This window comes from Nipponia nippon, unplaced genomic scaffold (genome assembly GCF_047370975.1).
Source record: "Nipponia nippon isolate SJK-2023a ecotype South Korea unplaced genomic scaffold, ASM4737097v1 scaffold_1, whole genome shotgun sequence".
In the NCBI taxonomy this organism is placed as follows: Eukaryota; Metazoa; Chordata; class Aves; order Pelecaniformes; family Threskiornithidae; genus Nipponia; species Nipponia nippon.
This window is the reverse complement of record NW_028262290.1, coordinates 150,398,557-150,520,452: the sequence shown is the minus strand read 5'-3', so window position 1 is coordinate 150,520,452 and position 121,896 is coordinate 150,398,557. Positions and strand designations below refer to the sequence as shown.

The following is a 121,896-nucleotide window of genomic DNA, read 5'->3' as shown; positions in this document are numbered from 1 at the left end:
GAGCCGAGGCTGACACAGCGCAGGTAATGTGACGGCACTGCCTGCCTTTTGTGCCACCACAGAGGAGATGGACCAAGGCATCTGCCCCTCTCCCAGCTAAGACAGGAAAGAGAAGATGTGTAGAGAGATGGAAAAACAAACATTTTAACAAAAACAGATGAGAAAGAATGGAAAACACACTCATAAAGATGTAGTGTTAGTACAACCTTTTCCAACCTTCAGATCTCAAAATGCTTCACCATTTTATAAGATGGAAAGCACTCAAAGCCCATTGCCAAGTTCACCGAACCTGTTTACATCAGAATCAAGGGTGAAAAAGTACCTTCATGCTACTGCGCTCTTGAAATGTTCCTCCTTCTTCCTTCCAGCTCACCTTGTGACATGTTTCAATATAAATGTCCCCTTCCCCACAACAGATGTTCACTGAGTTCAAAGATTGGAGGAAATTTAAGGTAAATTTGGGGTTGAGATGGATTTCAGGAAAGATAGGATTAATTTGGCAACATCGCTTTCAAACTTTGAGAAAAATGTATAAGTGATGGGTGAGGTTACAGAGCAGCCGGACAATTAATTCTGCAGTTCAGTGGGTGTTCCCAGTCATCCTGCAACCTAGCTCCCCATGAAAGAAATGCCAAGACACAGTTTTCCTCCTCCAGCATCAAGCTAACATGCCTAATCCCTTCCCAGCTATTCTTCATCCATTTCCACACAATCAACAATGAAAAACAAAGCCAACCTCCACAGACTTCCATTTTACTCACTGCCTTCAAGCTATTTTCCATACAAGTGTGAAATGTCAAATTTGCCTACACTGGGTCTGAAACCACAGGACTGGGATCGGACAATTCAGTTGTGGTATCAAAGTCAAATGGGATTATGGGTTACAGATTTGGGACCGGGATATAGGATGGCTGGCATGAAAAGAGCTATGGAGCTCTGGCTGTTATGGTGTGGCAAGTGGGAAGAAACTGTGGCTAATCCAGTTTTGAAAACAGCCTTTTATTGCTTTGCCTCCATTGAGAACCATCACTGGAATGAACCCCAGGTCTTTTGAAATATTCATTAAAAATAAGATTCTCTTCTTGCCAGAAGAGCCCAGCAGCCTCGAGTATGTAAAATCAACCTCATAATCTGGGTATGTACCAGGCAGGGCAGAGAGTCTGGCTGCCGTGCATTGGCTTTTATTCTTTTTTGAGATTCTGGATTGTGTCTCAGTCTCCCCTGCTAAAAGTATCCTAGTTTGTATAAATAATTTGATATTTGGTAAGAGTAGGAGAAATCATGTCTGTATAGGCCATTAGTTGGAGTAAACTGATTGCTAATTACTGGCATCCCAGTTTAGAAAGAGGAAGAAATTAACAACATAGGGTTTTGGCCAGCGTGCAAGGTGTAGATGAGAACAATCCAGGCATGACACCAAAGGCAGGGAGGAGGGATGGCTACGGGAGGAAAGCGGGATGCTCTGGAGGAGTTTACTGAAGAGTCAAATGTTGATGATGTTGTTTTTGCCAAGGTGGGACTAGAGGTGTTCTGTTCAGAACCAAGAGAAGATGCCGGTGAGGTAGAGGCAGATGTTTTAAAAGGTCACTGGTAGCTGATGTGGTGTCACTGCTGAGTAATTTCACAGACGTTTTGTTGATCACTTCCTAGTCCTAGGAAATCCTCTCATAGTGTAGTTGTGGATCCCCACACCTTTGGGGCAGCTGCTAAAGCAGAACCCACGTGTCTCAGGGATGCTAGAAGTGCAAACTGTTTGATGGCAGTAATGGATTGGCCACCTATGAAGAGAAACGCTGAGCCTGGTGCTGTAACGGGTATCTCTACAGACCTGAAGGGAGCTGCTGAGGTCAGGGACCCCTGGGCAGGCCTATCCTAAGGAAGGTCACAGTGAAAGTGGTTTCAGGACTGAGGTATACTGATACATGTCTCATAGGTAAATCCAAGTGAGCGGGAGCCCCAGTGGAAGTGTTTCTGAAAGTTTTGACTCCTTCCAGGTCTGCCAAATGTTGCTTCTAACAAACAGCGTGCCACAGCACCAGCTGGAGCAGCAAGCCCCTGCACCTGATCTGTCTGGCCCCCCACCCTCATCTGCCAGTCGCTCTTTCTGCCCCTTCTCCAGGCTCCAGTGTAACAGGAGCTGGAGCCCACCAGCTCCCACCCACCCCATCTGCCTCCTACCCAATCCCAACCTGTCCCTGAACGCTCCTGCTGAATCCTATTGCCCTGCCACAGCCTGTTTGCATTTCAGCTGTCTCACAAGCCCCTTTCATCTTCGGTAAAAGGTGCCTGGCCAGCGAACAGACCCCTCCCCACTGCTCTCCTCTCCGTCCCCCCTGCTGCTCAGTAACCCCAAGGCCAGGATGAAGCTGAGCGGGGTCAGGGTGGCAAATGGCCTCCCTGCCAGCTTGGCCTGTCAGGGCTGAGCTGCTTGGGCGGGCTGGTCACCACAGGCCTGGCAGCAGCTTTTCAAGGACCACCCTGCCAAGGTCCCTCCTCCACCCGGTACCAGGTCAGCTCCCCAGGCACCCTCAGGACCACCAGTCCTCCTGCACCCTCCACCTCAGCTCACCGGTGTGCCTGGGGCGGGGGTTGACCCCCAGCACCCCGACCAGGGTGTCCCCCATGCCCCAAGACCCTCGCTTCACGCCTGCTGGCACCCCGCGGGGCCGGGGCCCTCTTCGGGGCCCTGCCCCCGGGCCCCGGCGCCCCCAGGGAGGCCGAGCCGCCCCAGGCAGCGCCCAGGGGCCCCGGCCCCGGCCCGGCCCGGCCGCGGCGCGCCCGCAGGTGGCGCTGTTGCAGAGGCTGCCGCCGGCGGCCGGCCCGGCGCGGCGGGGGTGAGTGCCCGCGGCGCGGCGCGGCTCCGCAGAGCCGGCGGGAGGAGAGCGGCGGGAGCCCGGCAGGGCCTGCGGCGCCCTGTTTGGCAAGGAGGGCCTGAATTTGCCGGTATTTACCCCTCTCTGAGAGCCCCGTGATCCTGAGGGACGCGGGGGACCCGCTGAGGAGGCGATGCAGAGTGGGGCTGCCACCGGATGGGCAGTAGCATTAAAGACTTGACAAACTATGGCCTCTTCTCATGATGTTTTCCCTTAGATAAAGAACACCAATAAAATTTAAAAAGCAGCGTAGTTTTTCGCTGAAGGAAAACAAACAAACAACCCTAGCAGCAAGCCCGAGGGCAGCCTTCCCCCAGATGGGAGAGCTGCAGGCCCCTGGCCGCAGCACCGGCACAAAATGGCACCCGCCCCAGCAGCAGCACAGCCGCTCAGGCTGTGGGGAACCCTGGTGTTTCCTCACAGGTTCTGGCTCAGGGTTGGGGCACGTCTCGGGAGGGATCGGGGCTGGGTGGCAGCCCTGTGCGGGGCGGCGATGACGGCCAGCTCTGCAGAGCTGCGGTGGCATGGGGGCCGCGGGCCAGCGGCCATGCCTCTGAGGGGGTTTGCAAGGAAGGGGTCACAGCGGCTCCTCGTCTCTGCTTGGCTCCTCTGTGTGAGGGAGAAAAGGAGAAGCGAGATCCGAGTCCTGCTGAAGGGGTGCTCCGGGCTGGCCAGACCAGAGGGGAAAGGGCCAACTCCCTGACGGGCCGCCGAGGCCCGTGAGCGTGTGTTGTTCCTAAAAACAGCGTGGACACTGAAAGAAGAAACAAGTGCTTCACAAAGATAATATGAAGTTAAGGGGAGGATACTTCACAGATGTGATTTTTTTTCTCTTCTAATGTCTTCACCCTCGAGGATGATGGTCTACACCGTCATGGGTGAAGAGTCCTTGAGGAGGACGTTGGGGAAGGAGGTCTGCTGTCGCCTTTCCAGGGGTTTCCACTGAAGAGCACAGTCAAACCCGACTGTCAGAGCAAGCGTAGTGGTTACTGACCGCCTGTGACGGGGACATGCAAGCCAACAGCCACACTCCAGTGAGGATCGTGGGCTGACAGGAGATCAGAGGTCAGATGCAGCCGTTTTAAACAAGCGACTCTCCTGACAGGAGCTTGGCTTTTTTACTGCCCTGCCTGCATGTAATTGAGTTTTTTGTTTCCCTCCTCAGCTCGACCTCTTCGCTTCACTGCTCCACAGCTATTATGAACTCCTTCAGCTATTTATGTGCTTCAAATGTACCGACACTGCCTAAAAAAATCCGTAAGGTGGAGTTTTAGGAAATTGGTCAGAAGCCTTAGAAACCAACTCATTGGGGATGGGTAGAACTTTGCTTTTTTTCTTCCAGCTGCCTGCTGTGTGTTTGTCAGATAGGGATTGAACTGAGAAAGGGTCCTGGAGTTCAAACGCCTTCCCCGCTGCAGCGAGGTGGAGCGTGGCACAGGATGCAGCTTATCACAGATAACAGCTGTGTGTATCAGGGGTCTCCGCTTCCCTCTCCCATGCTGCTTGCTCGGCTCCTTGCCTCTCCCGCGCACGCTGCGGGGAGGGAGGCTGGGGTAGGATATGGTTTTCAGACCCATTAACAGCTCTTCAGCCAGCTAAAGTCTGTGTCACAGGGCATATCCTGCTGATTCAGCAGTAGAGGGCACTTCCTATCTCAGGGGGAAGGAGAATAAAAGAGATAAATCTGCTTTGCCTTAGGAGGCATGAGTTACACCTTTCAACCCTGTCTGGGTGAAATGTGGGCCTATATTACAAAACTCTACTGCTTCACTCACATAGTTAAAGCAGTATAATTTCTCAGCAGTCAACAAAACTGTACAGATATAAATGTAGTCACCAGCATTTACCAACTACTGAATTACAACTTCAGCTGCAACAGATACTCTGCTCTGTCGAGCTGTGTGCACACCAGGCTTTGGTGGTTGTGGTATGAAAGTTTGGGGGTGGGAGGAACCTGGAGGTGTAAGCAGATAAAAAGAATGAAAAATTACTTTTGTGGGGGAACAAAGGGGGTTTTCAAAGAACATTTCAGAAGGTTTGAAATGTATCCACAATTGTTTCATTATTCCCACTTCCCCCAAATCCTCTTTGTATTATCAAAAACATTATCCAGGGGTTATTAAAACACCAACACCATAGCCTATAATCATTTGATAATGAAAATGCAAAGTACCCAGCAATAAAAGGCACGATGTTCTCCATGAGCATCCCCTTATTACAAGAGTTGACAACATTCATTAATTTTCTTTTTCACTTCTCCAGGGGAATAAAAGATGATTTTTACACAAGGAATGTTTCTGTTTAAAATCTGGCCCAGGAGCTCGGTGGCCTCTGTTTGACTGCCCTGACTCACCTCCCCGCAGCGACTGTGATTCCTGGGGGCAGGGGAAATGGCCCTGCGTTTTTGGCGTGGTGCTGATATCCTTCAGGGGACCTTTGGCTGAAGTGACCAGATTGTATGAGAGCTGTAAGGAGGGTGTTGCAGGAACATGGAGGTGTCTGCACTGAGAGGGAGAAGGAGCTGAATAGTAATGCAGAAGGGAAAAAAAGTTTTGTGGATACTTTTCAGCCTTGGGCACTCAAGAGAAGGTTGAGAAGGGAAAGAAATAAGAAAAGCAGCATATCACGAAGTGAAGAGAGCAGTGACATTTTACAGCAGCCGAAGATCTCCTCCACAGTGTTTGTACTCCTTTCATGTGGTGCTATCAGAGTTCTTTGCGAGGGTTTATTATCGTGTTCTCCCAGACAGAAAGCAGACAGCCATCCTGTGACCCACATCCTGAGTTTTACAGCCCTCCTTGTCCTGTGCCATCTGGGGTATTTATAGTGTGACCCACCGCTGGGAGAGCAGAGGACTTCCTTTATACTCTAAACATTATGCTACAATAATAATGAGAAACTGGGACAAATGACAAGCCTTCCTGCCCACAAAATGTCATAACCCTGCCCCTTCAAATGATGCGAGCTGGCTAGGTCAGCACGCTGTTTGCTCAGCGGGTTTCAGGTTACTGGCTGTTGTTGCTACTACAGTGAAACTGAGGCTAAAGGCTGTATCTGGGGCAGTACACCGAAAGTGAGTCTAAATACCCACAGGTTAAATGGAGTAGGGAAGGGGTAGGAGGAGAAGCTGAAGCTCCCCGGTTAGGGCAACACCTGTCCACCCAGCACTTCCCAAGGACTGGCTGTTAAATCCACGGCAAAGGGAAATGCAGCTAGCCCTTGAAGTACGCCGCTGCAAAGCAGTAGTATATCCCCTCAAAGAGATTTAAGGGCTTTTTTGCTATTGTTTTTGGCCAACATTTGCCTGGGTCTCAGTTATTGTTACAAGAAATGTTCTTATTTTAAGGGGTAAAAGGAGGGAGTTGCCTGCCTTCCGTTCTGCATCACCCCCTGAGGTATGACACTTCTTCGGGCTGGCGTTAGCACCTCACTGCATAAATGGTGCAAAGGGACTCCTGGGGGCTGTTTGTCTTTCCCCTAGGAAAGGGAAGATTCAGAGCAGAACAGAGAGAGAGATCATACAGCTTTAACTGAACCTGGGCACGCATACCATTGTTACCCAGGGAAGGTCAAACATGCTCTAGGGCTGCAAGAGGTCAGTGGGCGAGATAAAGAAGATGAGGTGTGTGTAGAGTAAGATAAGAGCTAAAGGTCTGATACGATCAGCCAAGGGTCAGGCATGCGTGGGCTAGTGTGGCAAAGGGCAAGTGAGCTGGTGGCTCTCCAGCTAGTGCTGGAGAGGGGGTGAAGGGAAGCCCTGCAGCTGGCAGGGTTTCTGGTTGACTTAGCAAGAAACCTGCATGAGGGCTGAGCTGCATCTGCTCATCCTTGGCTGCCCCTGTGTTTCCTGCTGACTTGCTTTGCAGGCCAGGGTGGGCCCAAGCACCTACAGATTTGTCTGGAGGGAGCATACGGACTGGACTACGTTGGCCAGCCCAGTCCCTGTCTCATGGCAGACAGCAGAACATCTGACCGCCTGAAGCATCTCATGGGAGTGCTGGCCAGGTAACATCCAAGAGCAAAAGCGAGAGATGGCTCCCTGCTGGTGCTGGCCAGCATCAGCCTTGGTACAGCTGCCCACCTCTTTGCAGAGAGAGTGGGTGGGAGCAAGCGCAGAAAGGTCTCTGCCCTCATGCCCTCACCTTTCCTACTGGGCTGTGTGTGTAGCTCCCCAAGACATGTCCAGCCCCTGGCTTTGAAGCATTGGATCTCAGGGTAACAGGACGATTTGGTCCCTAGGCACTCTGGGGACTTCTTCCTGTTGTAGCTGATAGCAAACGGGCCAATTCTGTTACGTATGTTGCTGTTTCTGGAAAAAGTAATGAACAATATGTGTGTATTGATGCAGGGACCAAAACTAAGGTGAAGAGTAGAAACAAAAACCCCACCCATCAGCAACTGGAAAGAACTGAATGCCTGCCTTCTCTTACTGGCAGAAAAAAGTAGGAAAATTGGTTTCTAGACTCAGACTGGGTGGAATATGAGATTATGCTGGACTAGAGATTTTTATACTACAAGGACGTGGGGAAGGAGAGGCTACAGTGAGATCAGATTGGCTGGATGATGGAAAGAAAAGGAGAGGCACACTGCCACATTGATGTCCACCTTCAGCCTCCCCAGATCTGTCGGGTCTTTTGTTCCACAGGTTTGCTGGTGACAGGTGAGGAGTACCAGGATGAATCCATTGCTTCTACACAGCAATTTATGTGAGCATGACAGTAAGGTCTAACCTGCCTGTGAGCCAGTGTCAAAAGACAGAGCTGCACATCCTAGCCATGAGTAGCCTACAATTTTGCCTGAAAAAAAAAAAAAGATTTTTTTTTTTTTTAAATTAGCTTGGTAACTTAGCTCTCTTGAAGTCCTATCAGCACAGATACAGAGCATGCCATTCTCTACTGCAACACAGCCAAAGAAACTATCCCAGTGCCATATCAACTTGTGCGAAGGGAGTGGAAAATACTCACATGGAGTAGAAAATGCTCTGCCACCGTAGGTTTACCCAGTGCAGATGGCTGGTTGCCAGGCAGTAAAGGAGGAATCGACTCCCGCGCAGAGGCAGAACATACCCTGCATGTAGCAAACAAACAGAACACAACCTGGAAATGAGGGGCCTACAGTCTGTGCTGATCTGACAAAGTGTGGATGTGGAAAGTAATTCTTTCAATTAGAATCATAGAACCATAGAATCGTTAAGGTTGGAAAAGAACCTTAAGATCATCAAGTCCAACCGTTAACCCAGCACTGCCAAGTCCACCACTAAACCATGTCCTCAAGCACCACGTCTACACATCTTTTAAATACCTCCAGGGATGGAGACTCAACCACTTCCCTGGGCAGCCTGTTCCAGTGCCTGACTGCCCTTTTGGTGAAGAAGTTTTTCCTAATATCCAACCTAAACCTCCCCTGGCGCAGCTTGAGGCCGTTTCCTCTCATCCTATCGCTTGTTACTAGGGAGAAGAGACCGACCCCCACCTCGCTACAACCTCCTTTCAGGTAGTTGTACCTGGTGGTGTAACAGGCTAGCCACAACATCAGGTTTTGAAGTGGCAGTCCCCTGCAGAATGTCGCAGCCTTTAAGCACTTCACCAATACATTTATCTTTCCTGAAGGCAATGCAAACATCAGAGTACACCCTCCATTTTGCCCCATGATAACAACATCAACATCATCACAGAGGAGCGTATCCATGTAAAATCTTTATTTGGAGAATGTCTCCTCTTGAATAACGGCACCCTTCCAGTTTATACGTAAGCCCAGAAACACAGTATTTGCATTGTGCAGAAAAAAATACACAGAAAATTCTTAAAACACATTCATCTTCTGATATCATATAAATAGTATTGTAACTGCTTACCCCCATTTCCTCTCCTCATCCCTCTACATCTGCCTTTGGGCTAGTTAGAGCAGAAAACCATGGCAGTGACATAGTATTAGTTTTGGAGATAGGCCACAGTATCTTGAAAGTCAGCGTGGCGAATTAGCTGCATTGTATAAGGACAAAGACACAAGGATACCGATATCCTGTCTAGCACGTATATCTCCTTGTTTTCCTTCCAGGTTAGGAATGGCTTTTGGAATGATTCTGATTATTTTCTCTGCTGGTCCAGAGCTCGAAACAAGGCTGAGATTGCTGCTGTTGAGGGTGGAAAGTTCCTCCTTCATTTTATAATCTGTATGTTATTGCGGTTTCTCTTGGCTGGGAAATTTCATTTTTATTTCTAATCTCAGCCATGTGTCGGTCAATTCTGACTTAAGTTCCCTTCACCCTCTCCCTGCTGTGCAGCTCTGCAAGCCATATTGCAAACATATTTTTCAGCATGGGTGGGAGGTAATATTGCGGTTTTGGGCTTTACTATTGATATCAGGATTTCCCTTTTTCTTTGTTTGAAACATTTTTTTCCTTTAAAAATAGAGTTGATGGTAAACAGCTTTGATTTAGTCCCCGGGGAGGTGCCGTGAACATTTTCATGCAAGTTTGAATAAGAATTAAATCACAATTTCCCAACTTTTCTAATTACTTCAATGATATAGTCATCATCTCATGAAATCTTCAGCTTGATCCTTTATTGGGATTATGCAGAAGAACAGGAGTTTAAGCTTTGTAGACTCCATTTGTAATTAAATCTCTCTCCAGTAAATTAGGATTGCAGCATCGTTGTTTATTGCCAGTGGAGGGAAATTAGGGGATCGTTTGATCCTCAATCAAGAAAATACCAATGATGTCCTCCAAAAGGACAGCTTTACAGAAAACTTTCAAAAGGCTGGCAAGCTGTCAATCCTTCCCATTCCTTTTAACACTGTTTTGTCTCTCTTCTTTGAGCTGATGGCTCCTGCCAAGTAAAGATTCGCTTCTCACATACTTGCCTCGGTCAGATCTCAAACCTGGAGAAAAGTGCCCGCTTTGCAGTTGCAAGAACTTCTGCCATTTAAAATGCAAGGACATTTCACTTCTACTTTTCTCCCAATCACTCCACTAGTTTTTCCTTTGAAAAGGGGCAGTGAAGAAAATATCAACATTTTGACCCAAAGAGAAGGTCGAAACTAACATTCAGCTGTCTGTCCATGTGGCAAAAGCAACAGAATGTTGACCTTAGATATTAATATTGATTTATGATATTAAACAAACAGAATGTTTTACTGAATTCCGATATTTATATGTAAATAAGCTTGATGGGACTGGTTATTTTTGAAGGGTGACAGATTAATTCTGTTACTTGACCACTTTAAGCATGTGCTGTCCTTAATTTTTGTTCAGGAGTTATGGGCTGTTTCTGTATATAGACTATCTGCTCCCGGCATCGGGAGTGGAATCAAGGAAAGGGGATGGTTTTGATACAGGGTGGTTTGCAGTAAGGACTAGCCTGTCATCAGACCCATGCTATGGAATACAGCTGTCCTTCTTATGCCTCGGGAAGGTTTCTTGCGTTACCAGCTGACACTACGCTGGTGATGGTGAGTCGCTCAGAGGGGTTTCCCTCTGCCTCCCCATCCCGCCCCATATAGCTGTGGTGGCAGCAGGATGTGAAACACGTACTGAGCAGCTCTTAGACCACGCTTCTGCCCAGTTCAAAATGCAAGGGGACGGGAGCGGGGTCCGAAAATAGCGATTCTTGGTGGACACAAGCCTCCAGTCGGTGCTCAGGGAACCGCAGGAGGGAGCGCGTTCACCTCGGCAACAGGGCGGCCCCGGGCGGCCCCCGCCCGCCTCCCGCACCCCTCCGGCCGCGCCGGGCCCCCACCGGGAACAGCACCGGCCTCGGGCGGTTCGGGAGCCCCCGGAGCCCACGGGTGACTCCTTTTTCTCAGATAGAGGATAAGAGCCTGAAACCACACTTCTGACCAGTTTGGCTGCCGCTTTGGAAATGGCCTCAAGCTGCGCCAGGGGAGGTTTAGGTTGGATATTAGGAAAAACTTCTTCACCAAAAGGGTGAAGTCAGGCACTGGCACAGGCTGCCCAGGGAAGTGGTTGAGCCCCCATCCCTGGAGGTATTTAAAAGAGGTGTAGATGTGGTGCTTAGGGACATGGTTTAGTGGTGGGCTTGGCAGTGCTGGGTTAACGGTTGGATTCGATGATCTTAAGGGTCTTTTCCAACCTAAATGATTCTATGATTTATGATCTTCCTGGCACCTTAGCACTGCCACCAGGTGCTGTCACTGTCACTGACCCCTTAGGCTGACTGTCCCTTCTGGATTTCAACAGGGTAAATGGAAGGAGATGGCAGGCCCTGTTTAGCTATCCGTCTCCTGAGGAGGCTCCCCATTAAACATTTTGGAAATGTATAAACAAGGCATGGGGTTTTGCATGAATTTCTGGGAACGCTTGTGAAACCGGTATCTTCCCAAGCAAGCCCTTTGATAACTTGTCACCCAACCCCAGCTTCCCCAGCTGCAGCGGTACAGCAACAGCACAAGCTGGATACACAACAGCTTGTGACAAGGTGATTTCTGAGGTTCCAGCTCTGCTCTTCCTCCTGAGGATAAAGATCAACGCACAGTTCTTTGCTGCTGCTCTGCAGTCACACGGAACCAGGAACCAGGCTGCCACATCCTCCTCCTCCTCCTCTCCATCCCTCAGCCCGAGCGCCCGCTGCTGCCGCTACCAATGACCGCTGCTGCCGTGACAGTTTTATGCACCCATCGAGGCAGGCACCGAGAGTCACCATTTACTGGTTTTTAACTACATCTGGTGTAAAAGGAGCTTTCTGTTGACTGCTGTTTGCAGCTGGCAAAGGGCTTCTGGAAAGCTGTTCGGCTCTGGGACCATCCAGCCCATCCCGATGGCTGACGTTTTAATTATGGCACAGGTACTGCAGAAACACTGAGCCACAATCATTCATTAAACCGTACTCCGTGTATTTCTTGGTTGTCTGTATCATAGTACGAAATGAAACAGCCAGCGTTGTTAGAGCAAGACACCAGTTTTAAAGTAGCACTAACTCCAGGCTTTCATCCACTGGTCAGTCCCATACTACTGCAAAACAAAGCTTACCAACTTTCTAGGTTGTAATTTCTCATTCTTAGCCAATAAAACCTTCCCTGCAATATTGCTGCTTCCTATTTCTTTCCTTTTTTTCTTTTTTAAGACCTTGGCTGTTTACAAGCATTGGAAAAGTAATTACTTGACATGACTGACGAAACAGACGTGTTGCAAAATCAATTAACCAACCCCCTCCCCACCAAAAGAAAATAAAATGCACAGAAAACTCTTGTTCCACAGAGACACGACCTGATACCTTCAGCAAGACTGGTTGTCTGTGACAATTTACAGTTCTCCAGAAATCAAGGATAAAAACTTTCAAGTTATTGCCAGGCTTCTCAGCTTTACTGGGAAGTGGGATGATGAGAGTTGAAGCAATTCTTCTTAAGAAGTGTTTTTTATGGGCAGAATTGGAGCGGGGGGGGGGGGGGGGAATATGTTTTGTAGCTACTTACTAGCCCCCAGATGTCCTAGATGGTGATGAAGAAAGGTGGATATAGTAAGAGTGGCGGGAACAGTTTGTCAGCAAGTATTGCTACACAGCATGCACAAGAGTTAATAAAATAAATTATACACCACATTTTCTTTTCAAACAAGCTTTAAATAGTCCATATGTAACAGAATCATGTGTTACAGACAAGAAATTCTTGCTGCCAAAACACAGGATGAGTGTTTTTTCCCGTCGTTCTTTCCAAATTACAGACTTAGGAAAACATATTTCAAGAAATAAGATTTTAAAAAATAAAATAACGCTAAAAACCAGAAAAGGCCAGTAGAATAGACCGGTGCAGTACATGAACATCAGAAGAATGTTAGTACACAGGTACTTACAAAAAACACACAGGAGTGGACGTAAAGGCTTTAAAGACACAGATACTATGCAGGCTAATTCAGTATCAAAGAGCAGAATGCATAGGCTTTATTAGAAACTCTGTGATTCATGCATTTGTGTGTGCAGATAAAATATACTTAAAGCCATGTATTTAATTGCCATCAAGAAGACACCTGAACTCCTCCCCAGCAACATCAGTTGACTTCAGGGAAGAATTAAACCCAGGTTTGTTTATTTTTATACACTGGCCTAATCCAAACCCATAATGTGTAAAAGGGAACAAAGTAAAAGAAAGCAACCAGGTATTTTTCTGAGCCGCTCAGAGACACCCGGACAAAGATCCAAACCCACTTTTTGGTCATCACCGTCACTGGAATGTAATGGCAGCAACACAAGCCCAGACGGTTCTCAGCTGTGTCTCAGAAAGTGGCTCCAAGAAGAACGATCCAAGGGTTGAGGGGAAAACCAGAAATTAACCCTGTAGTACATACATACATACATACACAGATGGCTCTTTTCAGAACAAAGTAAGGTAGCAGTACTGAGTATGTGGCAATATGGAGTGTGCATTAAGATATACAAGTGAAATCTGCTTGGGGCACCTTCACTCAGAGGGATAAGTCTTCTTAAAATATTATAATAATAATAATAATACTTCTTTATACTTGCCACTTGTTAGCAATTGTTTACATCGTAGAAAAATAGATAGTATTCTGTAACAAGAAATATAGTTACTTTGTTAAAATGGGCTATTTTAAACCAGCTACTATTCTTTCATATAAAGAATTTCTAAACAGCAAAACAAAAATAGGTAATACTGAGTGCAAAACAGCCAGTGGTATACTTTGCATTGGTTTGAAACACTAGTTGCCAGCTACTATAATTACACGTTCTGTACACTGTACTACAAAAGTCTTCCATCTTTTAGAAACTTTGGGGTTTTTGCTTTTCTTCTCTCTAGGTGGCAAGTAAGTATTTAATCCGAGTAAATTCAAACTCTGGAAGTCAGAAATCATTTCACAATCAGCCTTCGCTACCATTCTCTCGCATTCCTTCCCCCATGTAGTGCAGCAGCACTTTCTACTTATGGCCAAAAATCCCTTAAGTTAAACAAAGTTTAGACTGTAGATACTTAGAAGTTTAGCTTACAAATTCACATTCTTTTAAAAATCATTTCACTGATCTCCCACGTTTACACTTACACCAAAGAGAAAGCTCAAAAGCCTCACTTCATGCATTTCATCATCCCCGCTGAAGACTGAAATAGAGTTCAGATAAAAACTCTTTGCCAACGGTAGGTATTAAGTCTTAACGCTACAAAGCCAGATGGTTCCAATGTAGAAGTCAGATTTTTCTGTGGTCTCCACAACAGTTTCAATATGAATAGCTAATTCCTAGTGACAGTGGTAAAGGCATTATGAATACACCATGAACACCACAAATGGAGGCAATTTCCAAGCATCAAAGAACAAAAAACAAACAAAAAGCACCCAGAAAAAACATCAGTGAAACATTCTTAGTAGAGCAGAAATCTCTATTCTCCTCTCTGTTCATCTCACACCTTTTCAACTTTGGTGGGGTCATATGTATCTGAAAAAAAGACAAGAAAACACTATTAATAATGCATTGTGAAATCTATTCAATGTTGCTAGCTGCGGAAATGAGATATCTTTTCCCTAGTTTTTATTAAAAAAAAAAAAAGGCAAATACTGGACTTACAGCCTTAAAGATACATACTACATTCCTGACCCAAATTCTGTATTTGTGCCAGTGTAATTTGCGAGGAGCTTGGATCAAATGCATGCAGATATAATTTGGGAAACCTTGAGTAGGTAGGAACAAGCACACTGACTTACTTCTAGTTTCCAGATGCTTTGACAGGGAGAGAAAGACATAAGATTTGTCCCCCTTGTACTGAACACTAAGGACAGGTAAATGCTTTAAGCATCCCAGCAGGGTGTTTAAGGCCAGCTGAAGAAGTGATGGTGCCATCCAGTTAGCAGGGTCTTTTCATGCGATTGCAAATCCTTGGTTTCAGATTAATTCAACAGCATATAGGAAAGCGCAGTAGCGTTGCATCACTATGGTTAGACCGTCTCGCCTCAGTCTGCAAAACTGCAGCTCACGTTTTGAACATTATTCACTAAAGCACTGGACTGGCTTACTAACATCGGTCTTCATTTTCAGCCCGCCTCTTGTCAGTTCACGGGACAGACCACACTTTGCCTTTCTTTTCCTGAAGCCCAGAGGACACTCTTCTACCAGATTTTTTTGGGGGGGTTTATCCCAGCATTGGCCATGAAGTGAGCAGATATGAGCCTTTTGCTTCACCCTTGTGATTGTGGGATGGAATTGCAATGAAAGGGCTTTGCTTTGTGAGATCTGCCTGCCCTGTGCCATCACGCACACATCTGACTTACCCTAGGCTCCTTGGGATGCACGGTCACGGCACGGAGGAACCAGGGCTACCTACGGAGAATCTGTAGGCACACAGGGGCCTGGACAAACGGCACTGTAGCCCGTGCTACCATGTGTTACTTGCTGCTCTTACGCAACCTGGGTCTCTGTGCTAACCTTAAACGTCCCTCCTGCAGGCTGTGCTCCCACAGCACTTGCATTGAAACAGCTGAGCATGAAAATAGTTGCACACGTGAATATCACACTTTGGAGTAAAACGCTCACCCTCAGGACTTTTATGTTGATGTGAGTGAACGTCTTCATTCAAACAAGCATAAAAATCCTCAGAGGGAAGTTTTTACTCCTGTGTGCAAGTGGTCCATCTGCAGCATCCAGATCCGTATCAAGTGGGGACTGGCTAAGACAGAACTTCTGGATTTGGCCCCAGTGGGTGGATTCCTGGTGCAGGATCCTTTATCGCTTCTCTTGCCCACCCTCCTCAAATTGCGAGGCTAGCCAAGAAAGGAGTCTGTGCCAGCAACGCCTATGTTTTCAGAACTGCTTATCACTATTCAGCCTCTTCTGGTATTTCTAAACTTCAAGAACAGACACTACATGAATGCAAAAAAATCAAGAGGAAAAAAGTTTTTGAGGGCTAGTGCACTCCAGGATAACGCTGCATCTTTCTAAGCTTAATGCACTGCTGGTGTGGGAAGATGCCTCTATAGCAGTAATATTTTTTCAATTGTGAGTATTTTGCCATCTAAACTGCTAGAATGTACAAAAATTCTGAACTGTTCTGTGTGAGGTTGACCTAAGAATAAAAATGGATTTACATTTCAGAAACCTGATCTTCCTAAGGTCAGGCACATTCACACTAATAGAACTCCCCACAAAATTGCAGGTGCTCACTGTTTCGGGGAGAAAATCAGGCCACAAGCCACGGAGCCTCAGCATGGCTCAGTTTATTCCTTGAAAGCTTACCCACACCCTCAGCCCCCAAACCAAGGACGCAAAAGGGCCAGACTGCCAGGCTATGTCACACTTCTGGGGGAACAAACATTGGAGTTCTAGCACTGATACAGAAATGTTTATTCAACATTTGGTTAAGCTCTCTACAGAAACAAAGCCAAACCAGCAGCCTCATGGAAGCAGTCTTCAAACAGCAAAGGAGAAAAGACAACCAGTGCATTTGGGAACACTTGGCAATGTTCTTCTAATGGCAGTATTTGCATAGTAAGATGAGCTTCTTGCACTGAGTTTCCGCAGAGCTCTTACTCCGAGATGACTGTTCCTCTGCCAAGCTGCATTCTACATGTGAAAGCCTGTTTCTGCTAAGGCCTCTAGCCTCTGTGATGGGCCCAGTCTGCAATTACAAGACTAGTATCACCCTGCCTTGCTCCAAATAGAACGGCCTTTAGCAATATTTACTCTTTAAAAGCAATAAATACAGAGGAAGAGACAACATCAGGCCTTTCTACAAGCATGAATCTTCAGTCCTGCCCCGCTAAGGTGGAAGATCTTGTGGCCGTCAACAAGTCAGGGTCTCTTTGGATGTGAAGAGACCAGTGGAGGAGACACCTTCCCGCCCCGTGTGAGTGCGTGCTACCCTGTGTTACTGGACGTGCACCGCAGGAAGGGACATCTGCGCTGTCCAGACATGGGCAGGGCTGTTACGTCTGCAAGGGAACTGCTACAATGGGAACACACTGCAGAATACAAGCCTGGCATTGTCAGCAAGAGGGATAAATTTAGACCTAATTTACTGCAGAATAACTCTCCAATAAAACACACACAATCTGTTTTGATACATCCCTGAAGTCATGTCACCACAACAGTTATTTTCTTCACTCCAGCAGAAGCCCCAAGGGAGGAAAGCATATGAAATGCATATGGGGCATACTAGACCTGATGGGTACAAGGGAGCTGAATTAGCCTGTTTGGAAAATCTGGTCTAGAGAAATACAGTTCAGAGCAGAAAGAGACACAGAGCTGTGGGATACAGAAAAAGACATGAAGGGAAAGGCTGCAAGACTGCAGGAGCCAATACTTAGAACTCATACAAATATTTCTCTTCAGATGGAAATACATAAATCCACTTTAAAGTATGCTCCATTTAGTTTCAGTCCCTCTGTACTGGAAAACTGTGAACAGATTTATATCGATGAGGTTTAATGAATAACCTGTGCAGATTTCAAGGTAGAATGTCAGCTGTTACAGAGAGGATGGAAAAAGGAAGGAGGAGATTAATATTACTTTAACCACTTTCACACCATACATTTGCTCACTCCAATTAATTTAATGGACTAGACAGGTGGCCTGGGAGATTTATCCCTTTACACAGATCTATGGCAACAACTGATTTTCAGTTGTTCAATGCAATGCCGTATGAAAACGGTTTCAGAGAGAGAACAGCTCATGTTACTTTGGGGATGCATATGGACTACAAAAGTTTATATATGCTTTTGAGAGATGAGGAACACAAAAAGAAAAAAAAGAAAAAAAGGTGTTCACTGAAAAAGTCAGCTTTCCATTTGACCTGGGGATAACAGTTATTCTCAACATCTGATCTGGAAAATATTCATGAGAGAGAGAATTTTCCAGGCCCCTTAATGGAGCCATTTCCCAGAGGCTTCACAGAAGAACATCAGATTTTTATTTTTAGTTTCTTCTGAACTCTGATATAGTATGTGTCTACTTAAGTATTAGAGAGGGAAAAATGGGTATTCAAGGAGAGCCTATGATTAAACCACTACGTGTTCCCAAACACTGGCACTAGAGTGATTATCTTTGAACTCTGCTGTTTGAAGCTGTCCGTTCCCTGAAACAATTAGACAGAGATAAGACCTCAGGGAGTGCTCCACTCTCTGTGAATGAGTTTCAGTATCACAAGTGAGTTTTACAGTAACTTTTCCTAAAATGGGATCAGAGAACACTCATGTTATCTCTTCCACAAGGAGAGCAAAGGGGGTGGCAACCAGACGGGGGTAGTACCCCCTACAGCCTGTTACTATTTGAGCAGCATTATGTGGGCATAAGCAAAACAATCATGCCCAGTACACAAGGAAACAGTACTGACTTGAATCTCCCATAATAGGGTCTTACCTAAAGAAAAATCTCTGTCAATCTTCTTCTTGTCCATTCCACCTAAATATCCGTTTTCACTGAGAGAGATTACACGCTTGGAAACAGCCCCTGAGCTTGCCAGTTTGCTTCCTCTCTCCTCTTGTACCCTCGACAGCTTCTCCTCGTCCACCTCCTCTCCTGAATCTGCGCTCTTAATGCTCAGACGTCTCATCCGGGACACAGAGTCAACTTCTTTCATTCGCACTAAGCGATCCATGGCAGTCCGGCTAGGTGGAGAAGTGAGCTTGCCTTGGAGTGTCTCGATCACTTTCGAAGTGCTTCTCACTCTCTTTTCTGAATGCTGATACACAGCTGACTTGCAAACCGAGTTCTGGTCCTCACCGTGGCTAGGACTTGCAGGTTGTTCACGAATTTGCTCAGTTACCAGCGCTTTAGCGCTGGCTTCCTGGTGAGTGGTCTGGCATTCATCAGGGTATACAGATCGTCTTCCTGCTCCAACAAAGAGAGCACTCTCTGTCCAGCCACACTTTCGTCTGCCTTCATAAGAACCATCTTTTTTTCCTTCTTTGTCACCTACTGTGCTCCCCACTGATGACTCAAAGTCCTGGGCACCATTTGCAGGGCTAGTGCCTGGGCGGGGCCCAACGCGGTCATCCAGAAGGAGAGACTCCACTGCTATATCTATACCTAAAATTCTTGCAGCTCTTGCCTGCAATGACTCATTCACAGGGATTTCCACTGCATTTGCATTTGAAGAGTGATCAGAATTGTTAGCACCAGGTCCTGGGGCTACATCAAGCCCCACCGACCTCAAATCCGGCTCAGAGCGCCCTTGGTTCCTCTTTGTTAGTGACAAGCGCACTACCGAGCCTCTCTCTAACGCCATATCATTTGTGGGAGTTGCACCTTTGCTCAGTTTAACAAAGTCTAGGTAATTTTGGTCTTCACTCATCTCCTGCAAGACAGGGTTATTGAAAGGATTACTGTGACACGAACTGCTTGGGCTACTGGACAAAACTCTCTTGAGAGGGCCCACGCGAACTGGCTGCTTGCTTGTTCTGCTCTTGGCTTCCTCCGTCCTCATTTCTGTTATCAGACTTCCATCTGCTGGCCCGACTCCTTCACTGCTCCCTCCTGGCTGCGAGGAGCCTTGAGAGCCAATGCAGCCCGGCTTGCCGCCATGCTCTGTCCCCATGCTCCAACTTTCAGACTTACTTTTAACTCTTCCTGACTTAAATACAGGCACCTCTGGCACAACTGTTTCCGATTTCCCACTGTGTTTTGGCTCCTGGTTCGACTTCTCATTTCTGGACGCCCTCCTCTGCGTAAGGGCACCTGCCTGCAGAGAAGCCGCAGCACTTTCCAGATCTTCTTCACTGCTTGTGCTCTCCTCCTGCCCTTGCAGCTCCTTGTTAAAACTTTCTAGCTCACTTATTGCATCCCAGGGACGGCGACTTACAGGCTTCAACAGGAACTGCCCAAACAGCTCTTTACTGTTGCAGGGGGCGCCTGCTTCTCCCTTAACTACGTCTCCCTTGGAAAGAAGGCCAGTTTCCCTCTCCTGGGCAGGCACGGGCTGGCTCTGGTGGGCTTTTGGGGAGGGGGCCTGAAGGACCGAGGTGGCAGTCCTGGAAAACGCACTGTTGCTAGACTGGCTGAGGTACATCTGACCCTTCATACTGTAAGTGCTCTGTCTGCAGCTTCTCTCATCAGAAGGTAACTCTGTCTGTTTTGACCCTGTTGTGGATGCTGTACATCCTAGGAGCTTTGGAGACAGCAGTTTGTTACTACTGTGCTGTCCAGGCTTTGCACCACGGAAAAATTGTGGGCTTTTCGGTTCTTCAGCGAAACTGGTCTGTGTCTGCTGGTCTTTGTACTGATCACCTGGCCAGGAGCCAGAGTATTTGAGCTCTCTGTGTTTCGTAGGCTGAATAAATCTGAGGTCATTCATTTGTTTGAACTCTTCTGGTCTCCACAGCTCTTGTTTTTGTAACTCATTTTTATTGGTCATGCTTCCTGTAAGCGCTTGTAACTCCAAGTCTGTTGAAGACATACTTAAGAGACTTTGTTCTTGCAAAGCCCCATTGTTATCAAACCCATTCTTATCAGGGCTCTGGGTTATGTTGTTGTTCCTATCTGTATCTGGCAGATTGGATTCTGATTTAACTGGGATAGAGACCAAACAAAATATAGTTTCATTCATTTTTTTCTTTGAACTCTTTTTGCTCTGCATCCCAGTTCCAGGTTCAAACTTTTTCACTTTTGTAACAGTCTCACAGGTGCTGTCCATATGTGAATTTCTTACAGAAAGTTTGCCTTTTGTGTACTCCGTGCTGGCTTCGTTACGGGGGCTGTGATTAGTTGTGCTACAACTGTCTCTTTGGTCCGGCAAGGCACAATTTTCCTGATCTCGGATGGATGGTGCCAACCATCTGTTGCTATGGGTGGAGCTGTCGGAAGTTCTTTCTTCCTTTGCAGAATTGGACAAGTTTGATGCATCCAAAAAGGCACTGTTGTACTGTACTTCAAGAACTCTCTCTTGCAAAGCACCAGAACTGGGACTACATGCATTTTCAGTGTATTTAGTGTTGTCCTGCAGACCTTCTGGTGGTGCAATTTTAATATGTCGTATCCGAGGATCATCAAAGGGAATATACTGAACAGAACGCAGGTAGTCAGTGGGGTGCCTCACATGGCTTTGCTTCCCATGAGGAAGACGGTTGTCTTTGCAAGGGTCCCTCCCCACTTCAAAAGTATTCGCAGCTGGTCGTTGGCAGGGGACAGCCCGCTCTGCAGGACCCTGCTGATCGCTGGTGGCGTACGTGTTGATGTTAGGCACTTCATTGAGGGGCTGTGGGGTCACGTTTTGGTGAGGTGGAGATTTGTAAGAAGGAGGAGGTACATAGACCGGGGGCTCCAAACCAGAGTCTTGAATGCAAGCATCTTGCCTTGGCTCATTAACTTTGGCTAAGTAGGAGATGGGTTCGTCTTTCTGGTAGTGGTCCTGGAAACCCACAGTTTCTGCAGGTGCTCTCGTCTGCCGCTGCTGCTCATAGGACGGAGGCTTCAGAGGTCTCCCATACTTGGGTTTCACCAGGGGAAGGAAATGGCCTCCCGTTTCGTGGTGCTTGGCTGGTTCCACACTCAGTCTGTTTGGGGGATAGGAGGGGGCTTTAGTCACACTGAGCGAGTTGTTACTGTTGGTCAGCAAGGGCATATCCACGCACCTCATGCTCTCTGGCGAAAGGACCCTCGGCAAGGACTGTGATTTCCCTTTGTTGTGGGTGCTCAGTACGTTGTCTCCCAGGGTCACTGAATACAGCTCTTGAAGCAGCTTTTCCCTGTCCCCCTCAGACACTTGCCTCCCCACCTTTTTTGGCTGGTTCCAGCTTTCCATTCCCAGACTTTGCCATTTGCAGTCGCCAGGCACTTCACAGTTCTCCTGTAAGCCGCTCCTGACATACCCTGCACCCATCCCCACCTTCAGGTGACTCTTCTTGAGGTGCCGGGGTGCTCCCGGGGCTGCAGCCAGGCCTTTCATTTCCACACCGCCTTTCTGGGAATAGCCCAGGAGCACGCTGAAGTCCTGTCCTCGTCTTCTCCAGTAGGCAAGATCTTTGTCAGTCTTGGGCTGGGAAGACCATGCTAATTGCGGCCTGTCATAAACCCTGAAAAAGAAACACAGTGTCACAGGCAGTTTGCACAGATGCCCTTTCTTTCCCTTATGGGTAAGGCCATTAGGAGGTCAAATGTTGAGTTATGCCAATGAGGTTTGTATAATCTATTTGCAGCCAGATGACTTTATGATTTTAATGAGAGGATTTAAAAGTCAGTCATTAACATGAGTAAAGGAAGGGACTGATGCTTTTCTGGCACATTGTTAGCTATGCAAAGCTGTTAGAAAGAGAAACAAATGCACACAGTTACGTGCTGTGCAAACATGCACAGCCCTCCTCGACGGACACCAGAAAACCAGAAATGATTGTTTTGAACTTATTTCTGGACACTGCTCCATCAAAATCTATAGACATCATGGGGACTACTGTGGTACGCAAGTTTAATAGGAATCCAAAGCTAAAAAGCAGAGGTAGGGAGAACAGGTAGGGGGCTATTTCATAAGATATATTTTGTAAGAAAGAAACATGATTTGCATCCTAGTACAAGAGCTAAAATTAAACGTGTCATTTCCAGTGTTGATTCTTGTTCATCTTTCAAAGGGAACAAATTTCTTCAAAGTGCTTTGAATGAAATGATACATGCCACAACAAGGGTGATGTATCAGCACAGTTCTGAATAAGACAGAACCAATATTTGAAATCTAAAATACCTCAAAAGAAGTATAACACTATTAAATAAAAGGAGGATTAACTCCAGCAATCTATTACTGAAATATGAAAGACATTGGACATTTTATTGCGGATTAGAAATTCAGAACACAGATTTACATGAACAGAATAGGTTCTTTGTGTGTTCTGAACAGACTGCAAACTGTTTAATACATTACTGCTGAACAAAATCGGTACCTTTCTATAAAAATAATTAATCTTCTACTTGAACCGTGTTCTGCTATTCTTGTACCGAAGGTGTCCAACAATATAACTGCCTTTACACTATGTAGCTGCCACCAGCATAAGACTGGAAAGAAAAATCAAAATTGACAGAAATAGGACAAGTATGTAGATAGAACCCAAGAATTTCTTTCTCTTCCCTCCACCCCAAGGTATATAAACAGTGTCATCTGGCTCTTTTTTACTAAAAACAACGATCTATTCAAATAGTAGTTTGTGAAAACATAATAGAATTCAAAATTTGGAATGAAAAATAAGCAATCCAGATCCACAGCAATTTTCTTGTATGTATGTTAACTTCATCCTATGACTATAAAAGTTTAAAAACCAAACTGGGATAAGGAGCATCTTGTTCATATTGATTCAACTGGATTAAGACTTAACATCTGAACAAAATGTTCTGCCTCTGAAGCACAAAGTACGGTTTGATCGCTGAACCCCAGGAAGTAACAGACTGCTTCATTAATCAGTGAGACAGAACAGGACACCTCCTATATTGGAAAGTTGATTGCTGTAACAACGAACATTTCCATGCCTCTCTGCATGTGGAAACATGCAGCTGAACAAATGCTTCCGCCTTGTGAGATTATCAAATCTACCTTTTCATCTCATCCCCATGCTGCTACGGCACCATTTGTATCTGTGTTTACAAAACAAGGTGAGAAACAGGGACTAGTGATAGTGAGGAGGGAATGGACAGATTGCTCGTTCTGTTTGATTTTAACCATCATCGTAAAAGGGTCTACAGAAATCGCAGGAAGTAGAGAGTCATCGACTCCAAGATCAGCACAGACTGTTACGATTATTTAGTTTGACATCTTGCTCAACGCAGGCCATCAGACTTCCCCGAAATGATTCCTGCTTCAGTGGTGGCATGTCTTTTACAAAAGCATCTAAAAATCTTGATCTTTACATTTCCAGAGATATTGTTGCAAAGCTTAATTCACCATTAAAAAAAAACAAAGTAAACCCAAATTCTTATCAACCCAAATATAAAAACATTGCGGGAAGGAGGTATGGTAGACAATAATACTGATTCGCAACAATTGCAACTAACAGCACAGGAATGGAATGAGCTGGGTGTTTAAAGGATTTAATAGGAAATCAGGAATAGGGAAGGAAGCATTACTCGACTCTTTCCTAGGAAACCACTAAAACAGATGAGTTTTGGTTAGTTTGCTTTTTTAAAAACAAACAAAACCCAAGCTCAGACATTCATTAAACTAAATTAGCCCTAAGTTAGGACAGCTTCAGTTACAGGAAGGATGTTCCTCCATTTATTAAAAGCTGTTTAAAAGATTAAATTTATTTTTAAAGATTAAAAGATTAATAACTAGGCTCCAGTAATAAATTTCTGAACATGATACAAACCACTGTGACCTGTACTATGTCATCATTGCAACGTGAATGTAGGAAAGACATCTAAAAAGAGGTATTTAGAGCATTTCAAACCTGATCTTTTCTATGACCTGTTCACAAGGTGGACAGTATCAGTCTCTCCAGCTTCTGGCTCAGGTGCTAGAGGTGGTTACACCGACGGCCTGTTTCCTGGGCCCCGCAAGCCTCTGGAGAGGATGGCACTGCACTGCGCAGTGGGAAGAGGATGCTCCGCAGTCTCCCCAAGGGCCCTCCAGCTTGGGTCCAGCCTGAAGACTCCTCTGCTCCCAAAGACGGAGGGTGGCTCCTGCACACCTGCACGCAGCAGGCATGGCAGGCAGGCAGGCGGCAGGGCAGCACAGCACAACCACACTGCTTGTGGCTGCAACTGCAGCAGAGTGGCTCCTTCCAGGATATATGACACTTTTGGCTCTTGCAGTCAAATGAAGTGGTGAGACGGGGAAGCATCCAAGAGCCACCCCAAGTTCCAAATGCTTCACTACAGTCTCAACAATGCTACATCTCTGGATGACGAATGACAGTCATGCTGCAGTCTTTGCGTCCGTGACATATCAATGAAGAGATCGCACAGTCCCTCCTAGCAAGCAGCTAGTCTCTGGCTGCCACTATGCCATTCTGTCTCACTCCATGATGCAACGGTACTGACGCACAAAGAAACGCACACCGGGATACAGTGGCTTGCAAGTTTTTCACAGCTGGGAAGGATGCCAAGGATGGAGCGGTCCCATGGGACCAGCTGGGAAGATTTAAGTGCCAGGGACAGAGCAGTCCCATGGGACCAAGGAGGTAGATTTTCATATTATGAACTCTTTTCTAACAGGCCTGCTTCTAATAAATATCACATTTACTGTCATAATGTGCTTTGAATTGATTCTATATAAAATTAATCCAATGAAATCATTAAAAAAAATAAACTATTGCTAGCTTTATGTGAATTTTAGGCCTTTGCAAGAAACGAGGCCATCAGTCCACCCTGCACCGGCTGCATGACTGCATTTCACTGAGCTGCCGCCCTCAGAGGAATGGGTTGAAGCTGCCCCATTCCCCAAGGGCAACGTTGGACCAACACGATGTTGCACGACCCACAGAACAGGGCTGGAAGTGAAGGAGCATGGCACAGGCCATGAAGTCAAAACCCTGCAGAATGAGGCCACTGCAGGGCTATCTAACAACACCGTGGGAGCTTCTGTCCCTGTTTCTGGCTGCCAGCATGCAAGCAGTAGGCGTTAGCCACCCAGTAGCTCAGGGTGGGTGAGCCTCAGGCACCAGGACAGACTTTGCACCCAACGAAGAGGCACTGTTAAGAAATTTCCAGGATTTGGCAATAAGGGAAAAAAGTTTTCAGAGGGCTGTTCTGGACAGTGGCAGCTTCTGTTCTATTTTGGGATCCTATCCTCACATATGCTCTTCCAAGCCTCAACGTCGGGAAACACCAGTACACTTTTCTAATTTTTCCAGCAGGTAATCTCATTAATGATGCTATCTATTTATCTCTAAATTTGCTAGCTACCAACATAGTTCCTCCCACACAAATAGCTAAGCAAAGTGCCTCTTCTCTCCACTCAGAAGAGAAGGAGGAAGAAGTTCTCCTTCTGTGAACCCTCTCATCTCTATCCATAGGGTCAGCTTTCCCATTTTCTTTGCCTTGTCTCCTCTTCCAAACTTTTACTGTGCAGTCTCCTAATGCTCAGTTAAGCAAGGACAGCCAGGACAGCCCTCCTACCACCTGCTCCCCCACGCTTTGCCTGAAGAACAACGGGATGGAGCAAAACACCACTTCCCCACTCTGCCGGGGCGTCACTCCTCCCTTGCAAGCAGCAGCAGCGGGTGGTGTGATGTGCCCACATGCAGTTGCTATGAAGCCTCTCTCCTCCTCCTCAGCAAGGACTGATCAGCAGAACAATCCCAATGAGTGGAGACAACAGCATCATACCCTGCCATCATGAAACACCCTGAGCCCTGCAAACCTGTCTGTGAAGGCAGCAATGAGGTGGGCAACATCACTCACTTCGGTGGTGTTTGGAGGGTGATTAGTTCTACATCAGTGGTCTGAGCATGAGTGTGGTGTAGATAATTCCTCATCTCAGGAGCCTGAGTCATGCTCCAAATTGCCATGGAGCTGGTCAAGGTCCGTGAAGGTAGTCGGGACACACACTGCCTCTTCTGGCTTTCTCCTGCCCTGTGCTGCACTGGGAAGGCAGCATCAGGAGATGGCTGCCGGAAGCCTGCAATGCCCAAAGAGCAGTGTCTTCATGCTGGACCTCGCTGGGTGGTTGTCCCCTCTTCGGGCCCAAATGGATCCCAGGTCTCTGCAGTGTGCAGTTCTGTCCCAGCCTGAGAACCAGGAACCTATTTCCTGCTATGGTCCAGAAACCAGACAGCAAGATCAAAATCCCTGGTGGCGTTCACTACGGCCCACCCATAACAGGCCAAAACACCCCAAAGTGGGCCATCACAAAAATCTTCCCTTCAGTTTTATAACAGCTCACATTTGCATGGCAGCCCCGTGCCTCGGATGCTTCCCCAGGGCAGGGAAGTGGGTCTGGAGGGGGACTGTCAACCTGGAGCTCAGCAACTGAAACACAGGTGCTGCAGCACTGAAGCTGCAGCCAGCTTCCCTGGATCTGGCCCAGAGAGCTCACTCCTCCCTTCCTGTACCAGCAGGACAGCGGCAGCGTCACGCTCTGCACCAGAGGTACTCTGCACACCCAGGAATGGCAAGAAAGGGACGGCTGATACAAAGGTTGTCCCTTGTTCATAGCTGCTAGTGCCTTGTAAGAGTTCCCAATAGGCTCACTGGTAATCAGAGTTTGCTGTAACGATAATGGTAAGAAAAGATTTCTATTTTTGTGAAAGTGTGACAAAGCCATTTCCAGGGCTGCACTTCCTATTTTATGGGGAAAAGCCACTTTTTAAAACCAGGATATAATATTTAACTACACTGTAGATTGGCAGGTTTCACCCCTTGCATTTTGGGATGTTAGAAAGAGTCATTTAACTGTCAGAGAGCATTATTTTGTATTTAGCCTACACCAGCAGTTACAGATACCTCTGCCATGTCCGAGACATGGGGCAGACGCGTGAGCCCCCGCAGGTGCACCTGGAGAGGTGGGAGGCAGGAGGCAGCAGCCCTCCCACGCCGCTGTGCACCCATGCAGGCTCTGCCTTACAGGGCCTGGGAGCAGCAGCGCTGCAGTCGCTTCCAGCCTTGCACAGCCATATCTTCTTCACACCAGTTTTTCTCCACACTGTAAACTCTACTCCAAGGCCAAGCATCACTGTCCTTGACACTCCTGCACACTCTTCCCCTGCTTCAAAACCTTTTCCCCTTTCATTCTTTTTCAGTATCTTTTCTGACCTTATTGTCATCCAGTTTACTTCACCCAAAACACGCCGTGAAGGATCCTTCTTATTACCTTTAAACCTGTGTCTTCTCCTTCCTTCTCCAGAAGGGATAGTTCCACCTGGGGACCTTCACCGCGGCTGGGACTTGCTGCCCTAGGACTGCTTTACATCTCTTCCTGCCCGTTATCCTAGCTGGCAGCCGGGAGCCATTCCTGCTCCAGGCAAGCAGGCTCACAAGGGGAAGAAATATGAAGGGAAAGAGCAGACGAGCCCAGCAGTCAGGAGACACGTGCCTTTGCCACGTGTTAGCAAAGGTCTTCGTAAGAGGACAAGCTCCCAAGGCGACAGCGTTTTTCTCTGCTTTCAGTTTCAAGCTAATTCGGCAGGAGAAAGGGGCTTTTCCTCACAAACCATCATCACACTTGGGCTGGCTTCCAGTCCTGCTGTAGCCCCTTTCCTTTGTTCATCTGCAGCACTCAAATAGCCACAGAACAATGGCCGAGCCGCGGTGTGTACACACAGCTCTTCCTGCCCAGCCTGCCCCAGCCCCAGCGCGCACGTACTCCGTGTTAAGCAAGCCACAGTTGTACGAGCACATCTCACGGAGTGACGACAAGAGCTTCCACTGGCTTTGAGCTGTTTTAAAAAGAAATGAACAGGCACCTTCTCATGTTTACTCCATGAGAGCGGCCTTAAAAAACCAAGTGAGTCGTCAGTGCATGTAGGAAGACCCACCAAGAGCTGCACATGGCTGAATCTATAGCAAAAACCCAGGGTGTGTATGTGGCAGAAGAAGCTGGGTTCAGTTTTTTAAAACTGAAGAAGAACTTTTGCCCCCTTTTTTTTATTGTACTTGGACTGAGCTTTTCTAAGCCTATCAGAAAGGCCTTTTTGATACAGACCACATTAGTAAATGAAATTTTCCCACTCTTGGCCTCTTCCCATCACCCCAATATTCTCAAAGGCCTCGCTCTAGCAGAAGGTGAATGGATGTGCCACTGCTTCGTGTGGACTTGCAATGCATAGAAATGGTCACTAGTATGGGAGCAGGAAAGGATCACAGGAAGATGGTGTCAAGGGTTAGGGTCATGCTTAGTTATCTGTCAGGACAAAAAGGTAGAGAAAGCAAAGCCATGGCATGATGCTGAAACTTACCCCCCTTCTGAAGTATGAAAAGTGGACAAACCCTGAAGGTCATGGTGGTAACCAGGACCCGCTTGCTTCCCTTGGCTCCCATGGCTGCTTTCAGTGCTGCTCGAGTTGGTTTTCATGAGAGGTTTCTTGCTGTATGCCCCAGCTCTCGACTCTGCCTCAAACCCATTCAGCGTTCTCTGAGCAGATCTGTTCGCCGTGATTTCATGCCGGTATCCATCATATCTGTTCTCATATGAAACAGTAGGATTTTTTGACAATTTGTATCCATGAGAAATCAGGAGGTCCTCGACACTGAACATATTGTGCTGGTTTCACTCACAGCTGTGCCATCAGAAAGCTCTTTCCAGCAGGACCCATCACTGGAAAACAAAACAAGAAACAAACAGAAGGCTGCTTTAAACAAGGAAGGGTATCTTTGATCAGCTGGTAGGCTGCTGAAACTAAGAGTCTCATCCCCTGGCCTCAGTCTTCCACCCTTATAATAAAACAGATGAAGCAAAGTGCATGCAGATGCTGATGAATCATGTGCTGACCTTCCCTAGACAATACACCTCCATGCACTCAGCCAAGCAGCAGATGCCGTGCTGCTGCTGACTCAGTCCGTTTCACTGAAGAATTCACTGGCGATTGCAGCTTTCAGATTTCACTAAGTGATCTCAAAAAATCTTTGCACTGGAGGTAAGCCCACAATTTGAGTCAAGCATTTCCTTAAAAAGCAACTTTTCCCCAGTCATGGAGAGGTGTGCTCTGTATTACATTTTAAGTTGTTGCAGGAGGAGGGGGTGGATTACAGAGCAATATGCCTCTCCCTACAGCTCTGCATATTCCAATTAAGAAAAAATGTTCACATGAACAAGGACAAAATATGCATGAGAACAAAAATGAATTGTGCAACCACATGAGAAACCCAGGTAATACCATGCAATACCCCAGTTGAACAGTCCTTTTTACAGATTACTTGGCCTGTTGGAAATCAGTAATCCTCAACTAGAATAATACAAAACCTAAGATTTCAAGTATGGTCTATTTTTGCAGCACACTTCTGCTGCATAAAATGAGTGGAAGCAACCTGAGATGCCCATGTCTATTGTGTCTCGATGATTTCCAAGACACGGGACAGTCAAGATTTTTCTTCCCAGTGACAGCCCTCAATTCTGCACTGACTACAGCAAAGATTCAGCAAACTGAATTAGTTGGCCGGAAACAATCTCTATTGTCTATACCACTCTCACAGCTTGTTATGGCAATTACAGAATACTCATTCTTCCAGAGTTTTAAAACGAGTAGAAGGTAATGATCTATGCTGTAGGTTGTGCACAACAACGGACCCATTCTGGTACATTCCTCCTTGCTTGAACTGTGTTACCAGAAGAAAGAAAGAAAGAAAAAAAAAGCTGCATAAAGAATAAGTGAAACACACAGAAATAGATTTGTTATGTAAAGCATAAAACACTCGAGATTATTTTCCCTGCATGAAGAGTTCATTTAACATGCCTGGTGAGTAGTGAGCGTCTTAGCAGTAGCAGGTTTACCTGAGGGACAGGAGCCCAGCATTGGCAGCTGCTCCAAAGGAGATCGTCTCTGCAAAGATCATGAAAAGCAAGTGCATTTCTTTCAAGGGCTCTAATGCTCTCCTTGGGCAAGAAGAAAGGAAGAACTTTGCTCACTGCTATTTACAATAATTTACTTTAGATGAAGCAGCTACTGAAATGGCTGCTGTACATTTATTAGTATTAAATCTCTCAGGCTACGTATACGCAGGAGTTGATGGGTTGGCTTAGAATATAAACCAGTTTCTGTGGTGCAGCACTCCATACATTATGGCCGCTTTTTGCCTATCCAGCGCCCCATACATTTTCTGCTCCCGCCCTGTCTCCTGGATGCTCTGCAGACTGCGGAGCCGGTCCAGCCAGCTGCTCCGGGCCAGCCTGGTGCGTGGCTCCTGGGCACGCAGGGACCCTCCAGCTGCCTCTGCCTGCAGCAGCCACGGCGCTCGCCCCAGGACAGCCCGCAGTGTGGAAAAACACGCACAATTTTTATGCAGAGACACAATTTAACCGGTAACCTGGAACACTGCAAAAGTGGCTTTTCAGCCTGAGAGCCTGCTGAGCACTTAAACTGGTTTGTCTCTAGAGCCTAATCAATCTCTTCCCTTTTCACACATGTAACACTACACACCCTTTAAAAACAGAGAAATAAAGCTCTGTGCCGAAGATATTTTAGGAGTATCTCTTGCCGGAACAGGACTCCAAATTCCCAGTAAGTGCTCTGAGTAAGTGAGCCAGCAGTAAGCACAAGCAGGCAGAAAGCAGGGAGGAGCAGGACCCTTTCCTCTTGGAAGGAAGGGAAGGGTTTGTGGATTATTTTTGAATGTTGACCTAAAAGGCTGATTTTCCATCCACCCGCTGCCCTGGACCATGCAAGGAGCCAGGTACAAGCAGAGCAAGGGGAACAGCTGGCTGCTAGAGCTGTTCAGCCTCTAACAAGAGAAAGATCCAATGTGACTACCATAAACAGCAGAAAGCCCATCTGAGCGCTCACAGGTGCAAGGAAGAAATCTGCTTTTCCTGCTATTATTGTCAGGCTGGCTTGGAGCGCAGCTTAACCCTCTCTCTGCCGCCCACTGCAGCCACGGTGCCATCAGAGAGGCAAAGGCGAGTGGGCAAGAAACGCCCAGCCTGTGGGGTTTACTCAGATCTTCCTTTTGGCACTGGTGGTGAGGAGCAATGGGGTGGAAATGAACCATGAGGAACTGGTGCAACGGCCTCCTCCTGCTCTGCAAACTTATTATGTGAGGAAGGGAAAATCCCACAGTGCTATGGGTGGTAGGAATGCCTGGCTGGGAGCAGGATGCTATCACTGTGCCCATCACAGCTCCGCAATGGGAAAAAACAAGGCGGAGAAGGCTGCACCCCTCTGCCTGCCACGGTGCCCTTGGTACCAAATCCCCTGACGAGCTCTCCCCAGACACACTGCATGGAGAAATGCTCCACGCCCATGGCACAAGCTCCCAGGAGCCGATAGTAGTGGTGGCAGGTGGCCGCTAGCCAGGACGCTGTCAGGACACATGCCTCGAAGGGCTGCGCAGAAATTGCAGGAAGGTACCGTCCCCCTGCATTGGACCTGGCCAGGGGCAGGGGAGCTGGAGGCCCTGCCCGAGCAAAGCCTGCAGGACATCAACCGTGTCAGCACCCAACGTCTGCAAGGATGCTGCCCAGCTTTCCAAACCTGGCTGTGGTGCTGGGATGCTCTTCCCATCCTCCCTTAGATAAATAAATCTAAAAAATAAAATCAAAGGAATTGGATTGGCAGGAGTAACAAAACCGTTGCTGCAGCACTGTCTTGTAAATAATCTGTCAGACTGGGCCAAAGAGTAAAGGCTGTGCAGAGCTTCTAATTTGAGGGAAGATCAACAACGTTGGAAAACAGTTTGTTTTTCCAGCTCTCATTTGTTTTGTTTGCCAATGACATCAGTGCTTTCTGATAGGGTTTGCTTCCTGAGGATGCCTGCTATCTTGCCAGCGTTTCCGACTTGTCCCCGTCAGCCGGTACAACTCCACATTACACTGGAAACAGGGGCCAAGCTTTTCTCTGGAAACTTCCCAGCAGCACTCTCAGATGCAAAGAAACAAGCGCAGGCTGACTGGCGGAAATCAGCATCAGTCCCCGTGTACGCGGACACAATGGGGACCCGCAGCCTCGGCGAGCAGGACACAATGGGACCACCAGACGGAAACGTCATCAGAGCACCTTGCCTCGGGGTGGTCTGTCCCAGAGCGGGGATCTCATCACTGGCCCTGAGAAAAGCCCACGGCACTGCTGAAAGACACCCTGAAGAAATCTGGTGCTAGAGTTTCCTCTGAGGTGCTTTGGGGCCTGTTCTCAGTGGGGGAAATGCCCTGGTTTCTGTTGATGGTCTGCCTTTATCTGCAGGTTTTTTCAGTGGCAGGGGTTCCCAAGCCTTATTATTTTCGGTGGTACCACCACCACCTGTACGATGACCAGTACCCGTGATGATGAATGCCAACACTTGCAGCAGCAGCAGAAGCAGCTCTTACCTCCATGCACTGAAATGGCTTGCATGGTGCTGAATCCTCTCTGCATGGCATTTAGAGCAGCCCATTGGTATGCTCCTGTGGTTAGCCCTGGCTAGGAAGGTGGCAACCCTTTATCTGTTTGAATAGAACCCCTGAGCCTCCTTGCGCATCATTTGCCCTGCCCACCTCTGCAGAACTATTTATAACATTTTTGTAAGTGATTCTGTACAACTTTACAGAAAAGAAAACATCAAAGGAACATGATTCATATTGTGAAATGAAGCATACAAACATCATGAATTGCCAAAACCAAGGCACCCTGCATGGACACACGCGTTGCCGCAGTCTGTAATCACATGACTTCAGGCTACTGAAGTCTGCAGGACTCCTGCCTTGTTTGATACGCGGGCTAGGCGATGTTAGTCTTCCTAGGCTTTATCTACAGCAGCTATCCAAACACTGTTCTGAAGACAGAGTTACTAAAAGGCATCTGAATTACAAACCGTATTATCCAGATGGGTCACACATTAAACTAGCTTATCTTCACTCATGTCTAGGTGACATTATTCCCATTTCATATCAGATGTGTGCCAGACAGAAGTATTTACATGGATAGACTAAAGTGAAAACAACCCTCTCCATTCTAGGCACCCAGTCTGAAGCTTCTACAATCTGATTTTTCAAAGCACTTAGCCTTAAAACGGAAGTAGGTACGCTCAAAGCAACGGCTGCAAGAACCTAGTGCCTCTGCACATCAAGAGCAGCAAGTCAGGTGCCCACCCAATGAAGACACAGGAATGGCCAAAAAATCAGTTGCAGTAATTTGTCTGCCTTGCTCTCCTCTGTCCCTCTGTCCATCTAATCCAGCACTAACGCTTTTGTCCAGGCAGCCCCCACCTCCCTCCCACCCCTGTCAGCTCCTCACCACCATGCACACCAGTGCCTTCATTTCCCACTTCCCAGCCCTCTGGCTGGTCAGAGCCACCTGTCCTTCCCACTGCCCCCCAGCATCCCTCCCCTGCCTTCCCATCTTCTGGTCCCACCGCTCTTCCTGCACAGCCCACCGCCGTGCTAACCAGCCCACCCTGCCCTCCTGCAGCCCTTACAGCTTCTCCCCACCAGTCCTCTGGTTGCATCACTCACCCCAATTTTTCTCCTTCCCCTCCTGATAACCAGCCTCTGTCCCATCTATGTTTCCAGCAGAAGCACCTCTTGCCTGCTCTCTGTTCCCAGGTCCAAGACCCCATCTCACCTGTACCTGGAAAAAGCAGGAGCCGTCATTACGAGGACAATCCAGCTCCACCGCCACAGCCCTGGGCAGGGGCACCGTGCTGGGGCTATGCAGACAACCTCTGCTCAAACATCTGTTGGAGCAGTTAGGGCACAAGCATTGTCCCTGCGCAGGGCTGGGTCACGAGTAGGCTGCTCAGCACCAGAGGCTGTGAGATGCTGATGGATGGGAGGAAAAAATCTTCGGAAAACAGAGCGTCTAGAAACAGAGACGAGTCCAGCGAGAACATGCGCAGATGTCTCCAAGCCTTGTCACCATAGATCCTGTTCCTGAACATGATGGCACCGCAGCTCTCAAACAGCTGGAGGATTTCTTTTCTCTACCCTTTTTAATGTGGGCAAAACAACATTCCTTCTCTCCTCCCTCCTCCCTCCTAGTTTTCCTTGGAAATGGTTGAATTGGTTTAGCTGACAATATTAAAATAAATTTAGCCTGAGAGACACAACCTGAAAGTCTCAGATCAAGTGATAAAAGCCTGACAGACTACAGCAATGGAAAACAGGTTCTTGTAGTAGAAGTTTTAATACGAGATGGTACTACTCGCTCAGTCTAAATATAACCCTGAGCTACATCCCAGGAGAATATGTAAGTCTTTGGCCATTGTCATCACTCCTGTTTTCTCACTCTGACTTTGCATGTGTGCATATGAGACAGATTATCAAAAATAAACACATAAAATGAGGCTTTTACCTTGACCATTTCATCTTTTTTTGGGATAATGAAGTCAGATGGGACTGTAAATAGCAGGCTGCTGTGCTGCTGTGCGTGCAGCCGCCCCGGCGCGCCGTGCCCCTGCCCTCCACTGCAGAAACAACCACCACCGCATTCACTGGCTTGCAGACACACGCTCCATCGGGAAAGATAAAATTCATGTGCTTGAAGAGCCTTCAACAATAATGCTTGCTGTGATCAAATATTAGATATTTAATGCAAAGATAGTCTAGAACAAGGGAAAAAGAGACTAGAGAATATTAATGTAAGTTGGATGTGTTCAACTCATCAGGGCTTAATTAAGCGTAGGCTAGGAGCAAGGAAGGAGTAGGGAGCTAGCCAGGGCAGCCTCTGAGCCAAGAGTAAATACCTCCTAGAAATTCTCAAAGGATAGGTGAAGGGCAAACATATTATCTAACTTCAAACAAAAGGGGGAAGGAGACAGATCTGAGTTATCATAGACCAAACAGCTTGGCTTTGATATTGACTCAGACAAATTATTATTCAACCGACTTGTAAATACTTATAACAGGTGTCAATTTATCGCAGAGCAGGAGGGAGTATGTGATCCAGGAGGAGCAGCGGTGTTTCCAGCTCCCTGCTTTCCGCCCTGCACTGCAGCTGTATCCACTCCCACATGATAAAGTCATGAGAAAACAGAAAACACAGACTTGTCAAGAACAAATTAAGTCTAATCAATTTAATTTTCTTCTTTGACGGAGTTGGGAGCATAGTGACTAGGGAGGAAGAAACAGTAGAAGTCACACATTGGAACGAGGAAAGCTTTTGACGGATGCCTGTGATAGTCTTATATGCAAACCAGGTGAATACCATTTAGGTACAATTTACTGTAGATGGGTATACAAATGTTTCGAATCTATACTCAAGGAATTGTTAGTAAATTCAATGTCAACCTGAAAAGACACATAAGGGCTGTGCCTGGGGTCTTGCTCTATGCGGTATTTCCATTAATGACTTGTAAATTAGAATAAAGATTACAATTACAAATCTGTAGGGAGTGCTGCGAGCATTTTAAGGGATTACAATTAGAATAAAATCTTCATAAATTAGAGACCCAGTCTGAAGTGAATGACTGAGATTCAATACAGGCAGATGTAAAGCACCATGTTGAAGAAGACGGATGCAATGCAAAAGTGCAAAATGGAGCGGTATGGCAAAAGAGTCTCGGGGGCTAGAGACACAACGAGAGAAGACATCAAGAGAAGCACAGAGCTTGGTACGCACAGGCGAATACACTTGTAGATATACAAAAGGGAGCATCACACATCAGGCTTTTTCCTCCCCTCAGCCCTATATCCAGTTTTGGGCCCTACCTCAAGCGAGATGCTGCTCCCTGCCACTTGCTCACAAGAATTAAAAGTTTAGGAAGTGTGACCCCTTGAGAAGAGGGTACAAGAAGCAGGCTTGTTTAGTTGAAAGAAAAAGGAGGAGGAATGAGGGTGAGAGAATGAGGGATGATAAGTTTCAAACATGTCAGGCTGCTAAAAGGTAGTGATAATCTTGTCCTGCTCCCTGCGGATGTGGAAAACTGAAGGGACTGGCTAAGCATGTAGCAAGGAAGATTTAGGTTAGATATTAGGGGGAACTGTCTAGCCATGATGATAGTTAACCTCTGGTTATGCTGGGAGGCTGTGAATCTCCATCAACAGAGGTTTTCAAGAACAGGCTAAATGAAGATCTATCAGGAACAGTGCAGATGAAGCAGATCCTGCCTCAGAACCAAGGGATTTGGGATGGAAACTAAGTATTTTTACACTCCTTGTCTCCCTCCCACTCAAAAAAAAAGGTATTGCTTTGTTGGCATGCCCCACACCTGGCGTTTCCAGACTTCAAATATTGAATATTTCTCACCTTGATTCATCAGTTATAGTTTGTTGTCCTCCGGTCTCTCCTATGGGGCTGGCTCCCTGGCTTTGTATGCTCACATGAACCTCCATGTACCTCCATGGTGAGCCACATATAGCTGAGGAGGATCAGTGCATTGGTTTTTGGGAGTTGAAGTCCTCTGGGGATATACAAAGAAATGGGGTCGAAGCATAACTCCCCAAGGTACAAAAGACTCTCCTCATACACAAGACTTTGTTTACCAGTCTGATCTTCTCTCCAACAAAATCAAAACCCTTCTGTACAAGACTCCCAGGCTTATAAGTAGCCACCTTGCTTGAATTACAATGCGGCTTTTCCCCCAGTGCTACTGTTCAAAATAAAATGAACACTTTATCACAAAATGCCACCAATGACCGACGTTGCACCCCCCTGTCCTGACATCCTCTGCTCTGCAGGGAAGAGTGAGGGGGTGCCAAGGGCAAGCAGGCCTGGCAAGGTGGCAAGCACCACTTAATAGGAAGAGAAACTTTCCCCCTCCTCCAGGGATGGGAGGGATAGGGATACTGAGACACAAGAGACATGCTCACATTGAAGGATCCCACACAGACAAGAGGCAGTGGATGACCTGAGTGGAGGCAGAAGAACAGAGTCCTGACCAGAGGACTTGTATCAGATCATGGAGACACACCAGACAAAGCTTCAAAAAAGTTCCCATTGCAGCCAACACCGAGGGCTTCAAAGCCACTAGTGCTAAATGCGCAATCATTTCTGCTGACTACATGGGAAGCAGATGTGCCAAAGTCATTGATGGAAGATAAGCCAACTCCATGTTGGCTCCGCACGTCTTCCCAGGCTTGCATGTCTCTCCCATTCATCTCAGAGAAATTAAAAAGAAATCTGTGAATTTTTGTGTTTCAACCTCATTACCTGTGGGCAGGAGGGTTCACATTTTTTCTCTAACACAGAGATTCACAGATAGTGAAAATTACAGCTCACATCGTCTTTGCATTCTTTGAGCAAAAAGTCCTCACTGAAATCACCGAGGAGCTGTGCCAGAGAATAAATTAATGATACGACGTGTCTCCAATAAAATTAGGAAGTGGGGAGGAGAAGAGGAGTGAGTCTTAAAGAGTTTATTTAACTCTCAGAAGGTAGTTATTCCTGTCTTGTATCTCACCAGTACAGACGCATCAGCAAACCCACTGTGGCATGAGAGAGAGCGCAGAGCATCTCCTGGGGGAGACCTTAACGAGTGACGGCTGCTCTCCAGGGGTTGCCAGCCCTGTTTGTTAGGAGGTTTCAGGTCATATTTCAAAGTTTGCCTTCTCAGATTTGCCAAGAAAAAATGGTAGAGAGCTAGATTTTTTTTTTTTTTTTAATTCATGTGGGTGTTTGAATACTGGGTTCACACAGTGATGAAATATGTGTCTGACCATGCATGGATGGGATCTGAAATAAGGTTGATTTTTAAATTTGCTGTGGACCAATCCAGCCCCAACTAAGCACTGATTTGCTGAGGCCCATAAGCATCCAAATAGAAGTAAATACATAAAGGGAGAGAGGAAATGTCCAAGCATGCACAGATACCGCTGCTCGTATTAGCCGGTTTTCAAAATGTCAACGGCTCGCTTCCACCGATGACAGAGCAGCACATTACTCCACTGAAATCGGTCCAGATTTTTTTTCAGAGAAGGAGCAATTGTTAAAGAGCACTCACTGCTACTCTGTGCTCCAGATATAACCAGTCCTTCAACCAACTGGCAGCGTATGGTGCATTTCCTCAAATGACAGCTTTTGTTTGTCACAACAGGAGAACAAAATAGTACATTTATTAAACAAAACGTAATTAGCCAAATCTGTCCCTCCCAAAAAGGAACTGCAGAAGAGGATATTTTTTAGGACTCAGATAAATGTTTCCATGCTTTTGTACAGAGCAATACGCTCTGGTGGAACAAAGCACATGGAATCACATTTGTTGCTCACATCTTAAAATCAAGATATTAAGGGTTAATCATCCCACCTAAAATACCTATGGCGAAGTGCTAATAAGCTACTCCCACGCTAGGACTGCAGGGATCATTATTATTGTTTGCAAGTTTTTTGACAGAAAAGCTCTCCATCTCTACAAACCAAAAAAAAAAGGATCTCAATAATAACTGTATTAAATCTTTCGAAGTAAAAATTTTTAATAAGGGATCCATCACATAGTTGAACTTCTTTGAGGTGACAGTGACATGACTTATAGAGCCTGGGCTCTGTGATCAAAAGGATTACACACATTAGCATCCTACTAATCACAGCAGGACGGGCCAGCCCATCAGGCCAGGACTCACAGAGGAGAGATCCATAAACAAACACTTTCTCCCGCTCACAAACGTGGCTGGGAGCAGAGGCGCTCCAAGGTTGATGTGGCCTTCTCCTCTTTCAAAGAGATAAGGATTGTGTCTGCTGGAGTAAATAAATTCTCAGCACAGTCTTACACATCTGTTTGTTTACTCATTTTCAGATATTGCCATCCTCTCCTGTGTTTTTATCCCTTTTATATTACCCTTGTATGTACAATCAAATGCCCTCTCTTCTGGATTGACCCTCTGCTTCTTCCTGTATTATAGATGCCTTTGATCTTTCTTTCTTGCATCTGTGTGTCCTGCCTTGAAGTCTCAGCAGGATTTCCCCCCGACCCCTTGCGCTACCAGAAAATAAATGCCAAAGTGGCATTTGTATGCCTTAGCGTAGAAAAAAATAAGACAGAGAAGCCTACACGCAAGCGCCGTTATGCTGCTGAGGCACTGCGTGTGCTGGGCAGGGCTGTCTACTGGTGAGGTAAACCCAGGCTGGTGAAAGGTGGCCCAGCTCCTGAGCACTGATGAGCCCGCTGAACCAACAAGGCGAGCAGCCATCATCATGACAGGGGAAGAGGGACCAACCTAAAATTTCAGAAAGAGCTGTTAATTTTTCCCTCTTTGTCACGCACTTGGTGACTTGCAGGGTGCTCTCAGCCCTTTCAACAAGCAGAACTCAGCCTTTAACTTTTTTTTTTTCCTACTAGCTCAGATTTCAAAATCCCTTCCCTTGCCCCACCATTTGAAATGGTCCAAGTTAGGGCCGACAAATTCTATTAATATCCGAACTGTAACACACTTGGGGGACAAAGAGGCTGCTGCTGATTTTTGTTCTCTGCAGGCACTGCCAATACCAGAAGAACTGAGGGTTATGTCTAGGTAGATGTGAAAAGATGCCACCAGTTCACACAGAGACCTTAACGATTGCATCAAGACTGCTGAAAGGCTGACCAACCCCTTCCTTCATAGCTGGAACTGGTGAGTAAGCTTCCCCAGCAAGCCTGAGTCCACTGGCTCTTGAAACAAAGCACAATAACAAGGTTGCAGAAAGTGAGATAACCCTTTCCACTCAAGAAGTGGAAAACAACATCTGTTAAAAACCAAACAAACCGGTGTAATGGCTTCAGCAAGAGACCCAAAGGATTTTAGAGATGCAGCTCGTGGCTTGGTCAACACATTGTGAAGAGCAAATTACAAGAGAACAATTGTTTCATACCAAGCTCTCCCACCCCTGAACTCCCTCAAGGTTAATTAGGATGGCCTCCAGCCAAATTAATTAGAAGAGAAGATTTGGGCAGGACTTTGCTATGCACTCGTAACTAGTTCCAAGGTGACCGAGAAGTTCAGAAATGCCTCACCTTCCAAATAAAGCCTGCTTGGCAAAAACCAAGCTCACATGTGCCATGTCGTTTCTCTGACAATCAGGAGAAACACTTAAAAGTAATCTTTCCCTAACTAACGGCTAAGGCAGAAGAATCTTCTGCATCCTTCCCACTGAACAATGTACCCTTGTTTATTTTCTGTGTGTTTTTTAGGTCATAAGAGGCCAGTGAAATTATGCATCTAAAGAACAATATGCTACTGTAATATGCCACTTGATACACACAGCCTGTCAGACTCTGAAAGATCTGTCTTTTCCAAGAGCTGGCGAATACATGTTGCAGCATGGAGAAATCCTGAACGCCATCGTAGGAAGGGAAGATGCAGAAGTGGGCCCAGCCTTCGAAACAACAGACTAAATTGATATTTTAGTTGGTATTGTAACATGCCCCGGTGGCACAGCTTAGGAGAGCATCCTGCCTTGAGGGGGACGGCCCTGCCCAGCTTCTCTACTCCGCAGCAGCAACCTACCTTGACCTCCTCTGGACTCCTGCTGCCCTCAGCATGCTTGGCAAAGGGAATAGCTGGCAGGACCACACTTTTTTCCTCCGAGTGGTACCATGGTGAGTGGTAGAACTGCAAGAGCGTAGTAGGGTAGGGCAGACCTAGCCTCTGTGATTACAAACTAAGCGCTGGCACAAATTGAGGCTCTCGCAGTGGCTGCATCTCTGAACTGCAGAGCCCTTCTCTGTCATTAATCTGATATTCTTTAGTTTGAAGCTGGAAGGTTGCTATTTTCCATGTGTCTGTTACCCACAAACAGCAACAGCGTTTCTGGCAGAATCAGAACTTTTAAAGTAAGAAAGAGAAAATGCTTCAGCTCACGCAAAGAAGCGTAGCTGAATACTTTTCGGCAGGACACAATTCTCATTGCCACTAGCCAAGATTTAATGTCTTGCCTGCCTGGATCAGACTGACTACTCAGAGCAGTTACATCGTATTTTCACTTAAAGACATGGGCTGGAGTAACTTAACATGTAGCGTCCATGCCACAAAAAAGCCATTATTCTCAACTCTTGACAAAAAAGAAAGGAAAAAAAAAAAAAGCTTAATAGATGCAAGAGTCCTTTGGCACAGATCCAGTGGCAGACTAAGGCCATAATTTGTAATTCTGAGGCAATTATGAAATGACATAACAGCACAGAACTCCTTCTGACATAACAGCTTTTCTCCATCTCCTTTGCAACAGTACATGCTTTAAAACAACCACCGAAAAGGAAATAACCCAAAAGATCTGTTTGACTGCTGTGTAAATATTGGAACAAGAATAAACACCAAGCAGGGCGGCCGTTGATGTTTCAGCCCCTGATGCCACATCCCGGTCAGTGTCAATGGGAGCCGCTGCCCCGGCACCAGGCATAAAATAAAGGTGAGCGGCACCGACTGACTGCCCTGGGACCCCTGCTCCAGGCCAGCCCCCCAGGAGAGCCGGGCCCCATGCGGGGCTCGGGGTGCCGGCCCTCAAGAGACGGGGGCCATGGGGGAAAAGAGGAACGAGCAGGTGCAAGGCGGGAACCTGAGGGACGCGTCCCCCGCTGCCGCTCATCGAGCCCCCCCGCCCCGGCGTTCCCCCTCCTGGCTCCTCCAGCTTCCCACTGCTCCTTCCACGACTCTGCCGGGACTCACCTCTTCGTACAACCCTCTCAGGACCCTCCGGTGGCGGCTGGAGCCGCCGCGCTCAGCGGCCGCGGCAGCCGTGAGGCGCCGAGCCCGCTGCGGGGCGGAGGGGGGGGCGGGACGGGGCGGGAGGGGGGCGGGCGGGGCGAACCGCCCCGCCCGCCCCCCCTCCCGCCCCGTCCCGCCCCCCCCCCCCCCGCCGCCGGCTCCTTCCCAATCCGGGATCCACTGATTTTCCTTTAATCCATCCCTGTAACACACGTTGCGTTGTGCACAGGGGAGCCGACGTCCTGCGCCGGCAGTGAAACGCGCTAACAAGCTAAAAAAGCCCTGGAAGGTCTGGTTACCTTCAAGCACCCAAACCCACCCGTCACAGGCCTGCTCTGTGGACGCTTAGCTGTGTCGGGGACACGTCCAACAGCATCCTTCCAGAAAGATAACATCCAGGACCCCAGAGCCTGCCCCGGCAGCGGCAGCCCTGCCGGGAACACGCTCTTACGGGGTGCAGGTTTTTTTCTCCAAAAAGTTGAACCGGCACCTCCTGCCCCCTCCCTCTCAGCTGAGAAGACAGGCATCAACTTTCTCAGAGGAAAACCTGCAGAAGGGAAAACCGGGATCCATCAAGGATGGAGAGGGACCAGAGAATCACAGAATCATTTAGGTTGGAAAAGACCCTTAAGATCATCAAATCCAACCGTTAACCCAGCACTGCCAAGTCCACCACAAAACCGTGTCCCTAAGCACCACATCTACACCTCTTTTAAATACCTCCAGGGGTGGACACTCAACCACTTCCCTGGGCAGCCTGTTCCAGTGCCTGACTGCCCTTTCGGTGAAGAAGTTTTTCCTAATATCCAACCTAAACCTCCCCTGGTGCAGCTTGAGGCCGTTTCCTCTCGTCCTATCGCTTGTTATTAGGGAGAAGAGGCCGACCCCCACCTCGCTACAGCCTCCTTTCAGGTAGTTGTAGAGAGCAATAAGGTCTCCCCTCAGCCTCCTCTTCTCCAGGCTAAACAACCCCAGCTCCCTCAGCCGCTCCTCATAAGACTTGTGCTCCAGACCCTTCACCAGTTTTGTTGCCCTCCTCTGGACACGCTCCAGCACCTCGATGTCCTTCTTGTAGTGAGGGGCCCAAAACTGAACACAGTACTCGCGGTGCGGCCTCACCAGTGCCGAGTACAGGGGCACTAGACGCTTTCAAAGCTCACTGTGCCTGCCGGCACGTGGCTGCACACCCAAAGGGCTCATCCTTGCCATGGTTTTCACTGGGACATCAGCAAGCGTTTTTGAAGCATTGCTGGTTGCCTGCTTCCCCATGTCTCCCCTCCCTGTCATTTATTCAGCCTCTAGAAACAGGTGAATAATTTGCAAATCTGTTTTGGTTTCATGACACTCTCAAAAGAGTACGTTTGTGAATCATTTACTTCAGCAATTGCTTGGGCCCATCAACAGCTCACCATGTCTTAATTGACTTTTACCCTAGGCTATCAAAGCACTTTACACATGTTCATAAATTGAGTCCTATTCAATACGTACTCTAGTTAATACTAAGAAAACACGGGCAGTGAAGTTACGCGATGAGTCCAAGGTCACAGGAGAAGTCTGCACGAGAGCCCAGAACCGAGTACAGGTTTCCCAGTGCCCCAGTTTCGTAGGGCGCTGGGAGTAATCATCATTGACCTGCTTTTCTATGGACATCTCCTTTCGTCTCCCAGCAGCGAGGCTCTGAGCTTGCAGCCGCTGACACATGAAGCATCCACCAAGGGCAATGCCACCGGCGGCAGGGGGACCTCCAGCAGGACCCCACACAGGCGCCTTATACCCCGTCCCTGCAGGGTACCTGCGGAGTTCTCCATGGCTTTGCTGATTGGGAACCCCCCGTATTTTCCCGTGGTAAAGCCTTGTAGCTGACACAGTCAATCAGTAGAAAGTGTAGGTTTTGTCACAGAGCCGCTTCTTGTGGGTATGACGATAGCACGGGTTTCCATCAAGGAAGCCATGCTGGCACAAGTCATGGTTTATTATTCAAATATCTTGACTCTGACAGGCAAATTGGGACTTGTGGGGTTTTTAAATACCTGTCTCTACTGTCCTGTATGAAAAAAATTCCAGGATGATTTTTCTCATCTGCATGGCTGCAGCTCAGAGCTGTTTGCTCTCCTTGGTTGGAGGAGACAGTCTTGTTTACATCCCTCCTTCCTGAGCCAAAAAGGTTTTGTTCCCTGTTGGGTAGTTTTGAGGCACCGCACAGAGCAGGTCCTCGCTGCCGGAGCTCTCTGCTCTCCCTTGGGAAAGCCACTGCGGCACTGGCATCAGGGGATGGGAAGAGGGAGGTGCAGGCTAGAGCTGCCACTCCAGCAAAGGAAATCTGGATCATTTACTGAAAAATGTCAAGGTGAAAGGAAGGGACATCTTTTTACCTTCAGGAGGTCGTAGCCTGAGGATAGGATGATAAAAGCGCAGAGGACAGCACACCTCAGAGCTGCCTCTCTGCACCTGGGGGTATTTTTTGTTACATCTCTTCTGAGAACACTTTGTGGGCTGCGAAGGGAGGCACAGCCCTTGGAAGGAGGCACTTCTGCAGATTTGCTTGGAGTCCTGCAGTCACTGAAGATTTCCCTCGAGTCAAGTCAAAGGGCCTCAAGTTGAGAAACAGAGCTTTCCTCCTAAAAAAAGAAAACAGCCGCCCCTGCTTCTAGCTCTCCTGTTACAGAGAAAAGCCTGAAAAACTGAGCTGAACGTAGCTCCACAGTCAGACCCCAGAAAGCAAACTGCATGATGAGGGATCTCTCGGGCTGAATTCACAATTAACAACCGATGACAGCTGGCAGCCCCAAGTTGTGTCCAAGCGGGGTTGCCCAGAGGGCTGGGGTAACAAATGAAGCCATTAGTCTGTGGTTTGGGAAGTCTGAGTGCTGTGACGGGCTGTGCTCCTCAGCAGCCATGCGACTTTCAGGGACTCCTTTTGCTCCTGCTGCATCTTTCCCTCTGCCTGTTAGAGAGCAAACTCTTTGGGCAGATGTTGCTTCTGGTTTTGCCTTAGCTCAGTGCCCAGATCAATGGGGTTGTGGTCTCAGGTGGCTACTGCAATGCAGACCGTGACTGCCAGGAGAAGGGCAAGGATGAAGAACAGCAGAGGAGGCAGGAAAGCAATTCTGCTTTTTGATGGTCAGAGTAAATGTGCACAACTGATGGAGTGTTGCTCCCCTGCAAAGCCCACGGTCCTGTGGCCACCTGGGGAGGTCTCCTCCTGGCTCTTTCCGGAGATAGGGACGGCAGCTGGACATTCTTCAGCTGAGAGCTTCAGCCTCGAAAAGGCTGGAAGAACTAAACGTGGCTGCGAGAGAAGCATACAAATGGGGTTTGCAGAAGAGAAAAGAGCATTAAAGCCTCTGCCCTGCCACTGAGGACTCATGAGATGGGTGAAAATCAGTGTAATGGGGCAGGGTGACATGATGGGGCAACAGAGGAGAGAGCCGTTATTGCCCCTCTGCTTTGCACGGCTTGCAGGGGGCAAGGAGAAGGGCAAAGAACCCATGAATCAAACACCAGCAGCGGGTTTGCATGGCAAAGGCAGGTATCTGGACAGGAGCATGGACAGGCTGCATGAACCCAGCAAGCGGTAAAGCTGTCCCCTGTGTCACAGCAGTCAGGTTCAGATCGGCATCCCATGGGACACGGTAGAGCGGGTCTGCGTGCCTGGGTGAGCAGGGAAAGCCAAGGCTCAGCTCCTCGGGAGACGAAGAGCAGCGCCTGTAAGTCTGAGTGAGTGGCCGTTATGGACAGAAATCGTGGAAAACAGAAATGCACAAACACAAGAGAGGCAGGCCAGATGGGGGAAATACAGATGAATTAATGCACAGGGTAGGGGAAAGGAAAAACACACAGGCATGCTGCACGCCCGCCAGCTCTTCAGCAACAGCCCTGCTGCGTGCCATTGCTGTGTGATGAGTGAATGGGAAGTCCTGCTCTGCTCAGTGCAAGTTATTGCTGCTTTATGACTTTATAATTCTCTCTGGCCTCAAAACCTCCCTGATCGGGAGTCCTCTGTTTATGTTTTATGTCCCATCATCAGCGTTGCTGCTCGGGGCCAGAGCTTTCCTGCCATTCCTACTGAGCTTGTTGCAGGCTTGGAGCCTCATTTCTGGAGGTGATCCTGCGTTAGTGGTTTTTACATTGAAATCAAGCAGATTTCTTCATAATTTGGTGTGGTTTGAAGTGACTAGGTGCATTAATTATCCCCTGAAAGACTGTAACAGTTTTTGTCTTAGATCCAATTGCCAGGAATGTATTTAGGAACATACACTGAAATCACCACATACCTGAAGTTTACCATAACTAACTAGCCACAGATGTGCTATTAAACCCATGCTTATTTTTTCCTCTTGTCCGTCCTATATGGCATGTTACAGCCATGATATAGTAAACTTTCTTAGAACAGATGCTAGTCATAAACAAAACAGCTATTACCCTTTTGCAAGAAAACATGTCACATTACCCATCCCACCAGTAATCACCTGTTTATAGAATTGGCACCTCTTTTGAGTTTGAAACAGGGGAGCTTCAGATATTTTATAGCTCCATCAAGGGAAACACTGAGCACTGCCATGGAGAGGGGATGTTTTCATTTGCCAGTTCTTTGGTGCTTCTTAACTGTATTTTGACCTGATATTTGGGGATGCAGTTCTTGAACTACTTTATCGCTTCCTAAGCATCCCAAAGAAGCAGATGGGATGGGTGTGGGTCTGTACTGAATAGAGGGAAATAGTTCACGATGCCGGGTGGTGACCATTCTGCAAGGAGATTTAAGGCACAGCAGCCAGTGTCTGTGCAAGGTGTTGGGCCACAGGCTGCTGGGGAGGAGTAAAGCTCAGTGCACTAATGGAGCATATTTTCCTTTAATGTAAGGACTCAGCTGCAATCTCTGTTAGATGTACCTGAGAGTCCTAAAGTATGACACACGAATGGGTGCTGGAGGGAGGAAAAAATGGGGAAAAAAAAGCTAAAAAATAAAAGAATAGTTAACACAGAGGAAGTGTACACACATACTGTGTGTGTGAAGACACCTGAGCCTTGTGAAGACTGCCGAAAAGGCTGAGGTGTGGCACACAAATTACCCTTCAGAATTTAGCTGTTTTACATTTGGGAAAATTAGGCAGTGCTCCAAAAACTTTTGAAGTTTGCTTTGCACTTTTTGAAGTGTTAAATGTTAAAACAATCCTTACAGCTTTTCATTCAAGGACTTGGCTCAGGATACTCAGCAAATATTAATGAGTTTCTCATCATAACACCCAGGAGAGATGGGAAGTTATCACAGTAATTACCCCCGTCGCCCAGCTGAGGAACAGAACAGTTAGGCCTCATTTTTCAGGAGAGTTTCCTGACCAAAATATTTGTACAGTCGTTCAGCTGAAAAGCTCTCGAGAAGGGTTAGGAGCTCCAGCTGGCCACCCAGCAAGGTGTCGGGACTGGGGATGAAGAGGGTCATCCCTAAAGGCAGGGGAAAATGAAAGGGGAATAGTTATGCAGTAGCAAAGCATATTGGTGCTGGATCTGTCCTATTTTTCCTAGTTTAAAATTTGGGTTTTAGAAGGCTAATCCCTGCATTCACTTAATAAAGTAATATAGATTTGATACATTATGTACAAGGGTACACAAACGGTACAATACAGATCGATCCATCGATCTCCATGAAGGTACATGGAGGGCAAGCTGTGGTGGCCACATAACCATTTCTGCTAGTGATGTGAGCTTCACTCGGTAAGGAGTGAAGTCTCGCAGACACTGGGCAGTGGAGTTGTGGCTGAAATGGGTGCAGCCAGGAAGAGGTCTTTTTTCAAGCACAGGCAAGGTTTTAGCTTGATTTCTCTAGTCAAAACGAAGAGGTTAGCAAGAGTTGTGGATCCTGTTAACATCGTTTAGTTATGGACTAGTGCTGATGGAAAACACGCTTCAAATAAGGTAAAAGAAAAGCAGACCCTGGTTGGATCTCATGTGCTACCACAGGATGTTGATGATCTCCAGGGAAAATGTCCCCTTCACCGTTACTTGCGAGTGGTCAGGAGCTACCAGCCAACACTCAGCAGCCCATCGGGTCGTGCTCGATATCCAGCGTAGGTCTAGTCAAACAGTAGGATGCACACTGTCCTCTACACCTCAGCACTCCCCAAATGTGACTCCAGATTACTGTGGCGAGAGCAGATACTGACCTGTTGGAGTTACAGTGAAGGATTAGAGCAAACTCAGGTTGCCCACAGGCATTAGCTAAAAATTCTTTGCCTTTTTCATGAAACTAATTGCAAATCTACTTTGAGAAAAAAGCAACTTCATCTTCAAAAGAGCTGCATATTCTAAGCAATATAGATAATTTAACTTGCAAACACATAGTGTGTGCTGAGCAGCTCTTTATTTGGGAGAATAGAGTCTGAAATAGTGGGGCACCTGCGGGAGGAGATGCATAAGGGGCAGGGTGATAAAGGTATGTGAAGTAATGTAGAAACAGGAAAGGTGGTTTGGGAATGTCCCCTCCCTTTTCTGAACATATATGTATAAACAATTAGCTGGAAAATGGAAAATACAGTACTGATAGAAGGATTCTTATTTATTTCCACTGATATAGTTACTTTGTGAAAATCACTGCTGTAAGATACAACTGAAACCCTGAGGTTTATAAGGAGCAAACAAAAATATATACTGATGGGAAAAGAACCTATAGTTACAGCAGTAAATATCAATAAATAGAGTCTGGAGGAATTGCACTCTTCAAAGCTTTGGCCAGGCTGTAATTATTGGCAAAATGAAGGAAACCTGCCCTGGAGCAGGTTACCCCCTTCCCCCGGCCCCGGTCACTGCCGCTTTGAGAGGCACGGAGGTGCTGAGGGACCTGTGTGCAGCCAGGCAGGAGCATGCAGCAGGACGGGGAGTCGGACCAGCGGCTCTAGGCTGTGGGCCAGCCATTGGCATGATAGTCCTCCTGCTCGCCTTTAGAAGGCAGGAGATGAACGCAGCTTCAAAACTGAGAGACCTTCCTTCCCAGCACTTGCCGTGGTTTGAGCGGCGTGGCTTTGGGTACGGCTCGTGCTGGAGCCTCTGCAGCAAGCCCTTCCTTGAGGAGCACAGCTTCGCGCTGGGGAGGGGGGAGCATCGCTGAAATGGTGCGTTTTAATACAAAACCACAGCACACAATAAAAAGGCTCTTTTTACAAATGCTCTGTAGCATAGTTCCTATTAGTTCCATAAAGACTTAAGTAATAGCTATTTAAGTTTAACTCGCCAATTTCAGCTTTTAGCTATGGTAACATTAATTTTTAAATTTTATGTTTCAAAGGGCAGCACCGTCCTTTCTGAAATACTGCCTCCCTCCTGTAGATCTACATGAGCTGGTTTTTGAGAGATCAAGGGGAGAATACTATCTATAGTAGGTTGGTTGTTTTTTTCATAAGAGAGGTTGAACACTGTAGCAAGGGCAGAGCATGAAGAAAGGCTTGTCTGTAACGGGAGTACTCAAAAAGTTCAACAAGAGTTTGCAAGACCCCTTCATGCCAGTGCATTCCCACAAAAAGCCTCACCCAAAAAGCTGAAATTACAGTCCTTGTCCGTTAAAGAGAAAAAATGTGAGAATGGCTTGTAATTTTTGAACCAGAAAAGCTATGTTTATCTTCCAAAGCACATCCCCTTGAAGAAGTGACTGTCATCCAGGGTTAAAGAGCAGGCAGAAAGCCCACAGAGGGATGGGCCCTCGGCGGCTCAACACCCAGCACCAGGCATCTGTCTCCTCGGGAGGGGGGATGCTCCTGTTATCTAGCTGATATATACCAGAATGTCGCAGCTTTCTGTATCCAAACACATCTTGACACTGGAGATTACACAGATCCCAGAGCTCTGGAGTGAGGCCAGGGACGTGCACCCGCCCGGGAGCAGCTCACCACCATGGGAGCAGGCAGCGGCAGCGTGGAGAATCGTTATCAGAGAGCAATGATATGTCACGGCCGTCTCGAATGGGCCAGGGGGTCAAAGGATTATGGCTGAAATCCATTCTTCATAGAAAAATCTTTTCCAAATGCCTGACTTAAAGCTATGAAATCACACAAGGAGTGTGCTGTTATCTGTGGGGGTGGTACAGACCCACCTCTGCTTCAAGTGGGAATCCAAAAAAAGAAAAATATAGCTGCACAGAACATCCCCCTTGCACAGAGTCATGCTCACCAAGCTGCTTTCCTTCCCCCTCACACCCGCTCATGGACAGGTTTAGAGGAGCGAGTGGGGATGTGTCTTTAGACCCACAGTAATAAACTTGCCTTGAGCATGTATATTTTAGTCTTGAATTTAACTCTTATTTGCTCTCGTATTATTTTACAGCAGGGTACGCACTTCTGCAGAAACTGCTGTCATCCCCATTTCTTACCTGCTTTCCACTGGAATTGCTTTTGGAGGGACTGGAGAGGAGACACTTTTTTGGAAAAGTACTTTGCCAAGAACTTATCTGAGCAACATTATGGAAACATGGTTTTGCTCGATAACCTTTAAGCTACAGCAACTGTGCAAAGGATTGCAGCGCCAACAACAGAATGTCAGCCTGCACCATAAAGGTTGGCAGGTCTGTAGGGATTGTATTTGGGTTTGAAAGTCACTGAAATCTATTAATTATCTTGTAGAAGTTGATAATGATATTACAAAGAAATCTTGCTTGGAAGGTAGAGAAATCCAAGCTCTCATACCAAAATGCTTTTCTTGTCAAGCTGAATTCTTCCGTTTTCCTCCTTCTATCCAGGACCAGAGGGAAAATGGGACCAAGTGCCAAAATAATAGAAGATTTTTATTAAGCAAAGCCTCATTCAGATATAATCAGAAGGCATCCATGTGCATTTTACTAGGTTATTTTGGTCTGAGGCCACCTCCTGTACAATTCATGCAGCCCCCTGATTCACTAGAGGGCTTTCAGATTCATCAGTGGAAATTACACCTCTACTTACACTGTATTTTCTGTGCTTTGGATCAGAAACAGCCACCATGGAAGACTTAATTTATCACATCCTTTCTTTCGCTGGCTCAAGCTTCACCCCTGATATTTGGGCATATTGCAGCACTGTGATACAGAAGCATCACACAGGCTCTCATTAGGAGGCAGGCAGTTCAAAGACCAGAGTGCTGCAAGGCATTTATATCACTCACACTCTTTAATTGCATCACCACCCTGCCCGAACCCAGTCATCCCCACAGGCAAGTCCCTACTCTGGGGGTCCCACATCCCCCTGTCAGATTGGGGGGGGACCTCCCAAGACCTCCCTTCACCTTACAAAGACCTGAACCTAGAAGGAGATCCTTCATTCAAGCTGTTTTGGAGTGCCTTGTCTGTCCTCAGGAAGGCTCTGGGAGAAAAGCAGCCAGCCAACCTCCGAATGAACTGCTATTTGAAAGGAGATTAAACCCTCCCCTGCACGTGCAACTTACAGTCAGGCAGACATCAGAGAAGCCAAACTGCATCCACTCCAAGGAGAATGCTAAAATAGAAATGAGTCTTCTTCCTTCAGCTCTGCCTTTTGTTGTGCCCTGCAGGCAGCGTGCACCTGCGACCGTGTATCCTCCAAAGTCAGAATACGCTTGCCCAAAGTAAAAAACGGCACATGCAGCCTTACATTTAATTCCCATCATTTCTAGAAGAGCCTGTGTTTCTCTTCTATTGAATATGAACTTAGTGGTCATGAGCAGCACCACAAACCATGTAAGTACTTGACACATCTCAGAAGGGAAGCTGAAGAGCAGGTTGTGAAGCTCAGAGCGTAGCTCAGGGCCTTACAAGTGGTCACTCCATATTTAAGAAAAGAAGCAAACAATCACTACAGAAATAACAATACTGCTGTAAGATGCTGTCCTCCTCTACCCAGCAGGAGCCACCTTCCTCCCTAAACAGGATCAGAGGCATGGATGGTGGGAGCTGCAAATCCATTTCAACACCGTCAGTGGTACTAGCCTGGCTAGTTTTCGGGAGCGCACTAGGCTGATGGTTTTGCAGTGAAGCCAGTGAGGAAAGCTGTGCTGAGGGGTGTTTCCTTGTAGAAGTGATGAAGGAAACAGCTTGGGGCAATGACACCATAACCCAGTACAGCTGTTTCTGCAGTGATCACTTGTTCACATCCTAGGATGCATTAAAAGAGCAGCTTGGAGCATTTCTGTTGCTGCTTATCCTCTGACTGGGCTGTTGTTAATGCAACACTCACTCAATGAAGTGTTTGGGATGAGGTCCAAAAAAGCACTTAGGTGCCTAAATCCAAGACAGCAATTCGCAGCTGCCTAAGGACTTAGGTTCCCCCTTTCGTACACCCTTTCCCAGAACCTCTTTAAAAACTTGGATTTCTGCAATGGGGGTGACTCTAGGTGCTGCCATCTTAGCTGGGCTTGGCCACCAGAGCTTGCCTCCTGCCTCTCTGCCATCCAGCCCTGCAAACGAGGTGGCCGTCTTCGGGGTCGCTCAGATGCTCTGCGGCTGTGCCCTGGGCTCTGAATTCAGCAGCTGGAGCTGCTCTTGCTCAAACCATGGCTGGTGCTGCTCTTCCCCATCAATATAGCCACCATGAGGGGGGTGGTGCTGGCTGGCTCTTTGCAGCTGGAAAGTCGTGACAAGCATGGCACAAGGGTGACAAGGGAAGAGGCTGCCACTAGCCTGGCTTGAGTATGTTTTCTCTCCTTCTCCCATGCCCTAAGAGGGGTCCAGGATAGAAGCGATGAGCATACCCATCGCAGAAAATGGATATTCCCTCTTCCATTGCCCTTGCTACTGATAGCCTGATAGGGAATGGTGGAGCCAGGTGGACTCTGCAGTCTGGCAGCTGCTCTGTGTGTGGAAGCTGGATGGGTCTATGGGACGCCAGGCTCAAAGCCACTCATACTGCCACCCGTCAATAAAGCTGTACAAGAACAGCTTAAAGTAATTCCTAACACAGTATAAAATTCTTCCATTAACCAACTCTTCTACTACATTGCAGAGTATGTCTGTCCATGTGCCTCTTTCCTCAAGATAGAGCTCAAAATAGTTACAGAAATCTGGTTATCCTGTGGCTTACAGGGAGTGAGAGGGAGCGTAGTTGCTCTTCTACTACAGCTTATTCATCTTGCTCCTGAAAAAGCTGATTACCTCCCAGGAAGCTCTCTGGGTAGATGACGAGCTGAGGCGCGTGTGCTGGGAACGCCTTCGCTGGGATGGCAGCACCCCTTCCCTCAGCCTGACTATCTGTTTCGGTAATCTGACAGACATCTTTCAACCACATTCATGTGTCTTGCCATGAGATCGTTAAGCTTTGCCAGGTTTCTCCTCTCATCTGATAAAGCAGTTAGGGGTCCATGTAACAGACACTTGCACTTTTCAAACGTATGTCTCAGGTAGGGCTCTACATGCGCAGGCTGTTTTTCACATTAAGCCTGTCAGTTACTGCAGTTTACCTAAATCCATGCTGGACTGTAAAAGGCTTAATCGATGTAGCACATTCACTCCTGATGATGTCAGGGAGCCACTATACCAATCTAACAGACAAGCTGATCTGATAGCCAGTAAATTTGGGATGACAAGCAAGGTTTATCATGTTAAACCAGATGCCGTCAGCACCCTTCAGTCCTGCAAAAATGCTCTAATTCTTCATAAAGCTATTACTGAGACATGTAAGGAAAACATGAGATCTGAGCTCCTTCTTGCTCCAGCCTTCTGCCGCTGACTCCTCTTCCTACAATCAGGAGGAGAGCCTGGTGTGGGGGCATGTTTCTGAAATTATTTCAAAGATCAGATTTGGTGTCTTCTCTGCCTACATGTGTCCTCAGCAGGAAAACTGCAGAGCAGCAGAAGAGGGAAGATGAAGGCTACTGTGGGATGGAAAAATGAGTTGTCTGTAGGTCTGTCCATGCATGTGTATCTGGCTGGGCCCCATACTCCAGCCATGCTGCGATCTGTATTTCAAAGGGACCATCATTCCTTCTCAAATTACTGGTGCTGGCAGAGCAGCAGAGCTGGCAAGTGAGCTTTCGGGAATGTCTTTATCCTTCACAATCCATATGAAATAGGTCCAAGTAGTAATATTCTTGGAGAGCCAGATACACAGATTTTGCAAAGGTTGGGAGCAGCAAAGCACACTATTAATAAACCAGCCACAGTGCTCTTGGTTTTGTTCTGATTGTAATAATTATAAGCAGAAGTTTTCTTTTGTCTAGGTCAAAGTCTCTGTTCCTTCAAGTTTAGAGCTATCAGAGGCAGCTGAGTAAGAGCTCTTCATTCAATGGACAGCAGTATCTGATCCAGCAAGTGCCATCAGTCTGCTTTGGTAAGTTCAGTGGAAGAGTGAAGAGGAGAGCTTGTCTGAGGACCCGCTCTCCCATCCACTGTTAACACTATTGCAGCTCAGAGTAGCTTATCAAAGGTGTCTTGGCTTAGAGAAAAAAATGGATTTTTCTAGATGTGTACAAGCATATCCATGACGATATACAATGCTAAAAGCTAGTATTACATCGATTGTCATATTTATTATTCTATTAATGCTGGCTTATTTTAACGGAGTACCTTCAACAGGGAGAAATAAAGGACATATTCTCAAAATACTGGGAACCAGATACAAAAAAGAAGCTGCTTATAAGTGTCTTTTTCATCCTCAGCCAAATGTTATGAAACAAAGTTGGTGCCTTCTGGCAGTATGAGCCAGCTTAGGAGGGGAGGGTTTGTTCTGATAATAAATAAATTTTTCCCACACATTTGCAACAGGTAAGTCTCAATAGCTACCATTAAGAATCGAAGTCTTTGTTCTCCAGAGGCCAAAGCACCCACCATTTCACTTAATTTGCAATTTAACAGGTTTATCATTTACACCATGGTGTCTCTTTTAAAGGAAATCCTGGTGGAATTAACCAATATTAGACTTCAGGTGCAGCAGGAAAATGTGCAGCGAAGCACATTTATGCTGGAGACAGACTTTCATGCCTAGGTATGCTGCAGTGGATATTGCTGAAAAGGGCAGCTTTTCTGCAAAGTTCTGTTAGATCCCCTCAGCAGGAAACAATTATCTGTAACACCAATTTCCCGCAGAATTTCGTAAATCCTTCCCTACAGGGATTTCACCTTTCATTGTTTTCCCTGCACAGGACAGAAAATCTAACAGCAGTGGTACCAAATCAGATCTGAGTCATATTTTTTTCAGCCTCTGGCAGCTGAAGGGAATAATCTCATCTTTGACTAGAAGGAGATGGGCAAACAGGGTAAGGGCTGGTGACCTGAGTCCCAGGATGACCTCCGGAGGTCCCTTCCCACTGCACCCATTTTGTGATGTGATGCCCAAAAGGAGAGGGGTGGAGGCTGCTGCAGTGGTGAGGTCCCTGCTTTGGGGGCACTCATGCCTTGGCAGCAGAAGGGGTCTAAATCCAGGCATGCCGGGGCCCCGAAACATCCATGGGAAGGAGCACTGCCGTAACCAGTGCCTGCCAGGAGGAGCCCCTCACAACACCTGCCATCCCACCATGTGTCCTCTGAAGGCCATGGCATCCCCATGGAAGAGCCCCTGGCTGCCTTGAACTACTTTTCTTTTTCTTTCAGCTGCGGCAGTGCGGGGTTACAAGGAGGATACAGCCGTGGCAACCGGGAGTCACATTTTCAGTGCATTTTTTGCCTTTGTCCCTGTCCCCTCTTCCAAAGTGAGGTATCTCACCGCATGGCTTCCTGACAGCGTGGGCAGAGCCCTGCCTGGGCAGGCAGTCCCAGAAGCAACCCGTGGCGTGCGTGGGAGTCTGCCTTCTTCCCCCACGTTGGAAAGAAACTCTGGGCTCAGCGTGGGGGTGCTCAGACCCCGTGCTGGGGAGCACGTGCCCAGGGAAGGAGGATGTGTGGGATGCTCCAGGGAGTGGGCGTACAGCCAGAGCAGGGACTTCTCTCTATAAGCAGTTCAGCATATTCAGAGCTACCATCCACCAAGGTTTTCTTGCAGAATCCACATTTTTCCACCTCTACAGACATTTCAAGGGGGAGGAAAAACCAAGGACTTTGGCTGTGTGGCTAGGGATGCAGGAAGGATGACCCCGGGAACACGAGGCAGTCTGTTTTGGTGTCCCCAGTACCTGGCAGCCCAGCAGCAGCAGGACCTGGCCTGCTGGGTGACAGGTACAAATAACCAGTTAGACTTTATAGCTACATTTCCCACCAAGAGGAGGCTTGTGAGGTTGTGCTGTCTGTCCATCTGCCCATGGCAGTGTGTGGCTCTGCCAGCCACTTTCACCCAGTCCCAACGGGGGAGGTGTTTCAAGGCCATGAAGTCCCCACAGGTTTGGGACATGCAATGAGCTGGGTCTGTCCTCAGCACCAGCTGCCCTTCAGCCAGGCAAGCTCTGGCTGCCGGGCAGGGCAGCAGGAGCCATAAGGCAGTGGCCAAGGCAGTGTGAAGGGCCAGGCCCTGGAGGAAACCAACCTCACAGGCTCCTACGAGCAACTCCATTGCTGTTTGTCCCCATCCGTCCCGAGCTGTTTATTAACTCCAGCCGAGATGACCTGACATTCAGGTAAGCCAAATCTGATTTTCCAGCTGAGGGAGCCCTCAGATCTTTACTGTTTCCAACCAGATTTCATCATGGAAAGCACGTTGCCCTGCAAGGTCTGATCTTCAGTGCCAGCAGCAGGAAGCACTGAACGCGCCCAGCTGCTGACTAAAGGAAACTCAGGCTTTTGCTAGGCCCTGGCTGCAAAATGGGGAGGAGAAGGAGCGCTGGAGCAGCCCCTAGACACAACACCCAACGGGGGGTCTGACCTGGGGTGTCCCATTGGTGCCCGTGGGTGACCCGGGGCGCAGCTCCTCCCCTGCACGGCTGGCACTCATGGGCAGCTGGCCCCCACCAAAACGCAGGCTGTGCCGGGGGGACATGGGGCGGTGCGGTCCTGGTGCCACTCAGGTGAACCGATTTGGCAAGGCTCACGGGAAAGGCAGGAGGCACCTGGGCAGCTGCGCAGGCTTTAAGAGTAAAAGAGAGAGGGATTAAAAAGGGGGAGGAAGGGGGGGGGCAAATAGAAAGAGCCTTGTGATATTTTTTGAGTTGTTAGGCCTGGTACCAGAGATGGAAAAATGAAATTCAAATTTCACAAGGTATATTGTTTTTCAAAAATTAGAAACTTAAACTACAGGTGTCATATTTTAAATCCACTGGAAAAAACTTGCTCAAAAGCAACATTTTCCCCCAACAAGGGACTTAAAAACCAGTGATAAAATCCCTTCTTTTGGGAGGAACATTTCTGAGTCACAAAAGTCTGAGTAGCTCTGCTCCCCACTATGCATGCTTTAAGACATAGCCAAAGCATGCCCATGAGTATATGGGGCTGTGATTTGCTCTTCTTTGGGATGTCTTCGTTGTTGGCCTTGAAGCTGCAGGAGAGCCGCCTGGTTTCCTCCTCAGCAGAAGGAGATACAAAATATGATGCTACCATCCAAGAAATGTGAGTACAACTGTGGAGGCACACAGACCCGAAACACTGAAATTTAAAGCTATGGAGTAATTCTGCAGTGCTGTTAATATCATTTGATTGTCATCCCTGATCATCCATTTGTATTCATGGTCTTTTTACTTGCTAGAATCCTCTAGCAATCTTTAATCCAAAAAAATTTCATTTCCCACTTGAGATCTCAGAGGAACAGGGTAAAAATGAAATTTGCATGATAATCAAGGTCTCCTTCAAGGAAAGCGTAGGATCTGGATAAATTAGCCACAACCTGGCAAGAGTGGGAATATCCATCAAAAGTTTGTTCCCTTAATGTCCAGGTGACCACAAAATGTTTTGTAGAAGCCAGGAGAGCAGCAACCAAAGGGAAAAGATTTGTTCTGGTGAGCTCTGTATACCAGAAAGCCCTGCTGAAGTGATTGCAGGGGAAAAATGAGAATGATCACAGGCTGCCCTGCCTGACCGTGGGAGGCAGGAGGTGAAGGGCAGCAATCAGGCAGTCGAGGGGGGTGGTGGGACAGGCTGCCAGGGGCCAGGGGAGGTTTCAAACAGGTTTGACAAGCACTGGGTCGGCCATGTAGAGCTGAGCCTGCCTGGGAGAGGGGGAGAAGCTGATGAGCCTCCTCGGGATGCAGCTTTCCAAGCAGAGCTGCTCCACCTTGCCCTTGCCCTCACCCCACTGAAGTCTGGGAAGGGGGTTTGCAGCACTGGGTCTCAGCACCTTTACAGAGGATTTCTATTTTTCAGCCTCAGTGTCTAGTTCTTATTTTAAGTTGGACATTTTTTATTCAGTTGCAGCGTAGCTGTTGTGTCGCATGACATGCCACAACATTTGCAAAAATCAACAACAGTCCAAGTCCTTCGTTGACTAGGAGCGCTCCTGGTTATTTCTGAGTGCAAGGGGAGAAGCAGAGATCCTGGCCTTCCTCAGCAATACATCCTTGAGGAGGATGTAATTACTGAATTGGGTTTTGTAGTCTTTCTGCTGGGCGCGCTCTGACTGACAGCCTGGGCCAACCCACACTTCTCTCCTTCATAATAATGTAAGCTTATTTGCCTGCAGTGCCAATAAAAATAAATCATCTGGTTGCCTTATGCTCTGTGCGGATGAAAACAGAGTCATCAGTGGTCTGTGTACTTCTATGCTAACTTTACGCCCACAGTATTCTTTTTTTTTAAATCAAATAATTGCAGGATTTTGAAGAGGCTACCATGTACTGGAGAAGAACGGAGGGCTGAGGCTTAGTGTGTGTGAATCATGAGGTTACAATACATTCATTGTTCAGTTTAAATAATGGTTTTTCAAATTAGGTTTGCATGTATGAGTGTAATGTTCTCATTGACTAGAGTGATGCACAATAGACCACCCACAATTTGGGAGAGCACTATGAGTTTGTCCCTCTGTGGGCAGGCATCACTTAGTTTTCCATCCCCATTCTGTCAATATATTTTCAGCCTGGCCTTAATCGTTCCTTCTAGATGAGCTGGAAGCATATCTGGATCACATAATTTTCCATGGTGGCCTCATGCAGTTAAAAGATGATTTCAAGTTGAGAGTCCTCAAAGCCTGGAGAGTTGAGACCCGTACCACTGATCCAAAATCCAACTTCAGAATTTTCCACTCCTTCAGTGTGGGAGTAAATCAGGATTTATTCTTCTGAAGTCAGAGATTTATATCACTTTAAAGCACGAATAAGTAAACATGCCTCATCTTTCAAGGGGGAACCATGTAGCAGGTTAATTTTTTTTACCATATACTGGAAGTCTCAGCTGATTTGCAGTAGTTTTGTCATCATCCCTGTTACCAGTCCCCCCACTTTCATAAAAAAGTAAGTGTGCAAGCAGCCAACTACGATGCAGTTTGTGGAGGAATCACTCCCACTTAGGTCACATTGAGATAAAATTATATAACTCGAAGCCACCAAGGGCACAACCCCTGGTTGTATTTCCATCTGGAACGGTTGTCCTTGCCCCTTCCCCCAGCACTTGTAGGGGAGATGATTGGACAGGTTGTTATTTATGTCGGTGCAAACTGGTGGTACCAGGCATGTCTCTGCGGTAGTGAAGGAAAGTATTAGCGCCGGCATCTTTGCGCAGCATATGTATGTGATGAGATAATAGACATCTGTCTCTGAGCGGCTACTGGGGCTCTGTAAATCCCTTGTTTTGTAGTTTTGTGCAGAAAAGCTACCTCCAGCACAGTATACGACTGTATAGTCTGGAGTAATAACTTAAAGACTGTGTTCGTCCTTACAAAGCACCGAGCTGTGTAATGCTTCTTTCAGGTCCCCAGCTTAACATTTGTGCCTAGATGTCCCCAGGGACGTTGGCGCCTGAAGAGGGACTCAGGGAGCTCTCAGGTGTCTGTGGGCTTCCTTGTAAATCCCTAAGGTTTGCTTTGCTTCCTCACATCCCAGCATTTTGGCCTGGCCAAGCAGCTCAGCACCTGGATGTCTCCCACCTGAGCCCCCACACATGATGCACGCTGCCTGGCTGAGTCTTCCCGCGCAAGCACCCGCAATCACAGCCCAGGCACCCCACATCACCTCCCCGTCCCACATCGCTGCTGGCAACTCACTGTCCAGGGTGCAGGATGTGCTCACTATTTTCTGGGCCTGAACAGAGGTGAATGGCACATCTCCCCCTTCTGGGACAGGAGAGATGAGTATTCAGGTCCTTGCTGCAGGTGCAGGTTGTGCATTGCATCCAACTGCTGTTTAGAATACACACCCTAAAAACCTGTGTTATTAACTCAAGGTTACCATATAGTTAATCTTATTCCAAACTGAAGAGATTACAAATGCCATAATATTCACCGCTGTTGAGAAGCATGAGAGTAAACAACGAGAGCACTGTGACTATGGCGAACCCGCTGCAGAACACACAGCACGTTCAATTCTGTGATGGGGCATTGCCAGCTGAAAATCCCTCAGGATGGGTATGGCACCAAATTCAACTCTGTCTTGCACTGCCCTACAGCTAAACTGACTTCAGTTTGCATCCCTGTGGCTTTATGTGGTAAACTGGTGGGATATTTGATCTCCAGTACCAAGCATAGGAACAAAGTGTCTGATTCCAGTGCATGATATTCTGCAAATATCTATTTGAGTAGCCAGGTCTGAGTAAAAAAAGAAATCAAATAGAGGGATGTGGAAAAATCTCTTTATGCCTATAAAAGGATCACTTCAAAACCACAGCATTTTGTATAGGAACCTTTTCCCTTAAATAGAAGAAACAGTCACCGGGTGCATTCCATCAGTGTAAAAAATGGGGGTTAGAGGAGAGCCGCCGTGTCCAGTGGCAGTTTCCTCTCCTTCCGTCTCCCCTTTCCTCCCCCAGCCACATGTGTACCTTGTCTTAGCCCCAGAAACTGTGCTTGTAGGAAGCATGAAAACAGTATAATTGCAATATATATATTTATACACATAGAGATAATCAAACCTGAATATATACATATGCTGTGCAGTTAAAGAGGAACTGCACGGTGGTATTTTTCTGCATTCTTCAGGAAACACCTTTCTGTCCTATTTTTCCACCGAAATAAACAAAACTTGGCAGTGAATTTTGCTGGGTGGCTAAAACCCCAGCGCAGGCTCCTACTGCAGGCTCACACCTGCAGCCTCCTCCTGCCCACCACCGGACAGAAGGCAGGGGAATAAAACCCAGAGCTCGTCAGCAGCCCTTCATACGAGGGCAGTGGGCCAAATCCTGCCACGCAAAACCCTGCTGACATCATGGGGATTAGACGGGCTGCTAATCAGGACAGCGGGATTTGTGTCAATCCTTTACTTAGGATGCAATGCTGAGTCTCCCAGTGGTCAGCGTGGGGTGGCTGGGGCTGCGAAGGGACTTGGTCTCCCTGGGGGTGAGCAGCCGTGGGGGTGGCACCGGGCTTTGGAGTGCCCTGTGTGTGCTCCGGGGTGCCCTGTGTGTGCTGCCGTGGGGAGGAACAGGAACGCGGGACCTGCTTTCCCGGGGCACGAGACACCGGTCCTGCTACTGCCCGTTCAGCTCGGGGTTCCCAGGCCCTCAGAGGACAGGAGTGTGGAGAAGATTTCTGTGACTTTGGGGTTCAGTGGCCCCTTTGCAGCAGGTTTGTCTGAGGGTGGGATGGGAAAAGGAGTCAAAAGGTTTCCATCTTCAAACTGGAGACAGGCTCAGTTGAGACTGAAACCTTTCCTGGGCTGTTTAGAAACCAGGGTGATGTTTTTAGTACTTTATAAGAGGAGCCTCATGTGTTCACATTAATATGATGAAAATGTCATGCAGAAGGGTCCCCAGGGAATCAGGCTGGCTCCAGTCCATCCCTCCACCCCATGCCTAGGTCAGTCCTTACAGATGTCTGGATAACCTGTTCTTAAAAATCTCTAATAACAGAACCTCCACAGTCTCCCGAGACAAAGTATTTCAGCGTTTTACTACCCTTACTATTAGGAACATTTCTTAAATCTGTCTTAAATCTTTCTTAACTCCCTCCCAGCCAGACCAGTACACACCCTCATTGAAATTTTAGCACATGGCTGCTATCTACAGCAGAGACAGAGTGCAGTTTATTTACTTTTTTTTGCTCAGCCCTTATGTGCCTGAAAGCCATTATTACTCCCTTCAGACATCTGTTTAATCAAACCCAGTTTCTTTAGCCTACCTTCCTGCTCATACCTGTATACACCTTTATTGAGGAATAGCATCCCCATCCGTAAAAAAATCTCTAGGTGAAATCTCACACTAACAGGGGGAGCTGAACAGAGGGAAGGGAGATGTCTTGCACTCTGTATTTCTATTTATATGTACTCCACAGTGGAGTTTGGGTTTGTTGGGTTTTTTTTGCAACAGTATGACATTATAGGGACCCAGTGAGCCTGTGACTGATCACAACCTGCAGGTCCTCGGAGCCAACCAGCAGCCCAGGCAGTCAGCCCCAGCCTGGCTCAGGGACACTGGGGAGAGGTGTGCATTCATCCCTCCCAAACTGCATCTTAGGGCTTTTCAATCCTTATCTCCAGCTAGTCATTCCTGCAACCTACAGCCAGTGCAACACCCACCGTAGCTGCAACAAACACATTGCTCTATTTTTCCATTGCCCAAGCTGCCAATGAAAATGTTGGTTAGTTTTGTAGACTAGTTAGCTTTGTAGACCCCAATTGTGGGGTCCCACAGGGCCACGCATAGCCTGGCACAGACAGGGCTTCAAACAGGGCAGGGGCTCTGCTGTGGCAAGGTAAAACATGTGAGGGGCTGGGAAGCACGGGTTAGGAGCAAGGTGCCTCCCTTTCGGTGCATGCAGCTCAGTTCTGCTACTGTAATAAATATTAGCAACCTCACAGTGGTAAGAGCTGTGCATATGGCTGGCCACCTCCAGAACGGCTATGTTTCTACTTCATGGACCCTTGCACCTTTTGCCAAGTCCTACCCTCTGCAGAAGGCACAGGCCTTGTGCTGCACATGCACAAGTTTCTAGTAAAGTTGTTAGTGCAATTAGAAAAGGATAAAAAGTACCTCTGATGCAATTGCTCAATCTCCTTTTCAGAGAGCAACACATCATAGAGCTGGAGACACACTGCTGGAGAAAGCGCGCTCCATGTACTGGTCTAGCGAACACCTCCTGAACATTTTTTAATGTGACCTGGCAGCAGACCAGGGTAAATGGCATGTTCTTTTTCCAGTGCTTTGGCCCCAAGTGTGTATTTCAGAGGCTTAAAAGAACAGTCAGTCAATTAAATGTGATAAACAAGGCCATTTGTCACCAGCATTTTAGCTTTTCTTTTAAAGTATAAAACGAGATAATGAGCAGGGCTTGAAGAAATCCTTTGTGGTGTTGGGAGCCAAGGGCACATGATATACAGAACGGATTTTCTGCCTCTCCCATCATGAGAATGCGATCTGACAATACTCCCCCTCGTGACACAGAAATCAGAGACAATGTTAAGAGGGAAAAAAAAATCATTAATGGATGAAAAACCAGTGACATGTTGCAATGAAGATAAGAAAAAAATGCACTTAGTTAAAAGCAAATCTAACCCCATTGCAAACTTCCCATTGTAGGTGCTGGTCAATAGGAACGCTGACACAGAGACAGCTGCACAGTACCTTTAGCTTACAAAAAAGCCTCAAGTAGCATAGTTACCAACACATCACCTACTCGGAAAGAAGCCAGCAGGGTATGCATCCAGGGGCAGGCAGTGGCTGATGAAAAAGATGGATCACTCCTTCCCCCAGCATGGGAGAGGGGACATGGCTGTGATGGGCTATGTGGGCTGCGGGGCTCGCTCTGCACAGCATGGGAGTCCTGGGGCTCTGGGGCTCCAGGTGGTGGGAGGATATTCCTCCTGTAATGTCCATGGGTACACACAGCACACTGACAGCTATGGAGGCAATGCAGTACAGGTATGTAGCCCATAAGAGTGGTGGCACTTAGGTGGTGTCCACCTTAGTGTGGGCTGGTATCCATGGCTGGAGGCTAGAACTGGATCTGGATCCAGAGCTGGTGTGTTTCCAGCTCTCTTTTGAAAAATAGCACCTTTCTTTCTGGCAGGTTCCCTGAGTATGTTTCCTTCTGTGTGTTGTCCTTTTCTACCATGTGTGTCTAGGAATTAGGAAACATTTACTCCAATGTGTGAAATCTCTCCGCACCTGTGGGACATGAACATATTGACTGTATTGACTGCATTTCACATTGGCCTGTGCGCCACTGGGTCAATGTTACTTCCGTACCCTTTTCCCATCTCCCCTCTGCATCTACCCACTTGTGCTACCACAGTAAGAAATTAGTGGGGTTTTTTTAAACTTGTTTTCTCAATCAGTCATCAGTTTATGCTGAATACATTGAAGCAGGAGTGCCATTAAGTATGGCTGTGCACAAACACGAACAGATATTTAAGGAGATGAGAACCACTGACAGTTTGTCTCTACAACCTATGTCTTATTTATGTCTGTACTGTGCTGTCTTGGCAGCATTTGATTTAGTCTTGGGATGAAAATCCTGCCTTCTTGCAAACATAGACAGCCTCACACATGCCTCTGATATTAAATAAGTAATACACACAGTGCACGGAAACATATATTTTAGGAAAACTACCCAGATGCTCCAGCAACAGGAGGTATTGAAGTAACTCAAAAAAGAAAGAATTAAAATCTTATTAAAGGAATTGCATGAAAGGAGGTCCCAGTCAGGTGCCAAATGAGTAAACACCAAACACGCAGTTGAGCCAATGACTCAGCATCAGGTTAGCCTCAAGTCAATGAGTTTTCAGCTGATAACGAACTTTGTGCATGGCCTTCGATGGGGCTCTGCATGGAGGACTGCCCTCCTCAGCACCCCAGCGACCCAACCGCAGCAGCGTGCAGCCAGCTGCACCCACGCCAAGGTTTCCAACACTCACGGTGGCTACCACATTAGTGAGGTCTGTGCTCGAGGGGATTTTTCAGATGAGGTTTCAAACAACAGGACCAGATCCTGTGCTGCATAAAACTGCTGGTAAGAGTGGTCTGTCTGCCCTCCCCTGGAAGCAGGCTTAGCCCCAGCCCATGGGTTGCCCCGGCTATGGCTTGCTGAAAGGGTGGTATAGTCCTGCCGAAGCCCTTGGTGGGCTGCCCATTTCCTCTCCTTCCGACTTGCTTCCAAAACAAATTCCTGTTAAAAAGGCTCAGGCCCTTTCAACTCCGCATTCCTGCCTGTAACACGATCCCTTTTCAAAAGGAGCTGAACTGGTACAACTCAGTGAACTCAAAAGGAAAAAGATCCCAAATAATTGTTGGAAATGATTGGAAAGAAATATCTCATAAAACAACATCCTAAACCGAACAGAGCGCTGAATGTTTCAGAAGCAGTTAGCTGTAACATGGTGTGTTTTCAAAAGCACAGTGACTTACCACGGGTGGGCAATGGAGGTGTGGGAGTCGATGCCAACGCCTTTCCCTTCCTCATGTGCAAAGCCCGTGGGACTGCTGCCTGCACCGCGGTTGTGTAAAGGTGCTACCACCATCCGTTTCACCAACAGTGTGAGAGGCCCACCACTGCGGTCTCTAGCTATGACTAAAAGAGTGAATGCTCCATCCTTCCTGCAGCAGAGATTTGCTGGCATCCACCTCATTTGTCTGGGTTGAGTGAGGAGGACGTGGAGAAGGAGGAGGAGGCTCTGACTCCCAAAAGTTCAAATTTACAGCTTCGGGAAGATAGATAGTTTCTTTGCAAACATTTTCTATGGTTTTCTTCCTCCTGTTATCGCTGCAGAAAGTTAAGCATCTTTAAAACTGCATTAGTCTCCCTTAGGGAGGCTTGTTTTCAAATCCCTTCTCAACCCAATTTGGAGCAGGGACATCAAAGGCAACACAAATCTGGTCCCCTGTTAACTTGGATCCATTTGGAGCTGGTCTGGGTAGTTGGAGCTTGCTATGGTGTTCAGTGTCTTTCGAAATATTTACTTATCTGACTGACAGGAGAGTTATTTAATAAGTTATGATGTCTGCAGTTTTGTGTAAACAATTTACAGTGCCATGATTGATGCTGGGCGCTGTTTGGAGAGAGGCAAGACTGATGATTGTATATACTGGGCTTTGGTTTGGAGAGTTCGGCCCCAGGACTGGGCAGTATTATACCTAATAAATAACAACGGTTAATCATTTGGACTCACGCTGTTTCAGTGCTCATAGAGCCACAAAAACATGGCTGAATTAAACCAATGCTTCTTTGAGCAGACCTTGGCCACGCAAACATCAGGGACCTCTGCAGGGGTGCCTGGTAGAGCAGTCACAGTGCCCGGCTCTGCTCTTGCCCCATGCCTATGCTGTCCACAGCCCTCCAGCGCTTACTGGGCAGAAGGAAACGTCTAGTTTTTTGGGTAGCACAGCCAGCACAGATGTGGGTCATTGCACTTCAAGCCCCTTCTCCAAATCTAGGAAGGAGGAGGTTAGGAAGTGAGTCACACCATGTCCAGGAGGCAGCTCCAGCCCCTGCAAGAGTACAGTGAATCGAGTGGGCTTGCTTCGTCTGGTACAGCTTCAGGTCATGGTACATGGGGGGGTTTCCTCAGTCTTGCATTTTTCAGTGCCTTACCTCAGGTCACCAGGGGCTTCCAGGAGAAGATGGGATTTCTGATGCAGTGTTTTGGGTCACATCACCAAAGTCCTATTTCTGGGTGAATACCTTCCATTACAGGTGTGCAGGATCATGAGAAAAGCCTATTCCTTGGTGGAAGAGGTGTTCATACCTCCAGTGGAGCAACACAGGAGTGTGATTGCTGTGGCTCATGGGTGCATGCAGCCCAGCTGGTGAGCCATAGCTACTGTAGATAAGCACAAGCCCCCATGAGACACCAGAGCAGAAAAGAGAGGGCGTGGCTAATGTCAAACTGAGAGGAAGTCGGAGGTTTTGGTTCAGTTCAAACTGGAAAGAAGTCATTTCAGTTCTGAACCATCAAAATGTTTTGTTTCTGGAATTAAGTGACCTGGACATGTCTGAAACAACGTTTTCAGGACCATGCAGCTCCTTCAAATTTTCTGCAATTTGACTTTCTGACCTGATTGTGTACAAAGACAAGGGTATAACTCTCAGAAGTTCCCATGAAATGGAAATGCTGGGCCCAGTGCAGCCATGTGCAATGCAAGAGCTATGCAAGAGCTACCGCTGAAAGGCAAAAGCTTGGAAGGAGAGGAAGAGCGAGCCCTTTCTTGCTACCAAGCGGCTGTTCAGATTGACTAGTACAGGCAAGAAATTAAAAAAAAAAAAAAAAGATTTAAGAACTTTATTCTGGAAATACTCTTTCAGACACATTCACTGTCAAAAGTCTACACCAGATGCTGTGAATAAAGAATGGAAGGAAATTAAAAGGAGGGAATTGACCCTAACACTGACACAAGATGACTGGGTGGATGCAAGCTGGATAAAGGCTCCACATACCCACACAGAGAAAAATGTGCTTCCTCTGAACAGAGCAAAGTAATGAAGTATTGATTTGAAATTATTGAACTGTGATACTACATCCCTATTGCTGACGATGGTCTTGTCTGATGGAGAGAAAAGCACAAGGAGGCCTTTCCAGTTCAGACTGGAAAAAGGAAAAGGATGTCTGAGGCAGACTTTCCACATATTGTATTCACCATGGGAGGAAAGTAATACTCAATGCCCTCCTGATGTTCACAACTGTTTCTGCAATCATCTTCAGCCACCAGAAAAGGCTAATTGATCCCCCAGCTTCACCAATAGCATTCGCTTTCAAAAGGATATATCTTGTTATTGAGTCTGTTGAAATTTGCACTCAGAACAAGAAGGCTCTTGAGCAAAATGCAGCCTGCCTCTTCCTCCCAAGGGACTCTCCAGAGATATATTGCACTTAGCAAAGCAAGTGAAGGTTTCAGGGGGACCTGAGGGACAGCAGGCTGATGGCACCACTCTCGGTCTCCATGGAAATATGCCTTGGTGTAATTAATGATAAAGAACTGGGACAAGAATAAAAATGATTCAGAGAAGCTCTGGTACTTCTCCCCTGTTTAGCTCCTGTGATTAAACCCACACAGAGCCTAGAACAGGTTGATGAGCCTCAATTATAGCTAAGGAACAGCATAATGAATTATCTATCTATCTCCTTTGCACGCACTTTAGCTGGTGAGTAATCCAATTTCTACCCAAACCCATGTTGACTATGGAGATTTTGCCAATATCTGATTCATCAAGATGCTGGAAGAATGTGGAATTAGAAATGCAAAAGAAGGACTGTAGCTCTCCACCACTTAAACACTGATAATTTCGGGCAAACTTTTTAACAGATGACATTAATACAACCAATACTTTGGTGAAAGTCCACCTTTAGCTAAAATTAAATACAAACAAATGGCCTGCTAAGGGAAGAGTTTGAATCCTCTCTTTTATGTACAATATAAAAATCTTTTTACTTTGGATGGTGAGCCCTTCTTAGATTTGCGGACTTCAACTGAACAGTACAAAGTGTGTTTTATGTGTCTTGAAGGTCTCTTGCTCAGAAAATGGCCAGAACTGCAGGTTCTGATGTTATGATTTAAATACTATTGAAAGGTATCAGCAGCCTCAGCTTCACCCCCGTGGCTGGCAAGAGCCACAGAGGGTTGGCATCCCTGCCTTGCCAGCCTCAGCCATTGTGTGTGGGTACCAGTAGGAAGAGACGGCTCTCAGAGCAGCTTTCCTGCCTCTGAAAGGAGTCTGTTCCTGGAAGTTACAGGGTTGTTGGGTTCCTGGGACAAACAATATGACTGCTGAAACTCTGCCCTGCAACTGGGAGCTGCTGGCACGATTTGAGGGCTGGGTCTGTAAGCCCGGTGGAGCAGGCATTGGCTTTCTGAGCTGCAGGATCTGCAGCCCCAGCAGAAGGAGGTGCTGGCCCACAGCATGGCAGTGTGGCAGGAAAGCAGTTCAAATAAATTAAAAAAAAAAAAGGTTGGGGTCTTTTATGAAAGACAATCTTGTACAGTAATTTATAAAGAGCTCAAGGGATGTTATTGTTTAAATAAGTATTTAAGGGAGATTCCTCTCAGTTTAAACACAGGGAGCTGTAGCATGTGAAAAGCAGCAGCATTTGATTACATATATGCAAGAGGCCAAAGCAAACCGTTATGAACAAAGGCGGCGGTGGAAGAGAAAGCAATTTCATTTGATTCTGTTTCTCCGAGATAGGTGATTGATTGACAACACCATTTCTGCCTAGTGCCAAAGTGCAGCAGGGGTACAAACCCTGGCAGTCCCAGCAGTGGATGAGCTGTGCAAGAAAGCCATTCTGCAAGCCCCGTTGGCATTTTTGTCTGATGAGATGGCTGGGGATAGAAGTAAGTGCAGGGTTTAGCTCTGCAGGTGATACCCTGCCTGGTGGTTAGCGACCCGACATGCGGCAGCAGGACTGTGTGCCCGAGGAGAAGGGGACAAAGGTGGGTATGGCTGATCATGCATGACCCATCATGTGTGTTGGCCGGTCTTTGACAGACACACAATCACAGCCTTGATACTAGAGGGCTGCACATTGCAACACGGGTTCACTTCAAAACCCTGCGTGGTTTGGTTGAGGCTCAGGGATGGCAACTTGGGTAGGAGTTTGCTGTGCTCTGTGGCTACAGTGCTGGAGTCACCTTGTGCACTGAGCTCGGCACAGCCAAAGCTCAACGCCATGCGGTGTCAGAGGTTTGATACAAGGAGGTGCTTTCTGCCCTGTAGGCAGAAAATGCCAAGGGCATAAATACCCAACCGGTAGTAGCAGAAAAGAAAAGAAAACAAGAGAAATTCACTGCTGAGGGACAAGACATCTAAATAAAAGTAAAAACATGCTAAAAGTTTGTAAGCAGTTAAAAAACCGTCAGTGAGTCTGAGGTTATTAGGAACCTGTGTACATCATAAGTCTCATACACAGATTTGGACTATGGGATTCACAAGGATGTTATAAATTAATTGATAGAAAAGAACTTAGGGGAACTCACGACACTTGCCTCAGGGTGGGAAACCTGAATTTATGTCTGAGTAGGGGTTTCCCAAATGGTCTTCACCAGTGCAAAAGGCTGAAATGCTCATCTACCTTACCCTGTGCTAGTTTCCTTTTGAAAAAGGTCAAGACTTTGTCTTATCAGAAATGAGTTTTTCCTTTCTGGTATAACTGGGTATTCACTCCCCTTCTGAATTTAAGTCACAAGCCAATAGAGCACCAAAAGAATCAGTTGTCCAAAATGTCCCTGAAACTGGAGGATTCTGTAAAGGTCATGCAGTCCAGGTGACACATATTTCATGGATGCATCTGAAGACATGGCAGATCCCCTGTATGAAGTAGGACATGATTTATATAGGAGAACACTGTTTGGATTATCAAGATGGTTGCTACAAGAGTACTCAGCCAGGGCTGTATCTTGGTAGGAGACAAAATCCGTGCACCTATTCATGAGCAAACTTCTTTGATGTTTCACCCTATACCACATCACTGGACAGCAGAATAACATGAAGTCAAATTTATATCTGGGGTGCAACTGCAGGAAGGTAGCAAGCTTCTCTCAGGGCTGGGATCAATCTGGTTCTCTCCAGCCACGGGATCTGGGGACCTCAATGTTCCTGTACAACCGCCTTCAGAAACCCAAGACCCTGGCACGGCTCAGGACAGAAGACCTGGCCCACACAATCTGTGGAGACACAGGGGTCTGCAGAATAGGTCAAAGCAGATCATTTGGAAAAAAAGCGTTAGTTTCTGAGACAAAATAGTTCATGATTCATGACTATTTGGGAACAAATGAGAAACAGGAATTACACAAAAGCCCCATTTTGTTCATTGAGGAACCGTGGAATTAATTGCATGTACTTCAGTTTCCAGCAAAGGCTAAGTCCCAAGGCACAGTGTTGTGATTGTTGAACTAGTCATGTCACACATACTGGTTTAATTCAGACCAAAACTGTAGGAAGAGCATGATGGGATATAGCCAGTAGCTAGCTGGGAATAGAGGTGGGATAGGAGCAGGATCTGAGTCTCAAGTATGTCAAGCAATTCATCAGGCAATGAAGGTTTTGGGTTAGCACTCATGAGGTGACCTCGCTCTTTCCCTGGGCTGTGTGCAGTGAAAGAAGCTGGCTGGACCAGCCAGGGTTGCAGATTAGGAGGCGGCAGCTCTTCCAGAGCTGTGCAAAAAACCTTAGGCACAGACCTGACTGCTTCATTCATAATGTTGCTTCCCACTTGTAATCATCACATCAAAGTTGTAACAGCAACAGCTTCCCGGAGTTATTTCTATTGTGACAACTTCCACATGAACATCTCCCATAAACATCTCCAGTCCTTTGACTGTCAGTCTCCACTCCACCCATCTGCTCTCATCCAGCATCAAAGTTTAGGACACTGTTTGCCACAGTGTCCAGACAAGCACTTTCTCATTTTCTTCCATAACACTTGGAGCAGAAGCCTGTAAGCATCCACCACTCCTTTTCCTTTTCTATTTCAGTTCTCCTGCAAATCCCTGCTTAAAACTCCTTCTTGTGGCATCCTTGACAAAGGTAAGGCTGTCGGTTTGCAGCAAGCACTGCCTGCCACTCTGGCCAACACCGTCTCACAGCTTCTTAGAACTCCTTCATCTCTCAGTAGCTGTCTGTAGGCAGCTCTGGTCTTCTCATACTGTCAACTCCTGTTCTCCTGGTCTTTGTTTCTACACCATCTCGCACAGCTGAGGCCTGGTGTGTGTGTGTGTGTGTGGCTCCCAGGAGCTGAGGAAGATGATGAAACTCCACTGCCTGGCTTTGTGGAAGGTTAGACTGTACAGGATGCTCCATAACCCATAGCCATAAAAGAAATGAAGGAAACCACCTCTCCCTGCCACTCCAGCAGGGGCGGAAACAAGCAGACTGCAGCTCCCTACCTTTCAATGTGGAAATCATGTCAAGTGGCAAAATGGAAACACTGAGATTTCACCATCTGTCTGCAAATGCTGCATATGTATTGCATATAAAAATAGGCTATAAGAATACTGTTAAGACTGAAAAACCCATGAGGCAAGAGATGCCAAAATTAGGCCTCCCTTGTGCTATGTGTTATGATACACTTGTTAATTAGATGATCACACAGTGTTTTGCCAGAGGTCTCAGCCTTATCCCATGGTACAGGATGGACTGTCTTCACTGGAGAAGATGTTATACAGAATTTTGGTTTTTTTCCTCAGTGTTCAGTGTGGTCCTAGGCTTTATTTGCTACCCAAGTCCTCCTCTGAATAAAAACTACTGATTTTCCCAACACTGGTAAAATTTCAGTGACATACCTCCCTATACTATCTGGGTGCTTCACAAGTGTCTCTGCGCTCTGGTACCTCTGTCATGGGTGTGGTGGTGCTTTAGCCACTTGAACAAAATGGAAACAGAGGGAAGAAAGCATGCCAGCAACCAGCTTGATCGCATCAGGCACCAGTTTATCAGGGGTCTGGCTTGGTTGCCCATGCCAGCCATCCCCAGTGGTAGGGATATCTATATCCACAGTAGTGGGCCTTCCCTGCAGCAAGACCCATGCCCACATCCGACCTTGCAGGCTTCGCAGGTCTCACAGCTCAGTGCTTCAAGGTCATGAGCTGAGACCAAGGGGTGACCAACAGACATAGCTGGGGCTGGAGCTGGGGCTGTGCAAGTGTTCAGCACCAGGTGGCACTGGACATGCTCAAGGCAGAGCTCCCATCAACTCCCATCCCAGGAGCAGACATTCAGTACCAGCGTCTTATGGCATGTGCAGACATGGGGGCACACCCCACAGCTACTGACTGCAAACTGGGGAAAGCCTCAGCAAGACCTGGCACAAAGAATCATAGAATCATAGAATTGTTTAGGTTGGAAAAGACCTTTAAAATCATCAAGTCCAACCGTTAACCCAGCACTGCCAAATCCACCACTAAACCATGCCCCTAAGCACCACATCAACACATCTTTTGAATACCCCCAGGGATGGGGACTCAACCACTTCCCTGGACAGCCTGTTCCAATGCCTGACGACCCTTTTGATGAAGAAGTTTTTCCTAATATCCAACCTAAACCTCCCCTGATGCAATTTGAGGCCGTTTCCTCTCATCCTATCACTTGATACTTGGGAGAAGAGACCAACCCCCACCTTGCTATGACCTCCTTTCAGGTAGTTGCAGAGAGCAATAAGGTCTCCCCTCAGCCTCCTTTTCTCCAGGCTAAACAACCCCAGCTCCCTCGGCTGTTCCTTATAAGACTTGTGCTCTAGACCCTTCACCAGCTTCGTTGCCCTTCTTTGGACATGCTCCAGCACCTCAGTGTCCTTCTTGTAGTGAGGGGCCCAAAACTGAACACAGTACTCACGGTGCGGCCTCACCACTGCCGAGTACAAGGGGACAATCACTTCCCTGCTCCTGCTGGCCACACTATTTCTGATACAAGCCAGGATGCTATTGGCCTTCTTGGCCACCTGAGCACACTGCTGGCTCATATTCAGCCAGCTGTTGACCAACACCTCCAGGTCCTTTCCCTCCAGGCAGCTGTCCAGCCACTCTTCCCATGCCTGTAGCATTGCATGGGGTTGTTGTGACCCAAGTGCAGGACCCAGCACTGAGCCTTGTTTAACTTCATACAATTGGCCCCGGCCCATCAATCCAGCCTGTCCAGATCCCTCTGTAGGGCCTTCCTACCCTCCAGCAGATCAACACTCCTACCCAACTTGGTGTTGTCTGCAAACTTACTGAAGGTGCACTCAATCCCCTCATCCAGATCATTGATAAAGATATTAAAGAGAACTGGCCCCAGTACTGAGCCCTAGGGAACACCACTTGTGACCAGCCGCCAGCTGGATTTAACTCCATTCACCACAACTCTTTGGGCCCAGCCATCCAGCCAGTTTTTTACCCAGTGAAGAGTATGCCTGTTCAAGACATGAGCAGACAGTTTGTCCAGGAGAATGCTGTGGGAAATGGTGTCAAAGGTTTTACTAAAGTCCAGGTAAACAACATCCACAGCCTTTCCCTCATCCACTAAGTGGGTCACCTTGTCATAGAAGGAGATCAGGTTGGTCAAGCAGGACCTGCCTTCCATAAACCCATGCTGACTGGGGCTGATCCCCTGGTTGTCCCGTATGTGCTGTGTGATGGCACTCAGGATGATCTGCTCCATAACCTTCCCCAGGACCGAGGTCAGACTGACAGGCCTGTAGTTCCCCAGATCCTCCTTCTGGCCCTTCTTGTAGATGGGCATCACGTTTGCTAACCTCCAGTTGACTGGGACCTCCCTGGTTAGCCAGGGCTGCTGATAAATGATGGAAAGTGGCTTGGTGAGCACTTCTGCCAGCTCCTTGAGTACCCTTGGGTGAATCCCATCCGATCCTATAGACTTGTGTGTGTCAACATGGTGTAGGAGGTTGTTAAGCATTTCCCCTTGGACTATGGTCCAGTCCCTGTCTTCCAGCTCAGGGGGCTGGGTACCCCGAGAACAACTGGTCTTACTATTAAAGACTGAGGCAAAGAAGGCATTAAGTACCTCAGCCTTCTCCTCATCCTTTGTCACTATGTTTCCCCCCACATCCAATAAAGGACGGAGATTCTCCTTAGCCCTCCTTTTGTTGTTAATGTATTTATAGAAACACTTTTTGTTGTCTTTTATGGCAGTAGCCAGATTAAGTTCTAGTTGGGCTTTGGCCCTTCTAATTTTCTCCCTGCATAACCTCACGACATCCTTGTAGTCCTCCTGACTTGCCTGCCCCTTCTTCCAAAGGTTGTAAACGCTCCTTTTTTTCCTGAGTTCCAGCCAGAGCTCTCTGTTCAGGCCAGCCAGTCTTCTGCCCCACCGGCTCGCCTTTCAGCACATGGGGACGACCTGCTCCTGTGCCTTGAAAATTTCCTTCTTGAAGAATGTCCAGCCTTCCCAGACTCCTTTGCTCTTCAGAACTGCCTCCCAAGGGACTCTGTCAACCAGGCTCCTAAACAGCCCAATGTCTGCCCTCTGGAAGTCCAAAGTAGCAGTTCTGCTGACCCCCCTTCTTACTTCTCCAAGAATCAGAAACTCTATCATTTCATGATCGCTATGGCCAAGATGTCCTCCAGCCATCACATCACCCACAAAACCTTCTCTGTTCACAAATAACAGGTCCAGCAGGACGCCTTCCCCAATTGGCTCTCTCACCAGCTGCGTCAGGAAGTTATCATCCACACACTCCAGGAGCCTCCTAGACTGTTTCCTCTCCACTGTATTGTATTTCCAGCAGGCATCTGGTAAGTTGAAGTCCCCCACGAGAACAAGGGCTAGCAATTGTGAGCCTTCTACCAGCTGCTTATAGAATATTTTGTCTGCCTCTTCATCCTGGTTGCGTGGTCAATAACAGACTCCCACCATGATATCTGCCTTGTTGGCCTTCTCCTTGATTCTTACCCATAAACACTCAACCCTATCATCACCATCATTAAGCTTTAGATAATCAAAACACTCCCTAACATACAGGGCTACCTCACCACCTCTCCTTCCTTGCCTATCCCTTCTGAAGAGTTTATAGCTATCCATTGCAGCACTCCAGCTGTGCGAGTCATCCCACCATGTTTCCGTGATGGCAACTATATCATAGTTTTCCTGCTGCACAATGGCTTCCAGCTCCTCCTATTTGTTGCCCTGCAGGGGAGAGCAGGACTGAAGCCAGTTGTGCAAGGCAGCACTCATATTCCCAAAAAGGGACCATGGATGGGGCAGCTCAGGTTTCATGTCAGGCTCTGGCATGTCCAGACTCTCCCTATGGCTCACACCTTGACACACACCTCCCTGCCCCACTCCTGAGCCCCCTGAGCCCCTGACTCCCCGCTTGTACCATGTACTCCCCATCCCAGTCCCATGCCATCCTTCAGCTTTAGCATCCCAGTGCCAGACCTTCCCTTAGCCCTGCATCCCCAGTGACCCTGGCTGCCTCCTGGCTGTGCGGGGAAGGTGCCAAAAGAAGAGCATTGTTCCCCGCCTGCCTTTCCATTTCCCAACCACTCTGCCCTGAGCAGCATTACGGGGAGAGCCCAGCTTCATCCTGCTCCTAGAGCTGGGGTTGGCTCTTGGGCTGCAGAGAGGGGACACAGGTAGCTCAGTCCCTGCAGGGCTGTGAGGAAATGTAGGAGCAGCAGGAACTTGGTAGCACCGACTGAGTGCACAGGAGCATTGGGGTCGGCACTGGGAGCTGCCGGGATGCTGGGCTGAGCTCGCTCATGTGGGAAGGAATCTCAGAGGATTTTGACTACTTGGCCCTAGCACGTCCCTAATAAGTTGCTATTTTTTCCCTTCAAAGGCTATCACTAAGCCAAACTGGAGGAGATTTACAAAGTAAAAAAAAAAAAAAAAAAAATTGCAGTCCTAACACAAAGCTGCCAAATTTCAGATCTCTACTCCAAAGTGCAGAAGGATAAGAACTATCCAAGGAAAGGATCACCAGGTTCCCCCCTCCTGTTTCTCCCTTTCTTTTTTTTCCAGTTGGACAACAATGCCTTTTTCCCTACACTCATTCTTGGAAATGGCTGGACAGTTTTGGCTGAAATTTTCCAGAAAAGAACTTAGCCCAAGGCAGACAATCAGGTTGGAAGAACTCAGTTGAAACAGTTCAAGTCTGTCAAAGTTATAAGCAACTGTGAATGCAGTCTTATGGCAGAACACATATGAGTAACCTTAATCATAGAAGCTGCATGCAATCCCACCTTTGACACATTCAAAGTTATAATAGCTGATGATGCTGTTCCATTCAGGTGCATCTTATCACGATTCAGATATGTCACCAGTAAAAAAGCTTTAACTCAGTCATCCCACTGAGCCTTCCCACACCTCTTCCTACTTGAACAGTTTTTCCCATCTAACAACTGGTTGTATAAAAAAACACAGTTCCCTCGCCTCCAGTATTTGCATTTGAGCTTCAGCTTCTTGGATAGAGGCAGCTGATGCTAAAATGGGATTGCTCTCTGAACTAATGTATTCAAAATTAATAAAAGAAATAAAGCAACACACTCCTCTGGCAGGTTCCCATGCATATTTTCCATAAAAGTTCATTTTTCCACAAGAACAAATTGTGAGTATGTGGGGGATTTGCACTCAATCTTGATACGGAGCTTAGAATTCTTGGCACTGCTTGGGACGTTAAAATGACATCAGCTCCACTTTCTATATTGAAATTTTATAGTTGCTGCCTGACCGCATTTCTTTGTTCTGTGCATATTCTCTCTCCTCCGAGCTGCCTCTCTGCCACAGCATGCTGTACATGAGTGTCATGAAAAGCTGTGTGTTTGTATCGCTTATAGCCCTGCTTGCCCCTCCCTGCGCCGGGCACCCAAGTGATAAAGCTGCATTTCTGCCTCCAGGACAAAGCAGCATTGTTTTTGGCTCAAGGGATGAGGGCACCTTTGCCAGCCAAGAGGCTTCCCTGCAATGTGGCAGCTCTGTGCTGCGAGGGACCTGGCGTGCCAAGCAGGGTCCTCCTCTTTTCTCCGGAGGGGCAGAGGAGTGGAATGCGTGCTGCCGGGGTGACACGGCTGTGGGACAGCGGGGACCAGGGGAGGCCAGTTACTGCAGCAGGACACTGTGAAACCATCCTGTCTCGCTCGGGGAAGGGAAGGGGGAGTGGAAAGAAGGGGAAGAGGAAAGGGAGCATCTCTGGGTGGGAGACAAGGGTTTCTCCAGCACTGGCAAGGTAGCACTTGGAGCAGCGTTTGTTCAATGCTGCCTTGATGGAGGGAGAGTATACGTGCCCCCCAATACACACACACACTGCCCCACGCCTCGGGGCAGGGAGGGGCAGCATTTTTTAAAATGAAGCAAAAATCTGAGTAACGGTGTTTCTGCACTATCCAGCAGCATGACCTGCTGTATTTGAACACCACGGTGCAGGAGGACTGATTTGGTACTCGGAATTCCCCGTGAATCACAGCATGGGGAGAAGCGAGAAGTGTCAGGGGTGGGAGAGTTAACAGGCTCCGGCACTGGGAGTACAGTTCCATGGGCATTAGCACAGACATCACGCTTGTTTCCTGGATTTCAAATAAAATAAGGATTCAAGGAAAAGATGATGCTTTCCTACATCCCCTGTGACTTGTAAAGCAATAAGGGCAAAGAAAGGCAGTTAATTATCTGGCACGCTGCATCCAAACATTTCTGAAAGCACCGCTCCGCCTTTACTGTAAGAGTCACACTGGAAGAGCATTAGCATATACTCTGTAAACAGACTCAGTGCCATCCTCCGGCACAGCCTCAGCCTCCCGCACAGGGATTACAGCAGCTGGACAAACCCAGGAGGGACCATACCTGACAGTCAACAAAATGCCAGTTTTCCTTTAGTCTGGCTTGATTGCAACAGTACCTGGATTTGTTATTTCCTACATTGCCTACATGCTCAGCCTCTCCAACGTGTGATGGAGAATCGCTGCTGCTTGCTTCTCTGTGCAAGATTATCATTTCATCACTCCACTGTCGTATGGAAATAGCCACAAGACCAGATTAAGAGTTAAAGATTGTGAAGCCATTTGCCAAACGCTTCTTGCTCTATAAGCAACAACATTTTTACAATTGCATTTGCAGCAGCATTTTTGCAATCACATTTATACGCTCCTTTATAAGCACATGCAACCATATACAGAATGCAGAAAATCTTTACCTTGCATGCCCAGAGGAGAGAGCCTGCTTTCCTCTCATGGATCAGAAGTAGGATGAAAAACAAACCCGAGAAAGACCCTTTAACAGACTCATCTGCTGAGAGTTGCCTAAATCCCAAGCCTGCTCCCGCTAGCAGCTCTAAGTTTGTGCTCTGAATAGAGGCTGTGTTATTTTAACCACAGGATTTCTAGTCATGGGGGAGGAGAGATGGATTAGGTACGTTTGCAATCTAATGCTTCACATTTACCTCAACTGAAACAAACTACTTTAAGCCTGATGTAAACAAGTACTGCTAAGATATAAATTTCAAGAGCCCACTAACCAATTATGCTTAAACTAACATGCTGAATAACTGTGGAAAATTCCAGAGGAATAAGATAACATACTCTTGTGTTCTTTCCTAAATAAAAGGCATGTGTGGAATTTCATGCTAGATACTATGACAAGTGAGGGGCAGCAGATGAACTGCGCGAACTAACCTATGTAAGGTGCCGTACCTCATAAAACAATATTCCGAACACCTGTTAGCATGGATTTCAGCAGGCATCCCAGCAATTTGGGTTTTCATGGCTTGTAAAAAGTACAGATATGAGGGACTTGAATCTAATATTTCAAAAGAGCAAATAAAGCTTTTTAAGGTAGTAAGGCAAGGTTTTAAAAGGCCACGAGGTCTATAGTTCTGCGGGAGCACAGACATTAGCCCGCTGAACAAGTGCCATCTCCAACAGGGATGTAAGCTTGATACCCTCCCTGCAGCTTATGGATTGCTACGGAGATTGTAAAATGCAGGCAAAATATGGTGCCCAGGACACTGGTCTGGGATTTTTGTTGTTTAATCCAGCTCAAACTCTGCCTGCATTTCCTGGTTTTATGACACTTTGGTGCCACAGCTGCTGTGGTTGCAAAGCATGGCTACAGTCCAGGCTTCCAGGGCCACCTCACAGCTGATGGAAAAGAGATCTATTAACTTTCTGAGAGGTATGATTTGCAAAGAAATTGCATTCTTAAACTTTGGGCTGAACTGAGGAAAACATTTTGGATGCAAAACACTAGAGGAAAGGGGACAAATTCCAATTTGTCTTTGGCAGCAGAGACTTCAGGAACACAAGTTTAATTCCATTTTGAATAAGACCTGGCTCTATAAATAACATTATCTTACGCTTACATAACGCTCTTCATCCCAAAGCATTCCTGAGTGCTTTGCAGACGTAATTATCCTGTCTGAAAACTGCAGGCGGATCTCCCGCCCCAGCGTGGAGGATAGCGCCGTCCAGCAGCACTGCCCGTGCTGGGCAGGAGGGAGGCAGCGGAGCAGCCAGCGGCAGCTCGGCCAGCTCCCGTCCATCGGCAGGAGCTGGCAGCTGGCTGGGGCATCGCAGCCAGTGCCCTGCTCTTGGGGTGCTGGCCAGGAGCACGGGGCATCAGTTTGTTGGGTCATGCGGGTACCGCTGGCTGCAGGAGAGCTCGCTCTGATGTACAGGTTTGGTATCTTTAACGACCAGCAGTGGTAAAGAGCCTGTCGCCCAGCTCAGCACGCACTTTCCCAGAATGGACTGGGGCATCTCTGGAGATATCACCCTGCTTCAAAGAGGTCAGGTTGAGCTCTCTGAGCTCGCTCCAATGCTTGGCTCAGCCTGACTCACCTGAGCTTGGGTTTTTGCAGCGTAGGCAGCTAGGATCCCAAGCATCTGTGCCACTGGGATCCCAAGCTTCTGTGCCATGGGCAGGGATGTGCACCTGAGCTAGAAGCAAAATGTCCCCAAACCTCCCATCAACATGCCTCTGGCCCATCAACCAATTTGTCCTTCCACCAGTCGAGCAGCTCGCTCCCCCCAGCTGTCTTTCTCTGTCATTGCTGTAACTGCCATAAGATAACTCCACTGATGTTTCCCAGCTACAGGTTCTACCTCATCCTTGCATGGGACCCCACAAGGAAAGCACACTTGAGAAATGCTCCCAGGCCAGGGGCAGGTGTTGCTACAGCCCTCCCGGGGGGGAGCTCCAGCTGGAAGAGCTCAGGTCTCCCAGTTTGCAGAGATACTGGTATGACAGGCACCAGACCTGTGCACCAACATTGCAAGGTGTTGGAGATGACTTTAGGAAGAAAACCACCCACCTCCTTTTCTTGTGCTCTGTGCTCTACCTGGATAGAGGATCTTTCCATGAACAAAGGAAGTTTCTGTGCTGCAGAGGAGTGTATTTTTCATTTTTGCTTAGCTGGCTTGATAGGAAACAGCAGGAGGAAAAGAGGCCAGCAGAAGTTGCTCTGCAGGTTGACCTGAAAAGAGTCCATTTTTCCAGAGAAACTAAAAAAAAAAAAAAAAAGTGGGAGGAGAGAAAACAAAAATAATTTTGAATTAAGTGAAAGCATTTGATCCTAATGCATGGTTTGGTGTTTCTAGTTTATCTCTCAGGTCAGACTGTACTCAATTTACAAAGAAACTGCACTTTGAAAACAAACATAAAGGAAATGAAGAGTTTAATTTCTAAAATGTCAAGGCAAGACATTTCAGAGTTCCACATTGCTGCTGTTTCTTTGGGTTACAGAGAAAAATAGTAGCAGAGGGACAGGTTCAGTGTTTGTTTCCTTTCCCCTTGTAGACAAGTCAACCAATTGGACCCAAATTCACAAACCGGTTCCTTCAAGTTCATATTTTTTATCAAAAGAAAAAACATCATTCTGTCTGAAACCTTTGCCAGATTTAGGCTCTGACTCAGCAGCCAGCATTTGGAAGTTGAACACCTGCCTATTGATGAAGTTTGTTATTTTTCTTACATGCCTTGAGGCAGCTCAGACCTGCTCCCTGCCTGATGTGTCCTCCTGCTGCAGTGCAGACCACAACCGTGCCTGCTGCCTCCAAAACAAAGTCAGCTCCAAATAGTTTCCTAAAGCTCTTTTGCTCTTCATCCAACCCTAACATTACGGATCTTAGCTGGAATGGCTGTTTCCCAAGTGTAAACAGCAACAAATTATTCCCGGTCTGTGAGAGGAATATTCCCTTTCAGCACCCTCTGTGCGATGCTGAATATTTCTGTACCGTAATCACACTGGGCTGAGGTCTGTAAGCTGCGGTGCTCACCTGCCTTCCATTAAAGCCTGCAGAATAAAACACAGCCCATGCTAGAACTATTTACGGATTCAATTTTGCATTTCAGTCAGCGCTTAGATGAATCGAGCAACAAATGAAAGGAAATGTGAAGCACAATGAACTGTACAATGAAGTACAATTTTGCAGCAGCGAGAGCTCCCACACTGGCGTCCCCTTCTGAGATAATGGGATGAAGAATTCGTAATAGACTTTGTTGATGGGAAATTACATGTTAAAAGAACTGAATAGTTGCCCATCTATTTTGCATGTTTTCTCCCTTTTTTATAAAGTGAACTGAGAATTAGAGATAAAAATTTTCTGTTTCTTTTGGATTAGGGAACTGCTTCTAGAAGTGATATTGCCAATCCACACCATTAAAAGATCTTCCATTAGGATCTGCACAAAACCACATGATTGATCTAGAAAACACAAGCTTTTGTGAAAAAAGCCCATTGGGAATGGTAGCAGACCACATTTTCACACTTCTGCTCTGCAGTTTTGACATCTGGTACTTACTTCTGTTGTAAAAGGAAGCAAATGTTTTCTTTAATCAAAGTACTCCAGGAACTGAGGCCCTGAACCAGCACCTCCCAATATCAAGTACCATAAGACACAAAATTGTGACAGTTGTCAAAAATAAAAAATATTACAAGAAAAAAAGTTAATTTAAGCTGATCTGTCTTGAATTATTTTCTTTCTGGATTGCAGTGCTTGTTTCTGTTCTATTTATTTCTAAAATTATGTCAATCGCAACCATTGGTGAAGATAAACCACCAAATGACGTGACAAGCTAAAGCCGAATGAGCTTACAGTTAATTGCAAGTTAACGCAGGGAATTCCACCAAAGAGTTTCCCCTTAAATTACGTGTGTGCAGCTCTCAGTTACAAGCCCAAGATAAAACAGGTGGGCGCCCAGTTTGGGGGATCCAGGTCCTGTTGGCTGGCACAGGAGAGGCTCTGGCAGCCATTGACCCTATGTGGGCATTGCTTCCCCTCTCCAAACACAGCAGGTCTTGCCCCTACCATGAGGAAGTTGCACCCAACTGAGCAAGAAGCATCTCTCCGTTAATGGCATCAGGACTCTGACCCGCGTTCAGGTTTACGTGGGACGCTGCTCAATGCAGGCAGACCCAGGCACCCACGGGGAGGTGGCAGGTCCAGGGGACATGGAGCAGGGGTACCCCCCAGCCTGGGTCCAGGAGATCCAGGACTGCTGAGCAAGAGCAGGGACATGCTGGGGTGGGCTGAGCACTGCAGCCAGGCCCTGCAGGCTTTGCTACAGCTCTGGTATGATGAACAAATTCAAATCAATCTCCTTCTGGAATGAATACTTGTGGAGGAAGGTCTAAGTTTCACAGTTTACCACTGCCCCCAAAATCAGCTTCATTTCACATGGTGGAAACCTCTGAAGTTGTGTTGAATGTTAGCACATGAGTACTGGGAAAAACCTAAAGTATAATATAAACTAACTGTAATGGTGCAGGCTCTTCTTACCCTGCAGTGGTGGATCTCAGGGAACTGCAGGACTCTGCAGAGGCGCAAAGGATTAAATGACTGAATCACCAGGGACCAGGCGTGAGCCAAGGACCTACTGGGGCTTCAGCAGAGGTGACCTGCTGTGCTCAGCATGCGATAAGGAAAGCTGTGGTCACCTTCAAGCCTGGGGCACCTCACAGTTGTCCCAGGAAGGGTTCAGTGGCAGTGCCGAGGGATGCCTCGGGACAAGGGTCACTTTTAATCATTTGAATTGCCAATAACAGAAGTGTAAGCCTGGCCTGTATCTGCAATCGCTCAGAGTAGGGTGGGAATTTGTGTTGCTTAGCAAGTTCTTTTGATTAAATTAACAAATTTAGAGAAAGTAAGGATAATTAACTCTTCTCCACAGATGCTTGAGAGTGTATCGTGACTGTGGCTAACTTGGCCTCTCAGCTGGGTGTATCCTTAACTCTCCTCCCATTCATACCAGAATGCCTGTGTTTGATGATGCTTCAAATCCAGGCTAACTGGCCCAGTGCAGGTATGGACTTGAGTTCAGGGGTTGCTTTTGCAAAGGAGCACCCTGCTTGCAAAGATGATGAAGCCAAAATCATTCAGCTGCTGGTAGTCTTCCCATATCTCCCTACATGCCTAGAAGGCACTGGGAAGCATGCTGTCCCCAGTGTACCTAGGATGGTTTTTAAATTACTTACTAGGCAGGTACCACAGAAGAGCTCACTTTCTGGCAAGGCAATGGGTTTTGGGGAGCCCACACAGGTGAGGGCAGCAGTACGAGAGCACAGTAAGGTCAGTACACTTTCTGGGGTGACTGCTGACATGAAGTCAGACTGGCCCAGGAGCACTGCCCTTGATGCTAATCACTGGCATTAACTCTGTGATGAAGACATAACCAAACTGTCAATTGTATTGAGGAGATTTTTATCCTATGTTTCTGGATATAAAATGTTATTATATTGCCCTTATGGTGATTTGCTTCAGAAAGGGCTTCCTTTTGGTGGGGAGGATTTCAGTTAATAGATCTGACTGGAAAATTCTTGTCTAGTTAGAAGCATTTTATTATAATGTTAGAAAGAGGTATTATGATCTGATTATGTCTTATTTAAGCTTTCGAACCCTGTCTATCTATCTGCCCGTCTTCTACATCCCATCTCCCAGCCTTTTCTGGCTTGCGGTGAGTATGAGACAGAATGAGAAAATCCATGTGGATCTCAGAAGGAAGAACATGCATTTCCTGAAGGGAGCTTTTGGATGAGATGTTAGCTGAAAACCAAGCTGCATAGACAGCTAAATTTCACTGGGGACAACACTGAAAATATCTCTAGAGAAGAGCTGGTTTTGCTCAGCAATAGAGAAGTGCCAGTAGCAGTGCCTGGTGAGACGTTCCACTCTAGAAGATGTTATCTTCTCCCCCGGTCCCACTAGATGGGCAGATGTGACTGCTACTACTGAATATGCCTTTGTTATGAGGTCCTCAAGCATATAAAATCCCAACAGGCAGGTTCATCCGTCAGGTGGGAGCATTTGCACTAGATATGTGACTGCTATAAGCTGGAATTTCTGCCTTGGAGAACTTGCATTATTAGAAAGCCCTGCTGTTGCAGGAGGAGCTCTTTCCATCTCCTGCAATGTTTATAAACTTATCTTTATTGTGGAAAGGAAGATTACTTATTGTGACATTCAGGATCAAAAATGAAGGCAACTGAGTTCTGATTTATAAGATTAAGGGTTTTCTCTGCGTTAACAAAGGATTCACATTCTTGCAGTCAGTATGTGTATTTTTAACACTGTGTTACATAATGATACCCAAACCAAAGCAGGATTTGGGTACAGCAGGTAGTTTTAGGAGTGTCAGCTCCTGCTTTACTTTGTGAGCAATGCCTCTTTGAACTCCCCTGTCTTATCTTGTACCCTGCGTAGCATGAGCTGCTCTGCACATGCAGTAGAAGCCACCACGGCAGTGCTTATCCAGGACCAGGAAGGACCAAACCAAACTGGGGCAGCTGGGCACCTTTCCCACTCTTGTGCTCCTTTCTGAACTCCATCACAATATGGGCTGTATTGGGTTTGCATGGCAAGGTTTTGGTAGCAGGGGGCTATAGGGGTGGCTTCTGTGAGAAGCTGCCCAAAGCTTCCCCCACGTCTGACAGAGCCAACACCAGCCAGCTCCAAGATGGACCCGCCGCTGGCCAAGGCTGAGCCCATCAGCGACAGTGGTAACGCCTCTGGGATAACATATTTAAGAAGGGGGGAAAAAAACTGCGGGGCAACAACAGCCAGACGAGAGGAGTGAGAATATGTGAGAGAAACAACTCTGCAGGCACCAAGGTTGGTGAAGAAGGAGGGGAGGAGGTGCTCCAGGTGCCGTAACAGAGATTCCCCTGCAGCCCGCAGAGAAGACCATGATGAGGCAGGCTGTCCCCCTGCAGCCCATGGAGGTTAATGGTGGAGCAGATCTCCACCTGCAGCCCCTGGAGGACCCCATGCCGGAGCAGGTGGATGCCTGAAGGAGACTGTGACCCTGTGGGAGGCCCATGCTGGAGCACGTTTGCTGGCAGGACTTGTGACCCCACGGGGGACCCAGGATGGAGCAGGGGAAGAGTGTGAGGAGTCCTCCCCCTGAGGAGGAAGGAGCGGCAGAGACAACGTGTGATGAAGCGACCGCAACCCCCATTCCCTGTCCCTCTGCACGGCGCGGGGGGACGAGGTAGAGAAATCAGGAGTGAAGTTAAGCGCTGGAAGAAGGGAGGGGTGGGGGGAAGGTGTTTTAAGATTTGGTTTTATTTCTCATTACCGTACTCTGATTTGATTGGTAATAAATTAAACTAACTTCCCCAAGTTGAGTCTGGTTTGCCCATGATGGTAATTGGTGAATGATCTCTCCCTGTCATTATCTTGACCCACGAGCCTTTTGTTGTATTTTCTCTGCCCTGTCCAGCTGAGAAGGAGAGTGATAGAGCAGCTTTGGTAGGCACCTGGCATCCAGCCAGGGTCAACCCACCACACAGGTGAGGGCTGTATGTGCACCCACAGCAGCGATGTCCCACGTCTGCATGGACTGCGCTGTCGTGCCCACAGTGATGGTGTGTATATTTAGGATGCTGATTGTTAGTTAATCCAGACTTGGAGCAACATGTTGCCAAGCTGTCCTTTAAATAACGAAAGTGTGAACAAAAGTAGCACAAGAGCCTGGTGTGCCTCAGGAGGCCACTGTGCAGCACTTCTGGTGACTCAGAAGAAAAGTATGGTCACAATGATGCTCCCCACAGCCCACAAACTTCTTTCCCACAAACTTGTCCAGCTGCAGGGTGGCAGGATAAAGTCCCTGGTTTAGAGAGTGCGTTCAATGGGATGGGAGAAAATAACAGAGGTCCTTGTTCAGCTGGAGGTGTCAGGGCACATTGTGGAGAAAACAGAGAAACAGCAGGCTGAGAGGAAAGGAAACTGGGGTTTTGGAGCAGGAACCTCAGAGGTCCTGAAAATAGATACTAATGAGGAAAACAGAGTTAGTTAGCAGAGCTCTTTGCTAAACTTAAGAAAATGTCAATATTCAGGCAAAGCGTGTGATGGTTCTTGTTAGGTGATAGCAGTGGTTCCTCTTTTCTCTCACGCCTCCAATTGCAGGAGCCCAAGGACCTCTGGCAGGTCCCTGTATCACAGACCGCAAAATGAGCCACGTTAGGGGAAGGTGCCATCACGCGACCGATGTCTGGTGGTGGTTATGGCTTGTCACTCAATGCCGTGAAAGCAAAATGCAGAGCCAGCCATCAGGAAGGGAGCGTGTCTGACCTGATGGCTGGTCCTCCAGGAAAAGGAATAATTGCTGCTAATGAAAGTAAGGGTGGGTCTTACATGAATTGGAATCCTGTCCTGTGGCCTCTGTGGCTCCTTGGCTATTTTCATGTGACAGTTCTTGACAATTTCAGCAAGGCAGGAGGCATCCAGGCAGCTGGGAGGGGAATAAGTCTCTTTAATGCATCCAGAACTGCAGTCTGCATCTCTAAGAAAGCCTCTGTTCCTTTGCCTTGCCTTCAGCTACTCACCTGTAATTATTTCTGTTACAATTAGCCAAGTGGCTGTTCATGCTGCAGTGTGAAAGCCTGTCTGAAGGAAATGCTGAGCCAGAGATCCTACTGAATAAAAAGGTAGGTCATGAATGAAATGCAGAAAGCATGGCACCACACCAATGCTTACCCCTCACACTACTTGCAGAGCAGCGTTTAAGTTTTGTCTTTGTTTTTTGTAAGAAAAGTTATCCTGCATATGGTATTATAAGACTTGGGGAAAGATGCTTCACCAACCTGCTCACAAGCATTCTCCAAGTCTTCATCATGCCTAGCAGCCCTGGAGGAATTTCTTAAAAAATTATGAAGTGTGCATGGAAGATCTAAAATCCTACTGAGGCCCGAAGCCCTTTGCAGTGCTCAGGGTGGGCAGGACGAGGTGGGGCTGTCCCTACCTCATCACAGTCATACGAGCCCTGAGGACATTTCCTTGTAGAGAGGTCAGGTCCTTTTCTAGACCTCCCTGAGCAAACATGCAAAAGGCTCCTAAGGAATTGCAAGATCTGCTTTAAGCTCTTTTTTTTTTTTTTTTTTTTCTTGTCTAAAGCAAGACAGATAAGCCAAGGCCAAATCTTGTGCTTTCCAGACAAATAAGAGGCCTGAATAATGTACTTTGTCTCAGAGATCGGTATTTGATCCCCGGATGAATCGCAGACTCCCTGTATCATTTTGGCAAGTCACTTTGTGGTGGATTTTCATACACTTGGCACTAAAGCCAAGTTGTTACACTAACTATATAAGGCAAGATCCCCAGAAGAGCACATTTCCCCTTGTCCGGAGTTCTTTGGAAGAATTAGCCCATTATTTTACTTACTAAATGGGAGCTCAGCTCTTCTGAAAACCTGCCCATGCTTGGCAGCCACGAGTTCTTAAGAAACTCTATCCCCACACCTCTCTGCCTCCATTCCCATCTGCGTGTTGAAAGAAACCATCTTCCCTTGGAGCCCTTTGTCTGGCTTTTCTATTCCAACCATGAGTTCCCGGTGGTGAGCCCTCTCTCACGTGCAGTGTCCGAGCCTCTCTGGCACGACAGGGCACGAACCTCTGACACACACCCACCTGCCCCTGTTACACAAATACACACCACTGCTAGCAGGAATCAAACTTAAAAAAGCACACTGCACAGAGGAAGGACACTAAAAAGGGAAATAAAACATCATGTTAGATTCCTCTATAATACACTTCAATGTCTTTTTTCTTGTAAGATCCTGGGTATTTGGGACCTATTTCTGCTTTGTACACTTGGAGGATTAGAAGGCACTTTTTCTGGGAAAGGCAGTGTAAATCCTCTTCGGGTTTTTAATGACAGAGATGAATAAGGATGAGCATGGTCTGTCTAGAGTGAGCATCAGAAGGAGCAAAACACCAGGATTTCCCAGGAAATGTAAAGAAACGGATCTTAAGGTCAGAGCAAACTGAACTTTCCTTATATTTATGGCCACAGTAATTCTGCTTGATTTTTTTTCCTGAAACTGGTGTTTAGCATAGGATTTCTCAGATGCTGGAACTGCTCCTTTGAGCTATCGAAACTTACTCACAAGCAAAGCTACAAAGGTAGTTGCACTCAAATTATATACTGCCCCTAGCAGATCAAAACTCATTCCTACCTGTTCGTGTTACAGAAAACCAAGCCTCACACTGTTGATGTGTGTCACTCATTGATGGGCAGAGCACGAATGTTTAGAGGCGATGGAGAAAAACAAGGATATTTTTGGCAAAGTTCTGATAAGCAGACTCAGATTTCTCCTAAGACCGAATGCTCACAGCAACCTTTCCCACCAAAAATTACAAGAAAGCATGGTAAAATTAAGGAGAATAATGCAGATGCTGGCAGATGAGCTCCCAGCTCCATCCTTCACAGACACAACTTGCAGGGCTGACAGGGCAATATTTTTGAAATCTTGAGTGCCTTGTCGAAAGCTGTAAGTGCCAGTGGCCTCTTCTAAAGACAGGGCAGTTGTCACTTTATGGGCCAAATGCTGCTCTGAAGGCAGCTCTGCCTGCCCTGAAGACTGTGCTCTGGATGTACCTGCACTAGCTGCTGGGGAGCTTACAACGAAGCAGCTGCTGATGGAGTCGGGGTCAGCCCTGCCTCGTGGCCTGCCATTTCCACCCGCCCACAGCCAGTCAGAAAACTCATAGGAAGCCACAAGTCTTGTTCTGGGCACTGGTCAGTTCAGTACGGAGAAAGCATCCCCAAAAGATTAGCAACTGTATCTACATTACATGTCTTCATACAGCATGGAGCCGTGCTCTTATGCTTGCCCCCTCGCTGCCGTTGCAATGCAAGTTTTCAGTGCTTAATCACCATTCAGGCTGTGGTCAGGGAGGACTCCTGGACAGTGACAGTGATTCAGTGAAATTTCCCACCAAATAAAAGGGTCTATGAAGACAGGAGTGAAAACATTTACCTGAGCAAAAACAAGGTGCAGGAATCTTGGTTGCATGTGTTACCCCTTCATACAGATGCTCCTCAGTTTGAAGCTGGTTTTGTTATACTTTAAGTAACAAAATGTGTGGGTCTCTTTCCTTACAATCCCCTTTGCAATGCATTTCAGATCTCTACAAAAAACCAACGTCAGACTGTGCTGGGCTGTACACAGGGAGTGGCCTGGGTACAGAGTCTTTTGCTTTTAGCTAATCTCTTCAAATCTATTTAAGACAGGAGCAGTTTGAAGCTCTTACCCTCCGAGAACTACTTGGCAGCTCAAATTAAATGAATTAGGCCAGGCTCCAGAAGACGTGACGTTGTCACAGCGGGGTCGGCAGCAGCCCTAACCGGCATCCTGATCCCTGTTTGCAGATGGGGCAAAAAGAAGGCATTTTCTTCTCAGAGCATGACCGGGTCTCTGGGCACAAAGCCAGGCTGCTGTGCCCCACCGCTGCTTGGTGCCTCCTCTGCCCAGGTGTGAGCGAGCCGGGGCCCGAGGGTGGCAGGGGAGAGAAAGGCAAGGTGGTGTGCTGCCGAAATTCAGGCCCACACAGCATTTTCCATTATTGGTCAGGTTTGTCTCCTTAATATCATCAGAATTTTTCTTTTCCTTTTTGTTTACATCTTCATTCGAAGGAGGTATGATTGCTCTTGTTTTCAATATCCAGAAGCAAAGCGGTTAACCAGTGATTATTCCAATGCATCTGTGTGTGTTGGTATTCCAGAATGACAAAAAGTCTATAAACAGGGTTTTTTTAAGGATTCTTATTTGAGGCAGGGCAGACAAACAGTCTTCCACTCTGGGAAAACTCATGAGATTTGAAAAAGCTTAGGAAAGCTCTGCCATGAGGAAACAGAGGTGCCTGCCTGGTTTGCCTGCACAAGCCCAGCTCCCCTAGGAGGGCTGCTTGGAGGAAAACGGGAGGGGGCCCGTAGGCAAAATCAGCTCCTGTTCACAGCCCTGCAACTGTGCAAGCTGCTGTGGAGATCTGGGGCCCTGGGGTGCAGAGAAGCTTTGTAGCGAGAGCCCCCATGGCAAAACTAATGGGTTTTGACTCCCCTGGCTGCTGCCCATCAAAGTCGACACATTCCTGCAGAACATTCCCATTTTGACCAACTGGCATTTTCAAATGGAAAAAAAGATTCAGCTGGAAAGTATCCAACCAGATCTAGTCCTCACGATGCGCTGTACTGACACGCTATTTATGCACTGGAGGTTGGCATAGCTTTCACAAGGAAATGAATCCAAGAGGAGCCTTAAAAATGAACTACAGCCAGCGTCAGTATATTAAGACAGCAAAAAATCCATGCGTTAGCAAACCCAAGCAGCGCCTGAATATGACTGTAGCAAGTCCACATCAGCTGTTGTGGTAATGATGTTCACTGATCAATATAACTCAAAGTCCCATGGAAACCAAGCTGCCTGAAAGGAAACCCACTCCTTCTCCTCCCATTTAGACTCAGCTGCTAAGCAAAACAGCAGAGAAAAAATTGCATGAATTGGACACTCAAAGTCCCAACCTACTTTTTGCTGCCCCTTCATGCCTCCTAAAGAAAGGCAACATAGTGTTGCGTGCATCAATCTGAAAATAAAAATTATTTCTGAATTTAGGAAACCAAAGACCAGAGCATTTTGTTTATCTTCATTTCCTATGCATCTGCAGATATGAGATTAATCATAACACTGCTTTTGAATATGTCGCATAAACATGAGTTTCAGGCTTTTTGAGTGAAATACTTCATTTTTTCCATTTTACAGATCAAGAAAGAGAAGCATGGGAGGGTAAATTGCTGGCTTTAAGACACGCTGTGGGTCATTGTCAGATTGATGACTCAGAGAGCAACTCTTAACCTGTGCCTGATTCATCTGACTCTGCTACCCCAGAAGTTCACAGCAGAATAATTCAGGGATATGTCTGGTGTTGGTGGTCTTACCAATGCCTGCTCAAAACCACTGGCAAAACCCAAGTTCAGAGAATTTAGTATCAAACTAAAGAGAGTCCCTGCCACAGCCAGGATCCGAGCACTGTCCTTCCAGGGACCCTGCTCTTTTCACAGCTTCCCTGCTCCATCTGCTGCAGTCTCATGCTGTCGTGGTGTGTTGTCCTCCTCCTGCATTGCTCTCCCACCACCCGTCCCTTGAGGCTCTGAGAAAATTTGGCAGGGGCTGCTAAATTTTCAAGAAGCTAACTGGATCAAAATGCAGATCTTAAAAATGAAGGATAACCCTCTCCCTGCAAAAATGTGCCTCCCATCTATCTAAGTGACAGCACTGTGATGCTCGGGGAATTCTGTGTTCACATCTCGTGTAACAGGCACTGGCTTTTCTTTAAGGCTCTGGTTCCTGGAATAATCTGATTATGTGAAAATGCCTAAGTTTATCTAAGGAAAATGTTAGTCGCTCTCTTGTTTGAGGAGAAAAGCTCAAAAAATGAAAATGAAAATATGAAAATATGAAAATATGAAACTGAGGGGATCAAAATCCAGGTGGCAAATTAAAAAGCTGTTGGATGATTTCTTTTAGCTCAACCCTCAGCTTACCCTCGCTTGTGAGGTGCTCTCTGAGCCATAGGCCACGTGCACTTCTTCCGTGAACTACAATTAACACAATATATTAATCATAAGTAAGCATCAGGCTAGACTGGCACCCCGCTGCTGGACCGGCTGTGCTGGAAGAGGCACGCACAGGCTGCGCCGAGGGGAGACGTCTGCACTGGGAGTGAAGCACGAGGTGTAAGGCGTGCAGCAGGAGCACCGCTCTGAACTCGGCAGGAGCCCACTTGGAGCGGGCGGTGGGCAGGGCACAGGAGTGTGCTGAAGCACAAGCTTCCCGGGAGAGACAGCGAGGTTGCACTCACCCAAGTACCCTGTGGAGATGTCTCCTGAATACCAGTCCTGCCTTAGGCACAGCCAAAGTCCCATCCTCTCACGAGTGAGAGGAGACTCATACAGCAGCATGTATGCCGGATACTCTTTTTCCCATTTCAGACACACAAAACCAAATTGCTCTCTAATTTTCCCCTGGAGCATTTGTTCTACATGCTCAGCCAGCAGTCGCTGTAGAGAAGAGCCAGCAGTAGATGCAGTGTAAGCAGATGTTGCCATTAATGTGTTCATCTACAGAGCTGCGTGGTGCTTATGGTGCACTGGTGGCTTGTTGTATTTTCTCATCAGGCTCCCTGCTGGGTATCTCCGTTGAACAGCGCCTGCTGGGCTCCCAACCGCATGGTGTGAAGGCAAGTCTGCCTTGTGAGCTGGCGGCCACACTGGGGAGGCTGCGCTGCGGGCAGGGAGGGGCTCAGCCAGGGTGCACTGAGGTTTCACACCACCAGCTCCTGCTCAGGCTGTGCTGGCGAGGGGACTTGCTGTGTCACTCTCAGCTTCTGCAGCTTCAGCATCCCCAGTGAGGCTGGTCTCATCAGCCAGCAAGAAGTGCCTCACTGCAGAGAAGATGAAAACCCTTAATCGTTTCCTTGCACAGATGCTTTTTTGCATGAGGTTTCCTTGTCTGAAGCTCAGCACTTCACTCTGGTCCCACAGGGGCAGGATTAGCTGACCTGCAGGGCATGCTGCAAGGCACGTTTGCTTCCAGGGCTTTTCCTGAGGCGGTAGGGAGGGACATAACGGAGGCAATCTGCAGCATGCCCAGCTAGGGGAACACAGCACTAATAACACTAATTAGTTGCTGTGGGAGTGCTTGAAGCTATGGATGGAGACAGCTGCTCCCATGCACTGGGATGCTGAGCCTTCACCACACCTCTCCCTGGCCAAGCTGCTTAAATCCAGCCGCAGCATCATGGCCCCCAAGCATCCCCTGCTGCTCACAGAGCTCCCTGGAGCCCTCCCGGGGTAGGAAAGGCTAAAGCGAATGCCCCAAAAGCCAGAACTGGGAAGCACCATATCCCCTTTCAGCCTCCATTCATTAGTGGTGTTCATTACCCCAACATCTAAGCACTTCCCCAATACTGATGAACATGTCCTCACCATCTTGCAGGTGAGGAGCCGATGACAAGAGAGAAAATGACTGGTTCAAGGTCATGCCAGGGGCCTGTGCCTGTACCCTTGCCTGAGCTGGGCTCCCTGATCCTTGGCCCGGTGCATTAGCCGTTAGGCTGTCCTTACTCTCTCCTGCATTCTTGGAGCATTGTGGATTTAAATCCTTTAACTCCCCCATCTCCTAGAGCATTCAAATAGCAGTGATATTTAAAAAAAAAAAATCCCCAGAAATTTGACCCAAGAAGTTTTGCCAGTTTAGAAGCAGACATGGCAAGGCTGATCAGCCAGAGGAAAGGGTCCAAAAAACCAAGTTGTCCCACTGGTCACATCTGTAGCTGATGAACAAAAGGGTGTTGGGCACCCCCTCCTGTGGGTCCCCAGCCCTTCGGGGAGTGGGTCCTGGCTGGTTTCTGCTGCTGCAGCTGTACTGCGGGGTGGCTGTTTCTGTTTTGATGGCTATTGTCCCTCATTGATGAACTAATGTGTTTCATTGAATATTTTATTTATTGATCTTTAATAGAGAGTAATAGTTTTGAAAAATATAATTCCTCTTACCAATATCAGCTTTTTAAACTACCAATATATTTCAACATATGATTGGAAAATATCAATATAATGAAAATATTGTGTTTGAAACCTTATAACCACCACGATGAAAGAGGAACAGGTAGATATTGTTGGATTGGCAGTTATACTCATGAGACTGCCTTGCAAGTCTGTATCTCAGATTTGCAGTGTGACAGTAGCTTTATAGGCAAGGTACTCATGCCAGAATGGTGAAGGGACTTACCACCACTGAACATAGCTTTTACTTGCTCATATTGGAGGGCTGACAGCAAAGCAAGAAAGATTTTCTTTTCCTTTTCTTTCTCCTCCTAATTTAAACAGGAGGAAGCCGTCTTAAAATGACTTCACTTCAACATGAGACTGGAAATTGTTTAAATGACTGCAGTGAGGAAAAAGAACAAAATAACAGAGAAAGGACACCAGGGGAAAATGGTGCAGAAAGCAAGCCACATTTTCTTTTTGCTGTCAGTGTAATGGCCAAATTACACATGTATGCTGTTGATAGGGCTTTTGGAGATAGAAAAGCTCCATCCAGCCAGGCTGGTAATCTCACTCCCTGGAGAGGTAGTTTTGGAAGGAGGGCTGGTGCCACGAAGGTGGGACGTACCCACGGGACCAGGGTCACCTACTCCTCCGTGGCACATGAAAGGGACTGCAGCAGCCCCAGAAACGCAGGAGACACCGGAGAAGGGTTGTCTCGTGTGCTTTACAGGACCCCTTCCCACGATGAGGAGACTCTATGTCTGTGTGTTGGCAAACACTCCCCTGAAAATAATGTGCTTTAATTCGTCATTACTCATTAGCTGAAGGACAGCAGTAGCCTGCAGGTGCCCTTAGTGTTCCTCTGTCCAGAGATGGCACAGCTCTGCTGGGGTCCAAGTCCTTCTGGCAGCAATGGGAGGGAGCAGCAGTGGCAGCTAATGGTGGTAACCTGGTTGCTTGTAGCTCGTTCGTGCTCCTCACCTGGGCATGAGGAGGTTGGTACAGTTGGTTGTCACCATGATTAACCCCTGCCAATAAGAGGTGGGAAGTGCTTGATCTTGGTGTCAGAAAGCCAGTCCTGTGGGACAAAGAGCCATCTCCTCCTGGTGCATGTCCTCGTTTGGGTGGACACCAGACTGTGCCAGAGCCTGGTGGGATGAAAGGTGGGTTTGGTGGAGGGCAGCCCAGCAGCCAGATGTTCAGCCAGCCGAAATGTGCTGCCAACCCCATGGCAGGTGAGCACCCACCTGCCTCCATTCCTTTCCTCACAAATGCTGCATTCAAATGAGGGCAATGCCCTTGCTGTAGATGAACCTGGGGTCTAACCCTAAGGTTTGGGGGCTGATCCCAGATTGCCATGTTGACCTCTGGATACGGAGTCTCCCCTGGCACGTGCTGGGGACCCTTCAGACCCTGGGAGGGACCCGACATGCAAGGTGTCCTTAAGTACCTCAGACAGTGATTGAAGGTTCATTAGTGAAGTGTTCAGAAGATGTCAGACAGTAAAAGCAACTTTATTCATCACTTCTTATACTTTCAATATGTCTTTGTGAACCTATCAGTTAGGAGTTGCTCTTACTGAAGGTTTGGCTCTCGTGTGGCGTGCAGCACTGCACTGTTAGAGGCACTGGATGCTGTAACAGAGAGGAGACTTATTTTGGCAATTGTCTTCAGGCACTCAAAGAGTCTGAAATAGCTTGTTTGTTATTTTTTTAATAAACTCTCTGGAGCACAAGAGCAAGACCTGTGTTGGGAGGGAGCTCAGGGTGCCCCTGGCTGGGCTGGGCAGATTGGCCACGGTGTGCTATCCCTGGCAGCCCTGCAGGGGCCTCACTGCCTGCCCGTATGCAGGGACCGCAGAGACCAGTGCAATGGCTTGCTCGCAGCATGGAATTCGTGATTTCAACTGGGAACTGGGAGTTTTACTGGGATAAGGACTGAAGGGACAAGGGCCTGTTTTGACAAGGGTAGTATTTAATGGCTGTCAAGCGTACTGACGTGAAGGAGAAAAAGCTACTTGGGTAAAGCCATTACAAAAATTGAAAACAATTTAGCACTAATGCCTAGATTTCACTTCGCTCTCTGCAGGGAAGATGAAGAAAAAAACTCTGCATGCTTGCAGTTTTCTGTTTAAATGGGCAGGTTTCCTTAGGAAAAGCTTTTGACCTGCTAATAGCTAATACAGAAATGCTCCACTTTCTCTGAGCTTTTTAAAGCTGTTCTTCATCTCTCCTTTCTAGTTAGATATGCAAGGGGAATTGAGGAATATCCAGCTACAAAATAATTGCTTAAACCTGTTATATTTGGGGACACTACAGCCTTGCCTGAAGGAGATTTTGCAAAAATTTCAGTTCTGGCAAAGAGAGATGCGGGAGCTCACCCATTGATGGAGAGGATGCAAGTATTATTTCACTGGAGAGTGAATTTTAAGTCTTTTTTTTTTCTCTATAAAATAAGAATTCAGCTAATCAAATCTGAGAAATAGAGGAAATCTCAGTTGGAAAAAAACCCCAAATATACCTTTACAGGTAATCATCCTTGAATCCCTCCAGGGTAACAGGCTTCCTAGAGGTCTTGCCATCATTACACAAACTCAACAAAACCATAATACCCACGGCAGGGAGATCAATACTGAGTGCTACAGAAATGGTGTACAAGGTGTCAGACAACTGTTTGCCAAGTGTCTCATCTTATGCTGCACAAGTGGACAGAGCAGAGCGGTTCTCATAAAGCCACCCTCCGCCTGTGGCTCAGGATGAGTATAAAGACTAACTGGAGAGGTGCTGCAAGACAGGCACCTGAGGATACACAACAAATTCATTCAAAAGAGCCAGGGAAAGAGTCAAGAGGCTGCAGAAAGAAAGTGGATCTTGAAATAAAATGCGGGGCGGAGGGGGAATCAATGCCACCACAACACAAGGGGCCATGAAAGAAAAAATGTATGTGGTGGTTTGCGTTTAGGTAGTGGTACAGGGCTCACACAGGGAAAGAAGAAGAGAGAGAAAGAAGTGAAGTTCATTTCAAAATAGGAAACATGACCCTCGGAAGGCCTTTGAACCATCCAGAGAGCTGGGTTTGCTCTGCGTACTGACATGAGAGACAGTCCATCGGCTCCCCTGGAGACAATCCTTATCTAGTAGCTGATTGTCAGTGTGACCTTGAACTGAAGTGAACCCTGGCCCAGAAGTGGTTTCCTCCAGTTTCTGGAAGTGCTGCAATGGGAAAGGCATTGAAGCAGTCACAGACACTCAGGAAACCCCATCACAGGACCTGGCAGCTCCAGCTTGGACCAAGGCTTGGAAAACTGAGGTTTTATTCCCAGATCTGCCAGTAAACTGAAGTGTGACATTGAGGAAGGCAACTCACCCATCTCTGCTTCATTTTCACCATATGTAAAATGGGAATAATCACCTTTTCTGTATTGTGCTTTCGGTTCTACTAATGAAAAGAATAGATAAGAGTTCAGTATTAATTATTATCATTATTAAATAGGCAAATATTTAGAGATCAGCCCAGATCTTAAGAGCCTTAAATCAAAGATACTGGCTTTCTTTCCCTAAGCGGCCTGGCATTGGTGCTGGCCGTATGCGATGCTGCAGAAATCCTGCTCTCCCCGTCAGTGTGGCCACAGGGCTCATGGACCCACTGCCTGTGAGCTGGGAACCACCACCCCGAGCTGGTCACGTCGGGCACGGGGTCTCTTGGGGATTGCACCACTGTTGGTCACTCTGGAAAGAGGAAGATAAAGGCTGGTGTGCAAGGAACAGCTGCAAGCCCTAATGAAGGGCCAGTGACTAATGAGCTCTACCCCCCTCCTCCACTGACTGCCGGGACAGAGTAATGCTGTGCTCTTGCATTCTCCCTGCTGATGGGATTTCTAGATAATCCATTTAGCAGGCCATGAAAATCCTTTCTCACAAATCAGCATGCATTGTCACCTACAAGCTATCTTAGATACAGTCATCTTATTTTATGAAGGACTTACGAGGACAATCACAAACTGAAGTAATGTAACTGACCTGAATGTACTCTCGGTTTGGATTCAGCCTAAGGCTGCTGTGTTATATTAGCTTGGGTTATCTAAAAAGAAAATGCCATCAGCAATTGGGATGAATTTGAATGGCCCTTCGATATATGCAGTTCAATGGAAAAATGAAAGAGTGTTTCCTTCACCTCTGTGGGCTCTGCCTTAGAGACAGGCAGAGACACTTCTTGCAAAGGAACATTACCCATACTGATATTTGAGGTTTGCTCTTAATTCACCTGACCCACCCTTTTCTGTCTGTACCACTCTTTACAGCCCTCACCAAAACCATCTGCCTTGTCTTGGTGCCTCGGTGCCTGCAATGAGCATGTTCATGCTCTGCTCCATATGTCAAAGCAAAGACAGATTTTTTAAAATGGGTTGTCTTGTAGGAACAGCTTCACTATCAATACTTTCCCCAGTTATTAAAGGAGGTATGATGTCTTTATACAAACACACATCAAGCCTTAAGGTTTATTTTTGAGAAAGACATGCATAATAGACTTGTACATAACAATGCAATTTACTTAGCAGATATTATCCTTCTTAAGGACTGCTTTATATTTCAGGATCAATGCTAATTACACACACAAGGAAATGATTGGAAGACTAAAGGCTCAAACCTACCAGATCTCTATTATAAGAAGGTAGCTGGAAGAATGCATTTCCCCAGACTTGTGTTCAACAACTATTGCACTGGTGGAGCCTTCCTTAGCAAGGGAAGGAGCGTCACCAGTTGGGAATCCTTCATTGCCTTCAAGAGTTTTGTCCACTACATTGCTTTATTTCCTTTTAGCTTTACTTGAATAGACATGTTTTTAAAACAAAACAACCCACCTTCCCATGGATCAGTGATGAAGACTATACAGAAAAAAATAGCAACAAATAATTGCAGACAATGAAGGTTTTGTTTTCCTATTAAGGGAATTCTCTGCTATTGATGAACTGTGTAAAAGCAAAAGCTAAGACACAGCTGAGGGAAAGTCAGTATGGGATGAAATGGTAGAAAAACTAATGGGGAAAATGTTCAACAGAAGCACATGGATCTCCGTCAAAACCAGTCCAGGAAGAAAAAAAAAGTCAGCAGTTCTGTGACAAGTAATATTCTCTTATATTAATACTCATATAACCCACTGCTACTTTTGAAGCAATAGGAATTTGCAAACAGATCGAAGTTTCTCCCTGCCCACATGGGCATGGGCGGGAAGACAGCAGGGCTATGCACACCATGTCCCCACAGCAGTGCTATGGGTCTGGAGGCTGGCTGGGCCAGCCTGGACGAGGTCCCTGGTGCAGCAGGTGCCCTCAGCCTGTCTTCTGCTGGGCTGCAGAGCATGAGCTGGGTGTGGGTCAGGCTCAGCCAAGCCCCCTTTCCCCACAGGTGGATGCTAAACCCCAGCAGTTAATAAGGCAGAAGCTGGCAATGCCAACCCATCATCACCCCATCGTGCAGGTGAAGGGGACACTTTGGTTCCTGATTGTTCATCCCCCATCTCTCACCAGGGCTGACTTTAATTCCAGCTCAGGTAGCTAAAATGAGCCCAGCTGACAGCCTGTGGCTGTACATCCCATTTTATGTATTTAAATGGGAAAACCTAATAGACATGAGAGGTGGGGTTTCTGACTATGAAGGGTAATGGCTGTGGTGGAGGTTAGGGCTGGGGGGAACTGGGCTGAGGGTACAGGTCTGGAAGGGACAGGGATGGAGGGGACAGGGATGGAGGAGGCAGGATGTGGGGGGATAGGGTTGGGGAAACGGGGCTGGAGGGGACAGGACTGATACGGACAGGACTGGCTTTCCAGGCTCAGAAGACAGCTGTCTCTCAGCTGGATCTGCGCTGTTTGCTCTGAAGTGCCTGAAGCTGCCTCGCGCTGAAGTAGTCAGCAGTCTCTCCAGGTGATCTTTCCAAACATGCAAACCATCCACTTACGGAGCATTTGTTGTCTTTTTTGTGCTCCCTCCTGCTCTGCACATTGCTCAGCTGCTTTGCAGTGGTGGCAATTCCATTTAAGGACTGTGTTTGCATGCAGGTTGGGCTAAGGTACTCCTGTTTGGGAAAGAAGAGGAAAACTTCTCTTCCTTCCCTTGGCTACCAGGGGAATGCCAGGCACTCCGGGGACCGAGCAGAGACCCATACACAGCCCCACAGCAAGCAAGGATTACTCTGAATTTGCAGAAGCAGCAAAATGTCTCAAGACCTGATGAGGGGAAGGAAAATGGGACCCTTGTGTTTTGGCCTCAATCAGTCTGATTGCTTCTTGTCTGCAGTGTCCTGGAGAAAGGCCTGGGAGGCAACGGGCATTTTCAGATGAGCTGAAAGTACACATGGTGCAGGTGAAGGGTGTCCAGGAAAAAGCCTCTCCAAAAGGAAGACCTGGAATAGAGCGGAGAGGGGAAATGGCAGTCCGGGGGAAGCAGGGAGGGAGGGATGCACCACCACTGCCCAGCGGCTCAAGTGCCTGTCCCCGGGGGCCGGAGCAGCGCGGCCGGAGCCGGCACTGGTGTCACTGCAGCTGCAGAGCCGCCTGCCTCTGCCGTGGGGCACGGAGGAAGCCAGATGTGCACCCACTCTGCCGGCAGGAAAACAGCGTTTTCCTGCAGAAACCGTCTTTCACACCGGTTAATCTCAGCTCAGGGCTCACCCCGCCAAACCGAGAAGCTTTTCCTTTAGTGACTGTTCTCTCTGAGAGCTGAGGAAACTCCGTCCTGGCTTTGAGTCAACAACGTCTCCCTTTCTATTTCATGCCTTCAGTGTGTCACTATGTTTTGGACAAGGCGGTTAGGGTAGCATAGCAGAGCTGTCTTGTAAGGGAAGACGAGACGTGCCATGCCCTGGGAGCAGGTTGTGCTTATTTAAGTAGCAACCTCATTGCAAACATGGAGCTGCTAAATGGACCCTGGGGCTCTCCAAGGACACGGGCAAGGCAGTAAAAATAAACCCTGAAAGAATGATGACGATGCTGCACCCTTGTCGTGGGTAGGGAGCTGACTCCCCAGCTTGGGCTGCTGTGCTAGTGGGATGTGGTGGGATCTTGTGAATCATAGTAGCAACCGCTGCAGGAAGGGTTTGGGAAACTATAAATGCTTGAGGAAGGACGATGGGTGTAACTGGAAGGAGTGATAACTCCGCTTTGTCAAACAGCGTTTGAGGCTCTCAGTGTGGTTTTGGAGTTTGTCAGAGATGAGTTCAGAGGGCTGGGATCACCGCTTGCTTGGGTGGGTCTCCTCTGACTAAGCACAGATATATTTAAGCTTATTCTTTAGACTCCCTTTGAAATCAATGCAGAGAAATAACTACTTTAAGGGTGCAATTCTCCTTCTGCTGAAGGAGAGGTCTAAAACAGGTGACAGAAATTGTATCCTCATAGTACCTGCTTCCCTCAACTGAGTATAAAGAGCCTGTGGTGACTTGCTCTGCTGGAGACATCCCCACTGCAGCTATCCAAAGGAAGGCAAGGCAAACCCCACCGTAAGTGATGCTGAAGAGAATAAAAATGTGATCAGGGAGCTCACCAATCTGGAACACAAAGTGCAGCAAAATCTGGAGCTGGATGTCAGAGCATGGGCGTTTTAGATCAAAATGAAGATGTTTTAGGAATGACATTAACCAAACACGGAAATGGTTTAGCATAGGCTGGGGTGGATCTTCAAAACCCAGAAATTTTCCTATAATGTACTTTTAAACAGAAATACTCTAGTTCAAAGGCAAACTAATTCAGGGAAGCTCTGGCCTGAGCTGCCTGGGAAGTCAGAGTAAATGTTTATAACAGTCTTGTCTGACTCTGTATTTGGCAAATCTAAACGGCAAACCGAGAACAGGTTTCACCAGCTTTAGTACATTATTTTTTTAAGGTTTTCAAGTTGCCGCACTACAGTGATGAGAACTAGATCTGATAGGCATTAGTAATGCTGAGCTCACTGCGGCTCCATTTGCAGTATCTGCCACTCCTTCACCAGGGCTGCTAGAAAGAAAAATATTTCTTTGCTTGGACTGGCCAAGGATGCATCAGGAAAGCAATTATTTTGAAAGGGAAATGACTGAAATCATTCTGGGTTTTTGCTCCACAGAACAAAATGGGACACAATTGAAACTGGGATGTTGTGGAAAGGCTGGGAAATGCTTATTTTCTTGACTTAGCCACCACCACCTTTTTCCCATGTAGGTAGTTTCTCCTCATTCAGACACAAGAATGGCAGAGAGCTGGACTGGGAAAAAGGCTGAAATCAACTTCACAGAAGGTCAGACAAGCATTTTTTTCCAGGCCAAACACTATAGGTGCATTGTTTAGGAAAGACTGAAGTGCAAAAGGTGCTTGAGCCAGGGCAGCAGCAAAGTGCAGCCTCCCCACAGCTTTAGACGTGTTTGGCTGGTCTCTACCAAGGCAGGGCTCTGCGTTGTACCTCCTGCCGCTGCCACATCACGTTAGTTAAGCCCTCCTAGAGAGGTTTAAAGAAACAAACTGCCAGTTCTAACGTGAGCTGTCTTCGTCTCACAGTTTTCTTGCTTAAAAGCAGAAAAAGAGAAGGGTTTGTGGCAGCAGGGGCATCCCTCTGTTTTAACCCTTAATTTTAACAAGCTGTGCAATAAAGATTTTGTTGTGATTTTCCCTTTCTTCTGCCTTTTGAAATATTTTTTTTGTCTACTTAAGAAACACATTTCACAAAGTCTCTTTGTTAACTTGTGTGCATGTGTGTGTATAAATATACGTACCTATGGCATAAAGTCTTCTGTTTGAAGACACTAGTTGGAGAAGGAGTGGTGTTTTTGATCCAGTGTCTAGTGGGAGGGACTCCTCAGAGTCCTTTGGGAAGACTCCTGGGCTTCTTTGTATACAGAGAGATACTACAGTGGTGTAACAGGATGGGTTGTTTGCTCGATGGCCGACTGGGAAAGTTATCAGGCCACCACACCTGAATGCTACACAACCCTTCCTCATGTGTACGGTCACTTTTCTCCTGCCCCTCTCCTTTTTGCTGTCAGTGTTTCTCCAGCCTCATGTCACCTCCTCCCAGGTATCTCCGTGTCTCCCCCAGTGACACCCTCAATATGGCACAGCTTCCCCAGACCTGTGCTCCATCCCTGGTGTCTAATCACTGCGCCTAATCCCCCACATGCAAATTCTTCAGTCACTGCTGCTTGCATTGTTATTTTGAGTCAATGAAGCTGGATATTAAAAAGACCTGTTTAATCTTTAAGTCTCATCCCTTTTTCATATGTAAAGATCAAATCCCTTTTGAGAGGACACACTAAATATTTTATGTTATACTACACTTGATCTTCACCAAAAGCCTCCAAGAAGGTATTTGCAAAATCCTAGGCTTAATTAATAGTTGCCTTTTTCTTTTTTCTTTTTTTTTGTCCCCTTAAGAAAGAGCAAGTCAGTGTTTAAAAGGGAACAAGTAAAGGGAAGGACCATGGTATATGAAGAATGGAAAATATCCTGCAGGGTATCTATCATCTTCAGCATACCTAAGGTGCGCTGTTTGCCACCCCCTTGAGGGCTCTGCGACGTGGTGCCTGGTACAACACTGGCACCCGGTGGGTGAGGGTCCCCAGCAGAGCCCCTGCCTGCGGGTGGCCATGGGGCATCAAAAGGGACAGCAAGGAAACTGAAAAATCAACTAACAAGAAGCAACAGTGTTCAGTCCCAGTCTGGAAAGAAGAGTGTGGATGTAGACGTGCTGGGAATAGCGCTGTCCCAGAGATGGGATACAACCTCCACTGCCCGCTAGCTTCTGGGAGAGGGAGTTTCACGGTGACCTCAGCCCCGTTTCTTATCTTGCTGATGCTGGGACGTTCACTCCCTTGCAGAGAGATAGCAGGATCCCCGCGCTGCCCCTCCTTCTCCCCACATAAGCCTGGAAGGACTGCGATGGCTTGTTTGGGACAGCTGGGGAGAAGGGCCTCACCCGAGCCGATGCAAAGGAGCCTGGAAAGCATCGCCATGATCGATAGCGAGGGTGGGGTGACAGAAAAACACCCTGGAGCCCCTGTGCTATCACACGCATCAGTAAGAGCTCCACTGCCAACCTGCGAGAGGCAGCTCCACGGCCCAAAAGTGCAACACGACATGAAATAGTAGTTCAGGGCTATGTGCTTAGAGAACTGCCCTGACTAAAGAAATCCTGAATTTGAGCAGTTTGAGCAGCTTACATAAAAAATAAGATGTCAAAACAGGGAGAATTTTCTATGTGAATACTGTAGGTCTGATTCCAGTTTTCTTGGCTGCACCTTTCTTAGGGAAAAGGGGTGAGTTTGCAGCAGGAGCCTGCTGCCTCCATGGACTGCAGCCCTGACCTGTGCAGAAGGGTAACCTTCTGGAAGATTTTGCTCTATGTTCTGTGCTGAGTGAACAAGAGCATAAAAATACTTTCTAACCATTAATGAGAAACCCAGCAATCCCTGTAGTCAATGAACCACGGAGTTTATAGATGAGAAAGATCAGTAAAATTAGGTCAGTTGGAGCATCTTTGTGCCAGTGCCAGAACATCTTAAAGCTTAAAAGGCTGGCTTTAAAGCAGAGCAGGCATACACATTTCAAAATGCACAGAGGTTGTAAGGGGTCTAAGTCACCCCTGAGCATCCCTGTCCTGACGTGCAGTCCTGCTGAGGTCTTGCAGTGTCTTTGGTGGCAATCAGGAACTCAGGAGACCCCATTTTGCTGCAAACTTTTGTTTGACCTCAGAAAGTCACTTACCCTTATGATTTTTCCACTCTTCTCCGTGGCAGGGAGCTCATGTGAGAACCACTTTCAGCACTGCAAGATGCTCCAGTCTTACAGTTAATATAACTACCTGAGTAGTTAAGATACCTACTCTACTGACCTAGGTATGGGATGCAGATCAGCACAAAACTAGAGCTTTGTGTAAGGCAGGCTGGCCTGGGATATGACTTCTCAAATGCTTGTATCTTTTGGTCTTTAACTCATGGTAATTGTTGGCTGCACTGGAAAAGCTCATCTTTGGAAAAAAACCTTCAGGGATCCTGTTCTCCATAGCCCTGGGGAAGACAAGGATACGAGGTTGTGGGCATAGGGGATACAAAGGGAATGAATCCTTCACTATCTCTCGTGCTGTTTCAAGTGTCAGAAGAAGCAGGACTGGGAGTAAAACAAACATTTTCCAGCTCACCAGCTACTACTTCACCTCAAACCCCAGGGTTTTCAGGGTTTCCAAGCCTACTGAATTCAGAAGGAAGTAGACTCCTTAATGCTCTTGCTGTTGTGACAGCCTAGTAGCCTTACTGAAAGGCAGCAAAGAGAAATTCAGCAAGGCTCAGGTGGACCTGTGTGGCACCAAAATTCAGGAGGGTGTTTCTGGGGCCCCACAGCAGCCTATTCCAACAATGACCATCCCAAGGGGCTTTAGAGAAACAAATGCAAAAGCAGGATAGCCCCCAGGTGTAGCACAATCCCAAACAGCTGTGAGGAGGCACTTTTAGCCCTCCCAATCTCCTGATTTTGATGAGCTTCAGGTGGTTTTCAGATTTTGTTTTGTTTTTTTAGGAAATAAGGTCCCAGATGCTCTGAGAAATGACAAGGGAAGGAAAGGCAAGGCTTGAGTGTATTACCCTTGTGTTGCTGTGCTGTTGTACCAGGCTCAGAGCCAACAGCTTCCTTGCAGCTGTCTGGTGGAGGGAGAATTGATGTCTCCAGAGACAAATGAAGTAATTTGGATGTGCTGCCTGCCTTTTCATATGTACAGGGTGGCCCTGTGTTCCTTGTGGGATAAGGACACAGTGTTTAGGAGAGGAAATTTGGCCCCTTGCATGTGCACTGAAAAGAACCCAGTAAGATTAGACCAGGCACCGTCCCTCAGACCTAAACCAGTTGTTCTTCATGGCCCCGTCCTGCGAGATGCTGAAGAACAGGCCAAGCCCAGCCCGTGGCTCATGACATCCCTCCAGATGACACTGGCTTGGAACTTCCTCCTGCATCGCTACCGGATCAGCGCACCTGGAGTGAAGCCATGAAGAGAAGTCGCAGGATTTTTTTCACAGGCCCCTTTTTTTGAGCTTTCTTTCTAAACTCCTTTCCTTTTCTGCCCACTTTCTGCCATGTCTCCATGTGCTGGAAAAGCCTCAGACTGACGGTGCCCGGAATGATGTTACCCAAGCACAGAGCGGGCAGATGCTTCTGCTGGTGGCAGTCCAGCCTTCCTCCTCTCCCAGCGCTCTCGGGGGACCCTTTCACCATCTGCTCCCTCCGAAGTACAGGTTTCCACACACCACTGGTGCTAATAAGAAACATCACGATCATTCCAGCAGAAATTATAATTACCCCCTACAGCTGGGTGATGATTTTAGTACCTTCCCAGTGGGAAACATGTCACTGGTTACTGAAGAACAAACCTAACAAGCAGCAGAAATAACATCAGACAAGACAACATCCTCAGCTGGTAATGGGGGAGAAATGTCACATTTCCTCCTGTATAAAGGAGGAGTTGTATAAAGCCCATGCACAGTCCCTAGTCTTTCAGGCACAGCTTCAGAAAAGCACCCACCAGCGTGACTGTAAGAAAAGCATGCTCATGGTCTGTGCCTTTGCCTGGCAGGCTACTGTGGGGCTGCCTGCTCAGCACCCACCCATTGGGCACGTACAGGCGTACTCCAAAGGACTCCGTGTTGCTCCATCTTACCCACACTCAGTGCAAGGCAGCAACACTGGGGTGGAGGGTGCCTTTGGGCACCTCCAGTGTGGACTAGTGGCCAGAGGTAACATTCCTACAAGCACATTGCTAGACTTCTTTGAATGGGGGCAAGGCTGGTGTGCAAGGAACATCCCTGAGGATTAGTTCTTCCAGCACAGCACAAAGGTGAAAAACATTATGTCTCCATCAAATATAAGGGAGAAATTGCTAGACTCAAGCTTGCTGATGTTTTCCACTCTTGGGGGGGCAGAAATGTTAGTTGCATACCAGTCTGGTGCTTAGTGGGGAAAAAAATGCATTTTTATTTTGGATGACAACATCAGAAAGCCCAAAGCAAAACAAACAGATGAAAGGAAACATGATAGACTGTAAAGAAACATGCCGGGCTGTTTCTTTCAGATTGTTAACACTTGCCCATCACATACATTTAGATACCTGCCCTGCGTATATTTTGGATACTTTCAGTGCTCACACGCTAGCAGCTCATTTGCAGGGGAGCCAAGCCAGCATGCCTGGCCAGGTGTGCGCCGTGGTTTCCCAGGGCCATGTGGTGCCCAGACGCACCGTGCAGCCTCTCGCCACCCTGTGCACGCTCAGCGTGCTGGGGCAGCTGCTGCCAGCCCTGCTCTCCATCACAGAGCGGTGACAGCCAGCACCAAGAACCCCTGTCACCAAAAGGGTTCTGCTGACAGAGACTTGTGGCTTTGGGCTGCGTAGTTGGTTGTGCCTCATGTCTACTAAAGCAACAGTCTCGGCTCGTTTTAGAAACACATTGCTGCCTGTTCCAGGGCTAGCAGATGCTGGCTGCAATGTGCAGGTGTCCTCTGGGCAGGAGAGGCCATGAGGAAGGTCACTGCAGGGGGGCAAGCGTTCCTCAGCGGGCTTGGGGCTGCACACAAAGAGCAGGAGCAAGGCTGAGGCTCTGAGTCCCTCTCTGGTTGAAATTTGGCTTTACTGCCAGCTGAGAGCCCCAGGCACAGGGCGACCACATGGAGCTGCAGGCAGAAAATGAAGGGGCAGGTCAGCCCAGCTGGTTTCTCCCATCTGCAGTAGCTTTGTCTCAGTGGTGTCTTTTGCCCCAGTTGATGGTGCAGGCACCTGCAAAGCACGGGGCTGCCATCACCAAGCATGGTCTTTGTGGTGTTAAAGGTGGGATTGCTTCAGGATGCTTTGGTTAACAAAGGAAAATTAGCAGGAGGAGGCTTTTCCCAGCTGGGAGGGAGCACGGGAGGAAGCGTGGTGGGTGACTCACACAATGCCAGCCCAACAATCGCCGGAACTTGCTGGAGGAAATGACTAAAATAGCCACGCAGGGCAGCCCTGGAGAGCCAGCTTCACATAAATAACCAGGACATAAAAGCTGAACTGCACAAGGTGAGGGAGAGCGAGCGGGGAGGGGGAGAGGGGAGGTCCCACAAGAGGACGGCCGAGGGAACAGCTGCCATCCTCCACGGTGAAGGGCCCTCCCTGGTGATGGCTGGAGGGTCGGCAGCAGCGCTGAGGGATGCAGGAGGACCATGGCCTTCCCCGGGCAGGCATCGCAGGTCACCTTCGGTTCCTAGTGAGCTGGGACGAGGTAACTGGTCGTTAGCTGTGCCAAAAAGCAGCCAAGCAGAGGTTTTCTTCTCCCTCTTCCCCTTTTGGAAAAACACGGCTAGAAGCAGTTATATCAGCCTGACTACACCAGGAGGAAAGTAATTTCTATGTTGCTGCCTGGGAAGAAGGTGCAGCCCACATCCCTTCCCCTTCCCTGGCAGGGGAGGCAGAGCTCCTGTCCCGGGCGCTGCGTGTCCGGAGAGCCCAGCTCCGTCTGCTGCTGCACGCCTCGGCCTCGGCCTCAAGAGCACGAGCGCCTTCGTGCACAGTACACAAGCCTTTGCAGAGTTTATATTAAAATGGTGGTTCTAATAAACAATCTCCCTGCAAAACAAGCAAACAGAGGAACATCATCTCGCCAGCCTTTGTTTTTGAATGAGGTTCTCCCTGTTGGCTATCACTGAGATGAATTTGTTTCTTCATCACAGATATTCCCTATATAATATATGTAGTTTATTAGCTTTGATCTCCCTGCATGCAATACTTGAAGCTGGTTCCAAGTTTTATACAGTTAAATACTACCACATGCTTCAAGAGCTCGGTACAGCCTTTTCTATAAACTAACGTAAATCAGAGTAAGAATTTGAACTGCTTCTTGCCAAAATAGAGGATGTCCCTCTTGCCCAAGCTAAACTCTTTTCTTCATCTCTGCTCTGCTCACAGTTAAGCTGCAGTGTAGCAGCCTGGGTTTATACGATACCCATTACATCCCATACAGGAACAATGCAGCCTTCCAGTGGCTCTGGGAAATGCAGAAGAAATATAACAGCCAAAATCACCAACAGTCATGAAAGTCTTTCTGATCCTGGTTAATCCCTCAGCATCCTGGTTACATTTGTTTGTCAAAACACATGAAACCTTGGGAAGAAATATGAAGGGGGGAAAAATCATCTGTAGCATATACAAGAGAGCCAGACTCTGGAAACTCGTCCAGTATTTCCCAGTCTCACCATCCACAAAGCCATTTCAAGCAGAGGAATATCGCTCATCACTGTGACAGCCCAGTTTGGGCCCAGAGCATCAAACATCGTCATCTCTGTGGGGAACTGCACCTTTCAGCATTTTTAGGAGGGGCTGAAGGAACAGGCTGGTGTGGGTGGCAGGGGCTCATTCCTGCTGAATGCACCTGGTCTGCTAGAAATCAGCCTGAAGCAGAGCCTGCATTGGCCCTCAGTTACTCAAAGACATGTTCCTGAAGGACACGGACCAGGGCTAAAGCAAACAGCATCTTTCCAAGAGGGCAAGGAGGGAGCAGTTAAAAATCCCACTGGATGGGAAGTTCCTGGGCAGGCTGGGGGGTGACAGGCAGGCATGTAAATGTGCGGGCAGCCAGGAGCCCAGCCTGTGGGTTTATTTCTGATAAAGGCTTGCTCCAAAATGGATGATGTTTTCCATAGTGCTCAGCTGCTGCAGGCGGCAACAGTACCAGGCGCTGGTGTGTGGTGCAAGCTATCTGCCCTGCCTCCATCCAGATACTCCCATTGAGCCTGACTGGCATCAGGACCAGGGCATATGGAGCATGGCTGATGTTGAAAATGGAGCAAGGCTTTTGGAAAACCCTCTTTTTCTTCACTTTGGGTGAAGCCCACCTGCTCTGGAAAGTACAGCATAGGAGGCCACACTTTCCCAGGGCAAGCATGAAACACAAACCCATTGGAAATGAGGCATCAGTAGCTCCTGTGTTCACCGGAGGGCTTGTTTTCGCATGAGCTTGTTCTCCCCCTGCAGGCTCCAAGGGCCGCCCAGGGGTCAGAGCCCTGTGCTGCAGTCCCTCGATGTTGCTGTCAGCTGCAAAGGCAGGACTAGGCTTTCTGGGCTGATCGTGCAGTTGCATTGCCCTGCTGCGCTCAGAAGGTGACCCAGCAGGATTTCCTGACATTTCTCCAGACCTGTCCCAGTTTGGGGCTGGATACCGCCATTTTGATCCACTGAGAAGTGGGTTTCTTGCAGTCCTCTCCTGCAGAGAGGCCCGGAGCACTGGAAGATCTTGCCCTCACCCTGGACCGATGACAAGAAAAACAAGCACCTGAAGAGAGGAGGGGGACGTGGATTGATTTGCTTTCAGTCTGTGCTGCTCACACACACTGAGGGCTCTTTGGAGCAGCCTGAAAAATCCACTTGATTAAAAAATACAGAAACAATTAAGCACTTACTGCTGTTTACTTTTGCAATAGGAACAATTGATCCTTCTTCCTTCTGACTTCCACCTCTGACCCTACCTAATTCCTTGCTCTGCAGACAGCCAAGCATAGTTCAGGCGGGGGAAACAGTAAGAGAGATTAAGATTCTGAACTTCAGTTAGAAATATAAATCAGCTTTGAAATAGTCACATTTTTTGGCCTAACCAAAGGAAGTCACCTGTATAAATCAGGCTGCGGTCACTTCTTTGTTATAACTAGAAATATGCCAGCTTTCTGGCTGTTGGAAATTATCTTTTTTTGTTGTTTTTTTCATGACACTGGGATCATGTAGCTGTAATGTTTGAAGAGAAACTTAGAACATGGGAAAGCAAGAGGCAATATAAAGGCACTGCTGTGACAGTGGCTGCTGGCATGGCCGGGCACAGCACCCCTTGGTGGCACACCAGAAGGAAGCTAAGTGGAGGAGATTGCATGGGGTCCCAGGCTGTAAATGGAGCATGTTGGAAGGAAAGGGAACACAAGGAGGAACCATGAGACCCCTTGATGCCCCTGCTCCTTCGGGGTATTTATTTTCATGGCTTTATTCTGTATTTTGCCACACTGGTGGTGACACACTTCACGACACTGTATTGCCTGTGGGTCTACTGGTGCTGGTGAACTCCAAACCCATTAGCTGGTGTGTGGGTCCCAGTGTCACCTGGGACATCAGCTCATGACGGATTTGGAGCAAAGGGGCAACCTACCACATCAGCACAACCAGCCCTGGTCCCAAGACCTGCCCGGGGGTCTCGGCGGCCTCCAGCATGGAGCCCCCGTGCCCAGGGACTGCACAGCTGCCGGCCACAGCTAACCTGGCGTCTCACCTCGCTTGCCAGCAGACAGTTACTTCACTTCTGTAAAATGGGTAAGAAAAGTAAACTATTTGCTCTGCTTAAACATATATTAAACAGCTGCAGCTTTGCTCCTTTGGCTTGCTATTTCTTAACCCAAATCATTTCACTGAGATAGTTTATGCTACAGCCCAAAAAAGCAGTTGCTTTGGCACAGCTGAAGTGGACAGTAGGAATGACCACAGTCTTTGCTGGCATAAAAAAATTCAGCACCAAGCTTCCACCTCATGTGTGACAAAGACCAAGAGAGAGCCCAGAACAGCCTTTGGGATGATAACTTTGTGTGTGAGAGGCAGATAGGAGAAAGAGTAGAGGGTGATGGGAGGCAAATAATACATTTTCTTTTTCCACTTCTACAAAATGAAGTTTTAATTTAAATGTTTCAGGACTATAGCAATGGGAGGGGAAGTGCATTGGGGTATAAAACATATTGGGGTATAAAACATATGAAACATCTCACGGCAAAGAATAGCTGAGAAATACCCAGCAATAACAGAACTTCAGCTTCACATCTGTTCTTAAATACGTAAAACATCTAACACTCTGGGCAGTTCCTGGGCAGAACTGGGGAGTTCCCGCTGCCAAATCTGGATGCACTGGACCTTATATTAAAACTGTTTTCTCTCTGTAAACAGCTACTGAAGTTTCAAAGCAAAATGTGCTGTCCTTCACTTCGGTTTCCCAGTGACTTCTTGCTGCTCAGTGTCCCATATGGCACTGATGCTAGATGAGAAGCTATTCCACTAACAGCTCTCTTCCTCTAAAAAGAGAGAACATCTCCTGCAAACACGGTGCCTATACAGGTCAGTGTCTTTGAAGACAAGAAAATGGCATCTTTTCTTTTGAAGCCTGGAATACAAACACCGTCCCGCTGGCCGTGTCAGTGTGGCTACCGCCGACTGAGACTAAGGCTTTGTAAACAAAACACAAAGACATCGGGAAGCCGCTTCTCTGCTGCCAGTGTTGACATCACCTGCGGTGGGTTACCTCAGCCCGAATGCCACTGTGCTGACGGCACCGCTTGGACGCCTTCGTTCACCTTGCAGCAGCCCATGCCTGGTCTCCAGCCAGCCCTCCGGCAGCGGGCACACACGCGGGCACGCCGGCCTGCCCACAGCATCCTTTACAAGCAGTTCAAACACATGTAAGCTCTTTGATTTCACACCTGTTTGCAGGCTCCTGTTTTTATTGCATTTCTGAATGGTTTATGATTATTTCCCACTGGGCTCCAGACGAATGGTGTATGATTATGAGTGTGATCACGATTTGTGCAGTAAGCGAAGGGATTGCACGGATAGAAGATCCAGGAGGGTAGAGCTGGGGGAATGCGAGTTATCGTGCGGCAGTTTGGGTCTGGTGGCATTTGGAGGGTGACACGGGTCTGAAGAGAGAGTGCATCACGGAGCAAACACAGCATTACCGGGCTCCTGGTGCAGCCAGGTAAGGTGTTCACTCTGACCTTTCTTCCACCTCCCCAAAGCAAACAACCGATCTGCCGCTTCTCCTTGGAGAAATACGGATAAAAATACTGATATACGTGTCTACAGGTCCAGGCACCTTCCAATGCAATTCTTATTTCTCTTATATGGCAGCAAGGATGTTGGGGGCCAAAAGCCTCCCAGAACTGGGCTGCAAGAAGCAGCACATACCGCCATGTCTCTGCACTTTCGTCTCCAATATCCACCATGGAAAAGGACAGGAGTGGTGCAACTGTCACTGCTCATCAGCGTCCCAGCACCAGGGAGAGCCAAAGAGCACCGGAATTTACTCTAATCATCTCTATCCATTGAGTGTGGTCACAGAAAGTCAGACATGATCAACCTCAGAGCACAAGTGATTGCTGCCACACTTCTTGGTCATGTCAGAGGCAAAGCAGAGGCTGTGCGTGGATCCAGCCTGTTCCCCTCTGGAAGCAGCGCTGCAGAGCAGCCCAGCTTACCATGGTGGGGCTTTCCTGCCTACAGGTCTTCCAGGTGCAGAGACACTTGCATAGTTGGTTTGGTTTCTGCCTCACCAGTGTCCTCCACACCAGTTTCTGGTGCCCCACTGGGCAGTCCGCCTAGTGGGGCAGGCCTTGGCAGTGGGATTAACCCACTGGGTTCTGTAGAAATCACTCTTTGATCATATGCAGATTAATAGAGAATGATACCATGTAATTCGTTTTCTGTTAAGCGCAGAAAAAAAAACTTTATGGGATGCATCTCATTTCCTAGCCAAGCCTATATGTAGGACCTTCTTTCTCTGAAAGTTAAAACTACATGCTCCAGAACATGGAATTTAATTGAAGTCTTTTAAGAAGAATCTCAAATTGGCAGGGGCAGGGGCTTGAAATCAAAGACCTGCACTTCTGCCTATTTAGGTGATTTAGCGTGCCCATTGTGTTGGCTGTGTACTTGGCTTTAGATTTCTGGTTTATGCCAAATGCAACCTGCTCTAGGCTTGCAAACGTAGTCTGGGTGTGTAGGAACAAGCTGGAGAGGAAGCCTGGCTCTCCATGCTCGCTGTCAACAGGTCTCCCAGGGTGGGGGTATATGTTGCTAAACTTTTGCTCCATTTTTTTGTCCTGGAGCAGTGGGTAATATTTTCTTGGACAGAAAATCTTTCCAGCTAGCAGTGTCCAAAATCCAGCTGTCACACCATGGCTGAAACTACAGAAGGATCCGGTCTCACTGAAAGAGCTGAGAAGGAAAAAAGTGCCGGCGTGGGGCAGAGAGGCGACTGTTGGCACCCAGACCAGACAGGAAGATGGGGAGCAGGCTGGAGCCAAGGTGGGTTGCTGGGGTGATGTGGGCACATGCAGAGAAACGGGGAGGGGGGCTTAATCTTTCCACCAGCTGGCTGGGGGCTCTGCAGACAGACAGGGAAAGGCCAGCCCAATATTTCTGAAAAAGCTGCAGTGGTGTATTAATGCAGAGAGTGTTCTTCTGCTGGAGGAGGCAAACATAAAAGGTGGACGAGCACTTTGGAAAAAACCTGTCATTTCAGAGTACGCCTGCTCCGCAGAAGCGTGAGTACCGGCACGCTTGACAGCAACCGCCAGGAACTCTTCTCCAAACCTGCCCAAGTCTTGTTGGGAGCACAATCAAATCGTGCCCTGCTCGCCGTGGTGGGGCAGGTGGGCTCCCATGCCATGCCGTGCAATCCCAGGCACGGGGCAGCCAGCGTGAGGGTCCCCAGCCCCAGCAGAGAGCAGCGCGGGGGAGCAGCTTGGCATCCTGTGCCACCCTCTGACAGCCGGACAGCTAAAAGCTGCTCTCGCCTGCCATTAGCACTTTTTAACATCATTAATCTTTCAGGAAAATTCTGCAGTATTCTAAAGCATACCCTGGGTAGCAAGTTAAATTTGTATGTTTAAACAGAATCATTTCACCTTTTCACTGTGAAGATGCAGCAATGGTACCCCTTGCTGGGGATTTGATGGTGTCAGCACTGGGGCTGGGATGAGGTTAATGGAAAACCTTCACCAGAGCTCTCCTCCTCTGCAAAATGAAGCTGAAATTTTCAAGTATACACCACAGGGGTTTAAGCATGCAACTCTTGTGCCCCTCAGAGCGGGAAATGTGAGTCCACGGACATGCTGCAAAGCCTGTCTCCTCGCGTAGGCACTGAGGAAGGAGGAGGATTTAGAAATAAGATGCTGGAGGTGAGTAGGATGAAAAGGGAGGCAAGGAAGGTAGATATATAGAGGTTATAATTACATAGAAACATTGCTGCTGAGGTAATTTTTTATGAAGAATACTGTAGAACTGAATAATTTAAAAAAACCCAATATTCTGTGAGCATGGCAGAGAATTAACAGAAAAGTGCATCCTTGCTATAGGATGTTATAGAGTTCCCTGAGACCAGGGGGAAAATCTGGAGCAAGAAACACTTACTCTCAGTGGAAGTGGAACAGGTTAGGGAACATCTAAGCAAATTGGACATACACAGGCCCATGGGACCCCATGGGATGCACCCATGAGTGCTGAGGGGCTGGCCAATATCACTGAGAGGCCACTCTCTATAATCTTTTAAAGGTCATAGCAATCAGGAGAGATTCCTGAAGATGGGAAGAAATCAAATGTTCCCCCTTCTTCAGGAAGGGCAAGAAAAAGATTTGGGGAACTTTGGCAAAGTGGTGGTGCCCTGGGCTGCATTAGACAAAGCGTTGCCAGCAGGTCAAGGGAGGTGATCCTTCCCCTCTACTCACACTGGTGAGGCCACACCTGGAGTGCTGTGTCCAATTCTGTGTATAGATACCTGATGGGAGGGTTTAAGGGAGATGGAGCCAAGCTCTTTTCAGCGGTGCCCAGCGACAGGACAAGAGGCAATGGACACAAGCTGAAATGAAAGAAATTCTATTTAAACACAAGGAAGAACTGCTATACTGTGAGGGTGGTCAGACACTGGAGCAGGTTGCCCAGAGAGGCAGTGGCAGCTCCATCCTTGGAGACATTCAACCTCAACTGGACACGGTCCTGGGCAACCTGCTCTAGCTGACCCTGCTTTGAGCAGGAGGTTGGACTGGATGATCTCGAGAGGTCCCTGCCAACCTCATCCAGCCTTATCAGTCTGTGATTCCAATGTTACCCAGATTCAAATTGTTATGATTTTTATCTCTTCATTTAATCATCGATAGAAGGACTTTTTTAGTGAATGACAGATGAGCTTTTTGTTGGTAAGAAGCATCTGATGTATCGGATCAGCTCTCAGCACAAACAGAAAAGTCTATAGACCTTCACAGGGATTCAAGAATGCAGCTACTGCATGTACCTACCAGGGCTTGAAGGAATTACCCTGGAATAATGAGAATTTTGTAGGAAAATGCCACAGAACAAATGATATCATTATTCTGGTTCATGCTTACAAGAGTATGAAAAACCTTCTGGGAAGACTCTTTTTCAAATTCAGTTTTAGAGAAATCTGTAGAGGGACGGGGAAGGCTCCCAGCTTGCTTGGGACTTCAGCAAAGCCCTTTTTAATTGATGACCTCATGCTCCAGCCTCAGGAGAGAAGGCCAGGCAGGTTGGTTCAGAGCTTGCAAGGTGTGCTTTGGTGCCTTTGATGTGTGCTACTGCAGAAGCAGCTATTCCATGTTAAAAATATGTATTTTTGGCACAGCAGCTCGCAGCCGCACACTGAGAGAAAGAAGCTGAGCTGAAGGAGGGAGGGACGATGCCGCAATGTCTGTGGCAGGCAGAACAGATGCATAATTTCATCCTGAAAGAAATCACCTCCTTATATCAGCTGCCTCTGTTACCCCTCCCACCACTATTGGTGGCATTTGCCTTTCTGGAAAGTGACCCCCCCACACAGAAAAAGTAATTTATCTTATCCTTTTAAGAGATGTTTTTGCTGGCAGAGCCAGACACCTTCTTTGCTTTTCAAAGTTTTCCAAGCACTGTGGTGGAACGTTTCTAAACACCCTCCAGTAAAGCCCATCAACGCAGACATTGCTTGGCTGGGAGCGCACACCCCATCGGGGAAATGTGCTTGGCTTCGTCAGCCGCTTGCACTTCAGCTGGTGCACTGCTGTGTACCCCAACAGCAGGACAACCTGCACGTATTACTTCACAGAGCTGCCATGAGGAGGCTTGGCTGTGGTTCAGCTAAGCAGTAAATGTTTTTTGACAGGGAACAGCAGTGTGAAGTTTAGTCTTCTGTGCCGCACTGAAGTCATCCAAAATTATGATCTACAGCATCTCCCCACCCAGCGAGTTGCTACTCCTGGGAGCAGACCACCCAATCTGTCTTTCTCAGCGTATTGCAGGCTACTGCAAGGCCAAGTCCACATGTCATCCCTACACACACCGGGATGGAGAGCTTTCCAACCATTACCTTTGCCATCATCAAGGACTGGTTATGGTTAAACTCCATGCAGATAAAAGGGTTTTTTCTATTAATGCTGGGGATAAACTCAAAATCAAGACAGGACGTGGTGTTCTGCTGTCTTCTGACTGTCAGGATCTGCCTTTCTCCCAGCTGTTGAACATGCAGAAGGGGGACAACATTTGTGCAGGACATGGACTTAATACCAGAAAGGTGTAAGTGATGCAGCAATCCAGCGATGAATAAGCTGGCAGGTGAGAGAGAAAGCAGACAGCGAGCAAGAATTATTTATCTCAATAAAGAACCCACCCAGGGCTTTTCCCAGCACAAGGGGAAGAGGAGGAAGGTTCAGAGGTAGGTGTGAGGAGACCAGAGGAGGGGGGGACAACACACAGCCCAGACCCTGACTTGTGTGCTTTGTGTGCTTTTACCATCATGAAAAGTGTGAAGCAAAAGGCAGAGAAGCACAGGGGGTCGCAGGGCAGTGCCTGCCCTGGGCTGCTGCTGGGCACCCGATTTCCAGGGAGGCACCTCCTGCAGAGCGGCTCAGAGCGGGGTGCTCTGCCCCCGACCGCAGAGGAAGCCACGGCTGCACCCCACCATTCGGCGTATCCCTACCGCCCTGCCGTACGCAGGCTGCCGTACAGAGTCACTCTCACGTGCTGACAGCAGCCGTCTGCCTGCCTTTGCTCACTGGTTTTGAAATACAAATTAAATTTCTTCAAGTTGTGTAAATGTCTTAAAAGGAAGAAAACAGAATTAGCACACTTTTCATGCTGTCCGTGTAGGAAGGGACTTCTCCCTCCAGTGTCATACCAAGAGAAAACGTGCTTTGTGTTATACCCTAACAGGGCTGAGCAGGACAGAAACACTCTTACGGACTTTGCAGAGGAGATGGGCAAAGGAGGGAATCAGACCCTTTCCGTGTTAACAGATTTATTCACTTCCTTGGGCCAGAATTTCCATTTCCAGGGAGAAATGGAGCACTTTAGCCCAGGGTTTCAGAATTGGAGCTAAACCCAGGAGTGTCACAGCAGTCAGTTTCCTCCCTCCCTTATTGGAAAGTTTGGGGTGATTTTCTCTGCAAACAGACAGCAGAGCAGCCAGCTCCCCATCCCTAGAGACTTTGGATGATTTGGGGAATAGTGCTGCCCAGGGGGTCCCCTGGGGAGGGACAGCTGAGGGGGAGGATGCTGAGAAGGTCTCTGTGAGACATGGCGTGTACCCTCAAACTTCCTGAGAGACCACAAGACATTTCAAAATTTCCCAACCAGAGCTGCAGCTTATTCGAGTATTGAAGCATAATTGCTCCCAGCTCCAGTCATGTTGGATGGGGACAGAGCTTTCCACATTACCTCTTCTACAGCTAGAAAAGAGAAAGCTGCAAGGTCCACCCTATTGCACAAGAAGGACTTGCTTACGCAGGGGGATTTCCCAACAAGGAGTGCAGCTTGCTGAGCCCAACCCTGCGAGAATCTCTCTGCGTCACGGGATGCTCTGTAGGCACGGGGCATGGTACGGTGATGGTGGGGGCGGTTGCCTTGGGGATAAAGCCCACATCAGTCTTTTTTCTGATTAAAACAAACAAAACATCAGTTATTAGAAACTTCTGATATTTACTGCTGACAGGCTGCAAGAGCTCATAAAGCAAAAGAAAACCAAGCTTGTAGCTTCCTGTGCTCATTAAACTGACAGAAGATCAGGGGAACCACGGGCTTTGGCGTCACTTTTGTGGACCCCCTTCCAGGGGTGATGGCTGCGTGGGCATGGAAATGCCTGCGCCCACGCGAGAGGGCAATGCAGGAGCAGGAACCAGGGAGGGCAGCTCCCTCGGGGGCAGCCGCAGCTGAAAGGGGGTGCAAAGCTGCTGCCTTCCAGCAGCTGCAGCCAGAACTCGCTCAGGAAAGCGCTGCACGAGTTTCTTTCCCGAGACATGGGAAAATCTAACAGTTTCCACAACTGTCTTGTCTTAGCCTGTGCCAAGCCACCAGAGCACGTATGTATTTTGCTGTTGACAGTTTTCACTCGAGGTTGAAGTGGTGTAGCCACAGTCACTCCCTGGTATCGCTGGAACTGCATGGGGATATACTACAGCAGGATTTAATCCAAATATTTTTACTTTTAATGATTTAGGGTAAATTCCCCTACTTTAACTCCTTTGATTATCTATGCCAAAAAAGTGAGATTGAATTTGCCTTCTGTCAGCGAGGTAAATACACTAAAAAAAGGCTTTCAGTCGACTTACAGGACTATTGTCACCACTGATCCACATTCATAGTTTAAGAGCCTTGAGCTTGCTCTTGACTCAACATCTGACCTCGCTAGGGAGGAGAGCACTACACTCCCCCTGAGTTGTTAACAAAGAGGTTTTGCAAATCTCAATACATTTTGCTCGTTAGAAACAGGAGCTTGTTTCTGAAAATGGTACCATTAGGATAGGCTGTTATAGCCCAACAAGAAGCTTTCACTTAGATGTGTATAAAATGCCTTACAACTGTGAAGGAGGGACAAGAAAACTTTCATGAACCAAGAAATCCATCCTTGAACTTTGGGGGGTTTTGATCATCTTGTCAGCTGCATCCTTAGTGCCAATGGAGAAAACCAAGGCAGACCTTGTTTCTCTTGATTTTTATAGGAATCAGACCAAATACAACACTTTTTAAAAGTAGCTTTATTTAAATTAGTGCATTAAATAGATGCATATAAAAATAGCCTAATATAACAGTAATTATTATACCATCCAAATCTAAATATAATCTTTAAGCCTGACAGTCAAAGTATGTGTGGTAAATTCTTATCAAAAGATGTTTTTTCATCCTATCACGCTACTCCTTATTCTGGTGTTACAGATATTTAAATGGGAAGATTAGAGTGTATCTCATGACCTATACTCCTTTTTTTCTACTTCTTTCAGCAACAAACAGAAGTGGCAGTGTTAAACGAGATTATAATATCTTGTTTAATTAAAAACATCACCATTATTTGAACATTTGAAATAGTCAGCTATGCTTCTACCACAATGTCAACTGAGCTATTTGTTGGATCAGTTGGATCAAGTTTCCAGACAACTTCCCATTCTTCCAGATATACACTGGCTCATTTACAGAAACAAAGACTGGACTGGAAGGGATGACTGGCTCACCAGACCTACTGGCCATTCATCACAGCGTGATGCTGCAACAGAAGACATGCTCCGTTTCTCCTTTCCAACATAAACTGCTGTGTAATTGATTTTTCAGTAATTTTTCAAAGATGCCAAAAAGATTTGGGATTCTACATTGGAGCCCTTTGAAAATTCAAGTTGCGTTTACACACAGATGCTTCTCTGTGTCAGAACGTGGTGTTCTGCTCTGTGTTTGCATGCATTTCACGTAAGAGTGCAGTAGCGGAACCCAAAATCCCCTTCCTTTCTTATTCTTTATGCCTTTATGCGTAATCAAGAACAATCGAGATCCTCAGCGAGTGACTTCCGTTGAAAGCCATTAAGCTACATATATATATATATATATACAAACACTAGCTAGGACTTCAGCCCCTGCTAGAAGAGAAATCTGACCCTTAGGCAGGTAGATAGAATTTCCCTGGCTTTTTTTTAAATTAAGCCTCACCAGCAATAAAAAAAATAGATTAAATCAAATTCTCATGATGAGGCTCACATAAAAATATCAGAGTTACCACCCACTTCCCTTCTGAATTGTGTTGCAAATTAAAATCTTTGATAGCACATATTGTTAATTCAAATTTATTATCACCTGACTTGGTATCTTTCCTGTATGAGACAGATTTTCATAAGATAATTAACTGAACCCCGGAGAAAAGAATTGCTATAAATGGTTAGGACTGATAGAGGGAGGAGAAGAGTCTCATAAAAGTCCACACTCTGCTAATAAACATGCCAATAAAAAGTATGATCATTAGACAACATCATGTCCAGCCATCAGGATTTATTTCCTTCTTTCCAGAGGAAAAAAAAAGGGTATGTGATCTGATCTTGGAACACTGCCTCCAACTGCTTCAAAAATCTATTCAGCTCTCAAGATATGGGACAAAGCGAGTAAATTTTCCCTTGAATGTGTGTGGTGTGGAACCTAAAATTTATAGTTTTGGCTGTAATGTTTGCCATAACACATATTTGATTGATGCTGTAAGACATTGCACATTTCTTCCACTGGTATGAGAAGAAGCTGACAGTTTCAGAGAGATGCATCATTTGGGAAAGAGTTACTCTCCCCAAAATGGGAAGGCACAATACGTGCCTCAACTTCTCCTAGCTATAGAGCAGTATGAGCTGCAGTGCTGCTGTTTATGCAGATAACGGTAATGGAGGACCAGAGGGACAAATGTAGAAACTAGAGCCTGAGGTGCTTGCATGGGCACGTGCAGAGGCATGTCACGCTTGAAGAGAGCATGATACCATCCATCCTACCAAACAAAAGCAGTTCCAGGTCCAGTCCCAGTGTGGAGCACTCACATAGGGAAAGAGATAAAAGCTTGGTTCTTCATCTTCAATAACCAGAGGTTTTCGGGGAAGGCAGAGACATCAGGGGAGAGCTGGTAGACTCCCACAAGAAGACATGTCGTCATGATGTGCAATGGGGTGTCCAATAAAATGTTGTAATGCGTTACACAAAATTATGTCCCCAACAACTTCATCTCCTGCCAATTTGCAAAGCCTGTGTTGACTGAATAGGCAAAACCCAAACTGACAGGTGAACAAGTTTCTGAAGCCCTGTTACAGACATTAAAAGGCACAGGTACAGAAAAGTCCTGAGCTAGCCAAGTTAC

At 47.3% G+C, this 121,896-nt stretch overlaps 1 protein-coding gene across 8 annotated transcripts; it reads right to left on the bottom strand.

The window, feature by feature from the left end:
• Positions 1-12,430: 12,430 nt before the first annotated feature.
• Positions 12,431-78,512, bottom strand: JCAD (junctional cadherin 5 associated). 8 transcript variants are annotated; one of them, XM_087777689.1, is made up of 7 exons: positions 41,868-41,970; positions 36,544-36,697; positions 34,651-34,863; positions 33,813-33,927; positions 28,633-28,991; positions 18,185-21,834; positions 12,431-14,272 (listed from the first exon to the last, which is right to left on the bottom strand). In XM_087777689.1, exons 5-7 carry the CDS (start codon positions 28,929-28,931, stop codon positions 14,238-14,240), a joined length of 3,984 nt encoding a protein of 1,327 aa, XP_087633815.1. In that variant the 5' UTR covers positions 28,932-28,991; positions 33,813-33,927; positions 34,651-34,863; positions 36,544-36,697; positions 41,868-41,970; the 3' UTR covers positions 12,431-14,237. The 8 variants fall into 8 exon arrangements, with proteins under 8 accessions (XP_087633815.1, XP_087633756.1, XP_087633771.1 ...); XM_087777630.1 differs by lacking the exon at positions 12,431-14,272 and having other exon boundaries at positions 18,075-21,834; XM_087777645.1 differs by lacking the exon at positions 12,431-14,272 and having other exon boundaries at positions 18,075-21,834; positions 34,651-34,845.
• Between the last annotated feature and the right edge of the window lie 43,384 nt (positions 78,513-121,896).

Bases quoted from the DNA above. Each gene is read 5' to 3' on its own strand.
- JCAD (XM_087777683.1), bottom strand. From the start codon at position 28,931: ATGTTCAGTGTCGAGGACCTCCTGATTTCTCATGGATACAAATTGTCA. The intron at 21,835-28,632 runs GTAAGTTTCAGC...TTTCTTTTTCAG, and splicing joins TTTCATACTTCAGAAGGGGG to GGTTTATGACAGGCCGCAAT.